The 144,179-nt window shown below is 48.1% G+C and overlaps 1 protein-coding gene across 1 annotated transcript; it reads left to right on the top strand.

Annotated features, from left to right (window-relative positions):
• Nucleotides 1-41,090: 41,090 nt before the first annotated feature.
• On the top strand, nt 41,091-106,193 carry LOC144180502 (ferric-chelate reductase 1-like). Its single transcript, XM_077708837.1, has 3 exons — nt 41,091-41,499; nt 99,641-99,848; nt 104,473-106,193. Exons 1-3 carry the CDS (start codon nt 41,259-41,261, stop codon nt 104,564-104,566), a joined length of 543 nt encoding a protein of 180 aa, XP_077564963.1. The 5' UTR covers nt 41,091-41,258; the 3' UTR covers nt 104,567-106,193.
• Nucleotides 106,194-144,179: the final 37,986 nt, after the last annotated feature.

Raw genomic sequence — 144,179 nt, forward strand, 5'->3', positions numbered from 1 at the left:
GCAGCAGCTCCTTCCTTTGCCCTCTCACCAGCTTGCCCTGATCTTGAGGTAACAAGCTGATCAAAGCTGCCTTCCATATGTCGATATAAGTACATTATTTTCTGTTTTAATTTTTCCCCTAAGAATAACCTCGTACTTTGATAGGTTGCGTGGAAGAGGGTCGATGTTTGCCCGATTTTACCAGAATTTTAATATAATGTGTAAAATTCCCACCGAAAATCTTCGCCAACATTGATTTGTGGATATCTGTGTTAGTTTATCCTCGACAGAGTTTGCGATTCTTCGGAATTGAGACCCCCTTGTAGCAAGGTTAAAATTGTGTTCCTAAACGTATACGATGAGGAGGCGTTCTTAGCGTGTGTCTAACCCCCGAATTCATAGATGTATCTTCTTCTCAACTTAAACCGAGCTTAACTTGCCGCCGTCTAAGTCGGCTTCCCTCAATTCATAGACCCAACGCGCTCTTCGATCGTACTTCAACCGTACTTCGACTGATCTTGGTCGGCCGAAATTCAAGTCTGCTTCGTAGCTACCTTGAAGGCTTGAAGTCGACTTCGTCGCTTCGTTATTCCAACATGGCGGGTCGGCTCCGGCAGCGGCGCGATTTTGCGCGACGGATCGCCGCCTTTGAAGTAGCTTGCCGTACCACGGATCTGATATTTGGCGACGCCTACGCGATTCCGAAGATACCGCGGCCATCCATTAGCGATCGCCAAAACCCGATGGAGGTTTATGATGACGCGCAATTCCTCGCCCGCTATCGCTTCTCGAAGGAGACCGTGCTCGAGCTGCTCAGCATGCTGCCGCTGCCGGCGAGCCGCAACAACCGGGGTCTGCCCCTGCCTCCACTTCAGCAGCTGCTGCTGGCCCTACGTTTTTACGGAGCCGGCTCTTTCCAAGTGGTGACAGGAGACCTCATAAAGGTCTCTCAACCAACTGTGTGCCGCACCGTGCGGAAGGTGACGGAGCTGATAGCAAGCCACCTCTTCGAGCGGCTGGTGCACTTTCCGGAGGCTGCGGCGCTGACAAAAGTCATGAGGGACTTTTACAACATCGCCCAGTTTCCGGGAGTCACCGGGTGCATAGACTGCACACACATCGAGATCAACAGCCCCGGCGGTGACAACGCCGAAGTGTACCGGAACCGCAAGGGCTATTTCTCGATCAACATGCAGGTAAGTGACCGATTGTGTGCCGTAGAAAATCCTATTCGGCCAGCGTTAGGAACCCCTATTAACGCATTGCACCTTTCTTGTTAGCATGTAACTCGCTTAGGTTGGGCGAATACTTCACTCCCTGCTAGGGATTGCAACAATACTCGAATGTGTGCTTGTGTAGCTACTGCCTCGTTTAGCAGAATTCACTACATTGGTAGCTCGTGTTTATGTGAACGTGCAGGCAGTCACAGGCCCGAACCTGGAGTTTTTCGATGCGGTGGCGAGCTGGCCAGGGTCAGTCCATGACAGCCGCATTTTCGAGAACTCCAGAGTTCGGGTCAGATATGAAGGAAAGAGGTTGCCTGGGGTGCTGCTAGGGGACATGGGATATTCCTGCCAGCCATTCCTGATGACCCCCCTAGGAGAACCTGGTCCAGCCAACACACCACGCGGCAGGCAAGGATAACTTTGCTGAACACGAGCATGTTGTTTCACACGAATCTTGCTTTTGCAAATCTGGACTACTGATAAGCACTTTTGTATGTGCTACAGGCTGTTCCAACAGTGTCCACAAGGCAAAAAAAAAAAAATGATACCATAATGCACGTGTATTCAATGAATGAGGTGTTTGCATGGTTTGACAATGGTGTGCAGTTGCAGGTTGTGCGATCAGCTGGCAACAAGCTTCTGGGGGTGTTCTTTCGCAGGCAGATCACGTAAACGTTCAATCAACGTAGGAAAATTGAAAAACATGGTGTGTTGGTTTGGGTTTCTGCATTTGCAGGACTCCCTCCCACTTGTGTGAGCCTGCCCTGTGTTTTTGCTCAGTTTCAATGCAGCTCTACTATAACACAGCTCATACAATCTTGATGAGTGAACACCATTGTTGTATTATGTACCTGCTTTCTTGGTGTGATTGATTGATTGTGGGGTTTAACGCGCCGACGCAACGGAGGCGATGAGGCGCGCCGTAGTGGAGGGCTCTGGATTGATTTTGACCACCTGGGGATCTTTAACGTGCGCCGAAATCTCGTACACACGGGCGTTTTTGCTTTTCGCCTCCATCAGAAAAGCGGCCGCCGCGGCCGGGAATCGAACCCGCGGCCTCGTGCTCAGCAGCGCAACGCCTTAGCTACTGAGCCACCGCGGCGGGTGCTTTCTTGGTCTGCTGTGTGTACACACAAGGTTGTGCGGTACCTTTCCCTCTGTGTCATGTTTGCAGCGTTATAACGCTCTGTGGCATGATCCACTGCTTATTATATGCAACTGTATACTACTGATAGTGATACTCTACTAGGGATTTTGGCATTCAGATGAATCAGTAAAGATACTGACCTTGTGCACCTTTATATGACCATATTTATGATCTTTTATTTACCCAGGTACAACAAGGCCCACATCCGGACCCGAAACACAGTCGAGAGAGCCTTCGGCGTGTGGAAAAGGCGCTTCCCTTGCCTTGACATGTGCCTCCAGCACAAGCTTCCGCAGTGCATAGATATCATCACCGCTTGTGCTGCATTGCACAACTTGGCGTGTGCAAAGAGAGAAGCGCAGCCTCCACAGCACCCACGCTCGGCCAACCACCGCGCCAACAGGGGCAACATCACCCAGGCAGAACACCTGCCTCCAGTCACCGACGGCAGGCTAGGTGCGCAGGCACGGGAAATGTTAATCATCAGGAGCTTCTCCTAAAGTGCTTCCTGTGCTGGCATTTCAGGAGTACCAATGTGACGCAGCATCAACAAGTGGTGCGGCATGCATAACCCCATAACTCTGGGCAGTGACATGGTAGTGTAGGTGACTGTGATAGGCGTCAAGGTAGTGCTATGACTTGGATAGTTGTATTCACGACACTGTAATCTTAATATACACCAACTTGATTGTGAACTTTGGGGTCCTCTTGTCACGAAGTGTACCTTGTCGCATGCCTCACCAAAATTGCTGCACATTTTCTTTCTTAAACAATTTTTCTTATTTTCTTGTTTGAATATTGCAACATTCTATTATTGTTATCAGTGTTTCTGTCCGCAAAGTGAATCTAGAAAAGAACGTTGTGCATAGTATAAGGGACCATAAATACAACACATAACCGTGTTTTATTTTGAGATTAGCCATCAGTGATACTGACCTCTATTTATTCTGGCTGCAAATGTTTTCAGGCACATTGCCGCTGCACAGTGTAACCAGTGGGGTCATTTGTGACGTAATGAAACAGCGTAATTGGTGTGTTAACTGCATGCAAGCTTTCAAGTAGCACAAGTGGGTGGAACCCAGGGTCCAATACAGTTGCGCAGTCCTATTTATTGGTGGCGGCTTTTGTCAGCTGTGTACCGTACCTTTAATCTATACTGAGGTATTCCCCTGTGCCTCATCACAGCAGACTACTAATAAATTACTGCAGTGGAAACAAACTACTTGAAAAAAAGGAGACAATTGCATGCATTATGCGCAATCTGCTTTCAAATGCACATACGTTACACGGAGTGTTACACGGCATGAACTGTTGCCATTCTTTAGTACAGTCGCTGTGCGTCAACCTTGCACGCCACAGGATGGACTAGCACTCTGTTTGACAGCTGTTACCTGAAACAGGCATCGTGCTGAGGCAAGTGATAGGAAAATAGAAATGCAGATTTTTCAGAACACCCACATTCGCGCTTGCGTGGATAAAAAAGTTTACGGCTATGTATGCCAGAATGCTTTTCCATAAACTTGCCCTTGTGTAAAGCAAAAGCCTCATTTGTGAAAATGCAGCAATTTTTTTAAACGTTTCACGCACTGGAATGTTTGTATGTGGACGTTTCCAGCACATCTTATGCACTCCTCGTACAGTTGGCTGCTACGTTTCTGGTTGTGGTTTTCAACAGTAATCACTCGGTGGTCATCGCACCTTGAAAATGTTTGGCCAACTGATGATATGCAATTTAGTAAAGTGTGGTTAGTAAGGTGAAGAAAAGAAACTTTGTAGGGGTGTCCTGCCATATCATTTAGCTAATGTGATGTCATGTGGAAAGCAGAAGTCCAGCGGATTTGTCGGCAGTATTGCAGTGCTGTGTGCTCATGTCGGACTGGCGTGTGCATTTTTTAGGGAAGACCCTCGATCACTGATCGCACAGCCCGCACGAAGAGTGGATCAGTGCCTCCTTGCCTATTTTTTATAGCCGGCTTGGTCAACCCCAAACTTCACTTGAGCCTTCCCTTGTTTTTGTGTTTTGAATCAGCTGCTTGACTTTTTGCTGTGTTTAGTACAGAAATCCTCTTACACAGGCTGCAAAGTGGGGGAGCAGTACCATGATGCCTGTACCCCAGCTTTTGGTTTTGTTCCAAGCACTGCTTTACAAAGCAAGAATAGTTGCAATGTTTTTCGAATAAAATAGCAACCTAAAAATGCAGCGCTTATTGCATATCTTTATTACATCTTTTGCACAGCTTTACCATTGTAAAGCACTGTACACACACAGACAAAAACACCACTCCGGACAAGGACCACTGTTTTAGCTAAATTCTATGCAATCTAGACCCCATTGAACTCTAAAATCTGCTTACATGCATGAATGAACATTGAATGACTGGAACTCTCCCACATTACTCATCCTCAAGGCCGAGAAACCCCTCAAAATCAGGAACATTAACCCCATCCCTCACGTATGCCTGGGAAAACTTCTGAAACATATTTATTTATTTATAAAAACCTTGCAGGCTCCAGGTGGATCATACGGTAAGGGGGGCATACAAAAAAGAGGAACTTGGGGCATATAGCCAACACACTGGAAAAGGAAAATATAAACAAGATTAACAGGACGTCATTATACATTTTTGATGAAATGGTACCCTAAAAAATTCATAAACACTCAAATCAAAAGAAAAATTCAAGGAATGTGTAAACAGAGATACAAAGCATGGTTATCGAGTATGCGGGAAGCACAAATGAAAACTAAAAACACTAGGAAAAATGCGCATTTAGTTCACGAAATCTGTCATGGTTCCTTATAGAAGCAATAGCGTCCGGAAGTTAATTTCATTCCAACGAGATATGGCACGAGGTAGAGCCGATGAATTAAATGCAAGTGTTTCCTCATAGATACGCTTGAAGCTGAATTGATTGTGTAAACGAGACGAGACGCGTGAAGGGGGTTCGAGTGATACTTGAATTGCGACTATAGTTCCGAGTAATAAAACGGGCGCCTCTGTTTTGGATGGACTTGAGCAGATTAATTAACTTTGATGAGGTGATCATATAAATGAGGCGAATTCTAGCTGCGGGCAGACGAATGTGAAGTAGGGCAATTTGCGCATGGCTGACGGCGTGTTACGCAGGTTACGACACAGGTGTCCCAAAGTTTAAGATGCTTTTGCGCAGATTGAAGTAATGTGATTGGACCAGGAAAGTGTAGAAGTGAAATTGATACCTAAATATTTGTAGGTAGTGGCTCGTGATATTGCTGCGCTATTTACACGGTAAGTGAAATCAGAGTGAGCATGCTTACTAGAAAAAAAGATAGACTAACGAGCACAATTTGTGCTTAAAAGGAGCCAGTTCGAATTTGAGAGAAATTAAAGTCGAGAATTAAATTTCAGAAATTCGTTGAGCTGCTGCAAATGGCTGACAACAAAGGCCAATGAATTAGCCTCCAAATTAGCCTCCAAGAAGCTAAACTTCATGGCCCCGATATTTCTTGCAATGACTCACAATGATATTGCACTTTGCATAGAAGACTACTACTTTCCTGCCACCACCTACGAATATTGGTCCCTTCGCAACTCAAGACATCACGTTGCAACTTTAAAGAGGATTCCGCGCTATTTAGATCTCAAAATCTCCACTGTAGACAGGCAAATGCTGGGGCCAGCACACTCATACAAAAGCACCTCACAAACACGCACTAAATTCTTCTACTTAATATAAAGGGGGAAAGTGTCCATGTTACCCATCAGCCACCATCCTGTGCGGGCTCACCTCATCACTTGCAGGAACTGACTATACAGTACTGAACACATCCTCCAAGCCATTCTCACTAGCAGTATAGCACTTAGCTTGCTGAACCTGATGCTCAGACCACCAGAAATCTGAAAACTCAACACTCCCACACGCCAAGCATACAAGGCCACTTAGGGACTCCCTGTCAGCACGGTGACCAAAAAACCTCAAATATCCACCCTGTGTTTAACAAACAACGGCACACAGCACGAGATCACATCACTCACAAGAACCATAATTACTTGTCATGAACTCAACACACAGACATTTGCCTACCCCCTCCCGAAAGCACATGCTCTCAACACACAAGGCACAGAACTTACAGCACTAACCACCCCCACCACTTCCACCAGCACAGCTGAGGAAACTGCCATAGCTCTAGCTACGAGCCAGTTGTTCATAACATCAACTGCCACAACAAACCCAAACTGCCTGCAGGCACTTTCTCAAGGGCCCAATCTCACAACCAGTATTCAACAACCTGTGACAAGAACATTACCCAAACTCCACGGGCCACAAGCCCTTCTAAGGCAAGGCAGCGCAGGCCACTGCCCATGCTCGTTTGCACCAGGCCGTTTCCACAGAAGAACACGACCAACCAACAACAAAGCCAGCACCACTCTTACCAGCACCACTCTTACCATTAACCCAAAGTCACGCACATAACAAAAATTATGGCAGCTGCTTCCCACTACCCTAATCGCAACAAACACGTGACAAAGCAACCATTTTAGAATGCCTACAAAGTGATTCCACTTTTCAACAACACCCTGCCACAAGCTATTTCCCCATCTGTAACTTCTGCCCTGTAGCTTTCACACTATGCAACCTGCTAGGGTACCCGCAGCGGTGGCTCAGTGGCTAAGGCGATGCGCTGCTGAGCACGAGGTCGCGGGTTCGATTCCCGGCCATGGCGGCCGCTTTTCTGATGGAGGCGAAAAGCAAAAAAGCCCACGTGTTCGAGATTTCGGCGGCACGTTAAAGATCCCCAGGTGGTCAAAATTAACCCGGAGCCCTCCACTACGGCATGCCTCACTGCCTGCGTTGCGTCGGCGCGTTAAACCCCACAATCAATCAATCAACCTGCTATGGCAACATCATCAAAACCGTACGCTCACCCCTAATCCCAACCCTACCTATAAGTGCCCACGTGTCGAGATTTCAGTACAATGAGTAGTGGTGGTGGTGGTGAAGCAGCCGACCAGCTCTGGGCCCTCACTCTGCTAAGGCCTTGGCAAGGAAGGCTTGCTCACGCTGTATTTGTATACGGATGAGCTCCTTTTCTAGTTCCCCTTTCTCTTTTAGAAGCTGGGTCTCCAACCGTATTTTGCCGAGTATGGCCTCGGTCTCCAGCTGTACCTTCTCAACAGCGGCCTGGCACTGCAACCGCACGGCTTCGACAGTTGCCTCACTTTCCTCCTTCATTAGCTGCACACGGAGATCATGCTCCTCCTGCAGCAGCCCTGCCCTCGCATCATTTTCTTCTGAAAGCTTGCTTTCAAGGACGCCCATGCGGCCTTTTGGTCTTTTGGCGCTGGTACCACCTGCTCCTCTGTCGCTGTTGTCACAACTGCTGGCCCCAGGAAGTGTGCCTGCTGGCTCCAGATTCTGCTCCTCAGCAAGCTCTGACACCAGGCTGTCATCAGCTGTAGTTGGAGCCCACGTGTCCATGAGGGTATCTTCATCGGAGGGCTCCTCTGAATCAAACAAGCAAAACGAGATACCTGTGCTAAGTGTGAAGCCATACACTATACACGGCCAAGGCTACGCCGTGTCCGTGGCGCATCGGCCGTGTCTGTGGCCGTTTCCAGTGTTGCCAAGCGAAGAAATTGACCGCTAAACTTTTCAAGGAATGCAGTCTATATGTTTAGGGCAAAACCCAAACACGGTACACAAGAAAGGAGACAGGACAGGTGCCTGTCCTGTCTCCCTTCTTGTGTAACATCTTTGGTTTTTGTGCTAAACGTATTTAAGAATCATGAACCAACCTGCCCCCCAACAAGTTTTGAAATTCCAAGCGTTGTGGTCCCACACAAGGACCGGGCAACAAGCTGGGTTGTCGCTCGTACCTGTTCTAACGGTAGGCGCCTGCGCCACCAAGGCACACGAATGTACACCCACTGTCAAAACTTTCCGGGACACGATATCGAAAATCGAAGGCAATTTCTGTGCTGTCTGGTGGCTACGCTCCTGCTATGCGTATGGTGATGATGCTTATTAGTGCGATGCTTCACTTAGAAGGGCAAATTAAGGGTTGAGCTGTCAGGCAGCGCAGTACTTGACTTCGACTTTCAAAATCGTGTGCCGCAAACTTATGACGTCAGGTGTACATGGTGATTTAATCAGTCATGGTTGATGCTGAACTCGAAATCGCCAGTGGCAGGACATGCCACCAGACTCTTTCACCACCCCCAATGTGGCAAACCAGCATGAATGCCGTGCACCCCACTAGATGCACAAGGGTCAGGGCCCCTCTCACGGGTAAAGGCAGCTTTCCAGACGTGAATTCCCCTTTCAAGGGTCTGCACTCCACCAGAGATGCCTGTAACCAGTAAAGAAACTGGTGGGCGCCAGGCGGTACGCGGATTCTAACCCGGTACCTCCTGCATACAAAGCGAGTGGCGTACCTTTGAGCCATTGCTCCGGTAGAAAGGTTATAAACTGCAGGTTTCAAATGTGGCTGACAGATGTTTGTTTTGAGGCAAAATGCATGCACAAGTGTCACACAACAACTTTCCCCAAAGAAGTAAAGTTTGTACATACCTGCAGCATAAACATACTCCTTTTGACTGGTACCAGGAATCATCGCCTCCACCAGTCGCAGGACCGGCTCACTGTCCACAGGTGGGAGGTGGTTTGCCCCGTCCGAGTCATTCCGATTGTCGGAGCGTGTGGCCATGTGGTCTGCCACTGCTCCAACCAGTTCTGTGGCTGGTGACATCGGGCGATCTTTTGGTTCGTTCCCTGCAAAGCATTGTGTAACACAGCTGTCAGTGAAGAAAAGGATGGAGAGAATAGAAGCATTGAAATGGCTGTAATCTCTAATACCCAGCATTCCATAGAAAATAGAGATGCATGCATACCCGTGCTTCAGTGATCACAATGTAGACCTCTCTTTGGAACTGAAGTAAGCAATAGTTGTGTAATAAATATGGAAGCTACATTTGTACCTGTCAGGGCTCCTGTGCTGTACATCAGTCAGGCATACATGTATTACAGTATGTCTGGTTTTGTAATACTGCTGGTAAGCAATTAGGACTTGGGCGATGAAAGATTATTAGCCAGGGTTCAAAAGGACCACATACAAGCTAGGTTAACTAAATTTGGCAACAAAAAGAATCCGGTACACATTTCCTACAGTACACACGATTTTGGGTGTTTAACAGGATTGGTTACTAAAAATTTGATACACAGTGATTGAGGCAAGGCAAAAATGTCAATCTTGGAAAACATAACTGCACAAATCTGGTATGTTGATTTGTCATATCCAAAGACAAAAATCGGGTACAGGGGGTAATAAAAGGAATGCGAACAACGGAGCCCACTGCCTCCAAAGCATCCTGCACCATCTGGCTGCAAAGTCAGTAAACAGCGCGCGTGCGCGCTTCTTCGAGAGCGTTTGAGAGTGTGGCCTGCATTTGTAAGAAATGATGATCAAGACACGACGCCGGTCGTTTATTTTGAGGCGCCTTTTCACGCTGCGTCGCCACTGAGCAGGATGATCGTTGAAGAGCATCATGCTAGCTGCTATGAACCTGCTGCGCGCTTGGCTCCCGAATGTAGTACATAATGGGATGCGCAGTGGCGACAGAACATAAAAAAACGCTTTAAAATAAATGACTAGCGTCGCTTCTTTATCAAACATTTCCCCTAACAGTAGGCCACACTCTCAAACGCTCTGAAAGAAATGCGCATGCATGCAGTTTACTGACAGCGCAGCTAGACGGTATGGCATGCGTCGGAGGCTGTGTGCTCCGTTCCTGTTCCTTTTATCTCTTCTGAATGACGTGATGTTCACAGCTTTTCTTTCGGGGAAATGCCTCCTTTAATTAGCACCAAAAAAACATATTCGTTAATAAGGCGCTTGAAGGTAAATTTATCGATAGCGCACGAGGTTCAATGTTATTGGGAATGTGTCACTTACCGGTCTTGAACTTTCCCCGATTGAAACGGGCCTCCTCCCCCTTCCACTTTTGCTTCAGATTGCTCCAGCCTTTTTTGAGCTGCTCGGCAGTCCGCTTTGTTACGCCAAACACAGAGTTGAAATCTTTGGAGACCTCTTCCCAGTGCGCGTTTTTCGCCGCGACTGACGCAACGTCGCTTTTTTTGCATTCCAGGTGGCTTTTTCGCCCCTTTACCAGGGACGTCAAGAGTGCTACCTCATCGACAGTGAATCGCGGTGCGACTTTTCGCCGCGATTTTTCTTGGCTTGCGCTCATAATAACAAGGACAGCGGTGTTGACAAAACCAACAAAACGCACCCAAAACGTGAACCATACGTGAACCCGTGAACGCACACAGCGGGCGCCCGCACCCAGGTTGCTAGACGTAATAGCCAATATTTGTCCAAAACACGCATAATGCTTTCAATGTAGATGATTACGGATTGCTATTTCTTTAGGTAGCAGATTTTGAACAATGACTGTGTGTGTATTTTTTAAAAACGGCTGTTTTTTTACTTTCAAGCGCAGATTACAAGAGACAATTTTTGCTTACTCTCGATCACAGCTGCGCCCGGCGCCTCCCGGCTAAAGTCGCCCCCCGACTTGACGAAGCAAGCTCGCTCCAACGTCTATGAAACGCGAAGGTCGTCTTAGACCCGTTCAAGCCGCCTGCTGTCTTGCAGCGGACTTCATGAAGTACGCTCGCTGCTTAAGTTTAAGATAGGTCTATGAATTCGGGGGTTAGAGGGGAGTGCAGTAGTCTTGGTAGGTTGAGAAGGCTTTATTAGCGTTTTTCTTGGCGCGGGGTGCGGTAGTCTCGGTCGCAAGAAGCATGGTACGTGAATTCCCGTGCCTTTTGGTCATTGCCTCGTTCTCTTTTTGTGTACGGGTGTCCAGTTGACGCTAGTGACTTTCTGAATTGTGAAAGGGTGTGTCTTACTGAAGCATTTAGGCATTCTGCCTGCAGAATGCCTAAATGCCTAATGCCCCTTGAGAGTCTGTAGTGGTGTTTACGTTTCTATTCAATACATCCATTAGTCGGATTGCAAAGAGGATGTCTCCAACTCCTGTTTCTTTGTTCCCGTACGTAGAAGAGTCACGGAGTCACAAAGATGGCCTAAGTAGTCAACTACGACAATTCCTGTCTTGCAGTTTCGTACTTGCAGAAGTCGGTGCATACTGTGGTCTCATGATTTTGGAACTTCCCTTAAATGAACTTGATCCTGTCATATCGCCTGTTGTGGTATAGATTTGGAGCCATGTATTTCGTACAGGAGAGTTTTGATGCAAAGTCGCAGGATCGGTGAGATGTCTTTCATGGCGTGCAGTCGTTTCTTTTCGAACGGCGTGCCTGTCTACCATACAACGGCCCGTTTCAATTTTGTTTTTACAACCACTCTCTTGGTTCCAGTGCAGTTGTTTCTCTGATTTCTTCTAAAGCGTTATGAACACACAATTTTTGGGCCTATTTATTGTCATCAACAACAACTTCCTATTCAGGTCGACTGCACGACGAAGGCCTCTCCCAATTGACCTTCGACGCTTTTTTCCTGCGCTGCCCGAGTTCACTCTTTGCCCCGAATGGTATTTCATCCGTCCATCGAGTTAATGGCCTTCCCCTTTTTCTAGACCCATCTCTGGCTCTCTATTCTGCTACCCCTGCGGTCCATCGGTGTTGCGTTCATCTTACGGTCAAAATTGCAAGGTTGAGAACTGCCGTTTATGCTGTCCTGATGATAGGGTTTCTCTGATTTTCTTCGGTGAGGGTAAATTTCTGCTACAGAAGGCTCTGCGATATCCGGCTCATGATCAGTGGCTTGAAGAGTATCACCGTTTCTTTTTCTTTCTTTTCTGCTCTTCTTCGTCATACGTTTTACAATCTGTGGCAATTGGTTAAAGATTTTTTTCTTTTGTGGCGATAGTGAGTTTGGGTCTGCCGCTTTACTCAAAAGTCACGCAGAGTATTCTTACGTAGAAGCTCACTCGGAGGGCATCCGTACCTCTTTTTTTGGTTATATCTAACTTCGCCTCGTTTCGCCCTCCGTCGTTTGCCCAACAGAGATGCAGCGTTTGCACTGCAGAGATGCAGCCAGAACTACTGGAAGATTGAACAGCAGTTTGAAAATTCATGTGATTAGACCCTATATGCTGCTATTTATTTAATTTTGTCTCTGCTCAAAATGAATGCCTTGCGTCATTCCTGAGCGACTGGCTATAATAATTTGCCCCCTGTTTTAGTTAGGTGACCTAATTTTGGTGGCGGCATCAGCTCCGGTGGAAAACACGCCGGGGTGGCTCAAACGATGAGCCATTGCACTGCTGAGCCTAAGGACGTGGGTTCGATTCCCGGCCGCGGCGGCCGTTTTCCTGATGGAAGCAGAAAAGTGAAACCCCCACGCGTCGATATTTCGGTGCACATTAATGGCCCCCAGGTGGTCAAAATTATTCAGAGCCTTCCACTATGGTGCTCCTCGTGGCCCAGGAGTAGCTTCGGCACGTGCGTGAATTACCGGAAATTTATATATTTTTATCGTCCGGTGGAAAGGTGCTTTGGTGTAATGCGTTGAATGAGCTTCACTGCGCTGGTGCGGCACTTTCTGAAAATGCGTGTCCTTTTTTTCGTCTCGGCGGTACAATCGTTTTCCTAGTGTCACTAGATGAGATACAGAGTACCGTCACTGAGGCGCGCAAGTGAGCAACAGCGGCCATTTTCGTGTTTATTAGTGTTGCCAGATTGGCGCTTCTCTGACCTCACTACTAACTTTGATGAGGTCATTTGTAAATAACACTGCCGAAGACATACTTCTGCAGCTGAAATTCGCGTTCGGAAGTACGCCAGTCGCGCGCAGCCGCAGTGCAGGGACGACAAGCTCAGACTACCACAGTTGACCGACAAAAAAAGCATCAACAACAAAATTGCGCTGCCCATGAACCGTGGCAGTGCAAAAAAATGTCCGTGATGTGAACTGAGCATTGATCACGGCGGCGGCACGCAACAACAGAAAAGAGTGCTGATACTGGTAACCTCTGGTGACATTACGTTGTCCTTCTTTCAACATATCAGTTGGTGCTACGCGTATTCCAGATGCAGACGAGCTTTCGCATCTGCCTGCCTCAGTCCTAGCTTGCGGTTGGCAGCGATGACTTATTTCCCCGGACGCTTAATGAGCACGGCTGATGCGGACGGCTAGCAGCCAAAGGGAAATCAAAAATGAGCCTAATAACGCTATCGCATTGAATGGCGCTTGAAGAAAACTACACATGATTCCTGTCGTCATTTTTCTGTATTGGAGAACTAGCGGTAGTACCCAGCGATGGCCGGGTGGGCCACTATAGGGACCGGGCGGCCGTTGAATGGCACCACCGTCGCTTCAGCCAAAAGCGCCGCCCGTGGCGAACCGCTCGTCAGTGGAATGCCGGTGGCGGCATGCGCAGCGTAGTTGTGCATGGCTTTCTGCCGTTCTACTGCGGTGCGGTTTGCAAAGCGTGGATAATCACAATGACTTTTTCAGATCGGTAAAACCTGAAAACCTCCCGTCAAGTGTGCAACGCCGGCCGCGATGGGAAGCTGTAGAAAGAAAGGGGTTCGCGTGAAGGTCACGATCCCCACAACGTATGCAATAGAAACAGAACCAAAAAAGTTAATCGCTACTGTTAATACGTAGGGAAGGAATGTTGTTAAACAAAAAGGAAACAGATGTAAAAATGTATCCTAAAATATGGAGAACGTCAGCGAGTCACCACTGTAAACGCAAACTAGCCGGAAATGGAGTTTTAATCAAGTAATGTGCCCTGAAAAGTACTTATAGCAAAAAATGTCTTCCTAGGCATGGTCTAAAAAAATGGACGAACCTCCATGGTAGTAGCGTTGCCCATCCGTGTAGCAAAAGGGAGGATTTAGAACGACTTAACACCATTTGTGAGATGGCGTTCGGTTCCTTGTATACAACCACGTCCACAATAAACTCCCCATCTGCGGTAATCATCTCAAGCGGGCGGTCGCCATGTTAGTCTTGTGTTGTTTCCGTGTGTCAGCACTTCAACCGTGGACTAATGCTAATTAGAACGAGAAAGCAGGACGCGACGGTTGCACGCAGCTACAAAACCGATACCGTACGTATACCCGTATAGATGCTTCAGCCAGCGCGATCACAAGCAGACAGCGCAGCCGTGTTGTTTCAATCTGTTTATTTTGGCGGTAGGTGTTGTCAAACTCTGCTGCTAACAAAGAGACAGTTCTCGCCGTTGCAAACAATTGAAATGTTCATCTGCTTCGCTTGCTTGCGCATATATAGACAATTTAAATTCTCGTGCCAGCGCGCCAACGCACCCGACTGCAGTGACTCAACTTGCCCTGGCGGCACGACTTGCTGCCCAGATGTAAACAACCTCCGTGCTATCAATGCAGCGGCGCGCCGGTGACTTGGTGCGGCCGGAGCTTCAAGCGCCTCGCCTTGGGCCATCATTTTTTCTTATTTGAGAAGAACTAGTCGTGCCATTTGGTGGAAAGATTTTTATGTGCCCCTGTCACACGAGGAACGGCCGCTAACAGCATTTGGATACGGCGACAGCTGTGGACAGCTCACTGGTAAGTGGTCTGTCATCAGTCGATGCGTTTGTCAAACGTTTGGATAGGGTTAACTGCGAAGTACCCGTGCCGCACACAGCACGTACACGCACGGGAAAAGAAAAAAGCGCACACTCGTTTTATTGTACTTGTTTGTGGCTTTTGGGGTATGCATTCGCATTCTTTTGTAGGCCGGTTTGTAACAGGGCATTCGAGATGAAATCGTTTGTCGCGCGCGCGGCGTCGTTTCAAAGCAACGTGACGGTTACTCAGGTAGCCGAATCGCCTCCGACAGCGGTGCATCGTCGGGCCCGGTCGGTGAATATTGTGGGACTCTGTCTCTCATATGCATCGAACTGCTCGTGTTCTTTTCAGTTAACTGCTCTACTTTGTAATATCTATTTGTTAACGCTCCTGATGGCTTGCCTGTCCAAATATAAGTCTTTGTGTTGTTTTCGTTCAAGGCTCTCACTCATTCTTAGCGCTCTGGTCGGCGAAAGCCGCAGATCAGACGGCCACCCCCTTCGAAAACTGTGCCCTGTAGATTCGGTGGGGTTGTTTGCTCGCTTGAGTCGACTCTTCACATCTAACAGCGTACCCTATTAAGGAAACGGTGACATGCGTAAAAGATGCTATGTGCCTATCGAACGATTAAATGCATATAGTGTGGACCACGACGGCGACGTGGTTCGAAACCGAAATGTTTTTATTCCCTTTCGGATGATAATGAGGGGTCTGTATACAATCGGGGCCCGTCAGTCGCCAGCTAAGGCCACGTAATTAAAAACACAAATTCATGCCCTTATGGAAAAGAACCGAGTTTGCCGTAGCATGACACAAGTCTGCCGGGCATAAAAAAGGATATCATTTTTTTAGAAGAACAATGCACAAACTCTTCTTTTGGTGGTAATAACTATGTCATAATCAATAGTTAGACCATACACAAAAATTACTCGATTCATCTGACACTCGATTTTGACACGGAGCTTGCAGCTCCAAAAAGTGCACTGTGGTTGTGCGTGACGGAAACTTCTACAATCACGGTAAATTAACTAAGGCAGGTGTGTGTGGCATGCAGCGTTGGTAAGTTTGCGAGAATAGCGTTTCCATTTCAGCTGTTTTTTTTTTGTTGCCATGCAATCACAAGTAATTTGGTGCCATGAACGAGGTTTACGTTAGCTAACAAGGCTGTAGTAACGGTTGCGGCTACAAATGACCTTATGCACCAATCATGCTTGTCAGCTCGGTGACACAGAATATTAAGGTGTCAGAATACGGATGACTGAGTCGCCTAGTTTATTACTACTGTAAAAAAAGAAAGTGTTTTCTGACCCAGTGAAGGACTTTCCTGTATGACTAGCTGTGTTATGACAGATGACCATACTTGATGAGACAAGCCGTAACAAATTAGCTTTGGATGTAACACCAGGAGGGAAATAGGTGGAGGTATCTGCAAGTATAACTGAAACAGTGGGTGCCTGTCCGGCATGAATTCATTATTTGCTGACGCGATTTTCTTCTGCAGATCCTGATACATGATCGAGTTGAATGGCTTCATAGATCTTAAGGCAGGATAGGCTGTGCTGTACAAGGCAAGGCTGCATTCGGAAACCAAGTTGGCCCCTCCAGCAGAAGTGAGTATTACCACGGCTTGCAACAGCCGTCCAGCTCGCAAAAGCTGCACTTTTTCTATGAAAGTGAGCCACCATGGTAGGGGAGAGGCAGTGTAAGGGTTTGCATCTTTAACTGTTGCCCACTCACGTGAATAGATGCAAGCTGGCATCTTAAAGCAAGAAACAGCAGTTAACAAAATCATGCAATACCAAAGTGTTTTCAGTCAAAAACAAAAACTAATCCATCAACTTACAGATACTTGCATTTTATCTTCACTGTCATTTAAAGTTGTGCTCGAGTATATTGTGCGGAAGTAATATCTTTTTTATTGCTGCAAAAGCCACGACGGCTAATGTACTGGTACTTGGTTTTATGAAGCCTTTGCATTCCTAATTTAGGTACTGGAATTCGCAGGGAACCTGGCCTTACAATTTTATTACTGTACCGAATTATTAAGTTCCCCGGATTAAGTTCATTAAGTTCACCATAGTGTCTGTTTTGAATTTTGCGTGTGGGGCATTTTTTTTTTTTCTTTTTTGCTTTTTCAGGCAGATGTTCCTCTGACTCCCTGCCTGCATTCCGTGAACGGGGAAGTTAGCCTCCACATCGATGGCCAGCGTGTCTTGACTGCATCATCTTTACTGGGAGGACTGTGTAGTCTGTTTGCATCGTTCTGGGTTTTCAACATTCAATATCCCAAGAAGGCACACAGAGCTCTAACGTTTGTGGAACATGCCTTTTTGGACCTTGCCTGCACCAAACCACGTGTGAAGGATTTAGAACTAATTAAATTTTATCGCATCAATATCGCTTACTAATATTTGTTTTCAATCCTGTAATCATTGGATGGTAGTCAAAAAGAATTCCGTATTATATTTCTGACTTTCTTTTTTCTTTTTTTACTGAAAAGGGGATATTTGATGGGCCGTTCTGTATGCTGATAATACAGCTATCTTTCAGTGAAGCAATAATATTAACAAACTAATTTAACTTGAAACAATTATCTAAATAATATTGGCAACTGGTGCGAAATGATGCAAGTAAAAATTATCCGAAAAATACGATTTTCATGGCTTTTTGTTCTTACTCTAAAGAAGCTTTCGCGATACCACCCATTCTGTTCTATATCATTGCAATTAACCCGTCGGACTCGGTCACTTTTCTTGGCGCATTTGTGTCTTTATCAAAACGCACTGGTATTTTCCGCAGCATATTTTTCGTTCTTTATATTACTCATTTATCCATAGCCATCTCACTGCAGTCTGTCTCCTACATCATTTATCTCTTGTGCCTTTACCACCTACAAAATGCTTGTTACCTTTCAATATCAAATCGTTGCACAGCTCTCGCTCATTTCACCACAAATTGAAAAATTGTTTTGTTGTTGTAAACCACTGCAACCATTTTTTCTTCACTTTGTGTACTTAGTACTGATGCGTACTGATAAGTTCTGATAAATACTGACGCGTTCTCGATCCTCTAGTATTATATAATGATTTCACTTACCATGCGGTTGTGTTTGTGCCTATCTGTTTTTCAAGTATTTCCAGTTCTCGTATTATTATTGTTTCTACAATTTGTTCAACTAGCACACAGCTCTCGCTCATTTCACCACCTACTGAATTTTTTTGTTGTTGTAAACCACTGCAGCCATTTTTTTCACTGTGTACTGAGCGCTGACGCGTACTGATAAGTTCTGATAAGTACTGACGCGTTCTCGATCCGCTAGTATTCTATAATGATTTCACTTACCATGCGGTTGTGTTTGTGCCTATCTTTGTTTTTCGCGTATTTCCAGTTCTTGTAGTAATATCGTTTCTACGGTTTGTTCAACTAGCATCGTATTGCTGTCTTCAATTCCTAACTGGCGTGTTATTTAGCAATGTACCATTTGTGATTTCTAATATGAGGTCGCCATAAGTATTTATTCGGAACCTCATTGTGTACACCATGTACCATGTAAACTTGTCTGCGAAACTTCGTTTGAAATAAACCTGAAATCGAGAAAAACCGTGTGAAATCAGTACTCCCGCAGGGAACTAGAAATTCTCCCTTGTGGCCTTGAAAACCTCCTTTCGGAAGGCCTACAAAACTCCCCAAGCTTTCGTCAAACTCCATTCAATAGAAGTAAATGCTTCCCTTGAACCTCCTAAAAACGCCCCTGAACTAACATAAGTACTTCCAAAGGGAGTCATAATAGGCTCCTATTCAACCGCCTAAAAATTCCATAAACATCACTTAAAAACGCCCTTCAGGAAGTAAAGAATACTCCATTTTGACCTCCTTAAATTCTCCCGAACATTTCTTAACACTCCCTAAATATCTCCTTTCTATAACCTAAAAACGCCCTGTTTTGAGGAGATAAACAAAACCTCCCTGTTCCATGTAGTAAAAAAACTCCTACAAGGAGGACCACTACAGGACAGGCGAAAACGAACCTCCAGGGAGTATATGGGAGGAAGAAAAGTTTAGAGTGTGCGTCATACAAAAACTCAGGATATTATACAGGGCGATAAGCATTGCCATCAACTTTTTTCCTGTCTCTTAAGTGAAAGATGTATGAATCAGTCTAACCTCATATATATCTCGCCGGTGCACTCGCTACAAAATAAACATGCCAATAAGGAAGTAAACCTGAACCTGCGCAGCATGCAGAACTTGCTCACTTTTTATATAGCCGTGTATACCTTTTTCTCGTAGAATGTTTTTTTTACAGAATTTACCCCATTGACAAGCAAACAGGTGGCCAAAGTGCGTTTCATAACTGCGGCAATTTATTTTTGCCCAATGTATTTTGTGAGCTGCCAGATCTGTTCACGATGAAGGACAGGTGAAACAACTGCAATGTCTCATATCTCCTCTAATCTCTCTTTTTACTTTTTTTTCTTCTCTGTATCTATCTTGAAACAAAGTGTGCGTCTGCCAGAGCTGGTATAATTGATATTTCCCATGCTTTTCCATCGCGGTTTTCCTCGCTGGGCACACTTCCTTGAAGAAACGTGTGCGGCTGAGGCACCTCGGAGAGCGCGCGGCCGCATTGTTTGAGCGTGGAGGTGCATTTGGCGCCTTCCCTCTTAGCGCCAGAAGAGATGCACCGCTCGCGTGCGCACCGCTCCGCTGCAGAGACAAGGAAACATTGCTCTTCCAGATGTTTTCCCACGGCTGGTGAAACAAGCTTCTCGCTCGCGAAACGTCAGGCGCGGGCCATTGCACTTGATGACTTACCACATGGGCCCCCCCGCGTACCAACAACACGTGAAGGAACGCCGCCAAAGGAACCTACGGACGGAAAACTGTACATAACAACTGTCGGATCCTACCCATAAGAGACAACGGGCGTCAAGCGAATATTTAGCGAGTGACCGGGCAGATCTGTATACCCTTAAAAAGCATGCCGGCAGTTTTTCCGCCCTTGTAGCCCCTCTTACAACGATTCGCGTAAGTCACCACGAGTCACAGATATTTGTGTCCTCCAAAAAATCCCACCACCTTCCCAATGAAAATGCGAAGACTGAGCAAACAGCGGAGCTGGTAGGCACTAATAGCATCAACTTGGCTATACCTGGGTCTGCCTATTTCTTCAGAGAAACATGGTTTAAAAGTGAAGCTTTATCCATGCAAACTGCGTTAAATTGAATTCCACAATCCACTTTCCTAAAGCCCAAAATCTAAACTGCCGATGTCCGAAGACAAAGTCTCCTTCAACTCAGCCAATGTCCAAAGCCAATGCCCACGCTACGAACCGAAACGAAATGCTGTGCACCCCGACTGCGATGATAGCACAGTGGGATTGGCGCCGGATTCACAACGCGAGGTAAACAGGATCGATTCCGACTACGGGAAGAGTTTCTTCTTCATGCGCATGCTCCCTACATCTGCTCGCCGGCTCCTTGCCTCCTCGCCACTTTCCCTCATATTTCTTGGCCTCGCATTTTCCTCCTCACCACTTTGCTGCGCCGAGTTTTGTGCGACGCCCGGCACATATGGAACTCAAGCTTAAAAAACTCCCAAGCATTTCCCCGAGGGTGAACATGGTTAAGTGCGAATGCACGAGGTGATGCTATGAGGGGGAGTAAAGTTAAAATCCGTTGGCATTCGCCCGTGAGCGCGCGCGAGCCGACCCACGGAGGTCTGGCAGTTTATCGCTGCATATATAGGGGGGTACGCCGCGCCGAGCGCGCCGAGCCAGGTGGCTGAGAGAGGAGGCGAGCGCAAGGGGAGAGGGACAGCGGCGCACGGCAGCTGCAGCCGAGCGAGGGGGAGAGGAGAGAGTGTGACGTCACGGTGGAGAGAGAGGCGCGCGGCAGCTGCTGGGGAGAGGAGGCGCGCTGTGACGTCATACCATGACGTCACGGCGCGAGGAGCGGTGCGGGGAGCGGCGCGCACCCGCGCAGCCACGGCGAGGAGGCGGAGCGAGCGCGGTCACGTGGTGAAGTGACGTCACCGCGCCGTTGCTACCGACGCTCCTCTCCGCTCCACGCCGTTGCTAGGGAGAGGAGGACTGCGGACGCCGCCGCCGCCGCCGGCGGTGGAAGGTTTGGGGTCGCTTATAAAGTGCATTCGCACTTAAAAAGCTCCGCTGTTAAAGTTCACGGCCTCAAGTTGTCTCGCCTGGGTAACCACTGTCCGTTTGTAAATAGGATGTCCCCGAAAAAAGGAATACCGGTGGGCTCTCCTTCCAAGTTCTTTAAATAGTACTACTGACCACTCCATCGCATGCTGTCGGCGGTGCTTCAAAAAGTGTTTGACGTCACAAGTACACCACACGTTTTGATTGATTGATTGTAGGGTTTAACGCGCCGACGCAACGCAGGCGATGAGGCGCGCCGTAGTGGAGGGCTCACATATATTTGAGGGCTCACATATATTTGGGCTCACATATAATTTTGACCACCTGGGGATCTTTATCGTGCGCCGAAATCTCGTACACACGGGCGTTTTTGCTTTTCGCCTCCATCAGAAAAGCGGCCGCCGCGGCCGGGAATTGAACCCGCGACCTCGTGCTCAGCAGCGCAACGCCTTAGCCACTGAGCCACCGCGGCGGGTACACCACACGTTTTACGTATAGGGGCGATGAAGTAACAAGACGCTTATAAAGCCACGCCAATGTTCCGGATGACTGCTTCTGAGGCGGAATAGTAATGACGCCTCTGCTGTCTTCGTTCCTTTGGAAATACGATGGCGGTTCGGTGGACTCCCCAGGGACTTCAAAATGCTTGGCAATTGTCTATCCTACCATGCGATGTTCGTAAGAAACCCCTTTAACCAATCTGGTATACAAAAGCGCTTCTTGGACCATCGTGCAAGTGGCTTCATTTCTTCTCACAGCCGCATGTGAAGCGAGCCACTGAAAGCGAACAATAGGGCCATTTACATTCAGCTGCTGAACCATATGTAAGCAGCGTAAGCATACCTTGCCTCTTGGTGCTCCATGCTGCATGCAGTAGTTGTAGGGCTGCTATAGGGACCGGGCAGCTGGACGGGTGGCGCCACCACTCGGCGCTCCCCTCGTCAGTGGAATGAGCCGGTGCATTGGACTACACAGCCTCCCGTTGTTTTTGTCGTGTTTGCTTCGGTGCTTTGTATGTTTTGGTGGCGTTGTGAGCAGACATGTGAGATGAAACGAAGTCTAAACAGATGTGTTGGGTTCTTAGATGCAGTAATGACTACGTAAAATTGTCGGACGCGTCTAAAGTTGGGTATCGGCTGCAATGGCATGAGCGCTTTTTGCAGCGATCTGCGCTTGGCTCCACCCGTTCTGAGTACGAATAAAGCTACTATTATTAGTATTATTTTCTTCTTAAATGCACTCACGGCTACGCAAAGTTATTGGATGCTTGTAAGGTTGGGGAAGGGCTACATTGACACGAGCGCTTTTTGCAGCGCTCTGCGCCTAGCTGCGCGCGATCTGAGTAGGAATAAAACAATTAGCGATATTAGAATTCTTTTCTACCACTTTAAATTATCTTCACTGGTTTCAATGACTACGGTTTCCACGCCAGCCTTAGCGCTGGGATACCTCGATACGTGTGCTTTAAATAGAAAGGCACCAGCATACGAGATGGATTACCGTGTAGCCGTAGAAATGTTGCGGTAGTTTACACTTTCTGTTACCGTGATCTTTGTACCTTCGGTTTTGGTGAGCGACACTGTGACAGCATGGGAGCCTGAAAGCCGAAGTGGAAATCCCACGTTTGTGGTAGTCATTTTATCAAGAGCCAAAGTTATTCACCAACTCAACAGCCCAAGCTACAAACCATCCCTCCTCGCCTTCCCGTTTTACCCCCTGCGTAGAATAAAGGCTGGCACCGATAATTAAAAAATGTGGCAGTGTTAACGTCAGCCGGTGTTTTTTAGTGCCTAAGTATTCTTTACAGAGTACCTATAAAATCGTGTAATGCCTGGTGAAGACACCAAAAAACGCGCGATTAGTTGCCTCAAATATTGGTGCATGAGCCCGAGTCCTCCACCACAGACACATTTCCGGCACGCTGGAAAAAGTTTAGATTTGGAGAGGGGGCATGGAAGTCCAAAATTAAACAGCAAAATCATCTGGCCCTCGGTCTAATGATTATGGTGGTTGAACACAAAGCTTTCTTCGTGCGAAATCGAATGGGAAATGGTCAAAGTCAAAGACGCTGCGATCAAAAGACCAAACTGCGCGCTGGTCAAATTCGACTAGCCAAAGTTTAAATCCAGAAGGCAACCAAGGAAACCCATACGATAGAGCTTTGCGATAACCCATCATCGTCGTTAGACGGAGGTGTGCATGATTTTTCAAGCGTAGGTAGCAGCTTGTAAACCGACCGCAGCATTCAGTTGTGAAGCTGAGTACAGGTTTTGGGCACCCTCCTGTCTTGCGTCCTTCAGCCACGCAGGAACTGGTTTTTGAAAAACCATTTACCAACTAGCCAGCAACCATTGCAATTCTTGTAAAGCAATGCTTCTACACGACAAGCAATAACATTCTACTATCATGCGGTATTTATTCTATCAATGATTCCCGATGACTGTAGTAAGAGCATTTCTGTGAAATTAAACACGTTTCAGCCGTAGGTAATGAAGATACGGAAGCGTCGTCCGTCACAATTTCTGTTTTGAGGTAAATCTTCGAAGACACCCTCCAACTTTGTATTTCGCTTGTGCACGACGTACGTCGGCGCCGTTTCGTCATCAACTGCCAAAGGCCAGCGCCGCAGCATTCCTAGATCGGTTGCACACACCGGCTTTGTGGGAGCATTTAGCGGCAATATACTCCTCGATTCGCGAAACTGCATGCAGGCATGAAAAAAGTGCATGAGGCAACAAACTTTCACTTCCAGCTTGACTTCCAGCTTGGCGCATTGAGCGTCGTCTGCTATTTGTAAATACTGAGTATGGGCGTAAATAGCACACATGGCATGCCTCATAAACATCACATCCACACTCAAGATTTACCGATCTGAAAAATGCACGCGAGGTTACGTTCGATTTGCACGCCGCACCGCAAAAAAACGAAAGAAAGCCATGCACAACTACGCTGCGCTGACCGCCACCGGCATTCCACTGACGAGCGGTTCGCCACGGGCGGCGCTGTTCGCTGGAACGACGGTGGTGCCATACAACGGCCGCCCGGTCCCTATAAAGTCGGCTAGAAGAACCGTGCGGCGTACTCCAAGCAACTTGATATTTTTAAAGACACTTGGCTGTTGCGGATAATATCAATGGTCGAGCAGCCTAGAAAACATTCAAGCGGGCCTCACAAATGCCGCTGCGCTGCTCTTCAGCCCTCTGTAGCTAAAACCACACCCAAACACGCGAACAAATTCTCTATACTTGCGGTCCAAGTGCTAAAGCACTAGCAGCCTCGCTTCAGCTAGTGGGGTACAACATCGCTTCGTGCGAATGTTATGAGTGGCCAATGCGCACTCCACGCTCTCGGAGATCAAGGCAATTCCCAGTTCTGCCGTTTCTTCCACCATTGTGGGTAAATAAATCTCGGAGTGTTGATCGCCACGTGTATGTGCGAGTTCCCTTCCTTTGAGGGTCACGGTCGTACATGTAAAGCATCGGCAAACACTTTCAAAATGGTCAGTGACGTACATGTCCGTCATGTCTTGTATGTTTAAAAAGCGCGCCTTTTTCGCCAACTTCTCTTGCTTGGCATGTGCTGCCACACTTCGGAAATACGTCAATTGTTTTTCTTGTACGTATGGCTGTTCTTTTTATTCTTTATGATTTATTTCAGTGGCGCGCCGGCTATCGCTTGCGTGTCCGGTAACGAGGGGGCGCGCTGGGTATCGCCCACCGGGCGCCCTGGCGCCTCTCGCTTTTTGCGCCTGCCACAGACCAAGGTCGCCTGCGAAACTGATGAGGCTCTTTTCTCCTTTTTTGTATTTGATAGGAGTGGTGCGCCGCCCATCGCTAGCGCATGCGGACGCGCGCGCAGCGGCCGGTTTCGGTATCGTCCTCCGAGCGCTTCCCGCTTTATGCGCTCGCGAAACTGATTCCTGTCTGATTTCGATCCACTCAAAAGGTGCCGGCTTGTCACTCTCTCATTTTTATTTAGAATTTTTCTTGTGTTATTCATGAATAAACCACATGTATGTAACAACACAAACGATTTTTTTGTCACTTTATGGTCACCCTAAAAAAATTACGATATTTTTTTCTCGAAATAGATTCATCCGAAGAATTTAAATCAGCAATAAAAAATCGGCCCTGGGGGGTCGCATTTGGGGAAAAAATTCGACCCTCAAAGGTTTAAGCAATAGTCGGTCGGCATCCGATCCAGCCGGATCGACGAGTCGCAACAGCAGCCTCTGTGGCGCTATGAAACAGAGGGGTGGAAGAAAGCCGCGAATAACGGCTACGGACTAACTTGACGCCAGCGGTTCCGCCCTTGTGCACGGATAGGGAAGCTTGAAGTACTCTTATGCACTTTTCCTGGTCTGACGTAGTGCTCCGTGCCCGAAGACCGCGAATCAGTTGGCTTTAAGCCTTTGATGATGCTCTTGTGTCAACTTCGACACGGTAGCCAGAATCGATGCAAAAGAAAGTGAAGAATGGTTACGGACGAACTTGATTCAATTTCCTTCCGCCTTCTGGATGAGTAAACGAGCTTGCAGCAGGCTTTTGTAGATTTCCTAGGTCTCACAAAGTGCTCCGGTACCCAGGTCACAATGCAGGTGGCTCTACACCTTTGATGGCCGCTCGAGTCCGCCTGGAAGTGACAACCGTAATGACCGCAAAAAGCAGCTAAGAATGCTTACGTATGAACTGCCCAGCCACTTCCGCCTTTTTCGTGTGTAGAGAGGCTTATAGCAATCATGTTTAGCTTCCACGGCCTGACGTTGAGAAAGGACCTGCCCAGGAAATTGACGCCACTGGCCTTGCGTCTTTCTGGCGGCGCGGCTGTTACAGCACACGCAAATGGCGGTTATGCGTCGGGATTCTGCCGCCGTCGGTGCCATCCGTTTCGTATTACATTGCGAAATGGCCTTCTTGTAACTTTACCAGCATTGGGAACGTGATCGGATGGTGCCATAAAAATGCGACGGTCATTAGGGCATGCCATAAGTGTCACGTAATGTGGTGAGCTCCAGCCTATAAATGGTAAGTCCATTACGACCGACGCGACAGAAGCACCATAGCCTGCGGTCGTTCCACGCACTGAAATGCGTCGTTTTCACTGCATTTCATTTTTTCCTGCTGTTATTTGGTCCGGCCGAGAGCTCCTAGGTTGGATTGTGGGTCCTTTTCTTTCGATTCTTCAGGGGCTCATGCCAAATAGCGTCCCGAGGCTTAAAAATCATCACCAGCCGAACTAAGTGCGCTACAGGAAAACGGCCTCTCCATAGATCTCGAACCAGTCCTCTTCGTTGCCCCGAGCCTTTTATTTGCCCCGAATTTTCCTAATTCGCCTCTCCACTGAGGCGCTGCCCTTTTCCAACCTGTAGACTATTTCTTTTTCCTTATTTTCACCTACGATATCTTCTACCCAAGTTTGTTTCAAGATCCATGACGCTCGTTTCTTGTCCTGACATTACCTGACTTAAGTTTTTCTATGCGTTTAGTACCAGGCGAAGTTTCTGCCCTGAATGTCGTCACAGGTCAAACGATCCGGTTGTAGTGTTTGGAGAGATAGAGGTATAGCATATAGTAATTATTTCAGTGCGCTTGCCAATTGCGTCTTATACAAGCCCTATTTTGGGCTGGATTTCCGTCTGGTGGTTGAGATTAGCACTGGAAACCTGTTTGAGGTAGTTAAATTCGTTTACTTGTTCTTCATTTCGCCTCCTCGCCTGAAGATGGTGTTTCAGGCATGCCCATTTGGCACTACTTTCGATTTATTCATGTGATCCTTTAAACCTATGGCTAAGCTTTCAGAGGAGGTCTTGAAGCAACTTTTGCCAGTGTTTTGCGATCACACTGAACAGAACCATGTTGTCTGCAAGTCTGAAGTTGTTCAAGTATTCACCACTTACCCTTAATCCGGCCTTCTCACAGATGATGTCTCCCCGTCTTACTTCCTTTTTTGTCGGGAACTACGCTTCGTCTATGAGAATGATCCTGCACGTATATTTCTTGTACATGTCATCTAAAAGTCTCACGTAAGCAGACTCCATTCCCTGTTCTTTCAATGGCTACAGTACTGCGACGGCGTCTAGGGGTCGAACGCTTCTCTCGTAGCCAGGTAATATCAGATTTTTTTATGGATATCTCGATTACTTGATTGATGAAATGCCTGGAGTGAACTGTTGAGTAGGCGGTCTTCAATCGAGTCTGTTCTCTTGGTTGTTTGAAACCTAGGCTGCCAATTATTCAGTGAAAGCGGTCATGAAGGCAAAATACAAGTTTGGTTCAATAAACAGCCTGTTTTGTCCAGATAAGAATTATACCAATCTTATCATGACCTTCAAACAGACAGCACAGATGATAGAGGAAACCCATGAAGCAGTGGCGACCCTTTGCTCCTTTCCGGCGACTTCTCTGCGGCGCCATAGAATCTTGTTTGTGCGACTGTTGGCCGCAGACCTTAGCAACCGCCAAGAAACACGACTTGGTCGATATAGGGGATCACTTGAATGCTGGGGTGCTCTTAATACACTGATAACTAAGTTTGTAGTGCAGGCCCATATTACGTCACTCCTGCCCGTATGACGTCACTGTAGCGCTCATTTTAAATTTTTGAATGTTTGTTGAGGTTTTTTGGGGAAATAAACGCGTCTGTCCTGGCTGGAATGGATCTGAGTAAGTTGACACAAACTAGTTCTTTAAAAGTGAACAACGTTGTACTTCGTGTTCGTGGCCCCCTTAACTACAGCATTTGTAAGCATCCTACATGCAACCGAAAGCGCGTTGTTAAGCTCTTTTTAATCAGAATTCTGTGGGCTTTTCCAGGACAGGGGCACGCTAAAAATCCTGAGGCATTCTGACATTATTTTAGCAAGTTGCTAGAGTACAATGTCCCCTGACTCCTTTAGGAGTAACTAAGGTTACGCCATCGTCTACTGCAGCTTTCCTCTCTTCATACCCTTTAGCGCCTTTTATACCTTCTCTTTAGCTACTAGTAACACTTCGCAAGCTTAATATGTAGACGCAGTAAGTACTGTCCTTTCGCCTAACGTTGCTTGTGTGCAGCTTAGTGTAATGTCGTTCTGCTGCAGGTACACCTCCTTCCTGTTGTGCGCAGTGTTTCCTTGTTCGTCTCCGAGTATGTGCAAATGTGCAAATGACTAGCTTCTTCTTAGTCTCTTTTAGGCTTCCTTCTTCGTTAACCTTTCATCGATCATTGCCGCTTAAGCATGGATGTCCCGAACTTTTTTTTTGTTGATCAATTTCGGCAGTTCTGCCAAGTCCCTTGCTTCCCCCGTTCCTGCCAGTTTCACATTTTATGCTTCGCAATACGTTCTTCGTTTCCTGAGACAGTTGATAGGTTTCTAGCTTGTTCTGGTCTCCTTTCAGCTACTGCTGGCCCTATTGTGGCTGTTGCTAAGTTGTGATTTGGTATGTGCACGCTGTCTTCATTGCCTCCGGTTATAACTGCGGTATTGTTGTCAAAGCTCGTTATGCTTAAAACTTCCGCCCTGCCTGTTGCTTACGGCAAGTTGGGTTTTCTGCCTTCCACGAGTTTCACACCTTTAACCTTTTAAGATATCGCCTCATGTGAACTGCACCAGTCTTTCACCGCTGCTTAATTTGCCTAGCATCTGGATGACCTGCACAATACGAAGATGGCTGCTAAAAATAAAGTAGATTTCGTTTTTCGCTATACCATTCAGGCTTTTTCACGTTAATCTGTTGTTCCTACGTTTTGAGAATAATCTTTTATTTATTTATTAACGATACTACCAGTCTCTACCCAACAGGTGGGTACAATGTACGGATACAAAAAAAAACGTTCATCAGATCAACTATCACGAAATAATTTAATAAAATGAGTAACAGCAACTTTGCACTTTACACAAAAGCAATTCACACTACATAATATATATATATCTCGTACTAGTACATGCTAATTTTATGATAAATAGAATGACAATTGAACATTCTTCACTGTATACACAACTACATGCACAACGTGCAAGTACGTCATGGTTTGCGTAATCACAAAATAGCACAGTAAACTTAAACATGCTAGGAGACTTTTTCAATTTTTAATTCGAAAGCAGATAGTGACTTAGCATAGTGGTGAGAGGGTCTAGCATATTTCATTCGCGGATGGCAACCGAAATATAGAGTATCTAAACGCATCATTACTACGTGTATGTCGTTCGATTTGATTTCATTTCATTTATTCAAGCTTAAGGGCCCACAGGTATTACTCAAGGGGGATGCGCACTTCAAAGTTGGCATAGTTGCATAACGAAGTAACAATAGGATGGTGCGCACTTATTATAAGAAATAAAGAAAACAAAAAAATCACAACGCCCTTCCGTCTAACAACGACGATGGTTGAACGCGAAGCTTTCTCGTGAAGGATTGTTTGGTTGTCGTCTGAGTTTCCAAACCGCTTGGACCATGTTAGAATGAACTAGAACAGAGTGATTCAAACGAGCTGCTACTAAAAATGAAGCAAAAACAGGGTGACCACAGGGGAATCCCTTGAAGTCTTGCGATCGTCTCGCTGCCACGCGGTGGTCAGTGGCAACTTGAGCTTCTGCGTGGATAAAAAAAAAAACAAATCAATAATTAGAAAATTAAATAAAATATAAGCAGGCAAATATTTATTTACACAAATAATTGTCATTTATTATTAATACTGCGAAAGTGAAGAATTTTCTGTATTCTTGCGATGGCGGTGCCGCCATGCGATGGCCAACAATAACTTTCGCGTCGTCTGCTACATAAAGATTATGCACCCCATGGCTTGGAGACAGCGCATACATGTCAAAAATCGGGCGTGAAGCGAGTAGTCGTCTCGGCTAAAATATGCACCGGTAGCGCATCAGTTCGCCAAATATATGTTTCTTCGCCTAATCTGCTCCCCCTTTTTAACGTTGGATGAAAAGCGCTGCCGGGCTCTGACTAGCACCTTGCTGCAGGAACACACACTTTTGAGGCTGAGATTCAGCAAATGTGACGTTGCATAGAACAAAAACATGTATAGGCACAGAGTTTCATACAATAATAATTGTATGAAACTATGTGTATAGGTACGCGTAAATATGTATATGACGTAGTCGGTGCTAAGAAAATTGCGGCGCTGTTTTTTCTTATACTCGCAAACTACAAATTCGTCCGTGATTGTCTTTTCCAAGGAAGCACGAATATTTATTTCATGGTCAGAGTATGGCCATTGCATGCCGTGCCGAACAGAAAATAAATACTAAAGGTCTATATAGTAACCTTTAAGCGTTGTTACCCAAGGTTTCACCGACATTAAAAGAAAAAAAACTAAAACAAGAAAGATATATTAACACTGCGGCCTCGTGGGAATCGAACCCTGGCCTTTTGCGCGTGAAGCGACTATTCCACCAGTGCGCCACATTTTGTAGTCTTGCGATAGCAGCGCCCCTAACGAAGTTTACCCGGTTTTTAGCTTCACTTTTGATGTATCGAAAATATAGGGGTTTGAACCCCTCTGTGTTCCAGTTTACTCTAACCATGTTAGACTGACGTGCTTACCCTTTGCTGTCTGTCAGTGTTTATATTGTGTGCCAATTGTCTTGGCTGATTTCTTTCTAAAATTTCCATGCATTAAAGAAAGAAAATGTCATAATGGAGCAATCGGATAGACGCCGGCTTCGTAACGCCAGAGACTCAGTTTCGATTCCCCCCGCCCCAAACGTTTTTTTTTTTTTATTTACCTTCACCCACGATCATTCGCCATCATCGTCAGAGAAACTTGGCTATCCTGCAGGGCGTTTTTGCATTAGAGACGCACCAGTGAAAAAACTAAAGCTTCCCTTTAAAAGAACACGCATTACGAAACACCAACTTACATGACAGATGATGAATAAATTCTTGGAGTACAGGAAAAACACAACTACAAACGCAAATTACAAACGTTTAGAACGTCCCGTTTTTATTTCGCAAACCGGTCAACTTTTTGCGAAATGTTTTGCGGTTTCCACAAGAAACAATATAATCTTGGAGTGCGTTACGAGTTACGACATTGGGGGGAAATGAGTTGCTCAGCGCCGTTTACCGTCATTTTATGGTCGTCGAGGGGTGCGTACTGGATAGGCGTGATAATGTTGTTAATGTGCGTTTTTGGAAGGGGTGTCCTGATTTTCATAAATAAAAGTGTGACGAAGGTAGAGACGATAAGCTATGCGACGTAAAGCGAGCGATGCAAGTGACAATGTTTGTTTTAGTCTGGTATGCTATGTCTAGAATATTGCGGTGTAGTGAAACGAGCTGCGCGGTTTTGAACGGCTCCCAAATCACCGGTGAGATACACTTGTGAAGAATGCCACATGTATGAGCATATTCATTGATTGATTGTAAGGTTTAACGCGCCGACGCAACGCAGGCGAGGAGGTGCGCCGTAGTGGAGGGCTAAGCATTAATTTTGAACACCTGGGGATCTTTAACGTCCGCCGAAATCTCGTACAAACGGGCGTTTTTGCTTTTCGCCTCCATCAGAAAAGTGGTCGCCGCGGCCTGGAATCGAACCCGCGACCTCGTGCTCAGCAGCGCAACGCCTTAGCCACTGAGCCACCGCGGCGGGTATGATGCGTATTCAAGTTTTGGTCGCACGTATGTTAGATATGCTAGTTTCTATACATCGGGAGATGCAGGTCGTAAGTTACGTCGTAAGTAGCGTAATGTCCACGAAGCTTAACACCGAATGGTTTCAATATGTTTCACTCATGAAAGTGATGGCGTAATATGAACTCCTAGATCGTATGAATTCCTAAATCACCTAAATATGAACATGAATATGAATATGAATATGAACTCCTAAATCATCGTAAGTACATATGTGGCCACTGGGAACTGAAATAATGCGCTTACCGTTCGTGTGTTCTGCTGTGTTTGCGCGTGAAGGACATAACTTCGTATTTAGCACGGTTCAGCGGCATATGCCACTTATCGCACCATGAAGTGATCGTGTCAAGGTCGCGTTGTATGGTGATTGCGTCGTTACGGGTATGAAGGGGATTATAAAGAACCCAGTCATCTGCAAATATGCACAACTGTGTTTTAAATGCGGAGCATTTCTTAGGCTCGCGATGTCACTCGTCGATGTTGTCGGCGCCGTCCACACGCTCACTGCGCATGCACGTCGCGTCGAGGCGCAGGTGCGCGTCTCTCCCCCGTACCCTCCTCGCTCTCAACAACAGGTGCGGCGGTGCGGGAGGAGCGCGTGTACCGTTGGTGTACCCCGTGCGCTCCGTCGCTCTCAACAACAGCTGCGGCGGTGCGGGGGAGCGCGTCTGTGCGCGCATGCGTCGTAGCTACCCGTGCGCAGCGTCGCTTACACCGTGGTCGCGCTCAACAGTAACGGCGGCAGGGCGTGTACACGTGATAACGGCGTGGTGGGTGCGTGGACAGTTGGCGCGCTTGTGTACGGAAGTGTGCGCATGCGCGTCTCTCCCCCGTACATTTCTCCCTCGAACGCGGGCGGTGTGTATATAAGCGGCGGAGCGCGCGTTCGGAATTCAGTCAAGGGCGTCTTTGCTTGGCTTTCGCATGACTTGACGCTTTGCTTGACGGCACCAAGCAATAAAGACAAACCTTAACTTTACACTCCTTGCCTTCGCTTCTCCTTCATTCAATAAATAAGAATAATAAAGACGAAATAACAATTAAGCATTCCCAAACCATACCCAATTACGCAACATTCACGCGATACCCCCACCACTCTGCGACGCATTTACTCGAGTTCCCCCCGTGGGAAGATGCTGGCGGGTTTTTTTATGTTACTGGCAAGGTCATTTATGTAAATCAGAAATAATAGAAGGGATAACCATCCTGCGCCGTGGGGAACGCCGGAAGTGACGCTGGTAAGGGTTGATTGGAAATTGTTAGCAAATGTAACCTGAACCCATCCTGTTAAAGAGTCATTTTATAATGTTTGTGAGGATACCAAGAGCGGATAATTTGAGGAGCATGAGGTTGGGGGGTACGCGATCAAAGGCTTTGGAGAAGTCTAAGAAAATTGCATCAATTTGAATGGGATCGTCCATTTGCCGCACTAGGTCATGTGTAAATTCAGCCAATTTAGTTTCACAGGAAAGATACGCTCGAAAATCATGTTGAAAAGGGTAGAAAAAACTCATTGATTCTAGGTAGGCCATAAGGTTCGATGATATGATCTGCTCAAGGAGCTTAGATGAAACACTGGTTAGGCTGATCGGGCGGTCATTAGCGGGGCTTTCGCGCCTTCCCGCTTTAAAAATGGGGACTATTTTATCGTTTTTTAATCATCTGGCAAGGTTCTTGTGTTTAATTATTGGTTAAATATAAGGTACAAAAATTTTCTAGGCAGTGCTATAGTGTTTTTCCCGGGTGAAGAATTATTTTAGCTTTTAATAAACAACAGGTTACTTGAATCGCACTTCACAACGATTGCAGGAATATATTTCTTTTTTAGGCTCCTTAACGCACTTTTATAAAGCCCCCATTAGAATTTACAGCCCGTGTTTTGTAAGAATTTTCAAAGCTTTCGTAAAAGCGAGCAAGTTCACCATTAATTCATTCAAAATTTACCCAGTTGTAGTTAGTTAATCCCTTTGTTGTAGGGGCTCTTTTTTCAGTGGAATTGAGAGGGGTATATGAAGGTTGTGGTCTCTAATTCCGGGGAGTACTGTGACACTCCATACGTAATCAGGGAAACAGGTGAGCAAGAGATCAAATGTGTTCTCCTCGAGTGGGTGTTGTTGTTGCTTGACGGAGATTCAAATCTAGTACCAATCTAGCACTGTGCCCTCTTCAATAGCGGTGACTTTCGCTTGTCGCTTAAAGGGACCCTGCAACACTTTTTTCAGCTTTTTTGAAATCTTGAAGGCTTTCAGAACGTAGTCACTCAACACACCCAGTACCTAGATTAGGGGGCCGCAAAGTACCTCAGCCAAAAATTACTGCTCTATGCCCATCAGATAACTTGTAAACTTGCTCAAAATATTTTTCACCCTTTCCCGGTCTTGACGTGCTTCGACGGCTCGAATTACGTCACTAAGGCCATGTAGCGGCTCTTCGCCGGTTTTCCTTCAGTTGCAGCAATGAGCACTTTTGGATAGCAACTTAAAAATAAATCCACAAAAACAAAGCAAAAAAGGAAGGCGTATCTGAGGCGACGAGCAAATCACGCAGTGCCGCTCCGTGCTGGCGATAACTGTAGCGTTCGCAGTGGTTCCAGGCGCGAAGGAAAGAGTGAAAGCGCTTATGGAAAGTGTTGCAGGGTCCCTTTAATTAATTTTCACCGTGCGAGTGTAAGCGGATCATAGCGGTTACTTGCATTTAGCGTAATTTCTGGCACACTATATAGGAAAGGCTCATGTAATAGTAAAGAACCATTAGATTCCACAATTACCCACGCAAGAGACGACTCCGGCACTGTTGGCTACCATACGGAGCAGATACAAGGCATAAGGGCGGAGATCTTTTCAAAGCATTTGCATTGAAGAATAAAAGAACGGTTCCACGCGAAGCAGTTGGTGGCGCAGAGTGAGCACAAGAAAAGGCGGGCTTGTACCCACGAATGGACGCAATCTTGCGCCCAAGAAACCGTTGAGCCAGTTTTCAACTTATCTGATCTAATGTCGGCCAAATGTTTAGCTAGCGTGCGCGAGCGGCGATTTTTGTTTCATGACGCTCTCGCGAAGGAACAGCCTAAAGACGATGGGCCTAACTGATCGCGCGTTCTGAGCATAAACTTAATCTCTACCTGTTTGCTACTTGGCTTCCGTCATGCGGCGCTGAGGCATGAAACGTCGCACCTCGCGCACGCTAGTTAAAGATTTGGCCGACTGTGTACGTGGAGCAGTAAATATTAGGTCGAATGCTGCGTGGCCATCGAAGCCAATAACACCGGTGTACCTGATTCAAGATCACGTCTTTTGATATAGCAGGGCAGGGTGTCGTAACGAAACGAGAACTGGAGCCGGGAAACGAACAAAGGGACATTTTTTGGCCGGAACGAAAGTGAAAACACAACATTATTTATTATTTCGTGCAGAAGCGAAACCGAAAAAAATTTCGTTTTCGTTCTCGGTTTGAGTGGGAAGTTCGGGCATTTCAGGATTCATTTCAATTCACATTGCAGTCTATTAGCTGGCACAAAATCGACTTTCGCCTCGTTGGCGCCCTCTCTCTTGCGGCATGCTTGTTGCCAGTTTTCATACTCTCTCCGCCTGTGTCGATAGGCGCAGTGCTACAACCACTGCAGCAGTGCTGAGCTCCCGGCGTGATGGCCGCCCGCATCTGGCTGCGATTGGAGACATCGCGGCCTTATTTATTTATTTATTTATTTATTTATTTATTTATTTATTTAATCATTTATTTATTTATTTATTTAATCATTTATTTATTTATTGGAATACCTACATTAGCCCCACGGCATTGTTGTATACGGCATTGTTGTTGTTTCACATGACTAAACCCGAATTTTCTGAAACACGCCATAAGAACAAAGAAGCAAAAATACAGTGTTGACGTGAACACCACCATACACGATAAACAGCGAAAACAGTAGATTACAGCAGCACGCTCAATGGAAACAGCTACAAGCCATTTTGCACTTGCACGCAAGTGCTGCCGGAGCACCGCGGAAAACACTTCATCAGGAGCGGAAGCAACAGTGTCGGGCATGGCGTTACTATCTTTAATAGTTCTTTTTTTTTAAGGCGCTTCTAATGCGGTTGTGCGCCATGAATAATCACCAATTTTCCTGCTGTTATCCCTTTGTCTGAATGTATTCATAGGGGGCTGGAGGTACTGATGTTGGTACTCTGCTATTTCCTCTCGCACAAACTGTTTTAAGGCAAAACAGAGGAGTTTTAGAGTGTTCCATGTCACAGAGCGTTTTCAACTTGTAACGATAGTATCACAACTATACGAGTTAGTAACAAAGCGCACAGCCGGATTTTGAATTGCCTCAAATTTATTCTTTAAAATTGTAGTGTTCGGTTCGCAGACCAAGGTGGCATACTCAAGAATTGAGCGTACGCGCGCAGCATGTTGGTTTCCTGGAAACTTTGAACGTTGGCACGTAATAATTGTATACTTAACCACAATGGGGAGACCCAAAACAAATAGCGCTCTAGGATTTTTTTATGTACGACAGCATCTCAATGAAACCTGGGTGCCAGGATGAGGACTGACAGCATGCAGTTCCTGGGGAACAGGATAGAAACTAGTGTCATTTGCAGCTGCTCCATCAAAAGACATACGACAAAGAGTGCTTAAGTGTCCTCGGATCTTTTTGTGTGCAGTTGAGTGATTTAACGGATATTTTTACAAACAAAGTTATGAAGCATCACCTAATATTTTCAGCATAAGTTCATAATTATCAATGTTTTGAACATAATTTAATAAATCTCAATTTTTTGCGCGCGAACACGAACCATGAGTAAACGTTACGAACCATTGTTACTTTTTCGTTGTGATGCTGAACCGGAACGGAACTTTTATTGTTGGAACGAAACAGAAACTGATACGGAAAGAATTTCATTCAGACACCCTGCAGCGGCGTGCCTTACACTCTGTAGTCAATTTGTGCAAAAGATGGGAACGTTTAAAGCGGAGGCAGCAAACTGCATTCTATATTCAGCCTGGAACAAACCATTCAAATGCCCTCCCCACTTATCGCTTCGGAGCACTGTGGGTCTCCTTCGAACTTAGTGCACCTGAAAGACCTCTCGCTGTGTCCAAAGGCGAAAATGTAGCAAATAGCAAAGCCTTCCAAACGATACAAGCCTAAAATATGGGCTTAGTGACATCACGCTATGCAAAAATGGCATGCTGGTATTCCATCATGTCAGAGGCCGAGCTACTTTTTCCCAGTTGAATAGTGTGCTGGACGTCAATTTCCCTTTTAACACGGAGTGTTGGTTATCCTGGTTTATTCTGGGAAAGCACGAATCGTGGGTTTTCAGGAACGTGTACATTACTTGTATCGTAATTTTAAACGTTTAAGTGTTTATTTTCGTCAGCGTTTAATATGGCAGATTTTGAACATTCTAGTTTCTCAGGAACCATTGCGAACGTATAGGGCTATATCCTCTCTGTTGGGTTTTATTACAGCTCATATAGTACAAACAGTGACCTTTTACGCTCGTCTGCTTGCTTCTGTAATGACCAACCTCCGCTCAAAACAGATCGTATTCCGACGTAGGAAAAAGTGAAGTCCATTCATTAGGCCTATGAAAATTTTGTTTGCCGGTAAACACAACTTTGCCCTTAGGCGCAAAACCTGCCAAGGCTAAGTATCTGGAGGGCATATAAAATGTGTTTGTGTGTTAAGGCGTGACCCTTATATTAGAAAAAACTATCGCAACTGTCAATAAGCAATAAGCAATCAGGAAATAAGCACACCCTGGGTTACCCAAAAATTTGATTGATTCTTTTACCTCGCAACGATGGGAATCTTATTAGGTATCAGTCTGTAGAGGTTTGTCCAATGAGCTCTCGTGCCACGCCAAAAAGGAGTTACGCCGCATTAGGTTCAACCACAAGCTTCACTCTCGAGTGCAAAAGACATTTTTATGACAAAAAGTTCGTGAAAGCACAATTCTTTAATGTGGCCTGAAATATTACAGTGGGAATCGCTAGGTAGTTTGCGCCTCGAATCATTTCTGCCCTAAAACCACATGGCGTGGCTTGGAACCTCTTGCGATTTAAAGGAGGGGTGAGATTTGGTACGGGGCGTTGGTGATTCATGATTACCAAAATAAGTTTTATCTATTCATAATTGCCGGCTTTTTTGTGATTTATTTTTTTCCTCTTGAGTGTGAAGTGCCGAAGTATTGTGTGCCCGTGTAAATACAATCACAAAACTTGGCTGGTGCCTGCCGTGTGAAATTCGACCAGAGAGCCCGAACCAAAGGCGCCTTTTGATCTTTTCCCCATATTTTCTTGCTCGAGTGTTTCTCGCTCCTCGCTTTCCTCCTTCCCCCTCCAGTGCAATTCGCATTGTTGTAGGTCAGGTTGCTGGGCGAGGGAGGCACACCTTCGAAAAACAGCAACAGATGAAGCGGCGGACTCGCACTGAGCGCTTCGCGAAGACGAACTGGGTCGCGAGAAGGCTCACCGCAGGGAGTTGGCGAAAGCCCGCTTGGGAGGAATCTGTCACGCGTCGCTTCGGTAGCAACGGCGGTAAGATTGATCTCTCCAAAAGAGAGGCTCCAGGAGATTAGCAAGGCAGGCGTTAGTCTAAAATCACAACATGAATACCGCAAAAACCTAACAAGAATTTCTGTCGTACGACAAAAAACTTTGTTGTGACAAGAGATGTCCTGCGGCTACGACAAAGCCATCTGTTGTTACGACCCACACTGCTATCGTAACGACAAAGTCAATTTTCTCAACGACAAACATTCCTGTAGTCGCAACAGAACTGCAATTTACGCTAATCTTCACAGTGGGCAATAACATTCAAACCATGTGCAAGTATACTGATGGAACATCAGGATCACGACAAAACAGGAATTCGTCACGACGGATCGTCAAAATCAGGAGAGGAATACTACGCATGACAGAACATCATATTCACGATACGACAAGAATACGACAAGACGACAGTACGACACGCGAAAATACGACAAACTACAGAAATATTTCTTGTCGTCTTTTTCGACTGTGCTCATTCTGCAATGAGCACATTTCAGTCTCTGCAATCGAATTTATGGAGATATATTTTAGGCACTGATTCAGGGGCGCTTTGATAATATCACTAGCAAATAAATATGCTGCACTCTTAATGAAATATTCACCCGAATTCAGATTAACCATTTTCATGGGCTTAGATTCATTACGGGGGTGAAACGCTATGTAATGGCTTCATGCATCCGCTACAACGAGATATCGAGTCGTTTACCGCTAGTATTCACTCCCCGGTGAAGTACCTCGGCTGAATTTCTCCTCGCAGAGGTGGCGCGAAAAATAATCGGGAAGAACGCGATCTAAACGCAAGTCCGGGGCTCGCCAGGGCATGCTTGGTCTGCAAAAGCAGGCTTCCTTGGCTTTTAGTCTCAGCTGGCTCCACAGCCCTGAACAGTTCCCACTTAAGTAAGCTCTTCCACTCTTACGAGGTGCTCATAAGTCCAATTGGCCTTAAATATAAGTCTTCTTCTATACGAACCATTAGTTTTGTAAGGCCAGCAGTTTGCTGCCATTGGAATAGAAGTCACTTATTCAACCGCAACGTGTAATGGAAGCTGTGCTACTTGGGTAGCCGTTTTGACGCGAGTACATTGTGTTAAAATCTCTGTAGCTGAAATCCGTTCACCTGAGCTGTAGGAATTTCATCCTAATGGGTTAGAGCGTGGTCTACCTGTTAATCAGTGCCGCTCATGTCGCATATGTAGTTCACGGGTTCTTGTTCTCGGGCCACTGGTGTAATCATCGATGCATACCCTATGCGGTGGCTCAGTGGCTAAGGCGTTGGGCTGCTGAGCACAAGGACGTGGGTTCGATCCTGCTGCGGTCGCTGCTTTTCAGGTGGAGTCGAAAAGATAAAATTCCCGTGTGTCGAGATTTCGGCAAAATTAATCCGCAGCTCTCCGCTACGGCGTGCCTCATAGCCCAGATGTATAGCTTCGGTGCGTTAAACCCTCAAGATTCGAATTTTGAATTCACATCTTGTTCCTGGCGTTGACCGAAACATCTCGTTAGCTTTTCTCCTGTGCCATTACTGTTGTTCCTGCGGAAATTGTATGAATGCCAACCTGCTGTGGTCTTGCCCGAGACTGGGAGTATTGAAAATAAAATAAAAAAATAAATTACAGGGTGGGTGCCAAGAACATGGCTCCGCCCCCTTCCAGAGGTTGCATAATTTTGTGCTTGTGAATGCCACCTCTGACAGCAAGAAATGACAGCTGTTGAGAAACTCTCAATCCGGATAACGAATGTGTCGAGCTCCTGTATCACATGGTAAACAGGAATTTCTTTTGCATTGTTGAATACCCATTCAAGTATTGCGCGTATATATTATGGCTATTTTTTGCCAGTTCTATTTTTACCGTGGAAGCGGAGTCGTGTTCGTGAGCTGCAATATGTGATGGTGTCCGATCGACAACCAGCTGACTGCGTTTCCAACAATATGCCAGGACGTCAACGTGAGCTAAACCTGGAAGCCAGATAAAGCTATGCTCCTGAAGAACATTTAATTACCAGCCTGCGCAGTTCTCACACGAAGCTTTTACTGCGGCATTAGACATATCTAGATCTTATTCACCGCGCCGCCATTCAGACAGGAAGGAAGGGAGGGACTTTTCGCAGCGGACGTACGTACAAACAATTTCTTTTGCTTGCTGCAAACAATAAACATAATGGCATTTCTGTGATGCTGAGCTGAAGAGGGAAGATAAGTGCCGTGAGCAGCGCGTATTACAGAACCGGCCGTTTGTAGTAACAGGCAGTATGCATTGTCCGTAAGGATGTTGCCGACACGTAGCAGCTGGCAGTTTGTAGCGTGCACCACGAATAATGAATAGCAAGGGACCACACACACTATCTCAGGTGATCGACGGCCATCCACAAGACGGCAGTGATGGCTGTGGAGGGTGCGGACCAAGTGCAAACAGCTAACGCCCACATCCGGCCCCTCCATCATCCGAGCTGTCCGCGTAGGGTGTGGGACATAAGGTTATTTCGGAACTTCTTTCTCTTTTCTGTCCGTCCATGCAACTGCCGGCCATAACTTATCCGCACTGGCGGGTGGGACAAGTCCGTTCCACCTCGCACCGCGTCCGCGCAAGGGCGCCGATCAGTTGTCTCGGACGAAACACGAGCACACAAAAAAGAGCACGAGAGAACTGAACTGGTTCTGAAATGCGACGGCCCGGGGCATCGCCGGCAGCCCGCGACGACTTCGCAAGGGCGTGTGCCCAGCGCGGCCGAGGTGACCACCGCCGCGCGCCGTTTCCAGAGGGTAGCAGGTCCGGCAGAGCGAGGGAAAAGGGAAACCAGTGGTGACGGAAGAGGGTGGAGCGAAGAGAGAGGGAGAGCGCCCAAGAGAGAGTGGCCGTCTCCTCTCTTCCGTCACTCGGCTCCAGGACAGCCGCCCCTGCAGTGCAGAAACGAACCGGCATCACGACCAGGAGCTGCCTCTCACCGCAGCCGGACTGAAACGCCGTCGCCGCTTGGATTTCTCGCTGTCGCCCCCCGCTGCTTCGACGGCCGCCATGAAGAACCGCGCTGGTGGAGTCTGCACGGCACTGGCCTGCGGGCCTGTGGCCCTCCTCCTGGTGACGCTCCTGTCCCAGTGGAGCGCGCAGGCCTTCCCGCAGGGCGGCCCCGCGGAGTCTTGCGACTCTATGCTGCCCCGCCACGTCTACACGGCGCCCAAACCCGCGCACGAGTCGCCCTACACGTTCGTGGCCTCGGCTAACCGCTACTCCTACCAGAACGTCGACGGAATCCAGGGTGAGAGCAAGCACCTTGACAACTGCCTCTCTTCGCAGGACGCGTTTCATTCATTTTCCGATTTCGCTCGTTTGCAGTCTGCTCTATACTTTCGTTTTAAACCTCTCTCACTTTCATTTCGAAATTATGCCCAGCCGACACTCCTGCTACTCAACTCTAGACAGGTGATAAGTTTAAAATAAACAATCGACGCAAAGGACCAAGATTGTGTTGGTTTGAATACTGTGTCCGTATAAAATGTTTTATCCAGCACGAGAATACAGGACCGCTATTGGACCAATATTGGCAAGCAGTAGGCCAATATTGGACCAAAATGTCCTTGTAATTCCATGAAATGGCTGCTACATATTTGTTTTAATGGTTCTAGTGGCGGTTTTGGATAAGCTCGTTATTTAATCATTAATGAGAAGTTTTTGTGACGCCGTTGGATTGTCCTAGTATATTTTTTTTCGTCTATTCGCAACGGGACAAAGTAAAAGAGTGGGCCTGCTTTGCTCCAAAACCATAAAAATAACGCGCGAATGCCCTGCCCTCTGTGCACAATACTTTCCCATCGTGTTGTGAAGCCTATAAGACGTCCGCACTCTCCCTCCGCTTCACGTCTTAGTGCACTTCAGGATTTCGCTATATGACACAATGCCGTACAGAATTATGATGACTGAGGGCCTCGACCAAATAGAACCGCCATTACCATCCAACTACCACCACATTTCAGTAACTGTAAAGCACTCGCCTGACATTTCTCAATTAAGCTACATAAAGCTCGATGGGATGTCACAATAAATGTCACATAAACATAACGACGATTGGCGATCCACTAGACAAAAATTAAACTGCATGTTTTAAGAGGTAAGTACCTCGGGTACTCTCCACCCAAATGAGGGCATCGTGAGGTGGGGCTATTTGGTTCCCATTATTCTAAAAAGCGACATATTAAACGTGTTGCGCATTTAAAGTTCCTCTGCATGCGCCTTTCCTCGCTGGGAAGTTACCGCCCTCGGCAATCGGCCCAGAGCATCTGCTGCTGCTCTTTAAGTCCGCTCTAAACGGCAGGAGTCTCCGAACGCAGTCCGAGTGACGCGAGTACCGGTGACACAATTTTCAGTGCGATTAGGGTTGTATAATTTATTCTGATATTGTGGGCAGGTATTCGCTCCAAGTTCGTATCGAGTGGCTACGGTAGTAAATGTTCATAACAGCCGTGAATCTGTTGGGATACAACGCGACTTCGATGCACAGTAAAGAAAAAAAAAAGTGCTTATCCGCAAAAGTACTACGCAATGAAAAACGTGCAGCTTTCCACTGAGTCCGCAACCGTGCCAAAAGTTTTCAGTCAGATTATGTTGTGCCTCGTTCGCACCTTTGGAAACCATTTAGGTGCATTGTCGCGAAAGCGCAAACACGGAAATCAAGGAAATTTGTCGTGTGTAAGAGCGATAGCGGGTAGTATTTAGAGCTAGCCACAGGGCACCATTTTCGGGCCGATGCTCCATTTTTAGGGCTCGGCCTTACCCAGTCTGTCCTGCGTCAGGTACGATCAATTTAAACAACAAAGAAGCCCCCAAAGCTTGTTTTATTTATTGGTAGTACCTAGCGTGTTCAAATAACGGTACCAAATTATTATGTATAAAGCGGGGCGATATATATTTCTTGCCCTAATATATGTATCACTTGTGGCCGCAAATCTTTCTGTAGATGCTCGCGTGTGCAAAACAACGTAGAAATAAAATTGGCCGCGTGGCTCTGACGGCGCCGTTCCAACTGGAGGTAAAGGAAGCAGCGTTCCGTCGTAGCACGCCACAGCAGGCGTGTGAAACTGATCCAGCCACTACTGTTCTCCTTAAGTATGCGCGATGATGAGAGGGACATGAAGAATGGGCGCTTTCTGAGCAGTGTAGCAGCGCTCTTTCTTGATCGCGCGGCATTCTTTTGCTCTGTGACGCTCCGACGATTTGGCGAGCTGGGCACCTCGGGTTAGTACCACCGAACGTGTCTCTTCCGCAATTCTCCCACTCTGGGGCCAACGACGACACTACTATTCTTGTTGGATGTTGAACTGGACAATCCGAATATACGGGCAGAAGTACGAGCCATTGAAGTGAGGAGTAGGAACCGCTCAAAACAGCCGGCGTTATGCTGTCATGCGAACACAGGAGTATAGGTACTTTGAAATGGTCATTGAACGGTACGATGTGTTTGTCATTCGCATAAAGCTTTGAATGCATGATTTAGATTGATCCGTCTTGCATGAGCGCCCCCCCCCCCCCCCTCCGCCCCCTTCCAACTGAAAAGCGGCAGGGAGAACTTTCTGATGCTGCGACATAATCATGGCCCACTAGGAAATCCCGACGGGTGGGAGAACATCAAAGCAATCTCACGGGCTAGTGTGTCTGACGCTGTGTGGTGTGTCTTCTTCTGTTTGCCCTGCCCTTTTAGCGCAATTTTATTTCCATCAGAGTGAGAGAAGGCTCACGGATGTTGCACACTTATCATTTCTCACCAGAAGTGAGGCGCTTTGTCGCATTAATTTCTTTTCTCACTTCCTTCGGCTTGCCGGGTAGGCTAAGTAGGCGTGTCGTGGGCTGCAAGCGTGAAGCGGGGCTTTGCATTCATTTTGGCAGCGCCTCCTCCTTGGTGGATCGAGAAAGCCCCCGCTGAACTTCCCACATCTTCAAAAGTCGTGCACGCAGTGGGCTGCACACGGGCGACATAGTTCTCTGCGAACGGAGCTTTGTCTACGTAGGCACGCACTTAGTTGAACGGGCTGTCCAATGCATCAGCGAAGCTCTACACCGGCAGGATTTCTTATGACAAGTGGGCGCACAAAAGTTGTTCGCTCGCGTGTTTTCCGTAAGTGGAGCCTCGAGAGTCTCCGCATCCTGAAACATTTTTGGCTACGAAACAACGTTCGCTGTTAACTAACGGTACTACAGTCAAATCAAATACAAAATACAGTAGCATCAACTGTTGCACTGTCCACTGTATCAGTAGTTCGTAAAAACGATACAAGATTTTTTTTCCGTTTCAGTACCTGACCTCATGCCGACGACACGAGCGCCTCGGTGCCTTTTTTTATGTCCCGAACGTACGATTTTGCGTTTCGTCATTTGTGTGTTCTTTTGAATGGATTTTTTGCGCTGTTCTGAAGTATGCGTGTAGGTATAATATAATCTAAACGGGAATTTTTTTATCTAACGTGCTGAACCATGTTAATAAAGTTTACCCCATTCGATGACCTCTCGCGCGTTCCTCGAGCTCACCCACAGCTGCATTTTTGCCTGATATTTGATTTTACTTGGCCGCAGATATTCTTTCTTATTGGCTCTTTTTTCGGTTTGATGTGGTACCGCAAACGAGTACGCTTTTACTCCGTGTTTCCAAAATAACCACCCATAAGACATCGACAGCCACGGGGCAAGACTATATCCCTGCGATCTGACTTGCTTTAGGCTTGCCAGAGACACGGCAGATGCCTTAGTATTGAGCAGCCGCCGCTCTCCGGGGACCAGCAGTCAGTCATCTAACGCCTTCCGTGACAGAACTTCCACGACCAAGAGCAGGAGTTCTGCTCTGACAGGTGTCGTTTAGATACAGCGCGCTGTGCATGCCAAGCTCAAGGCGACGATCACAAGTTGGCCGCCAGCGGCGACGAGCGGCGCATCTCAATTCACGCGAAGGGGAACAACCAAAACTGTTGGGCGGGCTGCACGAGAGCGCTGCCTCGCGAGCAAGGATCCTGGTTCTCTTGGTCCAGTAGAGAGGCTGCGCCGAGTTTTGCAAGCGGCGACGCTGGCCGTCCAGGGAAGGAAGGCGACCAAACGCGGGCGGAGAGAAAAAAAGAGCCCCAGAGAGATTCGATCTGTCCGATAGGTAGATCGGTGCGCGTGTGTTGTTTTTCCTCCCTTCAAACGTGGTGATGATGCTGGAGCAAGATTCGCGCGCGCGGGGAGCCGACGCGCCGGGAACAACTGCGGCACAGGGCGAGCATCTTCCGCGGCTCCGAGACAACACAACGCGTCCCCGTGTGTCCGCATCCACCGGCGGCAAATGAAAGAAAGGCCCTCAGTGAGGGTGACGCGCACCGACGGGAAACGTAGTTCCCAGGCCGCTTACCGTCCAGCGCCTGTCCGTCAGCCTCGCACGAGTGCGAGTATGCGGCCGAGCCAGTTGTTTCTCGTGTCCGCTCCCAATGTTGCGACAGTCGGCGGCGCTGTTCGATGAGAGCCAAGGAAAGTCCGGCGAGGAGCACGAGTGGCGTTCGTGCACCGCACCTCATCGGTCGACGCTGCAGAGCGGCCCATATCGCGCAGAGGAGCAGCAACTACAGAGAAGCCGCGTTCATGTCTTTTCCACCGTGTGCTCGCGCCCACATTGCTCATTGGACAGCGTAATAGTGCCATGGCACAATGTCAGTGTTCAGTTTGCAATATATGCGGGGGAATCTCTCCAAGAAACAGCGGCCAGTGAATCGCTCTTGTCTAATCCGCCTCCTTCAGCCTTCATGCCTGAGAGATCAGCAGTATTAAAACTCTAGTTTATGTGTTCGCGCGATCCACTCGTAGGAAGGCAACCGTAATTTTTTCACTGTTGCGTGCAGCTCGTTGCGCAAATGTGCATGTATCACCCACTAAACCATGCCTGTGGCCGGTGGTAGCGAAGAGATTACTTTGGCATTTTTCTCTCGAAAACAATTAGCGCCGCTTGCACTACTGGAGCAACGCTGGAGAAACAGCAGAGCTTTCGGCCCATCTCCCTTCGTCGGAGACCAAGCTGTTGCAGCGCATATTTATTTCTGAACTTGCCGCTGAAAGTTCTCAATGACTGACAGGCCCGGATTGTTTCGTCCTCAGGCTTTCACATCTCTGCCAAAGTGGACCGCGTCAGCATGCACGCGATGGAACCGGCGGCCAAGTCCAAAGCCAACGCCCGCGCTACGAATCTAAAGGAAATGCTATGCGCCCGCAATGCCACGATAGCTCAATGGGACAGACGCCAGTTTCACAACGCGAGGGACCCAGGTTCAATACCGACCACGGGAGGTGTTTTTGTTTCCTTCTTTCCGATTGGCTGCGCAAGTGATTGTTCCCCGCCGCGGCTAACCCCGTGCCCCTCGGGCCTTCGGAGTGGCCCACTGGTTAAGTTGCCGGTATCAAGGAGTGAAGGTCCCAGGTCCGATTCCCGACACCTCGCTAACCGCATTTTTTCTTGAGGCTTCGAGGTTTTTTGCTGCTACGGACGGACAAAGCTTGGCCTAAACAGCACTGCAGTTAATATTTTTTTACTCCAGCTCCACGTGACCTATAGGTGCTACATATCGGAACCGTAGCCTAAAAAAATGCCTAAGCACCTTTATTTCTTTCTAGGATCAGTTGAGAAGGGTTCTTGTGCGAGAAATTTATCCTCATTTTAATCGCTTTTTGTTATTTGGCGGTGATGTCGGCCTAACGCATCCCAGATGTATGCTGAATTATACATAGATGAAGAAAATGACGTATAGAATTGTGGCGTGGGGCTGTTCTATGTTCTAATACTAAAGTAATGGCTAAAAGCCTGTTATAAATTTTCTGTTATTGAGCGTAAGGACTTCTTTAATTCTAGTTCCTTGCTATTATTTCGGCTTTGCGTCACAATATTACGTCACCCCAGTGTGCTTTTCGTCACTGTTTTCGATTCTTAAGGTTTCTTCCTGCGGTTCCTTGCTCGGTTTATCGGTGGCAGACGCAACAGTATTCCCACTTCGACGGCTGCTAATGCCTGCGTGTTGGTCTACACCAAGCAAAAATGAAGACTTCCCCGCACCCTTCGGCAGCTCCAGACCACGGCTAACCATAGAATCAAACAGTTACCCCTCGAACAGCCAAGGAGAAATTGGGAAGATGAGTAAAAAGGGGCATAAACTAAGTGCCAAAGTAGGTAAACGCCGTACAGTGACGCACTGAAATCAAACGTCACGTAACCCATGCGGGCTTTTGAAGACTAGAATAGAAGTCGGGAATGCGAGGTTCGCCTCTGGTCGCATCACAATCCCCGTATAGATGCATTATGTAGCATTTCTTGGGATTGGGCGAGTTGGTTCATGATCACCGGGAAACCTTCAGCTGGAACGTACGGAAACGAAGGACGGTCGAGAGAAACACGGACACAATGCTGACTAACAACTGAAGCTTACTGAAGAAAAACACACATATATACAGAGAAACATTGCCCAATTCGGTGAAAATTTGGCACAATCAGTCCACTGGATACACTCGGAGCACGTCCTTTCCTTCGTCGGTTAATGGGACGGAAGCGGTGCTTACGCACGTGTCGCCCTTCTTGTCGGTAGCAAGTGCCTCAATAATTTCTCGTGCCAGGCGGCTGTGTTTCCGTCCGGTAATGTCGATTTCGTCGATGCGTGCGGTGCATGTACAATCGCGGAAATAAAATGGAAGCTGGCCCGACGGCGTTGTCTTGAGTGATGCGGCGTGTTCTAAGGCTCTGTCATTTATAGCATCACATTATCATGTGGAAAAGTTTACATTGGACAAACCAGCAGGGGCATAAATGACAGAGCCCGGCAGGACGTTCCCACGTCGAGGCCATGTATATTCACGAGCCCCAAAACGGCGCTGCAAACTCAGGCGCCAGGGCGCACCAGTGAGTCTCGGAGGTTTCTCTTTTAGGGGCGAAGCACCTTAGGTGCTGGGGCTGTTGGCGTCTGCTGTCGTCGTAGTTGTGGTAATCGTCGTCTCATGTAGTCACGGTACGAAAACACCGGGAAACTCGTTTACGCCTCGCGCTAGAACGTAACGAGCGCTAAAAAAGCACCGAGACACCCGTTTACGCCTCGCGCTAGATAGCTCCATGCTTCAAAGACGGGATACCTTTATAGCAAAGCTGTATACCTCTACTCCCCAACGGTCTCATCTCCACTGGCAAAAACGCCAAGGCCCCAAGAATACACTTATACACTGCATGCTTCGCCCCTTCCCAGGTTTCACGTTAGTGGAGATGGCCCGGGATTTTTAGGAAGGCCAGCACTGCCTTGAATTCCTTTTTATTGCGCCACAATTTTGGGGCCTACTTTTTTTCTCTTTTCTTCTCCTCGTCGTTCAATCGGACGGCGTTCAACACTGCCGCGGTTAATATAGCAGGCTGCGACAGCGTGCGCTGCACAGCGAGCGACACATCCCCTGGGCGCTACGCCATGGTCTCGCTCAAACTCGCCTTTTCGTCCCGTCGGCCGCTTTACTCCCAATGGTCGGCGCATTCGCTTCGAAGCTTCCGAGACCTTGCAGTTATTTGAATTTCTAGCATACACGCACACAGTGTGTTCATGAAGTCGAGGGTTTGACGGAAGCCCGTCTGGACGGGAGAATGTTGACGTAAAAACGGAGTAAAAATAAGAAACTTAAAAACTTTAAAAAACAACAAACAAGACGCTGCGGCTTCGCCACGGAAGCCTTGTTCACAATGGGCTTTTTTTCTCACATTCGTGGATCCTCACATTCCGACGAGTGGATTCTCACATTCCGACAAGTGGAGACAGAATTTTGCGCAGGTATCCATACAAATTGTAGAGAGGGGACCGGGTGTATTCAACGATTGGACGCACGAGGACATCAGGCTTGTGAACCTTCGGTAAGCCACAGAGTGCCGGTGCAGCGCTATTAACACATAGAAGCGTACAGTCCAGCGACTGGCGCTCGGGAGGCACGAAGCGAATCACGTCGGCAAGGAGTGCTTGTAAGTCCCTCTGTACTTTCAAGGTCGGGTCCCGAGTGAGCCGGACGTAAGTTTCCTGGTCACTATTGTGACCATTGTGAACAGGGCTTCCGTAGCGAAGCCGAAACGTCTTTTTGCTGTTTTTTGTTTAAGTTTTTTTATAGTTTTTAACAGTTTCTTTTGGTCGGTGTCTCCGTTTTTACTTCAACAGTATGTTCATGGATGTTAGAAGCAACGGCTACTCCTTTACTCTGAACAAAAAGACAAAAACGCAGACCTCCATACAAGGGAATCAGAGTTCTCTCTACACTCCCAGTATAAAAGCTCATACAACGTGTACAAAATAGCGACAAAGAAAGAATTCACAAAACAGCTCTCCCACGGTAGATTTAAAATAAAAAAAACGTATATGCAAGAACGCAGCGACAGCGACGTTAGCAGCAACTAGAAAGCGTGTTCAGCGCTTAGTGCGAATTAACTGAGTCATTATTCAATCAGTCATTAACTAATGTCGCCCAGTTCTCTTTCTAAAAAGAACGTTGTGCCGATGACTCACCAGATGGACCTCTAAGTCCACTCTGGCCAGCGCTTGTCACGCAATGCTGCTGAGGGCAACGCATGCTCTGCTCCTGGCTTGAAAGCGAGGCAAAGGCATGATGTGCTTCGAACCAACACATGCATGCATCGTCGGCTCTGAACGCTGAACGTTGCCCTAAAGCCATTTGTTTCTCTTCTTTTGCGCCTCTCCGGTACGAATTTACCCCCACAAGCAGTTCAGTGTCTAGATCGGTACTCACGTTTCCCTCACCGTCGGAAAAGAACCTTTTTTTAAGGGCTTCAACGCTTGCGACATGGAACTTTTTCTCTCGCTGAGACAGGATGTGTTTTCGCTCACTTTCGGCATGAATCTACTCGGTTTCAAGCACTTGAGCTTTAAAAGCCCAACCACGGTCACCCAGTCTGGCTGCATATCCTGGCCTTATCAAAGACAAATCGCACCTCGGCTCATTCGCCCAAGAAATAAGACAAGAGGGGACCGATATTCGAATGGAAGAGGCGAGAAAGGCTCCCACAGCGCTGTTCTCTCTTCGCTGCAGCATTTTTTGTTCGCTCTCTTCCTGGCGCCGAATGGGGGGCACGTATAGTGCGTGTCCTTCCGTGAGCGGGGTTCCGCATACAATAATCTCGCCTTTTCCACACCACTGGTCACAGTCTTCCCGGAAACGCGCGTTGTGCCCACGTGCGCCACTCGGCGTGAAGGGGGGGAGGGGGGGGGGGGGGGGCGAAGCGCCGGCTCTGGGGCCGACCGCACTGTGCGCAGGTGCACGCGGCGCGCATTATCGCCCCATCCGATAAGTGCGCCCACCGAGAAGGTTCGCCAGGAACGAGAGTCCTGGAATGGGCGGCAGAAAACTTAGGAAGCTAGTGAGAAACAGACAGCACAGAACGGGGCCAATGTGCAGATAAAATAGGATACGCATGCAAAGGCAGAGTAGCCGGCGCACGCCGTTCCCATCTGTTAGCACTGTGCCTCCCTTTTCCCTCGATCAGCAACAACTTTCGGGCAGCTTGAAAACGGACAAACAACCGAGCGTGCCGATGTGAGAATTTAGGCGCCAATCCGTCAGACCGGTAGCTGGGCACAGGGTCCTCGGATGGCAAAAAGAACTAGTGGCGACGTTTACACGGGTTCCCCTGTTCCGCTGGTGTCAGGCGACACATGCGCGATCATGATCGCCGTGTGTGTGCGACACTCCGCCATAGAATCCTTGGCCGAGCACAGACCGACGATAGTGGCACATATTGGGCCTAGTGGGAACTTGGAAAGAAACGAACGCATTCCAGGGTGCCGTCATCCGACAAAGGGAGCATTCTGTGAACGGGACGATCGCGATCAGAATGTAGACGCACAGAGGACCGCAGCAAAGCGCGCGTTAAGGCGAGGAGAGGCGTTTCTCGCGCAGTGCACGACGAAATACTTTGCCTTTTGCGGGAGGGGATTGGGTCAGAGACAAAAAGAAATTTCCATTTATAGCAGATGTTAGCCCAAAAAGGAAAAAAAAAAAACATTCGATAGAGTTTGCAGTAATCAGAGGGGCAAAAGTTGCACAGGACATCTACGTTTACTTTTAAGGTGTATTTCGCGACAGCGTTACTTCGGCGTCGATGGAGTGTTTTAGAACAGAGTTGGGACCTTTACTGCCTATCGTTTCAAAGCACTGAAGTTCAGTGTCGAAAGCTCGACTAGTCGTAACGATTTTTTATCCCGGCCGCAAAGGAAATGCTGAGGTCATCTACGCTTGTGTGGTTTAAGCTGTGGGCGTGATAGGTTGTGATAGGATAGGAAGACGACAGTGTCAGTGTTCAAAATGTCATTTTCTGGCGTCCTCGCCCGGCAGAGAGTTATGGCTTTATTACAACACGCACACACATACACATATGCACACGCGGATGCTCACGCACGCACACACACACACGCACACACACACACACGCACGCACACACACACGCACACACACACGCACACACACGCACGCGTACGCACGCACGCACAGAGAGAGAGAGAGAGAGAGAGAGAGAGAGAGAGAGAGAGAGAGATGTTTGTTTAGGGATATATATTGAACGTTTGAGCAAAGGGGGTGAAGAGATGGTAGACCCGAAGGATGGAACCCAAATTCCACGGCTCAAATGCAGCTGACGCTCATCTTGAGTTGACAAGATATTCAGACAGCCTTTCATGGGTTGATACAGGAGGAGCATTTACTGTTCAAGATGTCATTGCTTCATTCATTATAAATTTTAACGCGGAGACGTTACACAGGCTACAGGTGCCGCGTAGTGGAGGGCTCCCGATGAATTTTGACCAGCTATTTTGACCAGGCAACAGTCTTTAGGAAGAACTACCGGAGCGGCGACATATCCGTCATGGCCTCCAGTCTTGTTTTATGTGGAGGCGTGGCTACATTCCATAAGATTACTGGTCTAGATTTTGTGTTTCCGAGACACTCTTTGATGCTAGGAGAGTGGCCTCTCTGGATTCTTAGATTGTGGTACCAGACACAATTGAAGAACCTTTCCGAGGACCGTAAAGATTGGGAGGTTTAAGTCTGCCCTGTACGCTGTGCTGATGATGGTATTTATTTGGCTTTCTTCAGTGCATCTAAGTTTCTGGTACCCCATCGTTCAGATGTCCGGCTCGTGATCAGTGCCTGCATTAATTTTGTCGTGTCTTCCTTCATTCCTGCTCTTCCCCTGTTTTCGCGTTTTACAATGTGGGCCAAATGGTCAAATATTGGTCTCCGGTCTCTTGCCAATGGTGAGATCGGTTCCGGTGCTTTCCTGTAGGACGAAAGCGGGGATTCTTAAACGTTTGTGCCCAGACTGACATGCTGACGCAGCTTTGCGGTGTTTGAAATTGGCACCCTGACGTCATTTATTGTTTGCCAGGCACAGCTTGCGGTGGCGACAGGGTCACGAAAAATTCGAAAAATGCTTTTTTTTTTTTAATTCGTGCATTTAGATGTCATATGCACGGTTGTATTTCCTATTGCGACCCATTCTTCTTTATTTCTGTCATAATCCAGGCTTTAAGTGGCTTTTGACAGCCCGGCATTATTCTTTCACCCTCTTTCCTAGGTAAATGACGCAATGCACGCGCCAGCGACAATTTCGGTCGGGCAGGCGTTTGCATAAGTTGTGGACACTGCCGAGCACGCAACATACTATCCCGGCGTACAACGAACGTCACTGCGCATGCGCAGCGTCACTAAAATCGTGTCTCAGCCGTGGTATCATTCTCCCCTTTCCATAATCGTATTTTCAGCGCTCTGCGCTCCTGCTGCCGGCGAGGCCTCTGGCCGCCTCAGTTGTAGTTTCCAGTCAAAAGCGGTGACGTACTTACTTCCGCGGGCGCTTGACTAGCACGGCTGATAGTGGACGGCTAGCAGGCCTGGAAAAATCGAACAAGGAGCTTAATAACGCTATCGCGTGAAAATATCCGCGCGATAGCCAGTGAGCCTACGAGAATAGCGAAAACATTAAAACATAAGCAAAGGCACAGAGAGGCATTAAGAGCTCTTACGAAACGCACGCCCGCCTGTCGTCCCACTCCACGCCCCTTGGCAGAGACCAAACGCTGGTTGACAAAACGAAGCCCGTGCGCCGCACAATCATCCTGAAGCCACAAATGAAAGAAAGCACGCGTACACAATAGCGAGCACAGCACATCCGAGTGTAACTAACTACACCGTGTGCACGCACCTGTGGCGCCGCCATCAGCGTTACCGTTTGCCTGAACAGTGTCTCCCGAGGCGAAATGTGTGCGCAGCATCGATTAAGCAGGAGCTAAGCGGCGCCAATCGAACGGAGAGCCCGTTAGAACGCGATACAATCAATCCGCAAAGGTAAGGGCACACTCATTTCCCGTTATTGGTGCACGAGGGATATGCGGCCACCCACGAGAGCGAGGTGGCGGACTCAATCAAGCAAGAAATCCGCGTCAGTCCGGAGAGAAATCCCAGTCCCTGTACTGTTCCTTCCTTCCAAGCGGCGACGGCGCTCGGCTGTGGTTGGGCTCTTTGCGCACACGCCGTGGTGAACAGCAGAGTGAAAGCGAAGAATACGAGACAAGCGATCAAGATTAGCTGGCAGATATTTCTCGCGCGCAATCGGAAGCACAATGCGGGTAACAGGCGAACCGCACGACGCCGGTCGGCGTAGAAACAGTTTCGCTCGATGTGGGCCGCCGGCCGCAGCAGCGCTACGGCGGTAAACGAGATTTTGGCCAAAGCGGCAAAAAAATGGCGCCAGCCGGCATGCGAATTAGGATAATGGCGTAAAATTTCAGAAACTCGGAACTAGGAACGGTCGGTGAAATGCCGCCCTTCTATGCAGCGAGCTTCTTTAAAGTCGGCAGTACTACTATTCACAAATGCATTGCGCGGAGAACTTTCCAAGCACTATTTTCTTCTCCTAGGAGCGCTACATATCGAGTCCATTCAGTGTTCCTCACTACTTGGGTGAAAATATACAGTCCGGGGACCTTTTGAGCACTAGTGGCGTTTTCGCGTGCTGCGGCAAGACGTTTCAAGTGCTGCAGCCGGACAAACGGGTTTCTTGTTGCGTCCGCACGAGCGCTTCAGCATTTCGTGTGATTCGTAACCATAACGTGTAAAGAAAATGGCGCTGCGCGGAAATGAGCGCCTTCCGCTAACCACGGAAGCAGACTTCGGAGCACGCACGCAGCACGGAGCATACCCAACGACGCGTGCAGTCACGGCACACTCTCGCTTCAGCCGACCGATCACGTTGCAGGTCGTTCCCAGCGCTCACCGCGTCTGCTCCGCCACACACATATCAGCGGCGGGACATTTATTACTACTCGAGCGACGCCCGGCGTCGCTGAAGCCGCGTTCTCCCTCTTTAAAGTCGCCCGCAGCCGTTGAACGATTCTCCTTCTCTTAAGCCGGCTACGCGTCGGCCTTCTTCCTCAATATTTTTTTTTACCTCGTGGCCAAGTTTGTCGCTTTGCTGACCTGCTTTCGGCGAAAAGCGTACGGCTGTGCAGGCACTAGGGAAAGCACTTTAGTTTAGAGCCTCTGAAGGACCGACCCGTGCGTCGCGCTCCCGGTCACGCCGGGGAGCGACTCACTTCTTTTCCGTCCTGCGTGTCCTCATCCTGAAACAAGGCTCGGCATCGCGCTGATGAAAGAGAAACAGCGATAGAGATGCCACGTCTCCGGTTCCCGGTAACGTCGCCGGGATGAGCGGCTCGATTTGCTCAGCTCCGTCGACGCAGCGCTCAGCCGCCACGCATCGTGCTCGGCGGACAGCGTTTTCAGGAAATTTTCGCTCGTAGACGATGGTGCGGATACCCTCTGGTCACGCACTTTCCGGCTTCGATTTTACCCGAACGAGGCAAAAACCTTCCCTGGCAAACTTGGACGCCTTCATGCTACACGCTCTCGGCGTAAGACAGGAAGTTTCTTGTTCCTCATATATATAGCGCTTCCTTCTGTGAGCAAGAAGTTGCAGATGACATCAGCGTTTAGGTCTGAAGATGTATGACGCGATAGTATTACTTGGCCATCCAGGGAGAATTCTAAAATGGAGTTGCTGCATTTACCATCCATGCTTTCCCAGCGCTCAATTTCAGTGAAGAGAGCTAGTTTGGCCGCAACGGTTTTTAATTACAGCGGCACAGGAAAGGTGGAGGCCATCTACGCTTGTGTGGCTCAGGATGTGGGGCGTAAAAAGTTGCGGCTGCGGGGTATTGGACAGTTTGAGCGAGAAGGCGACAGGGTCAGCATTTGAAAGAGTTTATTCTCTAACGTCTAAGCCTGAGTGAACGTTTTGGTTCTTTTATAAGACGCCTAGAGAGTGATAGAGAAAGACTTTTGTGTAGTAATATTTAGTAATAGTTTGGAAAAAGGGAGTAAAGAGTTGGTAGACTACAAAGGGGGCCGAACCGGAAATACAAGGCTGCAGATTCTGCTCACGATGATCTTGGGGTGACAAACTGGTCAGGGCAGCCTGTCATGTGCCGTGGTAAGTGGAGTATGTAACGTTCGAGCTGTGCACCCCTGAGCATATCCATGGATATGACCTGGCTGCGTAGAATAGACTGGATGCTTTCTCGTATTTAGCACAGTTTTAAGTTAATGTCGGACGCTTCCTGGTAAACATCTTCGCCCACCACGATTTTTCGACATATGTGTTGGTATAAGTATTCAGGACGTTGGATTGGGAACAGGTGGGAGTAAGGTTTAATGGAGAATACCTCAGTAACCTCAGATTTGCTTGCATGCTGAGGAAGAAAGTGTTGCTAAGTAACTCGGGGGACGAATTGCAAAGCATGCTTTCCGCACTGGAGAAACAGAGTAGAACTGTGGGCCTGAAAATTAATATGCAAAAAACCAAAGTAATGATCAATAACCTTGGGACAGCACAGCGGTTTGAGATAGGTCGCGAGGCAGTGGAAGTGGTGCCAAGTTGTGACTCCGGATCCCAACCATGAGGCAGAGATAATTAGAAGGATAAGAATCGGGTGGAGTGCATACAGCAGACATTCTCAGATAATGAATGACAGCCTACCATTGCCCCTGAGGAAGAAAGTGTATGACAGCTTCATCTCACCGGTACTCACCTACGGGGCAGACACTTGGAGGCTCACTAAGAGGGTTCAACGTCAATTGAGAACGACTCAGCGGGCAATGTAGCGGAAGATGATATGTGTAACATTAAGGGACAAGAAGAGAGCGGAGTGGGCCAGGGAACAAACGCGTGTTAAAGACATATTAGTAGAAATTAAGAAGGAAGAAATGGACGTGGGCAGGGCATGTAATGTGAAGGCAAGGTAACAGAGTGGATCCCTAGAGAAGGCAAGCGTTGCAGGCGGTGGCAGAAAGTTGGATGGGCAGATGAGATCAAGAAGTTTGCGGGGAATAATTGCTCGCAGTTAGCACAGGACCGGGGTAGTTGGAGAATAATGGGAGAGGCCTTTGCCCTGCAGTGGGAGTAGATAGGCTGGTGATGATGATGATGATGTGGTGGCTTGTATCCTGCCCAGAGTTTGCGATTCGTCGGCCTTGAGATCCCCGTGTGGCACGGGGAAGGATGCTGTTCCTACTGTTCCTATTCGTAGAATGCTAGACGTTCTGCATAGTTTTAGCGGAGGTGGTGTCGTTGTCGGGATCAGCAGGGAGTAGGGTATGCGAGTTCGCGTGGATCTTTGTCGGCTGTGTCGTTCCCTTCCCGATACCTTGTGTCCGACTGTTAATGTGATGTGAACTCTCATCATGGTTGATTGCACAATATTTTTCAAGCGTTTAGGTACTCTGCCGGAAAACATGACACCAATGGCCTTTTCAGAACATCTAGTCGCATTCAAACATCTATTCGGGAGTTCCAATCACTGGATCACCGAGAGGATGTCTCCGATTTTCCCTTTTTCCGTTCCTGTGTGTAGGAGGCTGATGAAATCACAGCGATTATCATGATAGTCAACCACAATTGTCGCCTTCGTACTTTCCGGATTCTTGGTGTCGGCGTCTACTCTGTTTCATAGTTCTGGAACTTTCCTATCATGAATATGATATCGGGTTGTTGGCTGTCCTTGTGTGGGTTTGGATGTATGTTTTTCGGTTGGGGGAAAGTTTTATGGAGGGTCGCCGGATCCGTGACATATCCATTATGGCACCCGGCCGCTTTTTCTGTTGAAATGGGCCGATATTTCATAGTATGGGCGGTCCCAATTTTGTTTTTCTCATGCGCTCTCTTTGTGCTGGGATACTGGTCTCTCGTCAGTTCTTCAAAATTACTATAAGCAGAATTTAAGGAACTTTGCAGTGTCTTGAAAATTTGGACGTTTAGGGCTTCCTTATGTGCTGCCCTAATGATGGCATTTATTAGGTTTTATTCAATGTGGGCAAGTATCTTGGTACAGGAAGGCCGTACGATAACCTTCTCATGATTAGTGTCCGAATTAGTTTTGTCGTTTCTGCTTTCATTAGTGCTCTTCCCCTGCATAGGCATTTTACAATGTCAGCCAAATATTCAGATTTTTGGTATTTTGGCAATCGTGAGATCGCCTCTGCCGCTTCTCTGCATATTGGCCCATGCCGAGGGTTGTTACGTAACTGATTTCTGGTATTACAAGCTTTCTTATTTTTGAGGTTTTTAAAATCTTCTCGTGCAGCCATTAATTGTCGCTCGGACAGAGCCTGCTGCTGTGAGAGGGCGACGATTTTATATAAAGCAGGACGACCCTGTTTTATTTCTCCTTGGGACACATTTTAGATCTTTTTTGTATATAATATAGGCTTTCCTTGGTTTCTCAGAGCCCGCCTTTAATCATTTGCCCTGCCTCTGAGCTAGGTGACACAATGTGCGCCCGGCATCCGTTTCCGTCGTAGAGGCGTTTTGTCGATGGCGTAGGCTGGGGGCACGGCGGGCGACCCTGCCTGGCGAGTTTGCGACTACCCATTGCACTTCGAACGAACTTCACTTCGCAGCCGTGCCGCCGGTTGAAATCCCGTATCGCGGGCACGGGTCGCAAAAAATTCGTGAAATGTATTTTTAATTAATGTATTTAAACGCATATACACGGTTTTATTTCCTATTGCGACCTATTTTATTTAGTTTCAGTCATAATCTAGGCTTCCCTTGGCTTTTGACGGCCCGGCATTATTCTTTCGCCCTCTTTCCTAAGTAGATCACGCAATGTAGGCGCCAGCATCAGTTTGGGTGGAGAGGCGATTTGCGTAAGTTGCGGGGAAAGGCAGGCGACCATGTCGGCCGAGCACGCAACTACTGACGCGGCGTAGAACGAACGTCGCTGCGCATGCGCGGCGTCACTCAAATCGCGTCTCGGCCGTAGTATCATTCTACTCCTTTCTGCTATCTGATTTCCACCGGTCTGTGCTCTCCATTTCGACGAGGCCTCGTATCTGGCCTCCTCAGTTGTAGTTTCCAGTTAACACCGGTGACGTACATCCGCGGACGCTTGATGAGCACGGCTGATAACAGACGGATGGCGGGCATGGAAGAATCGAAAAATTAGCCTAATAACGCTATCGCGTTATAAATTGCGGTTTGAAAGCACACTTCCACGCGTTTATATTCTAATCAGTTTAAAGAAACTCCAGCTTGATGTATTCACCATGACGGGAAAACGCTGCAAAATTTGTTTTAGTATAGGTTAGAACGAGAGATACAGGTGTTTCACACATCCTTTTTCTGCCCATTGGAACACATCAGCCTGATTAAGCTTCAAAATTAAGTGACCTCTCTACTGATATGTTTGAGTGTGAAGCTATTTATTTAGAACTCACTCAAACATCATGTTGTAGTGTGAAGTTGACGTGCAGCGACTGGGAAGATGAAATAAATATCGGTTTTGTACTTTGCAGGCTCGATAGTATCCTGCTGAGCGGGGTTCTTAAAAACGCAAAACACTTCACTACACGCTCGAAAACATTCTTCACCGCGGCGTGGCTTTAGGTTTAATGAAATGCTCCTCCGGGTGTTTACAATCATGTCCTGTTTCAGCGGTGTTCTCAACGGCATGAAATGTTTCGCTAAAGGCTGGAAAACCTCTCTGCCTCTGCGGAGTACTGCATAACACGAAATATCCCGCTAAATTTCCAGAAACTCTCCTTTTCAGCGGTGTAATGGGCAGCATAAATACTCCGTTCTGTGCAGGGAGTTTAAGAAATACTCTCGTCTGGCCCAGAAAATAATACTCCGAATACGAAGTGCCCTATAGCGGAGAAGCCATTTACTCTGTACCCGGACTACCTCTGGTTAGTGTGTAAGATAGCTCGGGGACCTTTGTCCCAGACCCACAACGTTCGGCTCGCAGCGCCTGAAGCATATGCAAGCGTGACAGTTTTGCAGACTGCACATTCCGAGCTGCAGCGCACACAAATGAACTCCCAGGCGCCGTGATTCGCGCGCCCAGAGCCGCATGGGGAGGAGAGTTGCCCCTGCTTTCCCGCTGCGCTGCCAAATCCCTGGGAAACAGCGCTCCATCGCCTTGAGTGCTGATGCATGAATTTGCAGCGCGAAACTGTTGATTCGGGACGCGCGAGACAACACGGAGTACCGACCCGTTGATAACGGAATACAGGCATTATAAAACGCTGCTGGGAGGCTAACACACCATTTCTCCGAGCTAAACGTAATCTTCTATTCCCAACTATTCAAAACTAGTGGACTAGCGGTTTGGACAGCCAAATAGTCCGTCACGAGAAAGCTTTGCCTTCAACCATCGTCGTCGTTTGACGGAGGGGTGGATGATTTTTAGTGGCGAACCACCTTAAGGGCGAGGCTTGTCTGGCGTTCGGCGTCCGTGCTCACGGCACAGCACCGTGTAAATAGAAACATCTGTGAACAAAAGGTTCACAAAAGGTTAGAGACAGAGAGAGACAGATATATATATATATATATATATATATATATATATATATATATATATATATATATATATATATATATATATATATATATATATATATATATATATATATATATATATATATATATATATATATATATATATATATATATATATATATGTATATATATATATATATATATATATATAGAGAGAGAGAGAGAGAGAGAGAGGGAGTTCCTGGAGAGCCGTGCTGCGCATGCGCGAGGAGGATTGGACTGGGTTGGATTGGATTATATTGAATTGGATTTGGATTGGATTAAATTGTATTGTATTGTATTGTATTGTATTGTATTGTATTGTATTGTATTGTATTGTATTGGATTGGATTGGGAATCGTTTTAGCAACAGTAAGCACTGTCACGTGTGATGTAATGTGAGAACGATCCCCAGTGCTTTGCCCAATCGTCATGATTCACTTCGTGGAAATGCGTGAATTTTTTTCTTCTCTGTTCGAGCAATGAAGTCAATGTCCCAGGTTGCTTTGATTGTTTTAGTCAGTTACGATTGCCGTTGTCCTATCGCGCGTCATGAACAACACGGGCTAATACAAATAACGCTACTTTTCATGCAACGACAAAATCAATTAAAATGCGAAAGTATTAGCTGCTTTCGAGTAACCAGGCAGCAGTGATGCATCGGTAAAGGATTAGGTGCACCTGATGCGTGCAGCTGACTCTAGAAATGTGTAAACCGACAACGTGGGGGCGCAGTGAAACGGGCGAATCGCTCGCCTTTTCGCTGCGCGGCGCGGAGGCCACGCTTGAGCCAAAAGCGCGACCCAGTGCGTGGGCCAGTTAGCCGCGAGAGAAACGCCGCAAGAAAACGACAAGAATGGGAGCAAGGTGCTTTGCAGCTCAGACTCTGCTGTTCGTAGTACATGCGGCTAATGAGAGCGGCATCGAGGGCGCGGCTGCGGGCAGACACAAGCAGGGAAAATGCGTCGCCGCGCCGGGAAAACGCGCACAACGCGTGGGAAGGAAAAAAAAAAACAAAAACAAAAACGTACAGAGCAGCGATTGCGCGCACTCCGCGCTGTTCCAGACAAGAGGGTTACGCACCACGGGCTATGGAGCAAAGTATTAATCACCGACGCGGCCGCCTGGGCCCATAAGGCGCCTTTCCTTTCACCCCGCTCCGTCTGCTGAGCAGCACGGCGCGCGCGGCTGCTACGAGCAGGCAGAAAGCGAGGGCGTCACTCTCTCCTCGGCTCCGCGTACCAACCAGAACGCAGACTCCCGAACGCTTCGCCGAAACTCGAAATATCATTCTCCATTATTTGCCTATCTCGCTGGCGAGGAAGTTAGTTGTGCACGGAGGAATGGCCCGGTATGGTCGGTGGTATGCAACCTCCTATGGTGCTCTTCGCGATGCTGAAGACGCCTGTAGCGATACTTTATTTTTTTTTTACCAGGCTAATTGAGCGGTTATTTTCTTGCTGTTGGTTTTGGATGCGATGCCGGCTCCCAGAATGCCACGTGACACGGCAGAGCCAAGTTAGGTTAAGCGATGCTTCGAACTCTAGCGTGGCGCCACGAGAGACTCCCGAGCACCTTGCAGTACATGTAGTCTACTTCCGAATGATTCCTGTTGTCCCCTCTCCCTCCTCCAACGGCTATCCCTGCATTTCAATAAGAATTTAAGTGACCTTGCGGAGGACCACCTGAGATGAACTGAAAGGGCAACTAACTAAATACACAGAGCTGCTCCCTGTCGAAGGTGTGAGGAGTGTCAATCGAGTGCGCCTGGAAACTATATGACCAGTCTTGTTTTTTTTTCCTCTCTACTCAGAAGCTTTGTTGGGGGCACCATTGTTTACAACATTTCGAGTTCAGTTTATTTAAACGTCTCAAGGGGATTTTGTTCATTTTTAACGTACAGCGAGTAGTGTTTTGGCCTGGATGGAAAGGAAAATTGAACAATCGTGCAAGAGCAAGCGTCCTACTGCGTAGCTGACGCGGTCCACGCGGGTGTTCAAGTTAGCGATCCCTCGTGAACGAAAAAGAGAAGAAACGTGGGGCCGTTATATAGCTGGCTCGTTTTAAAGGGGTTCAGGGCCGTTGAATTGATGCGTCTTCCTCAAAATAAGGGGAGTATCGGAATTATAAGGACTAGACAGCAGGCGACAGAAAGGAGAGCCTCCAAGCCTGATTCCGGCAGCCACTTCCTTTAAATACCGGACCAAAATATGCATGGCAGCGCACTGATCGACCTCGACCACAGGACTGAAACTCCTTGTCACACGCAGGTCTATCGGCGGCCGCATACGCACAGCTTTTTAGAACAACGGCGCTACCTAGTGGGCAAGTTCCGGGCACGTTGTTGCAAGAATGGGAAAACAAGAGGGGGCCGCAAATTTCGTTTCTGCTCAGTTGATTGACTGAAGAAACCATTCGGTTTCTCTATTTATCCGTTCTCTCGCAAACTGACCATTTTCCCCCCACGGGCATGTTCCTTCCCCGATCGTCAAGCGAGCCATACGTCCGCGAACGTACACTACGCCACGCCATAAAAACAACATTGCACAACTGGACAGTACGGCAGCACTAGCTAATTGAGAAGTAGCCCGATTTTATACGCCACGCATCATCGAGCGCACTGACAGCGGACGCTGCGTGACTGTCGTGACCAAAGGTTGGCGACCTCATGAGGTCCACCTGAAAAGGACCATCCCCATGAGAAAGGTCGTCAGAGGTGACAACCTCCAGAGTGAGCCGGCCCACATGTTTTCAACTCCGCCTCACCTGACAAGGTGAGGGTTGCCATTTTACCTTTAAGGTCCGACACCAGCGCACCTTCTCTGACACATCACACTCAGCGCCGCTTTTACTGTGGATGAGGAAATAACGTATCCTTGAAATAAACGCAGCAGTCGGGTACCTTGTCTTCATTACGGATTTATGACCTGGGTGCCACGCACTTATTTATACTTGGGGGGTTTGCCGCTTAGAGAGTACCAATACGATGGTATTCGGACAGCACGGGATGACACGAATGCCCGAACAACGAATAGTCAAGGAAACGTGTTAATAAATCGCTTATTGACCGGTCAACCTCAAAAGATAGAAAAACTTCATATACCAACGTTCTTATTCCCCTAAAGTGGTCCCGCAAACCTACTTTAATCAACCAATTCTGAAAATTCCAAAATGAAGTCTTTCCGTGTGATGTGTGAACGTGATTCGTATCGTTTTGCCAATGTGAATTTCCGTCGCTACGTCGGTAACAAGGTGTTCTGATGGCGTTTTTACAATATATTGTCACGCTATAGCCAAGGACCCTGCAGCTTTCTTCAGACAACAAGGGCTTATTGGAGCGAACTTGTGCTTCACTAAGAACTCAAAGAATGTACAAGCGGGGACGGAGCAGTCAACAATGTGACGTGCACAGACGGATGTCGGCGAATGTCTGACGTGCGAGCCTATATGTTTCGGCGTGATTGTTTCTGGAAACGTCGACTAACGGCGGAAACACTGGCGATCAAAGAAGATAATTCTAGTCTACACAGGGCGAGACACTCTCACTGTGCGGCATACGAAAGAAAGAGCAGGAAACACGCGCTTCGCTTGGAATACAGATAAGACAGCTGGGGGCAGCCAGGCGCTGCCAATGAAACTCCTAGGTAAAATAAACAGGAGGCATAGCTCGTGGCAGTACCATTACTGTTCAACACTTGCGGTGCGGAGCAAGAGCGTGGTTCGCTCTTTAAACTCGCTCGAGTGGTGCGTGCATACGTGCTCACCGCTGTGGAACGTTGGTCGTTGGAGTTTCAAGTCGCTGTAATGAAGTCTGGCAGTTACTCCAAGTAGCTCTATTTCCAATGCAGCTATTTACTTCGTATCCATGAGGTTGCCTCGTGTGCACCAGTTTCAGCTTGGGAATGTTTGCCTTTGTTCCGCACAGCATCTCGTAAATTTTCATTCCTTGGAATGGGCGTTTGCTCCGTTTATCGAAGATAGAGAGAGAAAAAATGGCAGCATCTCCACTCTGTGGAATATGGCGAGGGTGCGGAGTACGGGTACTCGAAATGACATCCAAGTTGCGCCGCGAGTTACATCCCATTTGCACCCCGACCGTCATTCGATTTTAGCCGTGAGTAGCACCTTGATTATTCCCTAAATTAGACTGCAACTCACGGCTCAAATCGAATTTCACTTGATTTTCGCTTGATGGTGGTGTGCGCACGGATTGACGCGGACGGACATTGGGAGGTCCTAAGGTACTCCGCAGCGTTACAGGCGAGGGAGTAAGCCGTTTGACTCACGGCTACTAACTCACGGTCGTAGCCCAATGGGTAAAACTACTGACACTAACTCTGTCTGGTCTACCAAACACAGGCTCGAATCCTGCCGGTGCCTGTGTGATTTTTTGCGATTGTAAATGCTATGCACACGGATGCGGACGGACAGTGTGCGGTCCTGAGGTGCTCCGCACCTAAAAAAGGGAGCCGGAGCCGATTGTGAATGATTGCCGTTTCGAAACCGGGCCCAGTGCAAGGTAGGGACAAGTGTTGTTGATCAAACAGTCTGCGCTAAATTCACGGCAACTAGAAAATGGGTTGGGCATAGGCTAAAGAATTAGGGGTGAGCGTGCATGTCCCGGTTTCGAGGAGTCCTGCAACGGGCGTGTGAGCGCACGGCTCTGCTCCATCGGGTTTGGAACTGGGAAGAAAGGATTGTCACCTTGCAACTTAACGGCGAGGTCCGAGGAAATTAGAAGCGCCATCAAGATCGACGTGAGTGAACCGATCGTCGTTAGAACATCTCCTAGGAAACACTACAGCCGCCACAGACTAAATGTCTTATTACAATATGCGAAATTTTTCTGCCATGAAGTGGGCTAAACGTAGGATATAGAGTTACACGAGCAAACAATAGCAGAACAATTAAGAATACAATGACAGTAGAAATTAGAAAAAATATGCTCCAGCAAATTACTGGTCCACTTCGTGGAAAGACTTCGAAAAAATCGGCAGGTCCACTCACGTATGCATGGCCGTCCGCAGCATCTCCGGTTTAAGCAAGAAATTATTCCCTTGAAAAGCCTGACCTCGAAGATATACAGACCCGGGAGGGCCAGTTTTTATCGCACCCTCCCCCTTTTCGCTTTTGCCCAGTCTGTTTGCACGAGGCGTTGAGGGAGCTTAGCACTGGGCTCTTTCACTGTCCCTCTTTGTGGGGCTCTTCAAGCAGCTGTGGGAAATCGGGCTTTCGCACAGTTCGCTGTTGTGAACCGGCGAAGGGAGTGTTTCCGTCCGAGTTTGTACATTGCCCGTACAGAAAAAAAAAAAAAAAAAAAAAAAAAAAAACGGCGCACGTCGTTGTTGTCCGGCACAGAAATTGGCCGCAGCTGTTCATACAAGGAAGATTGGGCGCACATGAGTGCGCATGGAAATCGTACCAACCTGGGAGTAGCCGAGCGCATTAGCACGACGACGCTAAAGTAGCGCGTCGCCTTCTGCGGACGGAGGAAGAAAGGAACATTATGGCAGCTGAAGAGAACATGTAGCCACGGAGCCCTGCAGCCATGGAGACCGCTGCTTCTGGGGACCCTAAATACAGTGCCGATGCTGTGATTTTACCCGCGCAGTCGCTGCAGTACTGTCCAAGGAAAGTAACCCCGCAAAAAATAATTCGCGTGTTTGAAGTACTGACCGAGTTATCGTCACTGCAAAATGCCACCCATTTGGCCGGGGGCTTTCGTTCTGTCTTCGCTCGTCAAAGCACTGCGGACGCTCGTCAGCTGCTCGGAGCTAGACCACCTAGAGACACCTGTGAAGGCCCTTGTGCTCCGAGATACGCGCAGCCATTGGTTCCGCTCGGCGGTACGTCACGCGTTTTTCAGCAGCCGACGCGCATGCTCCACCCACTGCGCGGGCAGGTGCGGCTGCTTCACGATTCCGCACGTAAGCTTTAGGATAGGTAAACCGAGCGTTTTGGGACCAGGTAGGAGAGCCCCAATCGGAACACGCTCACTCGCGGCAATTTTTGAAGATTTCCACCTGCGGGGATTGTCGGCCGAATTCAGGCACGTCAAGTGCTTCCCAAGTTTTGCGGGGCACCCGAAGTCTCCGTTCAGGTGGCCGTTTAAAAGGCCATGTCCACTTTACAGGTTAGCAGAGTTTCGAATTGGGCTAGTTGATATCGGTGATTTATGATTCTTGTAGCGCAGAAAACGTACAAGCACAGAGAGCACGGACATAGATCGATATACAGGACCAGCGTTTCTTGTGCAGAACTCGTGACAGCGCCATTTCTCCGCTTGCGCTGCCTGTCAGGGCTGCCGTTGAGTGCAGATAGCGGCAGCCCCTCTAGAGCATGATCAGCAGCGCAAATAAACGACACACGACAAAGAGGGCGCGAACAGGTGCTGCACTTCTAACAGTGCCAAGTTTTTCTAAAGCCTCGCACTTTTCTCACTCTTGAATGCATGCACTGCAAGTTGGCGCGATCCAGTCCTCGACGATTTAAACGTTAAATGCGCTGCCCTCCAGTGCAAGCAAATTTCACGGAACTTGGTGTGGAGCGAAGCCCAGTAGAATGGTGCGCGGGCGAATAGCGCCACAACAGGTAGTATGAATGCCATGTGCTCAGCTTCGCAAAATCGCGCTGCAATTCTGACGGGGTAGCGTAGCTGCGCCAGCGAGAAATCAATCAGAAATCAACTACTTAATCACAACTAATCCAAGTCAGCGCTGACTAAGCCCTGACTAATCGAAACCTTATTCAAGTCACCAATAAAGTGTGCTGACTAAGTAGTCTAGCGCCAGTCGGGACGGACGTATTGAGGAAAGGCTGTGCATGCGCTTCAGGTATTTCCCCCGAGCAACGGACAGCGGCTGAGGCTGCAGCTAAATATATGCCTCAGCATTCAACTTGTCTCTTTCGGGTTTTGTTGCCTGTGCTGTCGTCTACTTCACGTGTATACAATTTGTGTGCTTGCGTGCCTATGACTCCGGGCGCCCCTACAGAGGGCACAATCCTTGCTGCGCAGTGGCCGTTTGCTGAGCATGCTAAACATCCAAATACCTCACTACAGCGTTCAACTGTGCGATGTGGTGGCTGTCGTGCGGCTTGTGCTCAGGGCACCACGAAAGCGACCGGCGCTGTGTCACTACGCGAAGCCCACAGGCAGTCCCGTTGAATTTACGCTTGCTTGGCTCGCGCAGTGACAACTTGTGCATTTTTAGGTGCGGAGTACCTTAGGACCGCCCAATGTCCGTCCGCATCCGTGCGCACAGCATTTACAATCGCAAAAAATCACACAGGCACCGGCAGGATTCTAGCCTGTGTGTGGTAGACGACCAAACAGAGTTAGCGTCAGTCGTCTTACCCATTGGGCTACGACCGTGAGTTAGTACCCGACAGTCAAACGGTTTACTTCCTCGCCTGTAACGGTGCGGAGTACCTTAGGACCTCCCAATGTCCGTCCGCGTCCATCCGTGCGCACACCACCATCAAGTAGAAATCAAGCGAAAATTGATTTGAGCCGTGAGAAGGGAACAATCAAGGTGCATGCAACTCACGGCTCAAATTGAATGACGGTCGGGGCGCAAATCGGATGTCACTCGGGGCGCAACTTTGGTGTCATTTCGAGTCGCCGTACTCCGCATCGTTGCCATTATCCACGGAGTCCACTCTGTGGATAATGGAGTTAGCTGCCATTTTTATTTTCTCTCCCTCAGTCGCCATGATAAGCCTGCTTTGACTTAGGCCGGAAAAAATCCACAATAAAAAAAGCACAGGTCGAACACCTGCTCTCTCTCTCTCTCTCTCTCTCTCTCTCTCTCTCTCTCTCTCTCTCTCTCTCTCTCTCTCTCTCTCTCTCTCTCTCTCTCTCTCTCTCTCTCTCTCTCTCTCTCTCTCTCTCTCTCTCTCTCTCTCCAGTTAAACCAACCCAACCATGCATCTGCGGAATGAGCATCTGTTTTCGCCTGCTTGTGGAGACGGAGGGCGAGTCCTGCTTTGCGTAGAGGGGACGCGATGGATGGCCTACCAGTGTAGCAGGCAGTTCTGTACGGGGCCGACCGTTAGAGCCGTGAGGCTGTCTCCAGAGAGAAGAAAGTTTCTCTGTTCAGTACCGTTTAGCAGCCGTATTGCCACTTTTATTACGGTGTTACGTGTTACCCTGTTTCTTGAGCGTGTGCTTTTTGCTGTCAGTTAGAGTTAGTTGTTTAAAGGTAATGGTTGTTGTGACAGATGCGCATCTGCTAGCGCAGATTCGACTAACTGAAACAAGCGTAAGCCACGAAGAGCTTATTGCGGACGAAGGAAATTTTTTTACCCAGTGTTCGGATGCAGTGATATGGGTGGCGCAGGTTGACGTGAAAATATCACTCTCGTGACAACTTATTTTGAGCTCGTCACTGGTTCGATTATTTCGATGCTCACGCGAAAACAGGTTGGTGAAAGGTAAAATCGACCCTCCGTGGTGGCTCAGTGGCTAAGGCGTTGTGCTGCTTAGCCCAAGGACGCGGGTTCGATTCCCGACCGCGGCGGACGCTTTTCTAATGGAGGTGAAAAGCGAAAGCGCCCGTGTGTTCGAGAATACGGCGCACGTTAGAGATCCCCAGGCGGTAAAAATTACTCCGGTGCCCTCCACTACGGCATGCCTCATCCCCTGCGTAGCGTCGGTGCGTTAAACGTCATAATCAATTAATCAAAGGTAAAATCGGAAGCTTGTGTGTTGATTTGAAGTGCTAACTGCCACCGTAACAGATTTGAACTGTTGTTCATGTATGTTAGCTAGCGGTAGCCGTTAACAAATTATCTTTTAATACTAACTCATGACGGCAGCGGTCATGTCTAATGTTTTTTGTAACAATCACTTTATATAGAAGATTTCGTTGAATTTTTCTCTTCGCTGGGGCATATGTAACATTGAGCAGCTTGCGGGCAAAAAAATTTAGCGGCATTTTCGTGTGGAAGCAATCTGTCATGAGGAGGTAGGAAACTTGTTCGCGTTTGAAGTAGTTCTTTGTAGTTTAAGTTTTACAACAAAGCTGTTAGGCCCTCGCTGGTCGGAGAATTTCGCGTCGTAAACAAAAAGCCCAGGCAGCACCCAACAGCTTTCGTCCAAGACGCCGACCACATGCGTCAGGGTAATCAGGCATGCAGCATATACCTGAGTGTTCGTGTCAAGAAAAAAACCACAAAAGAAGCATCGAAACAGCATGATCGATGATAAGGCGCCGGTGAACAATGAGAGCGCCTCCCCCCGCCTTGTCTTCTGGTAAAGATTAGGTTTGTAGCTGCTTTCGAAAGGGGAGGGGGGTTGACGTCATTAGAGGGCTAGCGCATGCGCCAGGCTACGGACGACCTAGCATTTCTCGCCCAAGACGCCCAGCGCTTGCGTCAGGACCCAGCATTCGCCACCACATAAGCCGAGTGCAAGGGAAAAGCCCGCCGAGACAACGAGGCACATTTCATACCCTCCCCCATCAGCATGTGTAGTGGTTTCCAACAGCGGCAGTGGACATCCACTTTCGCAGGCCGAGATTGCGTCCATTTTTAAATTATCCTACCGTAGGCTGTAACAACTTTCGATTGTTTTTGTGTGCGTTGCTGATGACCAAACAAAAGCAATAAAAAGTTTTCGTACCGTCCAATAGCGTAAGGCGTATTTTTCGCTCTCAGATCGTCAGCACTGTTACCTGAGCTATTGCGGGTTTTCTTCCGGGGACTATAAAGTCTTCCGGTGACTTCACCTGCGGTATTTTGTTTATTGGCATGCGGGTGGTGTGGTCGTCGTTCGCCCGGACTGTAACGGCGCAGACGACCCATTCTTTTGAATTTGCCGGTTAGTTGAGAACTGCGTACATGATACCTTCACGAAATGTCCTGTGAGATTCCGCACGATGCCACATTTCGTAAGTTGGATTGTCATGTGGACGTCATAAAATGTGTACTGATGCATACAGCAGTTGTTACATCGAGGGTGCTTCATCACTTGCCGCAGCTCATCGGCCTCGAAGCGTACTGTGGCCATGGTTTTCTGAGCTCGACGAGGCGTTCATACGTATTTCCGTGCGAAGATAGAGATTAATTCGGACATACACGAAGCACGTCACGTGCGCTTCGGTGCATATATATTCGCTTACAAATTGGCCGAGCTAGCTATCCCTATCGTAATCCCAAATGGCAGCCATATTTAGTCACTGCTAAAACAAGCTTCTAGTGCGACTAAAATTTTGCCACGTGTTAGTTAGTGACGCTACTAAGCCCTAATCACGACATCCGATACGAGCAACGCTAGTAGGGGCTGGTAAAGGTGGGCGCGTGTTATACTTACATAGTGACGTCTGATAGTCGGCAGCAAGTCAGGCGTTAGGGGCCGTGAATACGGCCCTATGTATCGTGCTTGCGTGATCTTGCGTCATCGTGCTTACGCACCGTATATCGCCACTAGCACATTTGTTGTCTGGCAGTAGTTTCCAAGAGTGGACAAGCCAAACAGATGTCGATGCCCAGCGTCGCTCTCGTCCAGCTGAACCACAGCGTGCAGGACGCCAAGTTCAGCGTGCGCCCGTTGAGTCCCAAGTTAGGGATAAAGTAGTTGACAAAACAAGATTATGATGTGCAACCAAGCGGCCCTCCACCCTCTCGAGAGCTTCCGCTCGCATTAAACTTGCTGAAATCAACTTGATTTTTTGTCTTGATGCCGAATTGCCCTCCATGTGGTTATATGTAATAGCTGTCTTTTTTTCTTGTTCTCTTAAATGGAAAAGTGCAGCTTCTGGGAGGCCAAAAGCGAAAAATGAAGAAGTGATATTCTGCGTGCTGAATGCTTCAAAACCGATCGATCGATCGATCGATCAATCAATCAATCAATCAATCAATCAATCAATCAATCAATCAATCAATCAATCAATCAATCAATCAATCAATCAATCAATCAATCAATCAATCAATCAATCAATCAATCAATTAATCAATTAATCAATTAATCAATTAATCAATTAATCAATAAATCAATTAATCAATAAATCAATCAGTCAGTCAGTCAGTCAGCCAATCAATCAATCAATCAATCAATCAATCAATTAATCAATCAACCAACCAACCGACCAACAAACCAATCAATCAAGAATTAATCGATTATTAATTATTAATTAATCGGTTAAACAACCAGTCGTTTATTAACGTGTCCAGGGACAGCCCGATGGCCGTTGTGTTGGCGCACGACAAAAAAACATGCAAGGTACTATGCACTGACCAAAATAAACGTTAAAATGGGAACTACAATATTTTAAAACAATTTAAGTGTGGCTGCAAGAAACCGTCAAAGCCAGAAGAGACAGAAGGCTTCATGCGCCTGAGGCTATTAAAGACAAGTTTCCCACCAAGAAGAAGTGCGCTTGCCCCATACATGCTGTTGATTAACTGAGATGTCTTGCAGTCTTTTGGGGGCCAGAATGTACCGCCAAGGTGACGGACGCGCAAACGAATTGGCTGCGTAGAGTACCTCATTTCTGGAAGAGTCCACCAGGCGAGTGCGGTAATCTAAGGTATTCGAATGGGAACTGATTTACATCCAGAATTTAGAGGGCTCGCACTCTGCTCGATTCTCCACAGAGTAGTAATAATAAATCAGTCAATCATGTTTATTGTGCACACGAACAGCTATGAGGCCTTAGTACTAGTGCATTGAGAGATACAAGATCGAAAAATAAGTAAAAACAATGAACGGGAAAAAAACGTACAACAGAACTTCAACAACGTATATAGACAACATAAAAAAGAAGTAAAGAAACCTTGACGCTGTATATGAACAACTTATACAGTGGAAAACAGTACAAAAAAGTGGGAAATATACGCCCACAATGAACACAAGCAAAACTGACATAATTCAACGGAACCGATATTTACAACCTACAGATTAAAAAGAGCGCCTCCATTATACAGAACGACATCTAAAGTTACAGTAGTAATAATTAACACGAACAAAATAAAATTTGATGGGCAGCATGCATTGCAGAGAGCACGGCAACATACGAAGTAAGCAGCGTAGCAAGAGTCAAACTACTACTAAAAAAGATTAATTGTGTGCTACGGAAAAAAGAAATATACAACATGTTTCGATATAGAAGAACAAGTGCGAGTGCCTTAGTGAGTGATAGTTCGGCTGGTGCCTGAATGGAACAGGTGAATTGAGCGGTTAAAGATATCTACGTCAGCAGCATAGAAGTTACATGTGCTCTGCAGCCGGAACAGCGGACAGTGCCTGTTACAGGCGCTGAGAGTGCGAAAAGGATGACATTTTCTAGGTGTGTTAAGAGGAACTGTTCGATGTAGCTCAGAAAAGGCTCTGCACTGTTAATTTGACGGTGTATTAGCTTAAAAAAGAATCAGAGGTCAGCTGTATCGCAGCTAGCTTTTAGATCAGGCAGCACTCCCGAATACCGTAGTACTGAGTCAAGACAGTGATACTCGCAAGGGAAGCGATGTCTAAGTATCGACAAAAACATAGCTTGCCCTTTATCGATAGCCTCGCTGTTGGATTTGCACGTGCCTTTCCAGACGACCCGGGCATATTCCAGCACTGGACGACACACGGTGGAGTACAGTTTCAGGGAGGTTTTTGAACTATTGAACCCTCTAGACATCCTGCGAACCATGCCCATGCGCCGGAGAGCTCGCTGCTTTATGGATCTAACATGCAGTGTAAAGGTCAACTGGCTGTCAAAGAGCACACTAAGATCATTTGTGGTCGATATTCGAGGCAAATTACATCATTAACAGAGCATTGAAAAATCAGGCAGTTTGTTTTACGCATGTAAGACACCACTTTGCTTTTGGCGGCGTTCACTGTCAGTTTGTTTTCTTTGCACCAGTAAAAAAATGCATCGACGCCTCTGCGGGAAGGAACGTGCCGACCGCCCACATGGGTTAAGTTCCTGTCTGGCGCCTTTTCTCCAAGGAAGCGTGCAGGAGGAAACTGGGCATTGCCGCCATTAGGGGGGACCATAAAAATACCGGACTCATGTCTGTACCCAGCCTCTGAGCAGGCCTATCCACACTGCTACTTTGCAATGGCATCCCGCATTGCGAACTAGCTTCCGTCGTCCTTGGTTGCCTCGTTACGAATGGGCGGCAATGTTAGCGCGCGCTGACGGTCTGACTAGCGACATTATTCCACCGCCCGGCGGCAACGCCACAGGTTCCAGCCGCCGAAAGAGCGCGTCTCAAGGTCTACACCCGGCCTACTACTTGTTATAAGGAGGACACACAACGGCCAATTCCCTTGCCGACCGCTTGGCTGCACGCCTTTTTAATGCCACGCAACTGGGAACAACGGCACCCGGAGCCCTGCGGCGGGTGTAATGTACACACCGGGATTACATTAGGCGGTTTCACGCATTTGCAGCGCCGAAGGTACCGATTATGTTCGCCGTTTTGTGTAATCTCTTACTCTGCACAGGAGCTTGGAGCGATGGTCGTTTCTCTAAACTTGTCGACTCACTATCGAGCACCCGCCGCGGTGGCTCAGTGGCTAAGGCGTTGCGCTGCTGAGCACGAGGTCGCGGGTTCGATTCCCGGCCGCGGCGGCCGCTTTTCTGATGGAGGCGAAAAGCAAAAACGCCCGTGTGTACGAGATTTCGGCGCACGATAAAGATCCCTAGGTGGTCAAAATTAATCCGGAGCCCTCCACTACGGCGCGCCTCATCGCCTGCGTTGCGTCGGCGCGTTAAACCCCACAATCAAATCAAATCACTATCGAGCACTGGCCTGGCTTATGCAAGAAAATATACGTGCGCATGTAAGGAATTGATCGGATGCTCCTTTCTGACCCCTTAAGAACTCATGAGACAATGATCAGCGTGGCGCCATGGACGAAAACTAAAAAAAAAAGGTGTAAATATCGTTAAAGTAGCCCTTACGAAACAGAATTAAGCACAGTCAGCAGATCCAGTACTGCTTTTTTTGCATAGCGAGTGAGACCGTGCACTTAGAGGTATTGGCAGGGACGAAACATATCTCGAGGCACTCTTACGTCCTTTGGAGGTGCGAGTCTGCTGTACTATTGTGAAGGGTGCTTTTATATACCCGCACACCAGTCGTCCCAGCAGCCCACTATTTCACCAGCATTAATACAGAATAATACCTTAATACATATTACTTCCCCTTAGTCTATCTCAATCCACATTAACTCATCTTAAGTCATCTCAATCCAACCTTAATTCATCTTCATCTTATTCTCCCACTAATCCACATTCATCCCTCTTAACCTGACGCTAGTAATCCTTAATATCACTCATTAATGAATCATCATTACATCTTAATCTTCTTAACCCACCTTAGTTAATCTTAATCCACGGTAATTTATCCTAATCTACCTTAATTACACCTGAATTCGACTTACTAATCATTACTATAAATCACTAATCAGTAATTCATTAACTTGGGTAGAAAATTGTTTGGAGTAGAGTAAACACTGTTTTGCAACAAACAATCAATTCTACCAAGAAATTTAGTTACTGTTAGCGAGAAATTTGCGGGAGAACAACTAGCTGATCAATTTAGATACTCTTTTGTTTCGCTTGTCGACAGTGAACACGTCGTCAGGGATCTTGACAACAAAGCTAATTATATGTGTAGCACTCTTTTTCTTAGTTAGTTTGATGAAATAATGTTTCTGTCAGCTTTCAAACGTTCAGTATCAATATGCAATGAGGTTAACCTGTCATAGACATTATTTGTCCCGTTTTAACTTACATGTACAACTCAGCTCTTTATACTGGTGCATTTCTTTTTGACATGAAGGAGGGGTTCCAAAGATGTTCTTATTGAAATTAGGCCAATATCTATTATCCAAGTATTTGTCAACGGCTTAGAGAGCATGTTATTTTTATCGATTAACCGATTTTCTTTAAAAAATGCAATGTTTTAACCAGTTCCACGCATCACTTGTCCACCGTACTTTCACTGCTACGACAGAAAAACTCAGGCTCACTAACATGGAAAGCAAACTCATCACGTTAGGCCTGTTTGTAGACTTCTCAATAGCCTTTGAGGAAATAAATCATAGTACTCTTCCCCTAAAACTTTCAGCATTTGGCACCAGAAAGAATATGCTTACCTTAATTTCCAATTACCTCAGCAATGGCGAGCAGTGTGTCAGAATTGGTGGATTATGTTGGATTATTCCAATTCAACATATGTTGTATTATTTAACGTATGTTGGTGTTGTGTTCGTGCCCAGCGGAAGTACATTCCGTTTCGGCGCTTTACGACCGCGCGCCAGTCGGCGCCTCTCGACCAGTCGGCGCCTCTCGACCCCGCGCCAGCAGGGGGCCCTTTTCCCTCGCCGACGCCGCCCCCGACCAACACCCTCTGCGCCGACTCCGCGGTGCGATGGACAAGGCGGGAGACACGCTTTGGGACCTTGCTGCAGAGCAGTCGCTAAAAAGCCGCGTCCTTCTTGAAGGCAATAAACCCTATTTCAAGTGTGCCCGTGCGTCAGCTTGTCACTGACTGCGCGGACATAACAGTTGGATTATTCCAATCCCACATAAGCTACCAGTTATGGGACTTTAATATTTGAATTAATAATTGAATTTAATATTTATATAGTTAATCATTGAGTGCTGTATCATTTGAATGCAAAATGTGTAACGCCACAGCTGCCAGTAGTAACAAACATTTGTGCTACAGAATTGTGCACCGAGAGAAATAGCAAATATGCCTTATTTATCGTCTTCTTGTACTCAAAATATCGCATAACTTTGTTGGATGATGTTATCCTCCTCCAGCTTTCCGGACGCCGTCCCTTGGAGAAAATACTGTGTTGAAAAAAAAACACCGAACGCAGGATTAAAACACAAACGCGCCATCGGGAACACTGCAAGTGAACACTTATGAACACTAACTGCGGTTTGCCAACCCTAAACTATGCTTTGCCGACCCTGCTTAACTGATTTCCCAACCTTTCTGATCATTTGCATTTCTCCCAACAAATAGCAGTGACTCTCCATGTATGCGTTGAATTATTGTCTCTCGTAGTTACCCCTGAGCAGTGTATAGGTATTTAGTAGTTTTAACGAGATCGCGTTACTAGCCTCATTGTTCGATTTTTTCATGCCTGCTAGCCGTCCGCTATCAGCCGTGTCATGAAGCGTCCGCAGAAGTACAGCCGGTAAAACGCTTGTCTATAACAGCGATTTCAACTTCAAAAAGCCACATCCAGAAACTGCCGAAACATACTCGTTCCAAACATGTCGGAGGCAAAAGCGAAGGGCTAAGACTTCAGAATTCCGCAGTAGTTTTATTCAAATCCCGCACCGGCGGGGCAGGATAAGGCTGAGAGTACGAAAGCTGTGTTATAGACAAGCCTTTTACACGCTGTACGTCACTGGTGTTGACAGTAAACTACAACTGAAGCGGCCAGATACCAGGGCTCCCCGGAAACAGGAGCACAGAGCGGCGGAAATTAGATTGCGGAGAGATGGGATGGTACAACGGCCGAGACGCGATATGAGTTACACCGTGCATGCGCAGTGATGTTCATTCTACGCCGCGTCAGTAGTTGCGTGCTCGGCAAACATGGTCGCCTGCCGTGCCCCGCAACTTACGCAAATCGCCTTCCCTACCGTAACTAATGCCGGCGCATACATTGCGTGATCTACCTATATTTAAGGGGGCGAAATAATAATGCCGGCTTGTGAAAAGCCAAGGCAAGCCTAGATTATGACACAAACCAAATTAAAATGGGTCGCAATACGAAACAAAAACGTGCATTTGACATCTAAATAAAAGAATTAAAAAAAAACCTTTTCGAATTTTTCGGACCCTATCGCCGACGGAAGCTGTGCCCGGCAAATAGTAAATAGTTCCAGGCATCCAATTCAAATAAACACTAAAAGTAGGTGAGAATGTGATTCTTGGCACAGCCATTTAAGAATCCTCGGTGTGGTCCTACAGGAAAGCGACGGAACCGATCTCAGCATCGCCAAAATACCGGAGATCAATGTCTGACCATTGAGCCCGCATTGTAAAACGCCAAAACAGAGGAAGAGCAGGAATGAAGGAAGACACGACAAAATTTATGCAGGCACTGATCACGAGCCGAACATCTTAACTCTGCGGTACCAGAAACTTAGTTGCACCGAAGAAAGCCAAATAAATACCATCAACAGCACAGCGTACAGGGCAGACTTAAACCTCCCAATCTTTACGGTCCTCGGAAGGTTCTTCAATTGCGCCTGGTGCCACAATCTAGGAAATCAGAGAGGTCACTCTCCTAGCATAACAGAGTGTCTCGGAAACACAAAATTTGGACCAGTAATCGTATGGAATGTAGCCACGTCTCCACAGAAAACAAGGTTGGAGGCCATGGTGGATGTGTCATCGCTCCAGTAACTGTTCCGAAAGAATGTTACCCTCCAGAAAAACACAGATACAAACTTACACAAGGCCAGAGTCAAATTCCTTCATACCGTGCTCACATATCTCATACCGTGCACCCTGTTGACTACAATTACCACAGTCCCCTCACCGAAAATATTGAGAACATCTCACCATCCTAAGCCTAAGAACACCGCCTTTCCCCCACCACACGGGTATCTCAACAGCGAAGAATCCCAAACTCCGCGCAGGATACAAACCAACACGCATATCCAGAAATATAGATCGGCGAAGGTTTTTAGTCGCAAACGTCCCACATTAACCTAAAACTGCGCTAAATATGGGGAAAAGCGGCCGCGGCAGCCGCTTTTTTTATGGAAGCAAAAAGCAAAAACGCCCGTGTGATCGAGATTTCGGCGCACGTTAACGGTCCCCAGGGGGTCAAAATTAATCCGGAGCCTTCCACTAAGGCGCGCCTCATCATCTGTGTAGGGTCGGTGCATTAAACGTCATAATACGTCATAATCAATTAATCAATGAAATCTCAAACACTAAACATTCCTCCTATATCAACCCATTAAAGCCTGTCTGATCCTCTTGTCAACTCAACATCAGGGTCAGCTCTTTTTGGGCCCTGGACTTCGGGTTCCATTCTTAGGGTCTACCATCTCTTCAACGCCTCTGCCCAAACTTTCACTATCATACTCAACAAAGGTATCTCTCTCTCTCTCTCTCTCTCTCGGCGTGCGCGCGCGCGCGCGCGCGTGTGTGTGTGTGTGTGTGTGTGTGTGTGTGTGTGTGTGTGTGTGTGTGTGTGTGTGTGTGTGTGTGTGCGTGCGTGCGTGCGTGCGTGTGCGTGCGTGTGTGAGTGCTCGCGCGCGCGTTATAATAAAACCGTAACTCTCTCAGTGACCAGGCCAGGCTGCTAGAAAATGACATTTTGAACACTGCCACTGTCGCTTCTCCCTCAAACTGACCAACACCCCCCAGCCGCAACCTATCCCACCCACATATCAAACCACACAAGCTTAGGGGGCCTCAGCATTTCCTGCGGGGCCGGTATCAAAAACCGTTACGTCTAGTCGAGCTTCCGTCGCTGAACTTCAGTGCTTGGAAACTATAAACGGTAAATGCACCAACTCCGCTCCAAAACGCACCCTCGACGCCGAAGTAACGCTATCGAGGAATACACCTTAAGAACGAAAGGTAGATGTCCTCTGCAACTTTTTGTGTACGCGCTGCAAACTTCACAAGTGCCTTGTTTCTAGCCAATGCTGTTTGTTACGCTTGCTTCCGACGTGGATCAGGGGAAGGGATTACCGTCAAGCTGCTATACTGCGGCTGTATTACCCCTCAGCCATGTTATGTTGCATGCCTGAAATGTAAATTTGAAACTCCTATACACAGCTCGCATTTTTGGCCTTTTCTAAATCGTTCGTGGCGGTTTCGGTGGCGTTCAAGGTCGCCTCTCAAAGAGACAGTCCAGGATGTTGCCTTAATAAGTGTGCGGCGCTCGAAAAGAATTTTCTCGAAGATGCATTGTGGGAGTTGGAGGGCACCTTAAGGCACGTTGATCCTTTCAGTGGCATAGATGCTGGGGCTGTGTCAGAAAGAAGGCAAAAAAAAAATTACACCATCTTCCCGTGGGGAACCCTGATGAGGATGCGAAGCATCGTGGCGGTTCCGTGTGGTTCCATTGTGTTGCCGTTATGTTGAGTGATCTGGTTTTTACTAGCGCCAGAGGGAATTCCGCGTCCGGGTCCACACCGGTGGCAAAGGCACGCAAGTGCTGTTTTGTCACGGTGAGTAGGCGGAGGTTCTCGAGGAGCCGAAACTCGTCCATCATGTTCTTGTCGATGTTGTCTCTGTGGTAGAATCGGGAGTCTCCGTCAGCTTTGGTGAGGTAAAGGTTGTTGACATTGGTGCACCGGCTGAGAGCAATGTAAACGCCCTCCTCTTCGCAACTTTGTCTTCTCGTTCTTCTTCTTCTTCGGCGGTTCCCCTACGGGAAGGTGACGACGGTGGTTGAACGCGAACCTATCTCGTGATGGATTCTTTGGATGGCCAATCCCTAGGGGCATCCTGCCACAATCAGCATCAGAGGCGCTGCGGAAGGGGCTGGTTGAGCTGCAAGGCGCGTGGCGCTTCCCGCCACAGCTTTCCCACGGGAAATTCAGCATCCCCCTCTAAAGTTTTCAGTTCGTCGTTTCCGTTGACGTTCAGCTTCGCGTGCCTTCGTTGTATCAGTAGCTTCTTGACGTAGTTTGAATGAGTCAAGGACATAAGGCGCGTTCGTAGCACTTGCTCCTGTCCCAGATTTGTAGCGTAGTGGGAAGAGCACCGCGTACCTCCCGTTGCGGCCAGAGGGTCGTGGGATCGAAACCGGGCGCCGCTAACTATTTCTTTTTTTTATAGTGCAGTATCGTGGAGCTTTGGGTGTAAGGAGGAGAGTTGCGCATGCGCAGTGAGTGTGTGGACGACGCCGCCATCAACGACGGAGGACCAGGCGAGCCTAAGAAATGCTCCGCATTTAAAACGAGGCGATGTCCCACAACAATAGTTGTAATGGTTAGAAGGGCAACACGGACGTGAGCAAACACGTGCCGTGACGATCCACGCGGGAAGAACTGTCCCGGTAACAATGTCTCGTCCAGCTGAAACGCGCTCATGGACGGTTCCTTGAAACATGGAAACCCGCCGTGCACAAAATTCTGTCGACATTTCGGGCTCCCTTACCGAAGTTCCGCCGATCCGGTCGTACATATTCCGGTTGCGGATTCCATCAGCGACCACTCACAGCTGTGCTGTCTGCTATAGAATGAAGCAGGTGCCTTAATATTTAATGGTGTGAGTAACGCAAACGCATCTCTACGAAACTGATACTGGTCGCTGCCAAATTTCCATGACTCGTGCTTGTTGATCGAAAACTAGGCGTGCGCGCCTAAAATGCTGTTACCCCGCTTTCGCACTTACTTGATAGGACTGCCGAGAAGCTGGCCGAACTCGAGTGTCTCAACTGGGCCGGGCAGCTTCAAGGTGGCCCTTCTACGCGGCTCACTTCAAAGCCAGCTGAACGCGTCTCGTCATTCGCGGCTTAAGGGAGTGCGCCAGTTAGTGGCTAATGCAAAAGTACGTTGGCTTCACGTGTTGGCTGTGTGAGCCGCCGGCCGAGCAGACAGATGGCGCCGTGTACAGGACACACACATGAGATCTTTGAGTCACTTTCGATTAGCTTGGTTGCGTGGTGTCTTTGCCAATTAGGTATGACTCCCACGGCACGACACCGGGAGCGGTTTTCACTGGCATTTGGCAAGTTTCAACTGAGTACAATCCTGTGGCTTGCAGTTAAAAAGGCCGGGTGTTCTGTTCTACTTTCTAGCTAATTGTGCGTGGAACGCGATTTTGTCCCGGGACTGGCTCTGGTCTGTGCCCTGTTCCACAGAAGCTTTGCGTTGCCTCTCCGCGCAGTGAGAGCTTCACCACGTGATAAATTTAGGAAACATTGTTTCCGCCTTGATAGTGGCCTAGAAACAAACCAAGCGCGAGCCCTCCTTCTCAGAATAAATGCCTGGTTTCTCTATCATTTTCTTTTTCTATTCGGTAATCCGAAATGCGGTGAACTTTTGACATTTTAGGGAGAGTTCGAGAGGCTGAGATGCATATTTCGCGTGTTAGCAGAATACACAGTCGGTGAGGGGGGAGGAGGAAGAAAACGGATGCAAAGGCTGGACCGTTAGCCATGTCTACAGCCCGGTTCGCTACCCTGCACTGGTGGAGTGAGGTTCAGGGGATGAAAAAGAAGCCAGGCGAAAAGGAGAAGTAAGGAGGGGAAACGCCCACACTCATGGTCCTTGTTTCAGGCTAGAGAGACGTTCGTGTAAATGTGTACTGTTTCGAAAACCTACGAAGGCTTTTGTCGCCTTCTGAAAAGTTAGTAATAGGAGCGGATGTCCAAGGATTGTCTCCACCGTGAACGGCCCATTGTCCAGTCGGCCGTGCTCGGTGGCAAGCACGGATGAATATTGAGGCAACGCACGTGCTCCATTGTCTCTTGCGCCGAACAGGTTAAGCAGTGGGAACTGCTACCCATTTTGATGAAGAAAGAGAAGGCTTAAAGCTTCCTCCAACCGCAGTCGGCGCAGTCGAAAGTCGAGTGCAGCCCAAACTGAAGAGGGTGCCGGAGTAGGGGATCCTGCATGTAGAGGCGGGGATTTGCAAAGAACGGCCGATTCCGTTGCTTCGGGGCATTCGTATGAGCGAAAGAACGAAGCGCCAGGAACATACAGAAGTCTCGGTGCCGAGAAGGTCGACCAACATCTGCAGCCTTCTTCTGCGCGCCTTATCCCGGCTCTTGCTTTAGAGCCCCATTTTTAGCCTCCATTTGCACGGCGCCGTGCTTTGCGCGAAGACTTCTTTCTGGCTGCCCTGGCCGTTTGTCTGTCCGGTGGTCCGCTGCAGGGCCATGCGGTCACAGTAGCAGAGGTCAGTTGCAGTTGTTCGAAAAGCGCGGGTACTGTTCCTATCACCCTCAATTAACAGAATCTAGCACTTCCAGCCTGCACTCTTGTTTTCCAAGTGGGTTTTTCCTCGTCTTTCCTTACCAGCGGACTCCCATCGCCCCGGATGTGTAGCGCGACCTAAGCTGGTAAAATGAAAAGCCAATAAAGAGACAACAGCAAGCCACTGGGCGGCGACCAAGCGCGATGGCGGCCTCTGCTATTTCCGTGTGTCCCAGCACCGTGGTAAGCCAGATAAATTAGAGAAAGACCGAAGAAAGCGTGCATGCCGCCGAAGACACACGAGATTGCTGCAACGCGGCTCTCGAAGTATCCAATCGCAGCAAGCTCAAGGACCCACCCGTCGTTCGGATGAGCGAACCCAATGCGCTCGCTCGATGCCTTGTCGCAGGGGGCCTGCCCCCGTTCACAAACTGGACCTTCCTTGCGCCAGTTCTTATTTTCTTCCCAACTGTCTGACGTCACACAGAGTGGCTCGCCTCACATGGGAGCGAGCTAAATGGGAGACCGAAAAGGACCGGTCGCGGTCACGCACCCCGAGTGCGCTCAGCACGCGCGCTTGCGAACGGAGAAGTTTTATACACGGGGGCGTCTGGTGGCGACCTTAAGAAAGAGGGCGAACATAGCAGTATCTGCAGGCTTCAGTGCCCCTGATACGGTTCCTGTTGTTCTGCTGATGCATCGGTGAGTTGTGACGGTACTTCACTACAAGAGAAATGACAACACAAGCACTGCGTTGTGTTTGATCCCTCGCAGCCGCGTGGTTACAACAGCCCTGCGGTGGACGCGACTAAAGAATAAACTTCGCAGATCCAGCATTTATTCTGTTAAAGAAAACAATTGTGGAAAATCAATAAGAATCCGATGGCACCAGTTCAGTCAAGAGAATGGTCGCAACATTTCCGACTGTACTAAGTTCTGAACTTAACCCAGTGCTGAACGTTTGCATAGAGTGTACGGACAAGCTAGGAGCGTCGTTCGGCGCGAAACCTTAAATATAGCCACCACCGCCATTTAATAAAGCGTTCGTTGCTTGTGGATAGCAAATGAAACAGTATTATTGGCTGCGTGCCGTATCGCGCCCGGCTTTGTCGCAGCCGTCACACTCTGAGTCACCACTGTCACAGCCACGAACAAATTGCCCCAAGTTGCGCGCCGGTGACCGACATCGCGACATCCTGTGCAATCTTCAGCAGAAGCCCCTAGCTCAAATCCCAACATGCGTGGAGTACTTAGTGTGGTACGCGGCTTGCAGGCAGGGCGCCTAACTCAGCGTGACATCCTACGGAGACCGGCTGAAAGAAAGGGCCTTGGAGGGACTCTCCCGCGCTCTTCAGGTGAGAGCGCCTGGTCGTGGCCTGGGCCCTTCCGCGCGCAGCTTGTGAAGGAGGCGATGGGCAACACGCGAAGGGTTCACATGGGTGGGCGGACACACCACTGCGGGCAACACGTCCCACGCGCGAAGGTAATCGAGGGAGGCCGGTGAGCGCGTGACGGCGGTGAAACACCAAGAGGTGCGGAGTATTTGTCTCACGTGAGAACGAGTGCGCGAATGCGTGCGAGGCTGCAAGATAGTTACACGGGGTCTATCAACAAAAATGTTGAATTGTGCAAGCACAGTGAAGGGAGTTTCCCCGTTCCATGTGATGACAGTAACTGCGCTTACTAGTTGTCCATTACGAGGGCGTTGAAAGCGCAAGGACTGAGAAAATCGGGAGGAAACACGGAGTAACGGCCGGCCCCCTTCGTCGGCCGGGTGTGTCTGGGCGGTCGGACCGAGACGGATCAGATACGGAGCCACGGCGGCGAGAACCACGGTCCAGCGGTCAGCTGGAGCGGCCATTCTTTCTCGCGGGCGACAAGGCCAAAGAGTACGCACGTGCGCTGCGTGAAGCGGTGAGGAAACGAAAGTACGCGAGAAACAAAAGCAGCGATTAGGTGCGGTACGCGTGCATGGCTTCCCGGCTCTACGTTGCGTCCCATTGTAGTGACCCGGTCGGTGACTAGGAGTGCCGCTTGTTTTCGAAATGTGCCTCCTGTTTTTTTTTTTTTTTTTTGAGCTCAAATGGCGGCCATTTTTATTTAACTTCGACAAAGCCCACTTACGGTGAGTCATTGTGCTCGTCGCCACACAACACGATGTAAAAAAAAAAAAAAAAGAACAGCGCCAACTGTAGCGAAACCGCGGTATCCGAGACATACATACACCAATGGAGAGCATATGAAGTGGTGGAGATTTAGGCACACGACAGGTGTATGACACTATACACACCAATTCGCTACTGCGGGGCTCGCAGCTGTGTCACTGTGTGCGCTGCAGTGGCGAATCTCAATTACGCAACCATAATCGCTAATGCCTTCCACACTTTTTTTCGTTTTTTTTGTTTTCTTATGTTTGCATATGCTGGCATTTCATACATATGTTGCCGTGTTTTCCTGTCTTCAGAGTCATCGCATGTTCCGCGTGATCCTTTCACATAGTCTTCCCTCAATCATTTTCTTTAACAGCAAGATATATGTCGAACGCAGAAAGCTATAACAAATTAGGTGGGCTGCATTGCATCCTGCAATGAACGCTTTCGTCAATATCTTCACTGATAGAATGATTAAAAGTCAAACTTTCGGGGCGTTTCCCCCGAAGCTGCAGCTGTGCTATCAGGCGCGCCGTAGTGGATAGCCACGGGATACTTCAGGGCATCTGCGCCGAAATCTGAACACACAAAAATTTCTGCTTTTCGCCCCCGCCAGAAAAACGAGCACCACGGCCGGGATCGAACCAGCTCCGGTGGCGTTGCAAAGGCTATGAGCAGAGCGCGGGCGGGGAAGGACGGAAGGAAATTGGGCGGGAGCACAGAACTTTGCGACAAAATGAGCGGATATGATGCGAACGCAACGGGCCAACCGGGGACCGACAACAACCACGAAAATTTCCTCGATGTTCTTTTCAGTCTGCTCACTTTTATAAAGGCGAAATCCTATGGCTTCCGGGCACCTTTTAACTGCTACATCATGCATGCATCTCTACACTTTCCTCTCTTCCTCTTTTGGCGCGAGCTACTTCGACAGGCCACATCTTGCCAACAACTGGAGAATCATAATGCATTGTGGCTGGCTGCCCCTCTCCCGATAACGTCACGCGGACCTGTCACGCGACATGGCTTGAGCGCCGCACCCACTGCTCACATTTGTTCCGCTGCTGGCGTAGTGTGCTGGTAGCGCGCTATGCAACTTGGCCTCGATTTCAATACCAACTCCAGTCTTAGCTAGTCTTTTCAGAAAATAAACGTGTATTTCTCTCTGTCTCTCTCTCTCGGAGTAATTATTAACTTTACAGAATCTAGTCCACATACGCCCTTTGGCACAACTGCAGGCATTTTGGTTTTCGACATATTTTACTTTTTAACGCGGCGATCCATTACTGGAGAAGCAAGAACCCCGGTTTTAGATGCGACGTATCTCTTGCTCTCGGGCTTGTCCCTCCTGCGTCGTCGTCGCGGCGTCCGTCCGCATCCCTCCTCCGTTCTTCCCTCCCACAGCGGTGTGCAACACTCTCACTCCGGCTCATTAGCATACCACAGCTGGCGCGCTTGTTTGGCGCGTGCTTCGCTGCATTAACAACCCTCCGGTGCGCGCAAGTGCGCGCATGCGCGACTCTCCTGCGTTGTCTCCTCTCCTTCAATCGCTGTGAATATAAAGCGGGTATCGCGCTGCGGCGATTGAGTCAAGCGCTCGCTCTCGCACTGACGTGACCTTGCTTTGACTACTTCGTTGAACCCCGCGATGCGTGGCATCACACCAGGGTTCCCTCGCGGGAAGATGGGCGTAATTTTTTAAAGTGAAACTGTATGGCTAGGATCCCGAGTTCCTCTTCCGGACGGGACGACTTACTCGGTGCAGCCGACTCCTCTTTCACAAGTCGTATTCCCCTCGCCATCACCGTTGCCTCTTTCACAGGTTGCACAATATATATAGGTTTAAGGCGGCGCTAACACCGTTGTCAGTAGTTGCGCTTGTAATTCGCTTCGGGACGGACGCGTGTCGTTCGCTCGGAGTAACAAGAGCTGGCATCGAAGGAGCGTCGGCCAAAACAGAAGCGCGAATGGGCGCGAAAACAACGGAAAGCTGCATAACTGGCAGCCGGCGCCGTTGTCGCCTGAAGTTTCGCATCGTCGAGTAGCTGCGAAAACCTCCCGGATGTAGGGCAAATTTCTCGATTTGAAGGCAGACGTGAGCGAATAAGGATTAATTATCCTTATAATAATAGTAATAATGACGATTACGAGCCAAATAATGATAATATATAAATTCACTGCAGCCAAGCAAACCCTGCTACAGCTCCGCTGGCTCCAATCTTCACGGAGTAAAAGTGCTCTGAATGTTTTTGCACACTGGGGAACTTGAGGCTTTCACTTTAGAGTAATTTATATGGTATTTATATAGGCCGACAAATTGCAATGTTGTGAAGGGACCCACGGCATGTTCTAACGAATGATTGATGGCCCTTAACTGCTCCAGTGAAGACGCAAAAGGTATTATGGATGCTTAGAACTTTATAAGAATGTGAAGAGGAAAGCCTGTTTGGACCTTCTGTTGATCTGCTCTTGAACTTTCCCCTAAAGTTTTCTACGAAGTGTCCCTGAAGTCCTTGACTGGACGCCGCCTAGCACGGATGCCCGCATGTAGAAAAATTGTGTTCAAAACGTGCCGACTTGTTGAAAGCGTAGGCAAACTCAGCGGGAGTTACTCAGAATCTTGGTCAAGAAATCTGTTTCTGAGGCCGCCACGCGCTGCCATAGACGCTCTTTCAGAGTACATGATTCCCACAACCGTTCACTCCGGTGGCTTGAAGTAGAATCACTGCGCTGACTCAGCACCCTGCCAGAGCGGGAAAAACACGTTTAATTGAATCGCGTTGTATTAGCATCCAAAAAGACAAGGGATCAGCACACGAAGACGGAATGATGCGCGAAAAGGCGCGAGCCGCGTGACAAATGAACGTGACGGCATTTGACTAGAACAGGTGCACGCCAGCGGCGGAGAACGCTTAGTAAGGGGGAGCTGTCGCAAGGAGGGCAGTCTGCCTGCCGTTCGAAATACTTCGCTCCAAGAAGATGACTAGAGCGAGGAAATAGACGCAATACTGAAGTAGCAGTGCAGAAGTCTCGGAAAACCGCTAGGCCTTCAAACTACCAAAGCAGACTTGAGTGCCCGGCGAATTTTCCCTCAATTCCTCCCACCTTCCCTAGGTCTACTTCATGCTTCTCACGGTGGGCGACCTCAAAGGTGAGCGCGAAAACAGGACGTCCGCTTTACTCCCGCAACGCGGTTCCTCCTACCGATTTCGTGAGTTCGGTACTACCTGCTCCAAGAAGAGCGGGAACCCGAAAGCACTATCGCGTTCCACGCTGGACGTCCTACACATTTTGAGGGAGCTTCGATAAAGGGCGGTGGAAAGTGGTGCAAAACAAACAGCATAAATTAGCGGTGCTGGTCAAGGCCACTGCTACACGGGTAAGAGAAGACAAGAAAAGTCAGCCGGGTATTGGTACCTTGGCGCTATACTTGCGCCGTCGAAAGAGAAACGAAACCTGTTTAACGAGCCGCACCCTCGCAGTGTTCGTGCTAGCCGTGAACGTATTCCCTTACGTGGCTAGCCTCACGAACAATGGCAGAAGACAATGGCTTTCGACTTTTCCCTGGCGCCAATAAGCTCGCTATCGAGCCTCGTATCGCCGCCGCCGCAGACGTAGCCCCGATTCTAAATTGCTTTAAATATCGCGCCCCGCTTGGTCGGCTTTGGATACGCTAGCGCCGCGTGTGCGCACACGTTTTTCCTACGTGTTGGCACGCTCTTACGGCGCGGCCAACCAGAACGCGCTGGGTGCGGCCGAGACGGCGCATGGTTTGCACAAAGGCGCCGCGCGGGTTTTATTCGCTCGTACACACGTCCACGCCTCGCCCGTTACGCGCCGCAGTCAGGCGTGCGTACGCGAATGGAGTCCCCTGCAGCTCGCTCTGGGAAATGCGTGGACTCGGCAGTGGAATCACTTTCAGCCCGCTCCAGCCCAGCGGTGACAACACGCATTCATTGTATGCTGATCACGCCTCACCAGCCCTCAGCTGCCCTTGGCAAGGAGGGCCTGGGCTTCGTAACTTCCAGCACACCTTGTTCGCGCAGAACTGCTGTTTCACCAGAACTGCGCCTAATTAAGTGGGCCTGGCGTGGAGGCTGATGTCTGTTTCAGGGTTCATTCAATGGCAGTGTTGAATATGCTCAGAGCGGGGGTTTGGCGCGCCACGAATGCTTGGACGATAGGCTGAAAGAAGTCATCTCACATGGCTCATTCACGCAATGATGGGGCCCCTTCCTTTAAAGGGCGCGCTTATCTGAATGTTTCTACCAAATATTGTGTTCCGGAAAGCTGCTACATGCATGGTTAGTGCCCAAAGCAATCCCGTTAAGTTGCGAGTAGCCCCCCGAACCACTACTCACCTTTACTTGCACGAGAACTCATGTACACTCTCCAAAAACTTGCGATTGTCTGCATCGCCACAATGGTTGCTGGGTCTAGGAGTGCAACCTGGCGAATACTGGCTACCGGCATCACGCCTGAAAAGTCGTATGCTCTTCGACGCAACTCGCTTCGATGGTTGGCCACTCGGGCACGTTGCGACACAGTAGACCGGTGGAGTTCTGGGAATAGTGCATAAGGCAAGATATTTTGTATCACCACAACTCTGCGCGCCATGCATAAAATTTAGTGTGTCCGTTCGTATCACTTTAAACATGCTTGCGGCAGGATAGTGCATACGCTAGCATACGCTTCAGTATAATGATCCGCTCGGAACCACGAGCAACTGGCGCTCATGGCGCCGGCAAGAAAATGCCCTGCTGCGGCTGCTGGCCGCTTTTCGGTGCTTTTCACCGTCGCCACTTCATTTTATTTCGTTTATTTACTCTCAGGGCCGCAAGGAGTAACAGAGAGGAGTGGCATTTTTACAGGAATAAAAAGTAATACAGCATATAATAATAGTAACAAAAATTACAAGAAGTCGCACACCGCGGACTTGAAATGAGCTGGATCGCTGATAGTGATGATCTAGGCGGGAAGGTGGCTCCATTCGGAGCTGGTTTGGGGGACGAAACAGAAAAAAATGCAGGTTTGTTTTGCACATGGGTACTCCAACCTTGAACGTATGATCAGTCCGGTGCGAGTCATACGATGGTACTGAAAAAAATGCATGTTTTGATGTTCACTGTAAAAAAAATATTTTCTGGAACACACACAAACGGGAAATGACTCGCCTTTTAGCAAGATCAGGAAGGTTCAATGTTAGTTTCATATGAGTGGCAGTTCCTGTTCTGGAATAGTTGGATAGTACAAAACGAGCCGCACGGTTTTGAATAGATTCGAGATCAGTGATGATGTTGTTAGTCTGCGTATCCCAGAAGCAAGAAGCGTATTCCATTTTTGATCGAACGAGGGTTTTATATACTAGAAGTCTTAACAATACCGGTGCTGAGGCAAAGTTACGCCGAATAAAGCTGAGCATGCTGTTAGCTTTGTTAGTAATGTGTCCTATACGTGTGCGCCCAGAAAGGTCACTGGAAATTTGAACGCCAAAATATTTGTATGGGTTAACGGTGTGAAGCGGGAACCATTCAGACTATATGTAGGAAGTTCTACTTTTGTTGCGGATTTGCTTAAACACATTGCCTTACATTTACCGACGTTTAATTTCATCAGCCATATGTCACACAAGCAATTACGTTATCGAGATCGTTCTGCAAAATAGAAATGTGAGATGTGTTAGAGATTTCCCTATAAACTACACAATCGTCAGCGAATAGTCTGATAGTTGACGATGGTATTAGAAAGTTCATTGATGTATATTAAAAAAAAAAGGAGTGGGCCAAGCACAGATCCCTGGAGAATACTTGAGGTTAATGGGAAAATATGACAGTCATGGTTATTAACACTTACGTACTGTGTGCGATCACTTAAGAAGGATTCAATCCATTTCAGTACATTTGGGTCAATATTGAGGTTACGGAGTTTAAAAAGGAGTAAGCTATGAGACGCAGTATCAAACGCTTTAGCGAAATCAATAAAGATGCAGTCAATAACTTACGTGAACAGAGCGGCCCAAAATGAGGAGCCCATCGCGAAGGCTTACTTTCTGCATTGCCGGGCATTGAACTCTCCCTCCTACTCTGCAGGCTAACGCGTGAAGCTGACACGAGTTGCCGTCCCTGGCTTCACTGTTCAGCCGTCGATGGCAGATCGATCTCCCTCCCTGCTCAAAAAAGAGAGTAAAAGGAAGCCAAAGGCTACGGAGTTTGGCGAAACTTGCTCGTCATGCTTGTCTACTTTCCTTTCGGCCAAGGTTCCGAATTCTACTTCAGAGGCGCCATTTTTCCGAAGGCCATGCCAGGAGCGAAGCCAGCGTAGCGAATGAAGTTGCTGTGCGGTTAATAATGAATGCGCATACGAAGCGAGGACATGGCTATTACATGCACATACGTAAAAACCGGACGCCAGGTTGACACACCCCGGCATGCTTTCCGGAGTAATTTAAAATGTCCGTGAACGCGCCAAACGCAGCCACAGAAGCTGCAGGAATATAAGGTAGGTTTTCAGCTCTTTTGGGCAATTGGAGCTGTCTAGCCTTTCACTAGCGCCCCCATTTTTATTGCCCTGTTTCGCAAAAAAACAGCTTTAAATTCAACAGCTTCGCCTAACTATTGTTCAAGTTTCATATACACCGCTTCATACATACCGCGTAGCGCACTGGAATCTACTGAAGTAGCCGGAAGGAAGAAATAAACAAATTGTATTGCTCCGCCTCGCGTCGTGGCTCAGTTTAACGATGCGCGCGCCGGGGAATGTAACCCGTGTTAAGCACCAACGTTTAAAAAGCAGTGTGGTATGTTTTTTTGGAAAGATGTGGTTTTAAAACGATGATAAAGGTAAGGCAATGTAATAAGCGCAGAAAAATTAATGCTGCCTACATGGCTGTAGGGAGAGACAGAAGTGACGATACCGGTCTCGTCGTCTGCTCGAATCTCTGGCGCGCTCGTCTCTGCCCTCTGTTTGGACAAGAGGCGTTATCTCTGAGTTCCCTTTGTAACAAATACCAAAAGCAAAATACTGTCAAATAATAGTCTATACCACATACCACTAACTAAATCCTACCTATAAATGTAGAGTTCAAGGTTTTTGCACTGGGATTGCCTTCAACAGCCTTGCAACTAAATTCAAATCTGGCGAATTCAAAGCGCTCCGTTTCATGTAAAAGGTGCGCAATTTTAAACACACCGGTAAGCAGAATTCATATCGTGCTTAATCAAAAACTGGCCCTCTACACGAATCGTCTTCGTTGTTTTTCAAATTCATTGCCCTTATGCTCTTTCTGACATACTTTAGTATTCATCCCTAGACAACTCTAGTGCTTCATGGCCCTTTTCGCCCTCGTTGGCACTGCGCCACAAAAATTAATTATCATCATTGCCATCGACCATCTGTGGCATATACTTTCTGCCGTTTCCTTGGTTTTGTTGTTGAAATCGCACTCCTCTCTTTCTGCCTATCACACTGAACATGAGGCCTGCGCACTGGCGCGCCACGCCCATACATTAGCAGAGGGCGTGCTTTTATACGAGCGATGTCCTTTTTTTTTTTTCGTAAGTTGTAGCATGGAAAAAGAAATCCTACAGCAGCCACGTAAATGCTGCCTATGAATTCGATTGTTCTGCCACGGACGATAATTTGTAAGCAGTCACCGTCTGGAGAATGTGAGCCTAAATTTTGTTAAACTTGAGCTTAGTTATCACTCAATAATTATTGCCCTGATCACTGCAAAGCATTTTCAGGTAGCTATTATCGATGCGTGCGTCAACATAAATACGACCCTCCGCCGTGGCTCAGTGGTCATAGCGTTGTGCGGCTGAGCCCAAGGACATCGCGGGTTCGAGTCCTGGCCACTTTTCTGGTGGAGGCTAAAAGCAAAAAGGTCCGTGTGCCGAGATTTCGGAACACATTAAGCATCCCCAGGTGGTCGAAATTATTCCGGAGCCCTCCACTGCAGCGCGCCCCATAGCTCAGGTGCAGCTTCGGCGCGTTACACACCACAATTAATCAACATGAATAGGCCTCCGTTCCGGCTGACTATCGCCGCCGTTCCGTCCGTGAGGTTGCGGATTCTTGAAACAGATTATGCGATCACAAACTGCTGAAAGGGTTACTGGACGCGTGGAACTCTTTTGGGAAGGCGCTCTTGAATTGGTCGACAGCACTACACCCCCTCCGAAAGCAGAAGCAGCGGCGACATAGTAGCGAGTTAGACTGGTTAGGGAAGTGAATTTCAGAAAACAAAGCAGCCCTGCTAGATACAAAAGAGCCGAACAAGCACAAAGTATGAACGCTGGGCAAATGTGACAGTGCGCGACCGGCCTGCCTTTAGCATGTGTTATCTACTTTTCTAGTCTAGTTGTTTAGCAGCAGAGCTGTCCGAGCTTCGTCGGTCCATCGCACCAAAAAACCTCGAAGATTCAGAAAAAATGTGGTTAGGGAGGTCCCGGGAATCGAAACCGGGACCTTTACGCCGTTGCACCGGCAACCTCATTACTGGGCCACCTCAAAGACCCGAGGAGTACGGAGTTAGCAGCGGCAGGGAACAATAACATGTGCAGCTAAAAAAAAAAAATTCTCCGTGTGGTTGAAATCGAACCTGGGTCCATCGAATTGAGAAACCGGTGTCTATCTGATTGAGTTATCATGGCATTCCGGGCGCACAGCATTTCCTTTTGGGTTTGTAGCGCAGGCGTTGGCGTTGGACTCGGCCACGGGTTCTACCGCGTCCTAACGCGGTCCACTTTGGGACAGATGTGAAAGCCTGCGGACGAAACAATCCGGGCCTGTCAGTCATGGAGAACTTTCAGCGGCAAGTTCTGAAATAAATATGCGCTGCAACAGCTTGGTCTCCGACGAAGGGAGAGGGGCCGAAAGCTCTGCTGTTTCTCCAGCCTTGCTCCAGTAGTGCAAGCTTCACTAATTTTTTTTTTCGAGACAAAAATGCCAAAGTAATCTTTTCGCTACCACCGGCCACAGGCATGGTTTAGTGGGTGATACATGCGCATTTGCGCAATGAGCTGCAAGCAGCAGTGATAAGATTACCGTTGCTTTCCTACGAGTGGAACGCGCGAACACACAAAGTACAGTTGTAATACTGCTGGTTAATACTGCTGGCGCAAACACATAAACAAGAGTTTTAATAATGGCCCGGATCTGTTGGGTGAGGGATTCGTTTCCGCGCGGCTGTGGCCGTGCTCTCGTAAACTGCATGGTGCAGGGACGAGACGACCCGGCTCCTCCCACTGAGGCGACCGCACAGCAGTTGTGGTCGCCTGCCTTCTTACGTGCCCGGCTTGCTCGCTGCTCCTGCCACTCCTCGTACAGTAACAAATATTCCAGCTCCTTCAGCTGACATAACCGCTGTGCGCTGCTCAATCTGCTTCTCTGCCGTTGAGCAGGCTGCAGAAATAGCCCCGCTGTCCCTTGAGAGGTCCGCTGAGCGCCGGTCGAGCCGCTACCTGAGTCTTCGTCGCAGTTGAAGGTACCGTCGACTGCGCCAGTTATCTTCGCTGGTTCTTTCCCCGTGGCTTATCCTCCGAGCCGGAGCAGCGCCGAGGATCTCACCTCAAGGATCTTCAAGTGACGACTCGTCTGCCAATACAAAATTGTCATTTGTTTATCAAACAGGCGCTCGGGTGCAGGGAGCCCGAAGACCTAGAGCTCCGGCACCCAGACCTCGTGTGTCTCTCTTCGCTCCAGTTTTCCTTCATCTCGTCGCTCAGGAAAGGGGTGAAAGGGGAGCGTCCTCCGCCGGGGTGCACGCCTTCGGAACATCCGGTGGAAGCAGGCGTACGCGGCCGCTTCCTGGAACTCACAGCGTGTGAAGGCGCCGCGCGTTCTCACGGTCCGTGCTTCTCTGTCGATGGACTTCGTAGTTAGTTCGTCTACATGTCCGACACACGTGCAAGATTCCAGTGGAAATTTTAAGCTATAATCTGGGCCAGCACATCACTGATTTCATTTATTACGTTGCTTAATTGGCCCTGGTTTCATTCACGTCCTGCAGCAGAATCATCCCTCAGTGTACATGTCAGGGAGCGCACTTTTGCTGCATCTCGAACGTGAAGAAAATTGTGCTTGCCACTTCCGCATCGTGTGTCGTGACCGGCTAGCTTTCGCTATCGCATTGAGCACCCATCGCGCCCGCTTGAACGAAGTGTTCATTCATGTGCGCCAGTTTCGTTTGATCAGCACTCATATCCTGCAATCGCTTCGTCTGAGTTTTTTTTTTGTTGTTATTTCGTCAACGGGGAAAAAATGAATAGAACAACGTGAAAACACTGGAGGACAAAATATACTCCAATCTGCGCGGCGCAAAAGTTATAACGCGGAAAAAACAAAACAGCACTTATACCAGAAAAATTCTCTTCCAAGCCGAGAATAGAACTGAGCGTTCCATGGGGCAGAGGCCACTCGACTTCAAGGCGTTCAACATTACTTCTGAAAGCGCAGTGCTTAATTACATCTCAACCATCAAACGTGTTTACCTCCCGCAATCGTCGAGGCTTAGATGCTCCGTCCAGACTACGGCGCGAGTGGAAAATAAAACGCAGTAAAATGTCAGCGTAGATATACCTGCTTTAGCATGTCTTATAAGGATGGAAAGAAAAGCGCTGTTCAGGCAGAATTACACCAACGTCTGTTGAGACTCTGGTGGTACCAGCGCCTCCAGCGAGAAAAAACAAAACAACCATATGCATCTTGCGTTAAAAAACTGGTATTTTAAGATGGTAGATGCAATTCTCGACTATTATTGAATCGCCATTGAAACGTGGGGACTCGATTTCTGCATGCAGGAACTTGGCGGTCCACAACGTTCTTCTTGAGTACCTTGGGTAGGCAACAATAAGTAAGATATGTGTTTCCATGAGCGCCTCAGGAGTGAGCGAAACGTGCGTTTGGTAACTGCAAGCGCACATGCGCCATGTTGCTCTGCATGTGTGGAACGCGAGCATTCCGCCACCTGGCGGCTGTGCCGCGAACAGGCGGTCCGAAGAGTTCCGACGAGAGGACAGTTAAGTAGCAACGAAAGAGCGCCCGACAGGGGGCCAATGTGGTGGGCGTCCACTCTTTTACACGGGATCTTCGGCAGAGGCGGTGCACGCGCGTTGGCGAAAAAACGCCGTGAAGGTAGTACTTTCGGCGTGGTGTGGACAAGGCCGAAATGGCCGTGCTATCGTATTCGTTATTGTGACATCATTTGTCAACCGCACTGCGTGCACTGTAGTTCCACTAGACGAAACCGCATGAGAATGCAGTTTTTCAAAACGATAGTCTGTTTTGGTCTACTTAAACGAAAAAAATATTGGTCTGTCTGTCCCTCGATTCAATCGCCAGGCCTAAACTATTTTTGAACGAGGCGCTTATATAGTCAAAACGTTTGCGAACAACTGAATCTGGAAGCACGGTTCACGCTCCCTGCGTCTTCTTCAGCAGATAAAGGAAAACGGATTTCGCGTTCGCTTCCAGTGGGTCCCTTCCCACGTAGGAGTACTTGGAAACGAGGCTGCGGACCAGTTGGCTCGTGAAGCGACATCGTGCACTCGTCTTCTGAAGGTGGCTCCAGATGAACGGCGCATTTTAAAAACAATCATACAGGATAATTTCCGCTCTCTTTGGCGACCACAACATCGACCTTGTGTCACAAAAGGAATGAAGAGGACAGAGGCAACCTTACTGTTCCGCATCCGGACCAACTCAGCGCGGACACCGGCGTGGCTCCATAAGCTGAACATTATCGCTTCACCTCTGTGTGGAACGTGTGGTGCTACAGGCGACATCGGTCATTTTATTATGGACTGCCGAGAGCATGCGGAGGAGCGGTTAGCTTTGTTTAAAGAACTGCGAAGGATGGCCGCTCCACATGCCTCTTTGAACGATTTAATTTTCCCGGAAGGCCATTGGATCACGAGGAGGGACATCTTTCGTTTGATCCTGCAATTTTTACGTGTCACAAGACTCAGCGAGGCATGGTGAATTCCCGCGCATAGCGGTAAAAAGGTGCTGATCGGGTGAGCAATTGCCGGCATACCACGGAAGGCTAGGTCCACCCGTCAATAAACATCACCACCACCACCACCATTCTTGAGCAAAAAGGAATCATTAAGAATATTTGAGAGAAAATGTAAATACATAACTGGTACATGCAGTGTTCTTTCAACTAAAAGCAGACGTGGGCGCAACTTTTGCGGCGACAAACGAAAAAAAAAAAACAAAAAAACAAACGCATCGAAAACTACATGTCAGTCACAAAATACAAAAAGGGGTGGCGCACGAGCCTCGGGCTCGCGGCTTGACCGCCAGGCGCAACGTTAACAAAATGTTTCAACAGATGATGCGAGAGCCGTGAAACGCACGAAAAGGCAATTGACTTGAGAAAACCCCCACGGCGTTTATCGTGGGAGGAGCGAGACGGGAGCGGAGGAACGTGACAGGTGGGCGGGGGAGAGGAGAGAGCGAAGCAAGCAGATTTGCAGCGAAGCGAGGAGATACGCGGCGATTTTTTCCCCTCCCGTTCATGTAACTCAGCGCATAAGCGTCGGTTCACCTTCGGAGCGCTGCTGTTACACTACGAGTCCGGGCAATGATCTCCAGCAGCCAGGTGAAGGAAATCTGGAGGGAAAGGGGGCCGCTGGTGCAAAAAACCCGGCTCTTCGAGCGCAGTGGACAACGCGGTACGCGTCCGTGGGGTCTTGGCGGTAAACTCGCGTTAAACTAAGCCAAGGGAAAGGAAATGAATGCCGCGAAAGCAACTCATTGCGCTCTGGATGCGCTTGCGATAGCCTTAGTTGTTCTGCTGCTGCAGCTATTGCCACGGCCGTCTCTTTGAAGAGAGCAAAAAGGAAAAAAAAAAAAAGAGACGATAATGTGACGCGGCTGTCATTAGCGGGGAGAGCATTTTCCAGCGCTTTTCCCAGTCGTGCCAGAGAGTGCCCCGTCGCTGGCCAGATGTAGGTCAATGACTGCGGAGCTCAATTTCTGACTCTGAGTTGGAGAGTCAATCTGACGACGCACACAGGTTCGGTAAACTCGCGGGAATACGCCAGTGCTGTCTTTTGAAAATGTTCGTGCCAAATGTTTTTCTAAAGTAAGAGAAAGGGAACACCGGATTTGACCAGATTACGAGCTATTTACTGTAAAGATAAGGCAGCGTGGCAGGCAACAAAAAGAAAGAAAGGAACTAAGCTGAAACGTGAGTACCATTGAAGTATTGAAGTAGCATTGAGTACTGAAGTATTTATGCGACAGGGTGCAGTCAGTAGCTTTGTACATTGAAGCCAGTGTGCAGTGTGTGAACTGGGGCAATGGAGGGGATGATTAACTCCCTCCCTTTAAAGTGAACCTCCCTCAAAGCGAAACCTTTAATGGACGTAAGGAAGCTTGGCGTGTATAATTTGCATTTAGGACAGACTAAGAAATTCGAGCCTAAACTTAGGAAATTTATTCATTCGTTGCAACATTTTAGTGACAGGTGTTAGTCCGCCTGCACTCTTTTCTTCTACCTTATGTCGCCTCCCTCTTTGTGTGCGCTTTCCTCTGTGGAACAGCCGTAATACTTACAATGTACGTTCACTTGCAGAACGGAATACCAAGCAAATGAACGTTTATTTATTTATTTATTTATTTATTTATTCACAATACCCCTAAAGGCCCCCGTGAGGGGGTATTACATAGGGGGGTTACATAGCACACGTGTTGTATTAGCGCAGTAAAGTGGAAAAAATAAATAAAAAGAAGCAGGAATGTTCACACTGCAAACGCAAATAGATACACATTGTGAACTTGAAAAAGTGATAACGCAGTAATCAAATCATTATAGCAAACAAAAAAGACAGGAATATAATACAGATGGTTCAAATTCAAGCACGACACGATGTACAACCTATCAGAACAACAAGAACAAAAATAAAATACAGAGCAAAAATAAAAATGTTCAGTGCACAATTTCAAGGACAGAAAAAAAAGGGAAAATGAGTTTTTGAATATACTAATATTTGGTGGCGCAGCCATCAAAAGATATCGGAGGTTTCATGGACGTTTTCATTTAAACATGTTTTATGTTGGGAGCAAAATGCATAACACGTTTCGTTTTGTCGCTAGTCCACGCCTCACGCTGTTCCCCTCCTGTCTAGTTCCGCGTAGGGTAAAGAAAATAAGGGTTTGCTAAATTGAATTCAATTTTCCCGCGTTCGCGCATGTTGGAACCTTTTGTTGATGGCGCGAGCTGCGAGACCATTGCCCCACCGCGAGACCTTATTGTATTTATGGTTAGAATATTGCTTTTAAGTTATATTTTTTGTTTGGTATCGCGAAAATTACGCCCACGTTTACATTTAATAAAAGGACACTGCTATTACCAGCTATGTGTTAATGTACAACCTGGAATAACCCGCATGTTCTCTTTTTGCCGATCAATGTTTACAGTATTGAGTACGCTTCCAGATTTGGTAATCTATAATATTAGTACATAATAGTCTCGTCCCACTGCTAGTTTTAACTTTTGAATGGGCGGCTAAACTGAGGGACATACAGAGAGACAAATATTAGCGTTTAATTACCGAAAAAAAGAATATCGCCTTTAATAGTTTTGCTGGTCGTCCAACTTCACAGAGTGGTGTGGCTCCTAATTGTTTTGTTGCGCTTCATACCATGGAAAGCAATCACCAAAAAGCCTGTCAGAAAGATTTATTCAACGTTCCTGCACTTCATTTTTGCCGGAAGAGAGCCCGACAATGTATTTTGTACACATTGTTTCACTAGTTGAATAAGTACATCAATATTTCTCTCCGCGCTTCCCGAACTAGTCACCCCAACGCACTTTACACGAAATGTGCCCATAGTACAACGTTAAAAAAGTCCTTTCTCATTCGCACCTCCCGAGACAAGAATGACCTATCTACTGTGCTTGCCTCTATCACCGACCGATCTAGTTCAAGCAGGCCACTATAAGTGCAACTATAACGATTGCAATCTCATATTCGCTACTATTCTTACTGCTGTAAGCTTAATTTCAAGTGCCCTGACGTGCCTACCTCTCATGGCCTGACCGAAGACTTGAGGACTAAACAGATAAATAGTTAAATAAAGAGTTCGTCACATAGTAACAGCTTAAAATATGAAAGCAGGAACAACTAAAAGTATGGGCGGAGACGCACGTTGTTGAAGCGGTGGTGACCGTGCTGTCTTGTTAAAAAAACAGCCACAAAAATCATTCCAAAACCGCTCAACACGAAATGTTAGTCCGTGTATTCGTGGCTGGGCGTGAGACAGTCGTAAATGTCATCCCTTTATGCAAGTCTGCAGATGGGTTTGTTGGTGAAGCATTCATGTAGACGAGGCGCAAAGAGCGGGCACAGGACAAGAAGAGACAAAAACTAGTGCTAGAGACGCAGAGGCAAAGATTAGCGATCGTCTGTCCATTTTTCGAGCTGCGTCCACAAGAGGGTCACTGAATCGTGTGGGTCTAAACAGTGTCGTATTTCTCTGCAGTGGAGCTTGGCGGAGCGCCGTTCAAGGGCTTCTTCATCGCGGCCATGGACCCCCGCACGCAGAAGCGCATCGGCTCCTTCCTGAAGGTGAAGGGCACGCACCCCGTCACCTGCAGCGCTGTCACGCACAACGACGCGCACCCCAAGAGCCACGTGTCCCTCCTCTGGCTGCCGCCCCAGAACACGCCCGAGGGAGAAGTGGTCTTCATGTGAGTGCTCGGCACACGGGGCATCCTCATCTAGCCGCTCCCACTCCAGCAAGGAGCACGCTCCCACCCCCAATTTTCGTGCATGGTGATGGAGTGGAAGGGGAACTTCGGCAGGGAACGCACCTAGCTTTCTAGCCCGGAGGTGCAATGCTGGTCCGCGCGTAGGCTGCGCCCGGCTCGACGAGGTGTATAAGTGCAAGAAAAAGAGCGCTAAAAACCACGGCAGAAAAAAACGAAGAACGACGAGACTGATGCGCTTTTTTGGCGCTCTTTTTCTTGAAGCGATGTGCACCAACTAGCCTAACAGCATATTTTACTGAAGTATAAGTTCACATTTCATTTATTTCATTTATTCAACCTTAAGGCCCGACGGCGTTATATAAGGGGCGGAGGGGGGGGGGGGGGGGCGCATATCGTACAACTTCATAAAAATTTAATAGGAAGGTGCAGACAGATTACAAGAAAACACACGAAAAGAATAAGCATAATAAAAACATTAAAATACCGGAGAGACGAGAAATTAATGCTAGCAGTATACTGTATACGGTAAAAATACAACTATAAACACCAAAGCCAACTATGGTGTTTAGGACGTATCGTTGTGATTTGCGAGCCACTTAGTTTTTCACGAAATGTATTGCGATGTCTACAAGAAACATTATTATCTTGGAGTGCAGGGGAAATGAGCTGCTCATCGCCATCTTCTGGCAGTTTGTGGTCGGCAAGGGGTGCGTATGCCAGGGAGTGATGATGTTCTTAATGGGCGTTTTGGAAGGGGGTGTCCGGATTTGTTAAAGTAAAAGAAAGTGTGAAGAAGGCAAAGACGATAAGTAACGCGACGGGAAGCGAGCGATGCACGTGACAGCGTTTGTTTTCGTCCGGTTACGCTGATGTCTTGGATATTGTGATGTAATGAAGCGAGCTGCGCGGTTTTGAACGACTTCCAAATCATCGGTGAGATAAGCTTGTAAATGATGCCAGATGGACGATGCGTACTCACGTTTTGGTCGCACGTATGTTAGATACGTTAGTTTTTTTTTATATCGGGAGATGCAGATTGTAAGGCACGTCGTAAGTAGCCTATGGGGGCGAAGCTTCACAGCGAATAGTTTCAGTATGTTTTACCTGTGATAGTGATTGCGTCATGTGAGCTCCTAGATATTTGAAAGTGCATGTGCAGTCAACGGAAACTGGAATAATGCGGTAGGTTTCGTGTGCTGTGATCTGTTTACGCGTGAGGCCGGTGAGGGACATAACTTTCAATTTAGCGTGGTTTAGCGACGTATCCCATTTATCGCACCATAAAGTGATGGTGTCAAGGTCGCGTTTTATGGTGGTTGCATCGTTACAAGTATGAAGGGGATTATAAAGAACGCAATGCTCTGTGAATAGGCGGAAATCTCTCTTCAATTTAGCGGAAAAGTCATTTATGCAAATTAGAGATAATAGAGGGGATAAGTCTGTGCCCTAGGGAACACTGGAAATAACGCTGGTAAGTGTTGACTGGAAATTGTCAGCAAAGGTAAACTGAACGCGTCCTGTTAAGAAATATTTGAGCCATTTTATAATGTTTGTGAGGATACCAAGAGCGGATAATTTATCAAGAAGGTGGTTGCGGGTTACGCGATCGATGGCCTTGGAGAAGTCTCGGAATATTGCATTGATTTGAATGTGATCGCAAATTTGCTGCAGTAGGTCATGTGTAAATGCAGCTAATTGAGTTTCACAGGAAAATACTTCCGAAACCATGTTGAAAACGGTAGAAAAAAATGATTGATTCTAGTTAGGTCAGAAGGTTGGATGCTTTGATATGCTCAAGGAGCTTAGGTGGAACACATGGTAGACTAATTGGGTGGTAATTAGCGGTGCTTACGCGCCATCCCGGTTAAACAATGGGGACTATTTTAGCTTTTTTCAAGTCATCGGACAAAGTTACTGCGTTTAAACACTGGTTAATTTAAGGTACAAAACAGTGCTGAAGTGCTTGTAGGTAATTTAGAATTTACGTCATCCCAGCCAGCTGAGGATGATGTTCGCTGCTCAGGAAAGTGTCCCGAATGGGATCAGCATCACGCTTTCTCGTCTTGTGATGGACTGTGTCTAATTTTCCGCATTTCCGGGCGGTGAATATAAGAGTAGATTTAATCTTATAGGGCGAGCAAACGTGGGAAGTTTGGATTTCAAAAAGCGACAGAACGTCTGCTAGTTGTCGTGGTTTGCTTGCGTGGTTTGACAACGCTTTTCTTTTGCACCAACCTGGCGTTCCTTCGGTGTTATTCAAGGAAGACGTCAACTCGCACGGCAGCTTTTCTGTCTTCTCACCTTTTAGTTATTGCGCAAAAGCTTGGCTTTATAAACTTTTTTTTTCTTGAACCAATATTCTTTGCTATAATTGTGGGGTTTTTTTGGTTATTTCCCTGACGGTGCTCGATTACGTAAACCTCCGTGATTTAGGATTGACAACCGGTTTCAAATATTACTTTATGTTCAAATACATTAGGAGGTGGGGAATAAAATTTTCTGGGACTACCACTGATTGGCGTGCTGTATCATTATTGCGTAAGAACTGTTCAAGCCATGACAACAATTTATCCGAATATGAAGGGGGCCGCGCTGCTTGGCGGTGTACTTGAGCATTTTTCACAATCGCTGAGGTGGGTGGGTTAAAAACTAGGCATATAGCCTTAATAATCGTCGCTGTACTCAAATAACGAACACCCATTTCCCATCCTTTAAAAACACCGCTGAAACCGAGGGGGTTGCAGTCGGTCAACACCCTTTTTATAGTAATAATAGTCTTTATTTCCATCAATACAAGTGATGGAGGAGGTGGGAGTAAAAGCGAAAATTCCTTGACGGAGCTCCCACCACCAATACAGCTGGAAGCGGGAGCAAACCGCAATAGAGGGCAGAGTTTGACATTGTATTACGGTCTGCGTAGTGAGAAAAAAAAAAGAAAAAAAGAGAAAAGAAAAACATGACACTATACTACGCTCTACGAAGTAAAAAAGAAAGAAATGAAAAAACGTCTCCTACGCTCCCCGTAATGTGAAAAACAAAACAAAAAATGTCATTCTACTACGCTCTGCGTAGTGGACTAAAAAAGCAACAATCAAACAAACAATTCCGGACTACGTAATAACAAATTCATAAAATAAATGAAGATTTTTTTTTGTGAAACATACACTCAAAGTAATATAGCACTGATCTCAATATTAAAAATGAACCCTACGTTCTTATGTAGTACGTGGTTTGTCGGCAAGATAACTGCGTAAAAATGACAGTGAAACATTATGAATATCGACACCCTCATCAGCGAGTGTGGTTGTGGGTAGTTGACATGGTAGGAGTTGATGACTATAGTTTGTACGGACGGGGGGTAATGCCCAATGAGGATTATTTCGCTGTGGATATGGAGTCTCGCACAATTGTAGGCTTGCTAGACTGGAAAGCAAATTTAGACGTCTTCTTTTTTCGCGTTTGTAGTTCCCGATCAAGCGGTATTTTTACAGGTTGAATATGTTTACTATGTTATGTTTCCGAAATAAATGTTGTGTTGTATGTCTAGAATGGCTAGTTCGTCTAGATTTCAGGTTGTAGTTGTTGCCCATACAAGTGTACAATGGGCAGAAAAGAGCAGAAAAGAGCCCGGTACAGTTGTAGTTTGACTTTTTGGGGCAAGATGTATTTTATGTATTTTCTGGCAAGATTACGCAGAAAAAGGGTGTAAAACTACCAATTAGGGTGTTGGAACCTTAGAAAAAGGTGTAATAACCTCCTACACCCTCATTACGCCTATGCTACTAATTTTGTATGCGATGAGGGTGCAGAAAATATTACTGGGTACTGGAACGAATGCGCTCACGCCCAGTCCGGTCCCGGTAGATACGGAACACACGGAACATACGGTAGATGAGCTCTGCTAAAGCTCTCTAATATTTGCCAGTACAGCGAACTAGTAAAATTGGCGCAGCTTGCAGTAGTGGTGCAAGGCCTGAGAAACAGCAGAGCTGGCGGCCCCTCTCCCTTCGTCGGAGACCCGGCTGTGATATGCGCGCCTAAATTCGTTGTTAGTATTATTTATTTCTTACACTTCAAAATTAACTCATTGTGCTCTAATACTTCCGAAAGTTCCTATCTGGCCTTTTTTTTTCCCCCTGTGAGTGTTGCGCATTGCGTGCCCAGAAAACCTTTTTTGTTCTTTCCAATTGGCTGCACATATTATTGTTCCCCGCCGCTGATAACCCCGCACCCCTCAAGCTTTTTGGGATGGCCCAGTGGCCAGGTTGCCGGTTTCACGAAGGGTCCCGGGTTGCATTCCAAGGACCTTCCTAACCACATTTTGTTCTTGAGGCTTCTGAGTGTTTTGGTGCGGCGGACAGATAATGGTAGACCTAAACAGTTGCGCTACAGCAGCTTGTCAAAGGTCCCGCCACCTAGATTCCTGGTAAAATAAACAACATATATATGCACAGGGCAGACACTAACTTATTCGGCCCTTTTCTCTCAGATATGCATCTCCTTATGTACTTACCTAGTATGGTGTCCTTTTGCACTGGCAGCAAATGTTTTGCGCCCATTCCTTGACGTCACTAATCCGTTGGCGTTTTCTCCTTCTACTCAGGGCGACGGTGGTCGAGTCGTACTCCCGGTACTTTACCGGCCTTGTGGCGGCCGTTCCAGCAGTGCCAACGCTTCAGTACATCAAGAAGAAATGAGAAGACAGAGCGCATAGCAAGAGCACAGGGCACCCGTGATCATACGTGCCCAGTTTCATCTCTGCAAACGAAAAGCTGCTGACCTCCACTTTCGCCACCCTGCCATACTTTTGCCTCTCGAGTTCTGGAAACGCCTTTCGTTTAGTTCTAGCTGACAGCCAATCTGCATAGTTTCGTGGGAGGTGTTAACTCAGCCTCACCACACAACCGAAGCTGCATCTTCTTTCTTATGTTTTAGTCTTGCTGGTATCAGGCACCCAGTGGCAGTCAGCCTATAGGAGAATGATACACTTGTGTCATGATGACGCAGTTCGAGCGATGTGGGCAGCAACATCATGTTGACATGTAAGCGTTATGCTACTTGATACGTCTAACTTCAAAACAACTGTTTCATCCGCACACAGGGCGCGAATGACGCAAGGCAGAGTACGCCACTTTTTTCCAGAGTGCTGGGGTGCTTGCACAGCGAGCTTTAGTGAGCGTCAAGGAGATTCATTGTAGGCTAAGAATAGTTTTGAGTGAGTGAACAGATGTTTACGCAAAGGCTGTCTTAAGCCCACCACAGCACAACCCCTTACCGCTTTAGAAAATGTGGCTAACGCAGCAACGTAGCACTACAACGACTAGGACACATAACGGAGCTATTTGCGATTTTTCACGACACCGACGTTTTTGCTTGTAGAGAGGAATCAATGTGACACTTGTTCACGGTGCTGCTTTGTAAGACGCAGGGTGCAGATGGCTTCCGAGGCGCTTTCACTTCTATAGAAGTAACCAGCTTCTCACGAATAGTGCGAAATCTAAAGCTTTTGTGCTGAACAGCATTTGGAGGTTTGTATCATCGTCTCTGATAAAAAAAACAACGAAGAATTTAAGAGGAGCTCGAGAACTGAGCAATATTCCGTCAATTGCACGCTGATACCTAACGTTAATCCTATTTGTAACATATATACCTTGCCTACGAATACCTCAATCAAACCTCCCGCGGGAAGTTTGTCTTCGCCTGGGAACGCAAGCCAAGAAGTTGTACAGGCTCAGTGCTTCATAGTCGTGAAATGGTTTGTCATACAACCAGAGATTGTCGAACTATATTTCGATTCAATATTTCGTAATATTCGTTGCATTCCCCGATTTTTGTAAAAAGAGACATGGAAAGAAAAGTGTAACGCACCGCCTGTTAAACGGTTGCAATTTTCCCTGTTGTACCATACTTTCAGTTTTCTTACGTGTGTTTTTGGTTTTCTTGGATAGTTGTTGTTCCGAAAAATCACAACTCACTGTTTGGCGCTCACTTGCAGTGTGTGTTATATTACTCTCGCCATACGATTCCGCCATGGGCCCACGAACACCACGGATGCATGTGTCTTTTCTTGCGGTCAGTGTCAGCGTGCATATCCTTAACGTATTTATTAGTGCAGATACGTCAAACCGACGCAGCTCGTGTGATTCAGAATTGTGTGCTGCTTGAGATACGCTTAACAAGAATGCTATAGCCATGCCATCTCTTTATCTAGCCGAAACAAAGTATATGATGCTTTTTAGGTACACTGGAGCTGCTGGGAATGGTTTCCAGTGGGGCTGTTAAAAGTTGACCGAATATTGTTAATAAAAAAATTCTCAAGATCAACGTCTCTGCGTGTATCTTTGTCCAATTACAGGTCCACCCCGTGTATTTACGTTCACTACGTTTACGATAGGAAAGACAGCGTATACGTCATTGTTTGGTTCCAAAACGCGTCTCAGCTCACGCATGCTCCAGCATTCTTTCAGTGCTCTTAGACAAAGAAAGAAGGAAAAGAAATTAAGAGAAAGGCAGGAAGGTTAAGCAGGCGATGTTCTAGTTTGGTATGCTAACGATAGGAACGGTGAAATGGGGAAAAAGAAGGAATAATAAAAATGTAAGGACAGAGCGTAGAGACCAGCGGTAAGGCACTACACGCTAGATGAGCAGAGTTTGAGTTCAGGCTAGTTGGTATCGGTGCTCCATAACTTCGTGTAGCGCAAAAAAAAAAGAGGAAAGCGCAGAAAGACACGTCAGAAGTTGAAAATTTAGCTTGCTTTTAGCTTGAAAATTGAGCTTGTAAGAACGCAGGTGTGCAACACACGGGACGGAACGAAGAGGAAGCGCAAGTGCCTGTTTTCTTTTCTCTCCGTCCCGTTAGCTGTGTTGGCGCTTTCTTACGCAGAAACACGTAATGGGCGCAAGTGCTTGTGTCCATTACGTCTCTTTGTTTTTGTCCGCTTTTTTCTTGCGCTACACTAAGTAATGGTACACGGTAGAGTCCAGTGTGTGGAGTTAATCGCTGCAAATGGCAAAGCGGGAAATGCAATGCGTTGTACCAAGTACAGAAGAAGAGGAGAACGAAGCGGGTGGGCAGCACGGGATTCGGTGAGCACGGAATAAAAGAGGCAGAAGTCGTTCAATCTTACAGCGACGGTGTCGGCCTCATCACAGTATGTACATTTGGCTGCCGTAAACACGGAAGAAGACCGGTATACTTTGCACCGACACCGTTCCGAGGATGGAGAAGCTGCGCAGGCGTCGAGGCGTTCTTTGTGGTTCAACCACTTGCCTTCTGTCAGCTGTCAGCCAGGTCCTCGTGGAGGGCACTCAACCGCCACTGTACGACCTCCAAAACATCGTAGAGCAGGATGACCAAATCACCGACTCCCTTGACGATGAGGACTTCGACGAAGTCGCAGGCATTGTGGACTAAAGATCGGCAACGAGATTAGAAGGCTTCGTTCGGCGCGGAATGCGTGCCTATCAACTGGTGCTGCGGTCGTGGATGCTGCATGATCATCATGGTTGCTGTGTTCATGAATGCTGCAGAGGCTGGCGGGGACACCCGACGTATCTAGCAACACCACCGGAGCTGCACACTCGGAGTGCGTCAGCCAAGTTCTCGCAGCTCATGGTAGGCCCCGAACACCTAGTGTACGCGTCGCAATGCCACAGCTTCAAATAACTGTCTTCAACGGCGAGAGCCGCGAGTGGCAGGGTTTTTGCTACGAGGTGACCACACACACTGACCCCGATCTCAGAGATATTGAAAAGTTTCAATACCTGAAGACTTACCTGGCCGGCGCTGCCAAGCGTGTAATTGAAGGTATACGCCTGAGTGATGCTAATTAGAAGATTGCCGTCAAGGTTCTTAGTGAGCGTTATGGCAGGAAGATCTCCGCATCGAAAATCCGATAGACAGCGCGCCCCCCATCGAACCAATGGGGGTACGTGCGCTGTCTGGAAAAGTGCAGGAGTGGATTTTAGACTTGGCACCTCATCTACATTGGTTCTGACATTCGCAAGGCCCAGGGTCTCTTACACTGTCCGGTTGTACGGCGCCGAATACCTTGGCTCCATCTACAAGAAGAAAACTATCAGAGTCTGCTCTACATGTCCTACCATCGGCCACAGAGCCACGGCTTGTCTTCGCCCAACCACCCCCGTCTGCCATAATTGCGGGATCAAGGAGCATCAACCAAACCACCCATGCTGGCCTACCTACGACCTTTGGGCTGACCCCACCTTTCCGGGGACCTGGCTCTCCTAAGCGTTACGTCGAACCGTTTGTTGTTCGGCAAAGACGACTCTGACAAGCGCATGCTAGCACATCTGACGCTTCTCGACCCTCCTCCCCATTTCGTGGCCGTCATTCAGAGAAGCGCCATTCTCTAAGCAAACAAGTCGCCCACTCCCGGGATTCAAAGTTTTCACCCGACACAAACTCCAACCAGCCAAAACAAGTAAGGTGGGCCCGACGGGTCTCTCCCACAACTCAACCCCAGTACCTATCCACACCCTCTCAACAACAATCCGAGAACCCAACTACATGTGTTGAATTTAAGCGCCTTACTCAAATTTTGGGAGAGCAAAACGCTTTAATAGCCACGCTCCAAGCTCGTCTTAATGCCCTCCAGAAAGCTGACTCCACTACAAGCGAAAAGTGCAAGAAACCTAACCCTGCTAGTCCAACGCCAGAGCCGTGTAACTCACACCCCCCAGAACCGACCCAACAGCCCCCCCCCCCCCCATATCCAAGACATGTTCGCTAAACTCGCTACAGACCTGGCCACCATGCATAAACCAAGACCTTCGGAATATTGGGGGAGACAATCAGAATTACAGCTAGAAATTCTGTCGCTTCGCCCGGAACATAACACATTCAGGAAAGACGTCACCTTAATCAGCACTCCACCCAGTCCGCTCGAGCACAACTATGAGCTCGGCCCGATCCGGCAGGACAGCACTACAAAATGTTCTTTAAGGACCCACACCCGCGCCGTCCCGTACGTCCGAAACGCCGACAATGCCATCCCAGCTTCCTTACCTGATGGCGGGGAGACAGGCTAACCCACCTTCAACGACACCCCTACAATGGAATTGCAGAGGCTCCGAACGAAAAGCTGTGGCCCTTACTCAATTCATCACCACGCTTGCTTGTAAACCACCGGTCGTTGCCCTACAGGAGGCGAATTCTCACATCAAGATTTCTGGGTATGTCCCCTACGGCCCACCAAACAATTGCACCACCCTCACACTTTTTCGCAACGCCATATCTGCAGTTACACACACGTTACCCCACAACGGGGATGTAATCATGTGTTCACCGAGCTCCTATATCCGTCGACTAAACGTAATCAAGCCTCTACGTTCTGAACATTTATTGCCGCCCTATTAAAAATGCCCCCGACATTTCATACAAAACACGCGATGCTATCGCTATCGCTAAAACCTGGGCCCGCCTTATCGTTGGCGATTTCAATGCAGCCCATCCCCAATGGGGTCTCCGTACAAAACATAAAGGGGCGTCCTCTTGGTGCAAGCAGTTGATGGTTTTCAACTCCTGCTTCTTAATCACCCCGGCTTACCAACAAGAACGGGAACAAGCACAGCGAGGGACACTTCTCCACACCTCTTTCCTCAAGGGCACCTTGGATGTACTATGGTCATCAACTTACGAGAACCTTGAATCCGACCATGACATTATCCAACTCACCATTCGCAATCATAAATACAGCATCAAGATAGGGGGCATCCGCCTCACCAACTGGGATGCTTTTCGCAAGGCAAAATCGTCGCGCCCTATAGACCCCAACCAACCTTTGCCCGACTGGATTGATGAGATTAGGTAGCATTTCGGCTGGCGTACCCGCAAATTTTCCCGCCATTTTTTCGCGGGGCTACCGTGGTTGCCAGACCAGGAGTGCCCTCTGTTAATTAGCTCGCATCATACATTCGCGGGTACTACAAACGTACTGGGGCGCGTAAAGGCCTCGGATCTCTCAGCCAGCTCTGGTTACAAACCCCTGCGCGCTCGCTCAAGCCCGGGTTTATTTTTTCGCTTCGGCCCCACGGGAGGTACTACAAACGTATTGGGGCCGGTAAAGGCCGCGGATCTGTCAGCCCGCTCTGGTTACAAACCCCTGTGCGTTCGCGCCGCGACTCGGGCCCGGGCCCAGGTTTGGTTTTTTTTTCGCTTCACCCCTAGGGGAGGTACTACAAACGTATGGGGCCCGTAAAGGCAGTCCGTAAAGGAGAGGACAGTCCTGGTCTGGCAACCATGGTAGCCCCGCGAAAAAATGGCGGGAAAATTTGCGGGTACGCCAGCCGAAGTGGTGCCGTTTACGACGGACATATACACATGGACATGCATATATGCATATAGAATGCGATGCATGCCCGACAAAAAAAAGTTGTTCACCTAACCTGAATAGAGGCAGCTCGAACTGGGAACGAGCTGCTTCGTAATTGTTGGTTATCAATAAAGTTCATTGTCTCAATAAAGTTCATTGCTTGTCTGTTGTTTTAGATGCGAAGCTGCTTATGGTCGAGCCTGCTCCCTCCGCCGTTGTTTGGGCGCTGCTGTGCGGCGTCCACACCCCCACTGCGCATGCCTGGCCAGGCACCGCTGATGATGATCGAGGCAGGATGCCCCTAGGGATTGGCCAACCAAAGAATCCATCACGAGATAGCTTCGCGTTCAACCACCGTCGTCATGTTCCCGTAGGGAAACACTGAGTACCACACCCCCACTGCGCATGACTGGCCAGGCACCGCTGATGATGATTGTGGCAGGATGCCCCTAGGGATTGGCCAGCCAAAGAATCCATCACGAGATAGCTTCGAGTTCAACCACCGTGGTGATCTTCCCGTAGGGGAACCCTGAGTAGTGTGCGAGGCATTCCTCCTCTCCTCGCCGACGCTCCTCTCCTCTCCGAAACTCCTCTCCTCTCCAGGATTGCGCAACGAATAGCAACACCTGCGGCTCCGCGCGCGATAATGCGAAGCAGCTTAGGGTTAGAGACGCGACGGTAGCCGCTGCATACTCCGCTGGGGGCGCCAGTGTAGCTCCGCGGTATAAATGACGCGCGCGCGCGCTCCGCTCCCCTCATTCTCCTTCCGCAACGCTGCGATCGAACTGAAAATTAATGGGAACTTGAGTCGACCCAATGGCTGCTTCGCATACTACTCAGGGTTCCCCTACGGGATGATGGTGAAATTTTTTCTGTAACTAGTTTGGTGACCATTTCGGGTTCAACAGCGCAGGCTGACCTTGACATCGTTTATGCTGTTTAGCTTCAAAAGCGTGCTGTTGATCATCAATATCCGTTGAATTACTTGCCCATTTCTCTAAAATCGTTTCAATGTTATAAACGCGATAAGCTGCCCTACCACCCGAGGAAAAGGGCATGGAAGCTGGATTCTGGCTACGTATGCCCTAACCTCCTTCACTTACAATCATCCTCTGTGCGCTTACTGTGCTCTCTATTACTGCTTGAAGCAGCTGCTGTGCTTAGCATACCGTCGAGGTTACGACAGCTAAAAGGCGTACTCCAAGCCCTCGCCGACAAGTCAAATAGGAAGCCGGAAGTCATCATCCTAGAGGAAACGCTGAGCGAGAACGCTCGTTTGCCAGGTTACAAAGCACACGCTAGCCCCCCAAGCAAAGCACCCAACGGCACGGGCAGGGGGATCTGCACCTTCGTCAGGAAGGGAATATGTCACGAAGAGAGAGAAGGCCTAAAGAAGTCCATGGCCGAGCACACCATCACGGAACTAGTGATAGGCAAGGAAAGAAAGCGAAGCGTTTATGTGGCCAACATCTACAGCAGGCCGAGCTACCCCAGGCAGCATTTCAAGACGCTCATGCGCAAGATCGGCAAGATGGCAGGTAATAACGCGGGTCTAGTGGTCTGCGGAGATTTCAACGCTCACCAGAACAGGTGGGGGTACGCCGAGAATCTGTCCAAGGGAAAGGACCTCCTGGAAGCCACCCAGGAAGAGAACCTGACCTTGATCACGGACCCCTCGCACCACACGCGCACCGGCTCCAAGAACGATCGAGATACCACTCCGGATCTAACGTTCGTCAGAACGCGTGGGGAGCTCCCGACGTGGACCAACACGGGTCTTAACTTGGGCAGCGACCACTACATCTTAGAAATTCGGGTCCCCGTGAACGAAAAGCCGTTCGAGAAACGATTTGATTGATTGATTGTAGGGTTTAACGCGCCGACGCAACGCAGGCGATGAGGCGCGCCGTAGTGGGGGGCTCCGGATTAATTTTGACCACCTGGGGATCTTTATCGTGCGCCGAAATCTCGTACACACGGGCGTTTTTGCTTTTCGCCTCCATCAGAAAAGCGGCCGCCGCGGCCGGGACGTTCGAGAAACGAGTCCACAAAATCATGGACTGGGACTTGTATCGCACCCTGTTGCCGGAGGACGAGGAGGATATCCAAGACGTAGAGACTTGGACGACCAACATCATGAAATGCGCGGGAGCAGCCACCAAGGAGATAGAGACGGAACCCGAAATCTAAGCGATAGACAGCAGATTGGCTCACATGCTCGAGGCGAAGCGTTCCATCCACAAGAGATGGAAGCAGCAGCGGCACAACAGGAAGCTATGGCAGAAGGTCGCAGATCTCAATCGGGGCATTCAAAAACACTACACCGCGCTCTGCCGCCAGATATGGGCGGAGGTTTGCACTGTGGCGGACGGTCAACTCCCACGTGGGGAGGACGTGGTCGTTACTACGCCACCTGCTGGACGAGACCAAGACTAAGTCCCGCCAGCGCGACAACCTCAGTAAGATCCTGAACAAGTCGATCAGAGAGCTCGGCCAGGAAGAGACGTTCAAACGAATCGGCGACAAGTACCTACCCGACATCCCGGAGGAGAGCCACCCCGACTATGGGGGTCCGGCCAACGAGGAGCTGGACAGAGACATCGAACTCTGGGAGGTTCTTGCCGCGGTTCAGGAGCTGAACTGCTGGTCGGCAGCGGGCCCTGATCGCGTGACGAACAAGGTACTCAGGCAACTGGACGAGCCGTCACTCGCCAGCCTGACGGCCCTGTTCAACAGGTGCTGGAAGGAGGGCAAGCTACCCAAGTGCTGGAAGACGGCGAAGATGATCTTGATACCCAAGCCGGGCAAGCCCCCAGGTATCGAGAATCTGCGCCCGATCTCTCTGACGTCCTGCGTGGGGAAGCTGCTGGAACACGTCCTCATGAACAGGTGGCAGGCGTACCTAGAGAACAACGATCTGTACCCCCACTCGATGATCGGCTTCAGGAGCAAGCTGAGCACCCAAGACGCCATGTTGCAGATCAAGGTAGAGGTCATAGACAACGCGACGAAAGACAACCAGGCGATAGTGGGACTGAACCTGCAGAGTGCTTTCGACAAATTGAAGCACTCGGCCATCCTGTCCCAAGTCGGCTCCCTGCGGATGGGGGAGCGCACGTGCGCGACTTCCTCTCTGGATGCACGGCCAAGATTCAACCGGGAGACCACTCTCTGGACGAGCGGAAGATAGGAAGCGTGGGCACGCCCCAGGGCTCGGTGATATCACCGCTGCTATTCAACCTTGTTATGATCGGAGTTGCGAGGCGCTTGGAAGCCATACCCGAGGTCCGTCACACCATATACGCGGACGACATCACGCTGTGGGTGCCGGGCGGATGCGGACACGTTGAGTCTTCCCTGAAACAGGTGGTGGACGCCATAGAAGACCAGTTGAGGGGCACGGGCCTGATCTTTTCCCCGAACAAGTCGGAGTTACTGATAATCCCGCCGAAATCCAGACCCAAGCAGGAGAGCGACATCGGCCTGCGCACGAGCAACGGGCAGGCGATCCCGAAGGTAGCCAAGATCAGGGTGCTGGGGTTCCTGATCGAGCGCAACCGCCGGAGCAACGTCACGGTCACCCGACTGGTAGGCAAGGTAGCGGCCACAACGCAGCTGATCAGGCGAGTGGCGAACAGAAGATCCGGGATGAGGGAGGGCAGCCGGCTCAGTCTTATTCAGTCCTTCGCGATAAGCCACGTCGCTTACGCGGCGTCCTTCCACAACTGGTTGCTTCAGGAGCGCAACCACCTGAACGCGGCCATGAGGAAGGCGTACAAGGCAGCCATAGGCGTGCTCGACAGCGCGTGCACGGAGAAGCTCTTCCAGCTGGGAATACATAATACGCTAGAGAAGATCATGGAAGCCCAGCGGGTCGGCCAGATAGAGCGGCTCAAGGGTTTGCTAATGGGGAGGACCATTCTCGCCCGTCTCGGAATGGAGACGGTAGCTGACCCTCAGAGCCTCGGCAAGCAGGAAGAGCGCGAAGTGCCGGCGGCAGTCCGGAACGCCGTCCGAGTGTACCCGTTACCCATGAACACGGATCCGACCCACAACGCGGACAGGAGAGCGGCCATTGCGAAGGCTGTGTTGGAATATCACCTGAACGTTCCGAGCACCAGATTCGTCGACGCCGCAGAGTACGGCGACCGCCGGTGCTTCGCGCCGGTAGTGATAGATGGGAAGACGGGAGTCACGGTGAACGCCGCGAGCATCGTCACGAGAGCCGCGCAGCGAGCAGAAGAGCTGGCCATCGCCCTGGCCATCGCGGACCCAGAGACGACGACGGTGCTTAGCGACTCAAAGAGTGCAGTGCGGAATTTCGCCAAGGGTTGGATGTGCTGTGAAGCGGTGCGGGTGCTCGATCGGGTGAACATCGATGGACGCAAGGTGACAATCAAGTGGTTTCCCGCCCATGCGGGGAACGAGGTATCGGAACTCGCCATCAACCACAACGAGACGGTGAACGCAGTCGCGCGAGGATTAGCTGGCCGCGCGGCAGCTGTTGAATCGTCTGCAGAGTGGTGGATCGAGACAAAGGATAGGTACGATACCTTTCAGGGTATCACCAAATATTATAGAAATAGTAGGAGGAAGCTGTCACCGCCTCACCCCGAGCTAACCAGGGAGGAAGCGTCCACGTTCAGACAGCTGCAGACGAATTCACTGATGACCCCGGTCGTCATGAAGCGCATACAGCCAGAACTCTATACGGACGACACGTGCGTGTTATGTAACAATGCTAGGGCCTCGACCGCCGACTTACTCTGTGACTGTGAAGTGCGACCTAACGAGGCGGCAACCAGGACAGACCTACCGCCGTGGATCCAAGAAGCAGTGCGCAGTTGTGACAAGGACACCCAACTATCAGCCGTCCAGCAGGTCCTGGCGGCCCTCAAAAAGCAACACCGGAGCGAAAGCTGCGGGGCGACGCCCTCCCTTACGGGGCAGCGGCGTCCAACCGCGTAGAGAGTAGCGAAGGGGTTGTCCGAGTAGGTGTAACGTCGGGATCGAGGAGTGGCTACGTCCGGGCGCAGTGTACACACTGTGTCTGTTGAAGGTATTCAACAAAGTCTTTCTTCCTTCCTTCCTTCTTAGCATACTGGACGCCCCTGGGCATTGCCTAACAAAGCTTTTTTCTTGCTTAGTGAATATTTTTTGCTCTGTGAACTTTTTGTAAGGCCCTAAATGTGGCCTAAGAACAGCCCTTCTTTCGTGCGTGTCACGTTTTCGCTACGTGTCCTTGATTGGCATACAATTTGACAGGAAGACCAATACCATTCGATAAGGTGGGGCACCTACCCAGCTTGGGCTAAAATTCATCTGTACTATGCGCATCACTTTGAACCGTCACAGACACAACTGATCTGAGAGAGGACCCACAGCCCACTAACACAATGTGGGGAATGGTGGCCGGGTGTGGTCATCAGTAATTTTAAAAAGTAACGAAAGCGTTATACAGCTTCTCATGCATGACAGTTACAAACGAGTAAAAGGTCACCGTAATACTTCCACATCATCATCCCTTCCATCTGTCATGCCATCCTTGACATGCTGGCAATGTATCCAGCAGGATTAGCAGCAGATAAATTCCTTCAAAGGGGCAGTGTTCAGTCACCCGTGCCTCACTGACACTGTCTCCAGTAAGGAATGTGCGTATGTGTCTTTGCTTATGCATATTCGCAAAATCGCATTGTACCCTGTAAACCTTTGAAAGGTGAAATTGTTCTCCCTGCAATCGTGTTGTATGACCGTTGCTGCACGTTGTTGACATTTTCTTGCGAGGACTTGGTACTCCTGGGGACCTACAAGCCAGGTCGAGACAAACTCGGTGCCCATTGGGAGTCGTGTTCCTAAAGCTCAAGAACGTGTGCCCATGGTCAGCGGGGCAGATTGTCTCATCTGTTTGAGCTGTGAACTAGAGCTAAAGCACTCGCGGAGCAATTCAGCGACCTTCTGTTGCTCATTCCCTGCCAACGGCAAAAAAAGCTTTGAGAAGAATTACTGACACTGGAAGAAAACATTTTCTAACCCGCAGCGGTGGCTCAGTAGCTAAAGCGTTGTGCTGCTCAGCACGAGGTCACGGGTTCGATACCCGGCTGCGGTGGCCGCATTTCTGATGGAGGCGAAAAGCAAAAACACCCGTGTGTACGAGATTTCGGCACACGTTAAAGATCCCCAGGAGGTCAAAATTAATCCGGAGCCCTCCACTACGGCGCGCCTCATAGCCTGCGCTGCATCGGCGCGTTAAACCCTAGAATCACCAAGCTAAACATTCTCTTTTTTGTGTGTGCATATGACACTACTTAGTCGGGCTTTGTATAATCCAGCTTGTGCTTTTACAGCGGGAAGTATTTCAATCCAAGTAGTAAGAAATTTTCAGTTTTCATTGTTGTCAGTGCTTGCATATGTCTGGATGAATTCAATGTAGCTTGCCTTCTATTCTGTACAGCACTTAAAATTCGTCGGTTAATGAAGAAAGCCACACCTGACTATGATGCATACCGCAGTTGTAGGCCATCAGTTTATTAAAATGGCCACAGACAAAGTACACGTTTGTTTCATTCGAATGATTTAGTATGTTTTAGTGCTGCATGTGCTGGTCCGGCAGCAAACGATGCTTTACTCACTGAGAAAAACAAGCCCTTTAACCCAGAATTATAATTCTCCCCCTAAATTGTGTGTTTTGTGATGTCAACGAAGGCAAGTTCCGGGAAGGTTTCTGAGGCAACAGTTTGTGTGTTGACTAACACTGCGGGAAACGATCAAAGGTGTCTTGTTTACTGTCCGAATCCATAGGTGGCACCACAATACAGTTCACATACCGCTGTCCGCACATGCTCTGTTTTTGACCGGATGTGTACGTGGCTTACTTTTTTTACAATTGATAGTTCCTCGGAATCCTGGAGAGAGAGGGCGCAGGCTTTCTGATGAGCAAAGTTATTGCCCGTCAGTAAAGAATCGCCAGGAGTCCAGATGATTTTACAGCATTTCGGCTGGCGTACCCGCAAATTTTCCCGCCATTTTTTCGCGGGGCTACCATGGTTGCCAGAACAGGAGTGCCCTCTGTTGATTAGCTCGCATCATACATTCGCGGGTACTACAAACGTACTGGGGCCCGTAAAGGCCTCGGATCTGTCAGCCAGACAAGCCCCTGCGTGCTCGCGCCGCGGGCTCGGGCTCAAGCCCGGGTTTGTTATTTTTCGTTTCGGCCCCACGGGAGGTACTACAAACGTATTGAGGCCCGTAAAGGCCGCGGATCTGTCAGCCCGCTCTGGTTACAAACCCCTGTGCGCTCGCGCCACGGCTCGGGCTCGGGCCCAGGTTCGGTTTTTTTTTCGCTTCACCCCTAGGGGAGGTACTACAAACGTATGGGGCCCGTAAAGGCAGTCCGTAAAGGGGAGGACAGCCCTGGTCTGGCAACAATAACAATGATAGCCCCGCGAAAAAATGGCGGGAAAATTTGCGGGTACGCCAGCCGAAATGCTACTGATTTCGCTGACTTCATATCCATCACGGAAGTGACGCCAGTACAACAGAGCAAGTGGCCTGTAAAGGGTGCACCCCTGCACCCATGGTCTCCCTGCGGGGAAGCAACCTTTAGTACTAAAAAGTACGTTATACTAGGGTTTTTCGTTTTCGGGTTTTATACTTTAACATCAAAGTGTTTTATGCCGGGATACACCAAGATGTCACTTACGTCATATCGGTCACAGAAATGACGCCAGTACACCTTTGTCGAAGAGACTCACCAGCAGTAGTAGTAATAGTAGTAATAGCTTTATTTTGCCCAAAAGTTGTGGTGATTGCACCACTGAGCTGTTCGCTCAGTCATCTAGACAGCGGGGCTCCCGGTGTTTTGGAAGCTCGGTGTGTTCAGCCAACTGGGCGAGGGCTTCTTGCACGTGGGGAGCTGGGCTAGAGATGGCAGCCTCCCACTCTGTTAAGGATGATATTGCCGCGAACCATGTATGCGTTTGTTTGTTTGTTTATTTATTGTTTGTTTTTACTGCCCGGCTACACCCGGCTCTGCTATCTGTGCCAAGCGAAGCGCGTCTTCCATTCTTTATTTTTATGCCGTACGGTCTATCTCATTCAGATAAGCAGACTGTTTCACCCTAACGTCACTATCCCAGAATAATCTCGGATCTACAATGTTCTGGATGCAAATCGACGGTTCCAAAAACACTCGCGCCGAAAGATAAAAGTCTGCAGACCAGACGCCACAGCATTCCGATCGTCGACGCTCGCTCGCACACGTCACTTTGTTGACTGCTGCTTCGCCGCCTGTGTATTCTTTGACGTGTTAGGGGAGCACAAGTTCGCTCCAATAAACATGTTTTCCTTCAGGACAACTGCGTCGTCTCTGGCTTCGTGACATATCGGTCACAGAAATGACGCCAGTACAGCTTTGTCGAAGAGACCCACCAGCAGTAGTAGCAATAGTAGTAGTAACTTTATTTTGCCCAAAAGTTGTGGTGATTGCACCACTGAGCTGTTCGCTCAGTCATCTAGACAGCGGGGCTCCCGGTGTTTTGGGAGCTCGGTGTCTTCAGCCAACTGGGCGAGGGCTTCTTGCACGTGGGAAGCTGGGCTAGAGATGGCAGCCTCCCACTCTGTTAAGGATGATATGTTATGAAGGATGGAATGATTTCTTCTACTTGACGCGGGTATTAATGGACATGACCATATGATGTGGTGAAGTTATGCTCGTTTCACATAACAGAAGGGGCAAGCGTCCTTATATTCGCCAGGATATATGATGGACATGAGATGTGGAGTGGGGAATGAAGTTTGGATCTGCCTGAGAAGGACTGCATGCCTTCGACTGAGCGATGGGTGCGGTGGTGGAAAAATTGCCCGATCCTGGCGTAAATAGTGAAAGGATATCGCCGAAAGTATGGACGTTGCTCTCGAAGCACACCCACAGTACAGCCGCCGACCCGCAAATTATGCCCACCTGCATATTTCGCTGCACAATTCACTTTCGTGGTTTACCGATTCCTATGACAGAAGAATCAACCACAGTTTACATTCTCTTCCGTCATCTCCGGGTCAGCTCGCCAGAAGAACCTGTTCATTTCTTCGACAAACACTACGACCAGTTCATTTGGGGGTTGCTTGCAAGTGTGTAGCAACATTTCGGCGCGTTCCTTGCGCACAAGTGTAGTGAAAGTCATCACAAAACTCTGTCTTAAATACGCCCAGGCCGTCTAAATGCTCTAATGGTTCTGAAACTATATGCGGGCAGTGCCTTTAGGGTAAAAAACACTTACCGTAGTGTTTCGTCGTCGTCCCATCCGTGGACAATGCAGACCCGCTAGGCTTGCTTAGCCATTTGTCCGGATCTTCGGAAGGTGACCCGTGAAATTATGGCGGCTCGTGGAGTTACTGCAGGACGACAGATGACGTGCTTACAGCGGTAGGCACGGTCGCAGCCTCACCTTCATTGGGCTTTCTTGAAGGAGGCCGTATTCGGGTAGGAGACCTTGCAGCCGGCATCTGGCACGGGTGGTGCTTGCTTGTGGGCAAAACACCCGGTTGAGCAATGGGAGGGAGAACTGGCTAGCTCTAGCGTCGAAGATCAGCTCTGGCTGATCCACCGGGCTGAGACGGCTGGATGATCCAATGGTGTTCTGGACAGAGGAACCGACTACTTGGCTCCTTTCCTTTAATAAAGTTTACTCTCTCTCTCTCGAGATGTCACGCAACCAAAGACGACGCAGGTTTGTTTAAGGAATAAAGTTTATTGGAGCGAGCTTGTGCGCCGCTAAAACTCAAAAGAAAATACAAGAGACGTGGACGCAGTCAACGAAGTGACGTGCACAGACTGGCGCTGGCGAATCGAATGCCGCCGTGTTTGCCTTGCTAGCGTTTATCATTTGGCGTTAACCCTTGGGGAACTATCGAATAAGATATGTAACATTGACGATCAAAGACGAACATTCCATTCAGGTGACGACAGGCGATAAACTGTTCCCATCAAATCAGATAGCCGGCGCGGCACAGAAAGAAGGACGGAAACGCTCGCTTGACTAACTCAGATAAGACACCCGGGCGTGGCCAGACGCTGTCGACAAAACTCACAAATAAACAAACCAGATGATATATGTACACGCCTTTTCTGTATTAATTTTGGAATAGGAAAACGGCAGCAACTCCACTCCGTTGATGATGGGGAGGGTGCGGAGTACGGGGACACGAAATGACATCCAAGTTGCGCACCGAATGACATCCGATTTGCGCCCCGACCGTCATTCGATTTAAGCCGTGAGTATCACCTTGATTATTCCCTAAATGAAACTGCAACTAAACAAATTTCGCCTGATTTTCGCTTGATGGTGGTGTGCGCACAGATAGACGCGGACGGACATTGGCAGGTCGTACGGTACTCCGCCACGGTACAGGCGAGGGAGTAAGCCGTTTGACTCTCGGATACTAACTCACGGTCGTAGCCCAATGGGTAAGACGACTGAGACTAACTCGGTCTGGTCTGCCAGGAACAGGCTTGAATCCTGCCGGCGCCGGTGCCTGTTTGATTTTCTGCCATAGTAAATGCTATGCGCATCGACCCGGACGGATATTGTGCGGTCCTAAGGTGCTCCGCACCTAATTTGCTTTTTAAAGGAACCATGAAAATAAAATACAACTTTGTTTAATTTGAAAGAACTAGGATTCAGTATCTCACTCAGCTCCATTACAGCCACAGAAGATGTTTTTAACAAAAAAAGCAAGAAGTATTTAAAAACTTTCAAATTTTGCGCCACAGTGACGTGTTATGAGCAAGAATGACGTCACAGGTGCCAACAATAAAACATAATTTTCAGTGCGTTAACTGCACGTTAGCATTCAAGTGATGCGGTCAAATGGAACTAGAGGCCCCATTACAAACGTCCAGTCATGTGTCGTCGCTACAGGTCAGTTAGGCGGCCGCCAATCGCACAAACAAGGTTCTGTGACGTCATAGAAAAGTTGCGGGAAATTGGCTAGGGGATCTCGACTGCTTCACACGTTTTCTTTAATATCTCCATTATTTATTCGAAGATTGCGATGATATTGGTATCATTGTTATCGGGACTAAGCCGTCTTTTTAATAAACCCAACTTGTATGTTCTTTTCATGTTCCTTTAACAAAACTTTTCTTCTTCAACGCAGTGTATAAAATAGGTTATGCATTTCGCAAAAATTTAACCCAGAAATGGAGCATGTATAGGCATTACCATGCTTTGCCTTTTTATCCATCTTAAGAAAAGAACGAAAGGTATGTATAGTCTTTGTCAAAATTTTGTTGGCCAAGCCAGATACACAGAGGCTGCGAAAAATTGAATGTACAAGCTTACGACCCGAGTGAGTATGAAACTTTTTATGCATGAAAGCTAGAGAAAACACCTTCCTTTCTTACTGTCTTAAAATATTTTTGTCATACTTAAAGGTAAAGCCGATGCTTTGAATTCTTCGGGTCGAGAAGGCTTAGGATTGGCCCACAAAATTTTGACAAAGGGTGTACGTTTCTACAGGCGTTTTCCTGCCTATATTTGGGACAGGTTCTTGGCGAGATCTTAAACATTAATCTCTCAACAAATCCCGGTTTGGCTGCTCCCTGTGTCCATCAGCTGGATCAGCTCCGTATCTCTACTCAATGCATAGTTTTGAGCGCGTCCAACGTTTTTTCTCAGACTGAAGAACTGTGAGCTGACTTCACGATTATGCACATTACGCAGTGAACAGCCACTTCGAAGTATCCATTCTTGAAATGACGGCTCTGTTTCAATCAGGGGAGATCAGCAGGATGCTTAAACTTTTTCGAACCAATTCAGAAAGTCTGCCATTTTTTTCAGCCCTCGGGGATGGGAGGTGGGGGCTCAGCCCGGGGGGCCCGGTGTATTTGAACCCTTTGAACCATGTACAGTAATTACTAGTTAACTCGAAGCGGTAAAAACCGGGAAATATTTCGACATAAGCGGATTTTCGAGATAAGCAAAGTTGCGCGAATTGCCATGAAATATCGAGTTCTTTGCAAAAAAGGCGGTCCTGCTTACCAGCTGGTAACAGGAAGAGGAAGAGGTCGACGGAGAGCCGGGCAGCAGCCAGAGGAGGAGGAAAAAGAGGAGGTGAAGGGACCAGAACCGGACTGTTGCTTGTCTCCTTAGTGAACTCGACCCAATAAAGGGGAACGTTACATTTGGCGCAGCCGACTATTCCGGACAATGTGGGTGTTGTTCATTCTGACCCAGCGTGAAGATGGTCGTCTAGTGGTCAGCGGTTACCAAGAGGACGGGGATGATGCGACCGTGATCCTCCCAGAAAAGCTCAGCACACCTGACTTCATATCATTCCTTGCCACGAAAGCTAAACTGACGCTAGACGAGGTAGCGTTGAAGAGTAACATCAAGGTGAATATGCGCGCCGCTGATTTTCAAACTTCGGTGATTAAGCCAAGTGAATCAGTGAACGCAAGGCCAGACCATCCAGAGGGACTCACGCGTATCATGGAACACATTTTGCGTTTGCAAGAACAACAACTTCAGCAGCAACGCCAATTTGTCTTTCATGGAATTGAGTCGTGATCCGTCCCGGTACAGACAGGAAGTTAAGCCGGATTGTTTTGATGGTACCACCTCAAGTCCAGCGGCATGGATTCAGTTCTACGAATACGCGTGCTCCAACAATCACTGGATAACAGACTCTGTTCGGATAAGTAACCTACGAGTATACCTTTCGGGGAACGCGCAGAAGTGGTATGAATTGCGGATGGCAGGGAACGCTGACAAGCCCTCGGCCGACTGGCGAGCCAGCTTCATTCGCGCATTCGACTTGAACCCCGTTGAGCGTTGGGATCAGGCCATTTTCTTCAAACACAAGGAGGGGACGTTGGTGGATTACTTCTACGAGAAGCGAAGACTCCTGAAGCTTGCCTATCCTAATCTCCCCGAGTAGTCCATTGTACCACTCATCATCCATGGTATGACGAAAGCTGTTCAACGCCAGGTTCTTCCAAGGGCTCCTACCACAGCGGAAGAACTCCTCCATGCGCTGAGGGACGTCTGCGTCGACCTTCTGCCACCAATAGGCCAGACCCGACAGTACGACACTGCTCGGAATGCCATAACATCGGTCGGCACTCCTAGTGGTGCTCATCAGCCAAAAAACGAATAAAAGAGGGTGATCGGTCCTACCCAAAGACCACAAGTGAGACTGTGTACTTAATTAAATCTGTATCCAATTTGCTGTATGCACCAATGTATGTCAGCGAGCGACTAGAAAACGTTTTAGTGGACACCGGAGCGTCAGTGAACATCATGAGTAGAGTAGTTACCTCGCCAGATGACATATTTCCTGGTAGGGTTGTCCAGGTACATGGCTACGATGGGACTGCTAGGGTGCTTGATAAATGGACGCGCGTCGAAGTCGAGTACCAGGGAAGTAAAGTGCTCGTAGAAGCATCACTAATAGACGACACGAAGTTTAATTTCATCCTAGCCCGTCCTGACATGAAGAGATTGAGGCTCAACATTTCTTGGAAGGAAGAGGTGCTCGTTGACCATCCCACTGAGACGATATGCGCGCAGACAAAGCCGTCCATCAGGCTGGTCACAAATAGCGAGAACGTCTGTTTAAAATATCCCGAACTTTTGTGTGTAGGCACTTATCCGCCAGCCGCAGCAGTGCCATTTCAACTGCGCGATGTTACTGCTGTAGGAAAAAAACCATATGGTATGTCCTACGAAAAAAAAAAGTGGCTAAAAACTGAACTGCAAAGTCTGCTGGAGTATCGTATTATCCGACCTTCCGTATCAACATTTTCGTCACCTATCACAACGGTTCTCAGGGACGATGGTACATATAGGCTGTGCACAGACTACAGGCTTGTGAATCGCCAGACTGACCTGTTCCCGTACCCAATGACAAGAATAGACGACATCATCAATGAAACTGGCGGTTGCTCTTGGTTCTCTCGAGTCGATCTGTGCAAAGGGTATTGGCAAGTACCACTTCAAGAGGAATACAAGCACTTAACTGCATTCGTGACTCGTTTTGGTACCTATGAGTACGTCCCCTTCGGATAGGAGAATTCTGGAGCATGGTTCCAGAAAAAGATGGATACCATCCTACAAGAGTTCACTGGACAATTTTGTGGAGTGTACGTCGACGACATAATCTATTCCACGAGAAGAGATGAGCACATGTCACATTTCTCGCAGGTGCTAGACGCCCTTAGTAAAGCTAAACTGAAGATTAATTTCAAGAAGAGTGAGTTTTTTAAAAATTCTGTTGTCTTTCTGGGAAGAGTTTTTGATGGCAAGACGTAAAGCACGAAAGACGAATCCGTCAAGCGAATTTTGCAGCTATTACATTCTCTACGCGTCTTCCTAAGACTCGCCGGCCACTTCAGGGCATTCATCAAGGATTATGCCACTAAGTAGAAATGCCTCACAGCATTGACGCAGAAAGATGTTCCCTTTGAATGGACCAAGGAATGCGACAGCGCATATAAAAAGCTTACAAAGCTAATATCGTCGGACTCAGTGTTGACGCTCCCAGATTTCACCAAACCGTTTGAACTGACCACAGATGCATCGCATTACGGAGCCGGGGTGATTTTGTACCAAAGAGATGACAAGGAATCACCGAAAAGACAGCTCAGGGCTATTGGTTATTATTCTTACACATTTACCAAGGCAGAGATTAATTATTCTATGACCGACAAAAGAGGCCCTGGCGGTAGTGATGGCGCTACGTTACTTCCGAACGTACTTGGAGGGCCGACGCTTGAGATTATTCACAGATGATCAAGCCTTGACCTATCTACTGAATTTTTCCCATCCAAAAGGGCGGCTGGCCAGGTGGGTCAGTGAACTGCACCAGTTCGTATTTGACATTGCTCACAGACCAGGTGACAAGCTACCGGACGCTGATGCGATGTCACGACTCCACATACCTGCCCCATGTGATGATCACCACGTGAGCGCGCTCTTATGGGACGGCACAGAAGCGATGTCGCTGAAAGATGGTCGTTTACAGGTGCCGAAGACTAGTGTACCAAAAATATTGGCTATTTACCATGATTCACCTCACTCTAGCGGACATGAGGGATTTTGGCGAGCATACTGGAAAATGAAGCAATGATTTCATTGGAACACCATGAAGCAAGACATCTCTGAATACGTAAGGACCTGTCACCTGTGTCAAATCTGCAACGCCAAGTTCAAACCCAGAGGTGTGCAATGATCATCGCAGAACATTCCAAAGAACCATTCGCAACGATCCACCTTGATTTCGCGGAGCGCAGAAAAAAAGCGAGGGAAGAGGCAGCACGCAAGCGTTCCTACTGCCAATTGATGAGCGCACGCGAATGGTCGCGTGTAAAGCCGGAAAGGGAGATGCAAGGAGCGTCACCTCTCTCTTGAACCGGGATATGTTTAAGGACACCAAAACGATTGTGGCCGACAACGGACCAGCCTGTCGTAGCAAGCAGTTGAAGAATTGGGCTCTCCAGCGAAATGTGAAGCTGTGTTTCTCAGCGCCTTACCACCCTGAAGCCAACGGGTTAACTGAGAGAGCTATACGTGACATCATGCAGTTCATTTCCCTCTATCCAGATTTCAAAGGGGGCTGGAAATGTGCTCTAGAAGCCGCTGATGCACACCACAAACACTCGCACACAGAAGCTTTAGGATGCAGTCCATACTTTGCATATCATGGGAAATCTGAGTGGCTGCATGCCGATCACCTCCTGGGGATTACCGATTCAATAGTACTCCGCGAACAAGAGAGGTCCGAGAGAGAAAATGAAAGGTACCGGATGGCAATGAAGAAGCATTACGACCGTCTTCACACGGGCAAGGTTCCGAAAATTAACGTTGGAGATTATGTCATTGTCCGGAAAGGCTTGCAGGCTTCAAAGGCTCCTTTTTCATGGTTGTTAAGACTGCTCGCAAACAAGGAATTTTGACGTACATATGCTACAATGGACCTAATAACATCGTGGAAGCTGCGTCCAACGTAGTGCCGTATCAACCCAGGAGGGTTGACAACAGAGGGGCGGCCTGTGTAACAGGAAGAGGAAGAGGAAGATGGCGACGGAGAGCCGGGCAGCAGCTAGAGGAGGAAGAAGAGGAGGTGAAGGAATGAGAACCGGACTGCTGTTTGTCTACTTAGTGAACTCGACCCAATAAAGGGGAACGTTACACAGCACTTCAACAGCAGCGTCTAATCTTGGCTTTCATAAAGGTTTGAAAGGGAAAAGAAACGTACAGAGACGGTCACCGGCTGGGTTTTGTGGCAGTGCAATTTTACTAAGCAGAAAAGATCTGCGTAATGCTGGTCTGCTTTGCGGTCACACTGGGACCTAGTAAGGAGTCCTCTAGTACTTGCGCATTGCATGAGCCGATCTTCCCCGCCGCTGTACTCAACCTTATTTCGCAAAAAGCATAGCAAATTCCTCGTTTCGACAGAAGTCGGCCCCTCTCCAAAAGGTACGTCGTCGTCGCCCCCGTCTTCGCCGTCCCCTCCTTTTGCGGCCATTTCAACGATTTCGGCGTCCGTAAGTTCTCCTGTGAGTGGCACATCCTGCTGTACCTCTGCGCATGTCTCTACCGTCACATGACGGGCCACAGGGTTGCTTGACGAAGTTGATATCCCTCTAAGCTCCGGCTTCACGTTCGGGGAAAACATTGGTTCTGTGGTAGCCACGGCTAAACGAGAAAAAAATCTAGGGACTTAGCGCGGCAGCACCGCGTGAATCTTGTGAAGCGGTCCACGGCGGCGCAATTTTCGTTCCACTCTCAGTCAAGATATGGAGATATCCGCAGTTTGACCCAAAAATACTTCAAAACAAAGGGCAGCAAATGCGCGGGCCGTATAGGAAATGGTTCGGTGCAGCGGAAAATTTCGAATTAGCCGATTTTTTTAGATATGCGAGTTTGAGTTAACGAGGTATCACTGTATATTCCGCCCCTGCTGATAGCGCATAATTCTTGGCCGGCATGAAAAACTCGACGAAATGCAGCATACATGACAACGTAGGCCGGTCTTTGCTATGCAACAACAATATCGCTTGTATGTCACGCCCTCTCTGTGATTGGCTGCGAACACGCGTCGCTATATAAACAGTTCGCGAGAAAGTTTACGCCACCCATTGGGCCTCCTCGATTGTCAATAGAGGGGTCTTTTTTACCTACACTGGCTGCACTGGTGAAAGCAGTGAAGCATATGTTAGTTTTTCTTTTTTTCTAACTGATATCCTCAGTAGCACTCTGCACTGGTCTGCATTACACTGCATTACTCTTCACCAGTTCAGGTTAAAAAAAATGTCCCTAGTCCCAGATCGTCCGCGTACTCCCACGACGCGATCCGGTGCTTGATTTTCTTGTGTATTCCTGGGGTACTTCCGGTCCGGGAGCAGTCCTCGCACTGCCCGCGGATTTCCCAGGACTGGTAAATCGATGAGGCCGATTGGCAACTCCCGACTGCGTAAAATTAAATGACGTGATGTTACATAACAGCTTGCAAATGGAAGCTGCCACACCGTGAAATAGGGCAAAACATTTCACCGACCTTCGGCACCGTGAAATCTCCGTGAATTTGTATTTGATTGATTGATTGATTGATTGTGGGGTTTAACGCACCGGCGCAACGCAGGCGATGAGACGCGCCGTAGTGGAGGGCTCCGGATTAATTTTGACCACCTGGGGATCTTTAACGTGCGCCGAAATCTCGCACACACGGGCGTTTTTGCTTTTCGCCTCCATCAGAAAAGCGGCCGCCGCGGCCGGGAATCGAACCCGCGACCTCGTGCTCAGCAGCGCAACGCCTTAGCCACTGAGCCACCGCGGCGGGTCGTGAATTTGTAGCAGACGGAGTTTCGCACGACGCACATTTTAGAACTGTTTTCTAGCCAAGGAAATAATAGCTTTGACTGTTTCCAAGTCAGCGATAACGGAGCATAAAAGTGACGTCCCGTATTCTGTTATTACGTTTGGCAATAAAATAAAAATTATTTGTTTGGCGTAAAAGCAACATAACAGGGCAGTACAAGCCTCTCCATTACAAAGAACACAATGCATGGCATTTTCGGGTGCAGCCCTTTGGCGGCCGTCTCTGGGCTGAGCCGCGTTGTCGACGTAACCGAGTGAACGATGGAAAGTGAAGTGAAAGAAAAAGCGAACGATGAAAGAAAGCAAAGGAGGAAAGTGTGGCGAAATTGGCAGAAGAGGGCAGTACGCCGTGGCGGTGCGAGCCAGCGCTCTCCGAAAGTGTGCGGTGGAGGAGGGGAGCAGGCAGTATTCTGTGCCCGCACGAGGCGCTCGACGGCGCGACCCTTGGCGGAAACGGGAGGGGGGTGTGCGCGTGACTATGATGTGCGTTCGCTTAAGACGCAGTTTGCGGTTCCTTCCTAAGGACCACTTCACGCCGCCGACGCAAAGGCTCATCGTCGCTGCCGTCGAGTGAACCCACGAGTGAGTGCTGCCTAAGCACACTGCTGCTGCGCCAAAATATCGCATTAGGGAGTATCGTAATCGCCAGCCAATTTTTCCACAGCCCTCCTAGTAAGCGGGGGGACACATGTACAAATTTGAAGAGAAAAATAACAAAGAAAACTGACTGTTTTATTCATTAACGCGCTGATTGGCGTCGAGCTTCACAGATGAGTGAATCTGCGGCATCAGTACGCCCAACCGGCATCAGGCGTAGCGTTTTGCGGTCCTTACCGCGTCATACAACTGATGGTCACGCCAGTCTTTTTCTGTGTGCACGCCATAAACCGTCAACATAGCAGCAGACGATAGCATGGCGGCGGTTACGGCTGGGAAGAGGATAACCACAGAGTTTCATACAAATATTGGTATGAAACTCTATGGGCATAACACGGCTAGGTCAGTTGGTATACCCCCCCCCCCCCCCCCGGGTAAGCGAGAATTGCGTCACTAGCGCTAATTTATCCCCCTGTACTTGGTAGGCCAAACTGTTAAAACAAAAAACAACAAAAAAGTCACTGATGCTGCTATGGCAATGCTTTCGTTGATGCGCGAGGAAGAAACGCCGTGCCGCTTATCGTCTGCTATGGGCTCAACGAGCGTGACTGTCTTTGTGTGCCGCAAGCGTGAACAAACACAGCTTGCATTTTTATTTTCACACTGTTGCTGCTCCACACCTTGCTTTCGACAGCTTTCAGTTGCTCATTTGCCTTCCTTCAACGCGTGCTGGACGTCGTGAACCTGCAGTGGGAGCACTGCAGCTTGTTCGGAAACGCAAAACTGGAAAGAGGATAGCTATAGAACTGGCGTCACACAAATGGAAGGACATCACATGTATGTGACAGATTAATTCTTCGCAAGAACCAACAACACTACGGAGTACTCAAGTGAGCCAACCGTTAGAAACGACAGCTCAAGTTTAGGCAGGAACTAGCGCGAGCACTCGCGTACCGCGCACTGAAAAATAAAATGGTGAGTCGCGTTTTCAGCTGCCGGCCCCAGTAGGCAAACGGCGTTATTCCACCAGGCAGATATACTTCAAACACAGTCACCGACACCAAAACACACGTCATAGCCACCGACAGGAGTACAACGGCAGTAAATTCTAAAAAGCAAATGCAGCGTAACAGGGATGCGTCCGTCCGGTCCGAAGCCGCGGAGACAAAGGCAGCGCGGAAGAGCACATTGAAGTCGTCCGTCGGACACCGTTGCGTTAGGACACACAAATGACTGATGCATACAAAACGTGTAACACAATCTCGCACTCTATTTTGAATACGCCGCGCTCTAGTTCAAACAGGCCTTGTTTCGCGACGCGATTCTGCGGCCCTTTTTCACTGTCCGAAATCCCGCCACGCCGAGCATAGCGGAAACTTGCAGAGTGAATTATTGTAGATGATAATGATGATTGCTATTGGTTTCCCCTTTGTAGCGGGGTGATGACATGTCATCTTACAAAAAGGACTAATATACCTATGTTTTATACTCTTGGTTTAATACTAGCGCTACTTAGGGCAGGCAGAAATAGCTTATTAGGCACAAAATACTTTTTTTCTGTTACAGGTGGTAACTGTCCTAGGCAATATTCCCCTCTCTGCTTCTCGTCCACCAGAACTCTAATCTTCTTTTCGTCGCCTTGGCAGGCTTGAAGTTAACTTCCTCTGTGCTACCCTTAAATCCTAGGGCTTCTGGAAGCCGAATATTTCCCTCATGTAGATTTGGATGGATACCCTCACATTCTAACACTATGTGCCGCATATTTTCTGTTTCTTCTCCGCACACCACGTAGTGGGACACACCACCCTGCCACCTGGCGGGCATATCGGGCATGCCGCTATTGGGGAGCATGGTGGTACAGATTGCGGCATAGCCGCCAGGTTGAGAATAGTGGTCAGATAGCGGGCATAGTTGCCACGGGGAGAATAGTGGGCCGTCAATTTTCCTGGAATGGCAGCCGTCTTGACAGAATACGCATGGGTGCATGTGTGGCTACAGGAGCATTTTTGCTGCCAAATGTGTAAGTAATGCCAAACCCTGCGCTCACGCCACAGCTTCATTTTATTGTGCACGGACCCTCTTTTCATGGCAGCTCGGATCTGTAAATAATCTCCACAGCTACTTGACGGCATAGTTGATGCACATTTCACCAGGGGATCCTGAAAGTAGAATACAGGCTCCATATCTGGTCAAGGGAACACAAACGAAAAGAAAGCCACTTTTACTGCTTCACACCTTCCAGAAATAAATAAAATGTACCCGCAAAGGATGAACCAACCAAAACTATACCCATGCAAAATAGTAGGTTCAACTGTGGTTCTCCTGACAAATTTTCGGCATTTCATTAACATCCCGGGCCACCTAGGGTCCGGAAGCACGCGGCTTCCAGAAACTGAGAAAGCCACAGACCTTCCATTTTTTTTGCCAATTAAAACGTTTTGCCTCCTTCTTATTAGCGACTTGAGTCACCTCCCACTTCTGAAATATGAACTCAGCCTGGTCTAAGGATCAACCAATGGAAACTATTGCCATGAAAAATACTACATGGAAAAATGGTTCTCTCCCCAAAAATTTTCTGCATTTCATTAACGTCACCGAAAGTTGGGTGACTTGGTAAATCATCGTGAAAAACAACAGAGCGTGGAAAAAAACTGGATAACAAAAAAAGGCACAGCACAAGCACTTATTCCCAACTAATGTTTATTAGGAAACGGCACGAATGCACGCGAGCACGCACATGCGCAGAGAGAGAATAAAAGATTGATGCATCTCTGCAAGCAATCCCATACAAAAATATCGTATGGTCGGCTATAGAAAATCCTTTTTATGGTCGTCTTTAGCTATTTGGCCCAATAATCTTTAGACTTTTCTATGACTGTCTTTAGCGATTCGTATCGCCATTCCTATGGATGTCTTTAGCTTCTTCTATAACCGGTTTCACGGCTGTCTTTAGCTATTCTTATCGACATTCCTATGGGTGTCTTTAGCGTCTTCTATAGCCGGTTCTGTGGTTGTCTTTAGATATTTGTATCGAAATTCATATGGGTGTCTTTAGCTTCTTCAATAGCCGGTTCTATGGTTGTCTTTAGCTATTCGTATTGAAATCCCTATGGGTGTCTTTAGCTTCTTCTATAGCCGGTTCTATGGATGTCTTTAGCTCTTCTTTCGATATCGCTATGGCTATAGAAGAATCTAAAGACACCCATAGGAATGTCGGTAGGAATGGCTAAAGACAGCCATAGAAATGTCTAAAGATAATTGGGCCAAATAGCTAAAGACAACCATAAGAAGGTTTTTCAATAGCCGACCATTCAATATTTTTGCATGAGAGCTGCAGCCAGAAGAGAATCACCACTACTTTAAACACAGCGACAGCAGCAGGCGCTGAGAAATTATTAGCACGCTGCCATGCTGGCATAGAGCCTTGCAGATCTCTAGAACTTATCCTGTGGCACTTAGGTGCATTCTGTAATATATGCTCCATGAACATTTCAGCGATATAGGGGGAGTGCGACGTTGCGATTGCAAACACTGCGCCAGTTTTCATTCACAAAAGGCTTAAACACGGGCATTCAAGGAAAGCAAAATCAAGGGGTTTATTCATTCCATTCATCACATAAATGGCTACTATCTACGCTACTTCCCCACCAGTAAACAGTTGTTCACATACGCCGATCGACAAACACAGCACACGCATTCCAACGCTCTGGCTCACGCTTAAGTGACTCGCTCGACAGCCACACTACGCGGCACATTCCCCGCGAACGTCCGCCGAGACGTTCCGCCGAGACTACAGGTGCTGGGTAGTCCACAGAAAAGAAAGCACTCAGAAGTCGTTCATTCCACTCAGTACTCAATGCACACAGCTGCAAGTTCGGTGGCTAAAATGGAAATGCACTCTCAATAAAACAATGAAGATGGTCGCACACAATGCAATGATAAAAAAAACGTTTTTCCAAGTTCACTCAATTAGTTCCTTGTAAGTTTTCTCAGTTCGCGAAATTATTTTTGTCACATCACCGCGGCCAAATCTTCACTTCTGTCTACGTTGCAGTGCCCATGTGGTGCAGGGTAGTTTAGAAAAGTATTTGTGAACACCAAAAAAAGTCCTGCATTTCTCGCACTATAGAGTCTTTTCAGTTCGTAAGATCACTCACCCTAGAGTTTTGCGTACGATGAAATTCCTGTCACAGTATGCAGGTATCCATTTTCGCATGACTTGAAGTTGATGTTGAATTAATCGTAACACTGTCACCGTAAACACCGAAATTCACGACACATTTGCTTGGCGTCACACCATCTACACGAGCACATTGCCGTCGAGTCGAAATTCCCAGCACCAGGCAACACGTGCCATGCCCGCGCACATCAGCAAGGAGACGAAATGTGGCTGACTAAGTACATCCAGGTATAAGCAGGTCCATCGCGATAGCAAATAGTGCGGAGATACATGCCCATCTTTCGATCTTTTTCTAACTTGTTCGCTGGTAATTTTTTTAGTAAGTACAAGATCGCTTAACGTTTTGTTTTCTTCATCCGAAAAAAGTATCTATTCTCAGTACTCAGGGAACATTGTCTGTCACTAGCATTGCTGCGCGCAGGAATACTAACACAGCGCTGGCCGCACGGCCGTGTCCTTCGGTACCCATCGCCAAAACCAGTATGCCAAACAAACAACAGAAAATAAAACAGGAAGCAGGGGTGTCCCCTCTACCCTTTCACCGCTTCCCAGAATTTCTTCACCGCGCCTCCTTCGGTCCCGTCCGGCGTGGGTCGCTCTCCCCCTTTCTCAATGACTAATCTGAAAGTGGGGTCCACGGGAGAAAGAATGCGGTTGTTCGCAGCTTCCACCATATTTCTGAGAGAGCGTACGGTGGGCCGCGAAAGTTATTTCCAATCTGCTTCGACGGTGTGAGGGCCGTTTTCAGAGAAGCCCGCTTTTTCACTTGACCGCGGCAGCGAAGGGCTACAGAGGAATAATTCTACGAAATTATACGTCTTTCGGTCAACGTTCATTTGCAAGCTTTGCGGACGCGCAGTATCCAAAGTTGCAACGTGAATTTGAGCGTTAATCAGTAGCTTCTTTTAATTGTACTTTTCCCGTATTGTTGGTATAATAAGTACCTAACCTTATTGAACAAATACGTTCATATAACCGGCCGATCAACCTCATCATCGTTATCCAATCTGTGTTGTAGATGTAGCTAGGTAAATCATGAGTATATGAATTTCGCGTCATAAGTCATATTGGAACCAGCAGAATAGGATGTAATGGTTGCTCGAATTATACCTTTATAGGCTAACACTTTTCGATTAGCGGCTGGAAACTTGGAGCCTTATGTTACTATGTAGTTAGCTAAAGAAGCCTTTATGGATGCAGGCTTGTAAGTTCTGCGCCAAACACTTTCTTAATGCCGGCAAAATGTTGCTTAATTATCACACATCTAAAGGTTTACAGTTATATATTGTACTGTACCCAGCCGCAGAAGCTTTTACGGCTGCCTCACTTTAGCTTTAAAGCAAATTCTCTCCAATAGTGGCAGAAGACATCCGTATGGTTCCAAGTTTGTAGACTTAGAGCTAAACAACGGCCCATAGCCAGCCAAATGAGCTTTTATGGCTTTCTCTCTATAGCTTTAGGACGAACTCTTTTCAATAGCTGGCAAAAGACAGCGGAATGTTTTGAAGTCTGTAGACTTAGAGCGAAACAACGGCCTATAGCCAGCCGAATGAGCTTTTATGGCTTTCTATCTATAGCTTTAGGACGAACTTTTTTCAATAGCTGGCAAAAGACAGCTGAATGGTTTTGAGTCTGTAGACTTCAAGCTAAAAAATGGTCTATAGCCAGCCAAAAGAGCTTTGCCGCGGCTGGTCTATAGAACTAAAGCCATACATATTTCTTTAGCTGGCTACAGTTACCTGAATAGCTGTGACTCTATAGACCAAACATACTAGGATGTTCTATAATCGTCTAAAGAGAATTGTATGGTTTACAGTCTTTAGTGCAGGATCTATAAAAACTTCAATAGCTGGCTATAGCCTAATTTATGCCTTTTTATGGGTGACCATAGAGACCCATAGGCGGCCATAGCTCACCATACATTTTTCAATAGACGCCCACAAGGCATTTTTGTATGGGATAGTGCGCTAAAAAAACACGAAAACACAGAATAAAGTGTGTGCAGAGGGGCTGACAAATCGCTTGACCGTATGTGGAGCGTAATCACGGTATGGCTTAAAGGAGCCATGAAGAGAAAACAAAAGTTTGTTTTATTCGAAAGATTAGGTGTTTCATAGTACCCTAAGCGCTTTCCCGGAAGCAGATGATGCTTTATTCACTGAGAAATAAGGCAATTTAAGCCAAATTTTTAAATCTCCTGCTAAATTGCACATTTCGTGACGTGAACAATGGCGTCATACGAGCCGGTCCATGAAACAGATACTTAGTATGTCGACTCCATATAGCACCCACACGCGGGAATCAAACAGGAATCGGAACTCGTGCCGAAACCGAGACGGCGGCCATTTTAAAAAAAAATCGCGCCAATCCACCCCGTGAATGTGGTTGGAAAGCAAAGCTGTAAATGGCACCCACAACGATTATCCATGCGACGTCACTTAAATTCACTCACATAGCTCTACAAATAGTAAAATCAGAGAGAAGTTAAATGCACTTGACCACACCATTTATTACTTCAAAGAGATATTCTTGGTAAGGTTAAATCAATGCATGATGCATGAACGGTGTTTGGTTCAGTTGTATTGGTGTAGCAAGAGTAGAAACTTTTTTTATAAAATCAAAGTAAGCTCCAACCCGGTGTTAGACGATCTGACTTCTCCGTCTCTGCGCCGCTGACGGAGGCGACGAGACTTGCGGCTGAGAAGGAGGAGGAAGAAATACTTCTGTTCAGATTTCTGAACGGCCCAGAGTGCAGCCTTGGGGAGTGATTCCTTCTCCTGTGGGGCCCATATGCAGTCCGCGCGGCCTGTGTTCTGTCCACACGCTGAAGCTGGGTAGGTAGAGAGGGCATGGACAGCAGCATCTCCCATTGCTCTTGTTGGGTAGTTGACGGAAAGAGAGGAGGGTGCTCAGGGCTAAAGTCGCACACCCCGATTACGGGGCGGAGTAATCCTACTTCTGAGAACAATTTACATTCAGCGCCGTAGCGAATCGGATGCATTACGCGAAGACGCCTAGGCTGTGCGAAGGAGCCCGGATTGTATGAGCCGTAGGGTAGTTTGTTGTTCTTTGGAAATGTCAGGGTAAGGCGAAGGTACGGTCTGTCTCAGAAGGCGATAATGCTGAATTATCTGCCTGGACGTGACAAGCGGACATGTCCTCGTGCAGCTCCATAGCACGGGAGGTAAAGGCGCAGGCTTGTTGGGTGGGCGTATTTGTTGCCCTCCATTGAAGCGTGAGGCGGTGTCCAGATGAGCTGAATGGAACCGTTTGGGGAGTTGTTTTTAGCACGCACAGTGCAGGTCAGGACACCAGACCCGACTGGTAATTCGAGTAGGCTTGCTGGGAATCGGTGACTACCCTCCGAACCCCTGGTTGAGTGAGAGCCAAGGTAATGGCTGCCTCTTCTGCTGCCGTCATTTGTTGGGTCCTAAGCGAGGTACACGCAAGGATGTTGGTTCTGCTGGTAGCCACGATGATGGCGTGTTGCTGCCCTCGATGTTGGGAGAAGTCTGTGTAGATAACCGCATGAGCACCACCGAGGGTGGTGTTTAGCGCTTGAGCCCGTGCTTTTCGTTGACCATCGTCATGCGAGGGGTTCATATTTCTAAGCAAAGGGAGGATCTTTAGTTTTAGTCGCCAAGAGTCTGGGAGTACGTCAAGCGGAGTGACATTCTGGGCTGCCCATCCAATCTGGTGAGGCATGCGGTTACCCACCGCAGTTCTCAGTCGGACCTTCTGGTTAGAAAGATGGCCTTCTATCAGCTCGTCCACCGTGTTGTGGAGCCCGTGCTAAGCAGCCTCTGTGTGGACGCACTCATGCGAATACCAATGGCCTGCTCAACCGCCTTTCTAATCATTATATAAAGCATCTCTATGTCTTCCTCGTCGAGAAGAAGATAGGGGTTTGTCGTAAGTAACTCTCGAGAGGACAAAAGCTTCAATTAATCGAAAGGTACCGGATTCTTTTAGGCCTTGCTTCTTGCCCCGTCGCGACGGACGAATACAGACTGGTACGTATGTGCCGTATTTTAAATGCATAGCATTTTAGTAACTCACAATGTCACGCGGCGTTGGCGTGCCTTGTCGTAGTCCGCAGGCGCGCCTTGTCGTAGTCCGCAGCCAGGCCACTACACTATAAAAGAAATAACAGTTTCTGGCGCCCGGTTTCGAACCCATGACGCCGCGGGCGGAACGAAGGTGCCCGGCGCACTACCGACTGAGCCACGAAACCGACACAGATTTCGATGCACCGAACGCGCCTTATATCCTTCACTCATTTCTGGTTTGTTTCGAAAGCGCCACAAGTTGTCCCGCGCCTCCGAAAGATGGCGACACGGGTCCCGCGATCGAGAGATACGACTTGCCGGCGCACCCCCTGCCCCTCGCGAGGGGGTTGTTTCTTTATTTATTAAAGGAGCCATGAAGAGAAAATGCAAGTTGGTTTTCTTCGAAAGATTTCGTGTTTTTGCTTCTGCATGGTGTGTGGGTGGGAGAAGTCTTGGTTCGCGCTGTGCTTGCATCGTTTTCTTGATGTCTTTCGTCCGTTCGCAGTAATCGCTCGATCGACAGACAGCGAGACAGCAGTGAGGCGTCATTTCATTGTTTATTTATTACGGTTAATAATAGTTCAATTTCAGTAGCAGTATCGCTTATGCCAGTTGGCCGGTGTCGTGTATGGAAAGCCGTTCGTGCGAGCTCTCTGCTCCGACCAGAAAGATACGAACGTCAATGCGCGCTGTGTACGGCATTTTTCCCCCCAAGGTCAGAGCACTTTGACGGCGATTTGACGAAGTCGGCTACGAGCGCCAGCATGTCCCAGGAGTGAGCTAACGTAAGGCTCCCTGCCGTAATCACTTCCTCGGAAATGAAGCGACCACACTCGTACTTCCTTTAGCTATCTGTCTCCTCCGTTTGCAAAGTTCACAAAACGACGTAGCCACTTGCTTCGCCGAGGTTCGTCGTTGGGCAGCACATGAAAGGAGATCTCCTCACCGGCGGGGATGTCGCACTCCCTCGACGATTTGCCCGTACTACATGGGTATTTCAAAGCGCAGCAACGAAATTTCATTGTAAAGTACTCGAATAAACTGTAGTTTTCAGTGGTTGTAAACTGGAAACGAGCCCCTAACAACAGCAGCAAGCCAACACCATTCAGAAACTTCTGCGACGACTGTCACCTGTCACTATCTCGTCGCTGCTTGCTGTTCCTTACTCCCCTCGTTTCTATTTTTACCTTTGCTGGCTAGCGATATGACGGCCAACCTCCTGTGAAGGGATTACGATACCAAGCAAGGTCGCGGCTGTGCGTGCTGGGACGGTTCGTTGGTCCCGAAGAGCCTCGAACCCGAAAATTCGTCTGCGCGACGGTGGCGACGGCGAGATGTCGAGTTCGGCTGGCGGTAGTTTCGTACGCATTGGCGTACACGCTTGCGTGTTTATTCGGAACTTCAACCATTTACTCCACCGTTCTTAGTGTCATAAAAGGAATGTGCAGTATGTTTAACGGGCATATAGCTCACTATGAAAACTGGTAAGCCCTGCCTAACTTGCGTTTGCTTTTGCCGGCCTCCGCCAATCGCAGAGCATGCTCGTGGGACATCATAGGTTCTGTTGCGGGAAGTGAGCTGGTGGGTCGCATGGTCATTCCCTTTTTTCCTAATTATGTAGCTTATTTGAGCGAAGTTTGTGTTAAAAGTGGTGTCAGTATGGTTCTAACGAGGCAATCTTTCGAATGAACCCAACTTGTGTTTTCTCTTCATGGCTCCTTTAAGCAGTCAGCTTTCCAAAGTGTAATGTCGAAGACTTCTACTATCTCCCAAACCACGCAATTTCTGTGCTTAAAGAGCCCCTTGGTATTAGCAAAACAGGGTTTGCATCCACACGTTTTGCAAGACGCCAGTAAATTTGCATACGCATGATCTTTTGTCCTCCCCGAGTGCTCTTGTAGTGTTATATTTAGAAAGTGCCCAATCTGCCCCATGCACTCTCTTTCACAAGACAGCGGTATCGGGTGATTGGCCCACATTTTACAAGGCCCAAAAGCACACGTGTGTGTTTACACCACACGTGTTATGGCTGACACCATGCGGACGTTTCTTTTTGTCGTTCACCAACGAACAAAAAGCCAGGCCATTTTCTTCTTAGCTGAGTTAAGGGCTTGAACACCATGTGGAGATCCCACAGTTTTCAGCCTTTGTGCCACCTTGTGCACCTAGGGCATGACAACCCAGAAAAAAGAACTGGGGAAAAACGTGCTGTCATGCCCTACATGCACAAGGCACACGGGCTGAAAAATGGGAGGTCTCGATATGGTGTGCATGTCCTTTTTTCAGCTAAGAACAAAATGGGCAGGCTTTGTTCGTTGGTGAACAAAAAAAAACGCCCACATGGGGCCATTTATACAACTTGTGGTGTCAAACACGCGCGTTGCTTTTCTGCGTTGTAAAATGTGTCGCAGTGCTCTTCGAGCATAGAAATCGGATACTTAGGGAAATAGTAGAAGCCATCTGCATAGCCCTTTATACACCAAAATGTTTCGGCATTCCCAGGGTGCCGCAGTTTTTCTTCGATCAGTGAGCCACTGTGCGAGTGCTTCATGGGATACTGCGAGCAGACCAGCCGCCGCCCCAGCCTCATTCCACCGCTCAGGTTGGAATGCATTTTGTGCATCTCATGAGGCTTGAAAATTGGTGAATGCCTTTTCATTCGACGTGTCATGACGCCACAGTTTACTTGTTCACCAGATAGCCCATTCAAGAAAAACGAAAAGTAATTCTTGTGCCAGGTTCGACCACGCTGCACAAAGATTGCGAATGCAGCGTGTATCGCAGGTTGTTCTCGCCGAATACATGAACTTATGGTTCTATTTTGTAGTGTCAAACTTCTGAGGTCCGTTGTTCTACCCAAGTTTTTACAGTCAATTGCTTTCATTTTAATTCCCACGTTCTAGCCGTGGCCTGAGTGAAATTTATGATGTACGGAGGCCACCAGTTCGAGGATGACTGCGCTGCTGTTGACTGCACTTTAGGGCAGTTGACTGTATTGTTAGTGCAGTTAAGTAAACTAGTACCCTTGACTGAACTAAGATCTTCGTGCGAGAAATATCTTCACGAAATAGGCGTGTAAATATAATACAATGGCACGAACACACACAAGCATAAGACAGGAAAGACAGAAAGCGCTTGTATATTTTCCCTACCTCCAGCCCAAGTGTGTAATTCACTACTTTACTCAAGCGTATAAATATGTGAAGTCTAATCACCCTATAAATTTTCTGGAGACTCACAGTGCTGTGCAAAGGGGTCGTCATGCTGAACTGAAAACACTTCGAATCAAGCAGCCTGGCACGAACAGCAAACAAACAAAAAAAGAACAGCGTGGTTGCATGACTCTTGTAGGAGCCCTTTTATTGACCCCCTTGACGTTGCGCATCGCAAACTTTGGTTCTTTACAAGCGTGTTGTGCATCATCCTCGCTGAAAAAAATGGCCTGTGAGGATCTATTTTGCTGCGCTGCCCTTTTCTGGTCGATTCCTGTGGCCCACTTTCCCGTACCCGAGGAATTAGCTGCACACTCGCCTTTCTTACATAGCTGCCCTGCAACACAAGTACAGGGTTCATTTTGGCTGGCCTTGTGCCTTTGAAATGAACACAGCTAACTTCTAGGGAACCGAAGTTTGACTAGAAGCGTCATGGAGGTCAATAACTGGGCTTCGAAAAGGGGCGCGTGACACCTTTTCTTTTTCTTGTTTGCTGCTCATGCGAAGCTGTTCGATTTGAAGTATTTGTGGTTAAACATGACGACCTATTTGGGCAGAGTGGCGAGCCTACAGAAAATTTATAGCCTAATTAGATTTCACACATGTATACGCCGGAGCAAAATAGTAATTTGGGCGAGTTGGTGTAAGTTCACATCGTACTACAGCGCAAACACACAGAGACGGAAGGAAAAACACTCAAGCGCTGTGTGTCTTTTCCTTCTGCTTGTGTGTGTTTGCGCCATTGTGCGATATCTATACGCCTATTTCTTCGGCATAGTTTTTGCGCGAAGACCTTGCACTTGCGTTGGTTGTTAATGAAGCCAACAGCAGCACAGTCATGCTTGAATGGGTAGCTTCCATACATCGCGAATTTCCGCAGGGCATGGCGACTTGAAGGCGGGATTTGAAAAGAAAGCAAGCGGCTGTAATAATCCGGGTACAACAGTAGACTTGAAAAAGTCTGCCACTACGAAATTGAGCCACACAATCTGCGATTGCGGCAAGAACAATGGGTGACACACTGCATTTGCAACCCCTGCGCAGCATGGTCAAGCCTGGCTAGGAATTACTTCTCGTTTTCCTTCAATGTGCTCTCTGGTAAACAAGTTGACTGTGGCATGATGACACGTCAAATGAAAAGGCGCTTACCAATTTTCGAGCCACATGAGACGCGCGATTCCAACGCGAGCGGTTGCATGCTGCTGGTGCGGCGGCTGGTCGGTCCGCAGCCCCCAGGAAGCGCTTGCGTGGAAGCGCACGGCAGCGCCCTGGGAGCGCTAAAAAATTCTGGTCTATAACGATGACTGCGTAAGCCAGACCTCCCTTACACCCCATACAAAAAGCCAAGATAGTTGGCCATATGCTCAAGAGACTTTTCACCCCCTCTCCACATCCCTTTTCCTACAATTTCTTGTCTTTTTAGCCGCATCAGTCTTTAGCCGCATCAGCCGCAAAGCCGCATCAGTTTTTTCTTCTCCGTGTGCATGTGCGTGCTTTCGTGTATGTGTATATTCTTTCCATTGCATAATAAACACTAGCTGCGAGTCAGCGCTTGGGTTTTGCCCCTTTCTGTTGTCCTGTTCTGCACCGTGTTGTTTCCCGATATCAATAATGTCTTAAGTCCCCTCCCATTTTTAACGATAAACTACCACTCAGCCTCACCTAAAGTTGAAGAGCTAGGAAACTGTTTTTTGTGTAATTAATACAGATTCCCAAGTAAAAATACAAACCCGAAAAGGGTATGTCAGCCAGTTTGAAACATCTTATTATGCTATAAATATTACATCAATCGAACATATAATCTGCTTTCTTTAAACATGCATGATGACAATATAAATGTTCATGTACTTTTTACAAGTTCCACTTTGAGCAAAGATGCTGTCTTCTCGATCGTCCGGGCCGTGTTGTGGAAGGTCTGCCGCGTCACGTCCTGCACAACCGCTTCTGTCGGGTTGCCAGATTCAGGCAGGATTGATTCTCCACAGGATGTGTTCCGCATCCGTTATGTCCATTTCATGCCGGGCACATCCACATTTGGAACAATGTGCGCCTACAATTAAAAACAAAGCAATTACTTTTTAACTGCCAACTGGTCGACTACCCGCCGCGGTGGCTCAGTGGCTAAGGCGTTGCGCTGCTGAGCACGAGGTCGCCGGTTCGATTCCCGGCCGCGGCGGCCGCTTTTCTGATGGAGGCGAAAAGCAAAAACGCCCGTGTGTACGAGATTTCGGCGCACGATAAAGATCCCCAGGTGGTCAAAATTAATCCGGAGCCCTCCACTACGGCGCGCCTCATCGCCTGCGTTGCGTCGGCGCGTTAAACCCCACAATCAATCAACCAACTGGTCGATTTGGGCCCTTTGAACCAGGTCCAACTACTATATCCTTTGTTAATGTTGTATATTACTTTATTACCAAGCTAAATCATGTAACCACACCTTATTCCCGCCACATAAATCCAAGCAATAACTCAAATAAGTGTTGTCGTACTCTGAAACTAGCTATACTATTGAAGTTTCGTTAGGCCAGAGATAGCACATAGCAAAGCACAATGAACTTGCATAAGCTATTTCTATTAATTGTCAACTCGCTACATCTAAATATCGAAGCCATCCAGATTTGTTCTACACACTTCATATTATCTAAATATTTTCGCACGGCTAGCGTCACTTCCATAAAATCAAACCTTAACTATGTGAATCTATCTGTCAGCACGAAAATGTTCTGAATGTCTTTTCCATAAAATATATCGCACCAATCGAACGCTAAGAGAATCTCTGTTTCGTTGGCCAACATATTTTTCGACACAAAACCACCATGAACCGGACGAACTGCCATTTCAACTCATCCATCCCTAAAACCAACTCCGACTGGAACCGCCTCCCAACCTGTCTTGTATCCATAGTGGATCCAAACAATTTCATTGTGGCCATTTCTGGCCGTAATAAATCACTTTTTGTGGTTTTATATAAATCTTGTTCAGTTGTTTTTTTTTTGCGTGTGTGTGGAAAGTGTTTTGAACATACAGTTTTCTATACACGTGATGAACGGCACAACTGCTTTAGTTGTCTGCCAACTATTGCAGCCACACTCAGAAAAACTGGCTGTTTGTACAGAATTTTCCTGCTGAAGCTCCCACTCTTTTACCGAATTGCCTTCAAAATCTGGACTCTGTCGCATCAAATGGCACGAAGCCAGTAAAACAATACCCGCATATGATTCAAAATTGTAGTGACCAGGCCAGCCTGCATTGGAGCCAGTTACCTTATCCACCAGACTATACAAAAAAAAACTTGGAGCACCTTTGCCCTAGTGACCACCCCACCTAGCTTATTCTTGGTTCGTCTAAGTTTAGGCCTAGTTATTCTTGGAAACTCAGCCAAGTTGTCTACGTGGTTATGTTTCGCAACGCGGACAAGTTTTCTGCACTATGCCGTCGTTACACCCCCAAAAAGCAATGAGCACTCTGTCATAAAAGAGCGTACAATGTATGCGAGCCAACCAACTTTGCATTGAAACTCGAAGAGCGCGGTGGCCGCTTTATTGATGCAGGCGAAAAGCGTAAACGCCCGCGTGTTCGAGATTTCGGCACACGTTAAAGATCCCCAGGCGGTCAAAATTAATCTGGAGCCCTTCACTGCAGCGCGCCTCATCGCCTGTGTAGCGTCGGCGAATACACCATACAATCAATCAATCAATCAATCAATCAATCAATCAATCAATCAATCAATCAATCAATCAATCAATCAATCAATCAATCAGTCAATCAATCAATCAATAAACTTCGGAGAGATGTGGAGGGCACAGCGGGACGATTGTTTGCTAAAACTTTTTTTGAACTCCTTCGGTGTCAACTGGCTTGTGTGGTCTGGTGTCTGGGATGCTAATTAAGCAATTCAATAACATTATCGCTTCTCCGACTTCTGGAGTCTTCCATTGGGCTACGTCGAGCAAGGCTTCAATCATAGTGAAGCTGTAGAATTTCTTTCTAGGGAAGCGCTGAAGGACACACCACCACACACCACCACACATTATTTCATGTTTATTTACATGTTTCGTGGTT

Source organism: Haemaphysalis longicornis, unplaced genomic scaffold (assembly GCF_048455015.1).
Source record: "Haemaphysalis longicornis isolate Haplotype H1 unplaced genomic scaffold, Haemaphysalis longicornis Haplotype H1 scaffold_1, whole genome shotgun sequence".
In the NCBI taxonomy this organism is placed as follows: domain Eukaryota; kingdom Metazoa; phylum Arthropoda; class Arachnida; order Ixodida; family Ixodidae; genus Haemaphysalis; species Haemaphysalis longicornis.

Excerpts from the sequence above, each read along its gene's own strand:
- LOC144180502 (XM_077708837.1), top strand. The coding sequence starts at position 41,259 with ATGAAGAACCGCGCTGGTGGAGTCTGCACGGCACTGGCCTGCGGGCCT. Across the intron at positions 41,500-99,640 it reads GAACGTCGACGGAATCCAGG|TGGAGCTTGGCGGAGCGCCG; the intron begins GTGAGAGCAAGC and ends ATTTCTCTGCAG. Across the intron at positions 99,849-104,472 it reads GAGGGAGAAGTGGTCTTCAT|GGCGACGGTGGTCGAGTCGT; the intron begins GTGAGTGCTCGG and ends CCTTCTACTCAG.